This window comes from Triticum urartu, chromosome 5A, assembly GCF_056163025.1.
Source record: "Triticum urartu cultivar PI428250 chromosome 5A, HENAU_Tu73, whole genome shotgun sequence".
Classification (NCBI taxonomy): Eukaryota; Viridiplantae; Streptophyta; class Magnoliopsida; order Poales; family Poaceae; genus Triticum; species Triticum urartu.
The window spans coordinates 264,273,108-264,417,286 of record NC_141877.1 but is presented as its reverse complement, the minus strand read 5'-3'; the positions used below and the strand labels follow the sequence as shown (position 1 = coordinate 264,417,286).

General features: G+C 45.2%; 1 protein-coding gene and 1 long non-coding RNA gene across 4 annotated transcripts; one reads left to right on the top strand and one right to left on the bottom strand.

Annotated features, from left to right (window-relative positions):
• Positions 1 to 34,976: 34,976 nt before the first annotated feature.
• LOC147970999 (uncharacterized) lies at positions 34,977 to 98,473 on the bottom strand. 2 transcript variants are annotated; one of them, XR_015604439.1, is made up of 4 exons: positions 98,000 to 98,473; positions 97,702 to 97,813; positions 36,056 to 36,169; positions 34,977 to 35,670 (listed from the first exon to the last, which is right to left on the bottom strand). It is a non-coding gene; the product is annotated as an uncharacterized LOC147970999 (long non-coding RNA). The 2 variants fall into 2 exon arrangements; XR_015604438.1 differs by lacking the exons at positions 34,977 to 35,670; positions 36,056 to 36,169 and adding an exon at positions 68,473 to 73,463 and having other exon boundaries at positions 98,000 to 98,468.
• Positions 98,474 to 129,142: 30,669 nt separating this feature from the next.
• Positions 129,143 to 140,976, top strand: LOC125526736 (uncharacterized). 2 transcript variants are annotated; one of them, XM_048691374.2, is made up of 23 exons: positions 129,143 to 129,480; positions 129,614 to 132,254; positions 132,358 to 132,723; positions 132,847 to 132,928; positions 133,022 to 133,125; positions 133,249 to 133,662; positions 134,046 to 134,705; positions 134,809 to 135,102; positions 135,186 to 135,344; positions 135,443 to 135,772; positions 135,889 to 135,936; positions 136,024 to 136,185; positions 136,440 to 136,616; positions 136,712 to 137,038; positions 137,167 to 137,242; positions 137,338 to 137,441; positions 137,601 to 138,515; positions 138,894 to 138,975; positions 139,058 to 139,161; positions 139,239 to 139,520; positions 139,620 to 139,697; positions 139,788 to 140,273; positions 140,385 to 140,976. In XM_048691374.2, exons 1-23 carry the CDS (start codon positions 129,367 to 129,369, stop codon positions 140,627 to 140,629), a joined length of 8,250 nt encoding a protein of 2,749 aa, XP_048547331.2. In that variant the 5' UTR covers positions 129,143 to 129,366; the 3' UTR covers positions 140,630 to 140,976. The 2 variants fall into 2 exon arrangements, with proteins under 2 accessions (XP_048547331.2, XP_048529090.2); XM_048673133.2 differs by having other exon boundaries at positions 129,144 to 129,480; positions 139,620 to 140,273.
• The last annotated feature ends 3,203 nt before the right edge of the window (positions 140,977 to 144,179 follow it).

The following is a 144,179-nucleotide window of genomic DNA, read 5'->3' as shown; positions in this document are numbered from 1 at the left end:
GTCGTAGTAGCTCATGGAAGTCGCGGACTTGAGCTTATCCGAAGGCGAAGATGCCTTGAAGTCGCTTGGCGAAGATGCCAAAGTGGTTGGTGTAGCCGTAGCTCCGTCTTGGTGGTGCTTGTCTCGCGGTCTTCTCTTGTGGTCATGAAGTTTGGACTTGGCGTGAAGTAGGGCTTGTTGTGACTTGTAGGTAAGCGCATCTCGAGCATCTTCATGATGATGTTGTCGTTGTCGTGCTTTAGCTCGATGTAGATGTCGTTCGTCGTCGTCGTGCACATGTTGCTTGGAGGTGACTTGCCCTTCCTGACGAGGTGGATCACAAACGTGATGGTGGTCGCCATGGAGATGTGGACGAGGACGACTTGCGCTTGCATCGTTTTTGCGCTCCGAAGACTTGTGACTTGAACGTCGCCGCCTTGAGGATGATGAAGGGGAAGAACGGTTGATCAACAAGGTCCGAATCTCCTCCATCCTTGCATCTTGCTCCTCCTTTTATGCGGAAAGCTTGTTGTTGATGTAGTTGTACACGCCGCCGTTGTTGTGGAAGACCGAAGATGAAATGCCTTGCCTATCCATCACAAGATTCGAGCCAATATGAGTGGAGAAAGAGAAGAATGAATACCAAATGTACCTTGGCCGAAGTTGAAAGTGGATCAATGATCACTCCAATGTGGACAAGGAAATAGCACAATTGGTACCAATTCTTCTCGATTTCTCACACGTACACAAATAAGGCTTATGGTGGAGCTCGGTGAGGATAGTGGCACAAAAATTTGATGTAAAATGTTAGCAAGAGTCAATAATGTTGAAAGAGATTCACAAATTCGCAAGTGAAACAAGTAGACCAATAGCAATATGTGGCACACGGGAACACACACACAGATAGATAAATGGGGTTGTGCAACCAAGGAATGAGCACAAAATGTGGAATCCACGGAAAACGTTCGTGTTGCACAACTCAAGAGATACGCTAGCACGATTGCTCTATAGGCGGATACGACACTTGTGCACAACCTATGATATGCAAAATGTATCGACTTTCTATCCCAAGTATGCTATATATGTATGGTTCCCGGTGTTATGATCCAAGATGATCTTATATGACAATGTGGTATGATGATATGGCACTTGCTTACAAGCTCTTTGTTCACACTTTTTCTTTGCTTAAAAGCTTTATTCTCTTTTTTTTGTATGGCCACTTTGCGAAATGCACAAACCAAGATAGCTATTATGTATATGCGGGAACAGACTTGAGGCAAGAAGGATGATATGATACCAAGATGATACCGATATGGTATGGTATGTATGCAATGTATGGTGTAGATCACTAATGTGCACAAGTAACGTTGCCAGCAATACTCAAATGGCTAGTCTCGATAGGCAAATAACACAAAATGGCCTAGGGGTTATCAATGCAATTGCGAGGGAATATACAATGGAGGGATACCACGATACCAAGATGATATGGATGTTACTGTCCGTGTCGATGATGAGTGGCGGTGATCTTGATGGAGATACCAAGATGATGGAGACTCGTCCCTAAGTAGCCGAAACACCTTAGGAAACGGAAAAACCGCGAACTCAAAATCTCAAATGTCAAAATGGTGGTAGCGGGATGCGGTGGTGGTGTTGCGGAAGCTCAATGGGATTGCAGTAATGAAATGATGGGCTATGTGAGTAGGCAATGCGGAAGTGGAGGTTTATTGGGTTATGTGAGTCGGAGTTGGAAGCACGGTCCCTAAGTAGCCGAAACACCTTAGGAGACACAACTCACAACACAAACAAAATTGGGTTAGGTTGGGGTGGCGGAAGTGTGATGGTTGGTAAGCCTATGCGGAAGTTATGGTGGTGGTGGCGGTTGGTGAAGAAGCAACCGTCCCTTAGTATCCTAGACACCTTAGGAGACTCAAATCACTCCTCAAGCAACCACGTATGCGATGGGGAGCAAAATTGGTTAGGTTGCGGAAGTCGGTGGTGGTGTAGCGGATGATGTGGTGGAAGGCCTAGTCAAAGATGCCAAAATTCCAAAAATTTGATGGTGTCAAAAGGTGGTGAAACCAAGGTGAGTTCCTCGAGCACGTCGATAGCTTCAAAACGAGCCAAAGAACACTCAAATCGGAGTTCGGAGTGAAAAGTTGTGATGAAAGCGGTGAAGAAGGCTGATGCTGAAATTCTGTGTAATGTTTCAGGTTAGGCCGGAAGTTCCGGGCCTAGGGCCGGAAGTTCTGGGGGGGGGGGGGTGGCCGGAAGTTCCGGGGGTCGCGGAAAAACTGCGGGGAGTCTGGGGATTTTTGGGGTAAACTTTCTACTTAGCCCGGAAGTTCCGGGGGAGTCCGGAAGTCGGTCGTGGAATTTCTTCCGGGACGAACCCTAAATTCCAAATCTGAGAATGGGGGCGGAAAAACTCGATTTTCAGGGTCAAAATTGGGAAGATTTCATGGATAGAAATGGGGGAAAAGAAGGGAATGCTAGATCCACTTGAGACACAACGAAGCATGGATCAAAATCAACAAAACATCGTCAAACCAACAAATCACAAAAAAAATTGGGGGCTATTTTTGGTGGGGATTTCCGAATTTAGGATGAAAACAAGCAAAAGAAGGCTAGAAAACAAAGAGGGGAGGATCCGAAATCGTGATCAACCTGGCTCTAGATACCAAGATGATGTAGGGTGGAACCCTAATCGCCCGATCTTTCACGAAAGGAGCGGATCCCACGAAGAACACGAGGAACACGAGGGGGAAACGAGGGGAATCACGAGGGGAAACACGAGAGAAACACTAAAACCAACAAGAATGATCACACATGTGCTAGATCCATGAACACAAAGGAAGATACAAGATCCAAAGTCAACAATGGACGATACAAGAGGTAACCGGTTCTTCTCCGTGAGGAGGTCTTGAATCCACGGGGGGATCTTCCCTTAGAAAGGGGGCTTTAATCCAAAGGGATCTTCTCCGAAGAGGCCACGATCTCTCGCACGGAGGAGATCCGATATGGATGAGCGTAGCTCTATCTCTCAAATGAGCTAAACCAACGCTAACCCTAACTAGGAGGAGGTGGAGGTGTATATATAGTCTAGGTCCACGAAGGGGTAAGTGAGGGGCGAAAGGGTACATGGGCTTCGGCCCGAGTGTCTGCGCGCAGGCAGGGCTGGAAGTTCCGGGGACGGTCGGAAGGTCCGGACGCCGGAGGTTCCGGGCAGGGTCCGGGCTATCCAGAGATTTGGCACACTCTCAGACGGCTTCGGTGTAGCAGGGCCGGAAGCTCCGGGATGGCCGGAGGTTCCGGTGGCCAGAAGTTCCGGGCAGCGGCCGGAAGTTCTGGGCTTTCCAGAAACTTGTCCAGGCTTCTTCTTCCTTCTCTTCCACGCTTCCCTCGCGGATGGTGTAGGTGATCCTTGGCGCTTGCACTCCTCCTCGTCATCCATGAAGCTCCGACAATACCTATGCATGCACGATGGAGGGTCAAGTAGTATACCAACCTCGAAGGGGTCAAGTGAGCACGTGTAAAGGAGAGGATTCACCTTTATGTATGTGAAGTAGATGTCGCACATGTCACTTGCCGAATGAACTCTTGACATGGTGATGTCCGTAGGATGCTCCGCATCAGCCGGTGTTATTGTTATGCCTCTCTCTTTATATCATAGACTTGATTTGAATAAGTTGACACCTGCTGAAATATCTTTGCAAATGGCTAATAAATCAACTACTATAGCTGTCGGTATTTGTGAGGATGTGCCTGTTGTGGTTGCAAACGTTACTATTTTAACGAACTTTGTTATTCTTGATATTCCCGAGGACGATAGTATGTCTATTATCCTTGGAAGACCCTTTTTGAATATTGTAGGGGCTGTTATTGATTGCACCAAAGGCAATGTCACTTTTCATGTTAATGGTAATGAGCATACGATACACTTTCCGAGGAAACAACCTCAAGTCCACAGTATCAATTCTATTGGAAAAATTTCAACAATTACTATTAGAGGTTTTGAATTTCCTCTTCCTACTGTCAAGAAGAAATATGATATTCTTATTGTTGGGGATGTGCATATCCCCATTGAGGTAACCTAGTGTTATTCGAAAATTCTCCCGTTTCATGTTATTCGAAATGAGTTTGTTAACAAGACCTGCTCAACCTTGTTAGTGGATTCCTTTTGATGAGCATGAGATGGATGAATTTAGAAAACACAACTCTCTCTACCCTCTTTTTACTTTCTGTTATTTATATTAAATAAAGCAAAAATAGTATTTTCTGTCTGTTTTCTGAATTATCCATGCAATAAAAAATACCCCAAAAATAGAAGTTCTCCATATGCCCTGAAATTTAAATATGATTTTTTCTAGAATATTTTAGAATATCTGGCACTGAAAACACAGCAGGGGGAGCAGCCACGTGCCCACGAGGGTGGAGGGTGCGCCCACTGCCTCGTGGACCCCATGTGGGTCCCCTCCACTTATTCCAGCCACCACACACTCCTTCTTCCTCCCAAAAAAATCACTAGCCAGCTCAAACCCGAGTTCTTGCTCATCTTGATGCCATTTTCGATCTCCTTGCTCAAAGCTCATTTCACAAAACTGCTTTGGGGGATTGTTCTTTGCTATGTGACTCCTCCAATGGTCCAATTAGTTTTTGTTCTAATGCTTTATTCATTGCAATTTTTTGCTGCTTAGGTGACCATGTTCTTGAGCTTGCATGTCAAATTTATATGGTCAAAAGTAGTTTTAATGCATGATATATCCTCTAGGCACTTGTAGGAGTAGTTGCTATCAATTTTGTTGAGTTTGTTTCACTTTTATTTTAAGTTACTAAAAATTTCAGAAATTTTTCAGAGGAAAAAATATGTTGAGGAAAATGTACCAAGGTGGTTCTTCAAGGAAGCAAGGACCTAGGCCCGCAATACGCAAGCCAGACAATGAACTACCAAGGGATGCTCAAGTGCGGCCTTGTGAATGGCCGTCAGAGGACTTCATGGTTCGGGCAAGAATTAAGGAGGAATTTGACACATATGTGCGTAACGCCGATCTTGAGAGCTTCGTGGCAGATAAGTGACGTCAATACCATTACCTTACCGATTCCTTTGTGAGAAGGTTTGAATTTACATCATCACGCAATTCTCAAACTGTTCTATTTGATCTTTATGATAAATCTTATACCATGGACTTAGAAGATTTTAATACTTCTTGTAAACTCCCACAGTGGGGTAATGTTAGTGAACCTCGCAAATCTGAATATAGAGACTTTCTTGCTAGTATAACTGTGGGGGAATCTAGAGAAATCACGCAAGCTACCATAGGGAGCATTCATTTTCCTGCTATACATTATTTTGCTCTCTTTATAGGTAGATGCATAAATGGCAAGGATGAGGCGTGTCACATGTGTGTTCTCAAGAGTGCTGTATTAGGAGATAGACAATATAACTTGGGGGCCATTGTTGCACGTAGGTTGCATAATAATAGTATTGATGGAGATTTCTTTGGTAGAATTTATGCAACCCGTTAGCTGATTTTCTTGAGATACCCATACGTGGAGATGATATTGAGTTGCCTCCTGCTTATTTATATTATAATGCCATGGTTCGTCATCAGTTTGTTGAGAGGAACAATCAGTTCCTCCAGTACGGACTAATTTTTGACAGACGACGCACCTATCACGTCGCTCTCCCTGCTCCTGCTTTCTTTGACTTTCAGGCAAAAGGGAGATATGTTATAACCAGGGAGGAGGCGACCGAGTACGAGAGGAGGGCGGAGGCAGCCTGCCTCCATGTTGCAGCTCTTCAGGCAGTAGCTGATGCATCTTAGTACGACCCCAGCTTCAACTTCGGATATCCACCAGGCCATCCATAGGCATAGACCAACTTAGGCCAAAAGCCTAAGCTTGCGGGAGTACGTATCTCTCACCGACACTACATTCATGTTCACACACTCATGCCAGTTGTCGGTGCTCATACTTTTTCATTGTATCATCCATGCTACTTTATTTTCTCTTTAAGCTTCTTGTGTGTTTGAAAAACCTTACGAAAAACAAAAAAAATAGTTGTAGATTTTAGTTAGTTTACTTTCCATGCCTGTAGCAGTAGTAATTAAAAGCAAACCCAAAAAGATTTCTCGTTCTTCTTTTGCTTGTTGGGAGCTTTCCCGTGTAAATACTTTTGTTTCTTTTCTTTCCTTTGGGGGTCGAGAGGAGAAGACCATGATGAAAATGTTGAGTAGCTCTTATATGCATTATTGTTGATCTAACAAAGAGCCCATATTACCTTGTCTTCTCTCTTGAATTGAATGCTTGCAGATTCCAGCTTAGTCCAATGCACGTGCACTATTATTATTTTCCACACTATTCGGTCATGCAAGTGAAAGGCAATAATGATGATTATATGATGAACTTATTGAGATGCGGAAAGCTGGTAGGAACTCGACCTCTCTTATTTTCGTAAATATGATCAGTCCGTCATTCCTGATTCAGCCTATTATGAAAGAAACATATTTGCAATGACAATTATAGATTATAGTTGCTTATGCCAGGCTTAATTAGCTAGGAGTTTATAATGGTTTACCTTGCGTGCCAACATGCTATTAAAATGGTTGTGATGTGGTATGATGGGGTGGTATCCTCCTTTGAATGATTCGAGTGTCTTGACTTGGCGCATGTTCACGCATGTAGTTGAAACAAAATCAACATAGCCTTCACGATATTTATGTTCATGGTGCATTATATCCTACTCATGCTTGAATTCGGTATTGATTAATTTTAATGCATGTTCATGACTGTTGTCGCTCTCTAGCTGGTCGCTTCCCAGTCTTTTTCTAGCCTTCACTTGTACTAAGCGAGAATACTGCTTGTGCATCCAATTCCATAAACCCCAAAGTTATTCCATATGAGTCCACCATACCTACCTATATACGGTATCTACCTGCCGTAAATTTGTATGTGCCAAACTCTAAACCTTCAAATAAACATTCTGTTTTGTATGCTCGAATAGCTCATGTATCAACTAGGGCTGTATGTATCCTCCATGCTAGGCGGGTTATTCTCAATAGGAGTGGACCCCGCTCCTCATTCACGAGAAAATGGCTGGTCACCGGGATGCCCAGTCCCATGCTCAAATCAAATCAAAATAATTGCAAACAAAACTCCCCCAGGTTTGTTGTTAGTTGGAGGCACCCCTTGTTTCGGGCAAGCCATGGATTGATGCTTGTTGGTGGCGTGGGAGTATAAACTTCACCATTCTGCTTGGGAACCGCCTATAATGTGGGTAGCATGGAAGATATCGAGATCTCTCGGTTGTTATGTTGACAATGAAAGTGTACCGCTCAAAATATTATTCATATCTATTTCAAAACTGAGTTGTGGCACCTCTACAAATCCCTGCTTCCCTCTGTGAAGGGCTTATCTATTTACTTTTATGTTGAGTCATTATCCTCTTATTAAAAAACACCAGTTGGAGAGCACCGCTGTCATTTGCATCCATTACTGTTAGTTTAATTGAGTTTGACTATGACTGGATCTCTTTTACCATAATTACAATGTCTAGTCAGTCCTTGATCTTTAAAGGTGCTCTGCATTTATGTTTTGCGGTCTCAGAAAGGGCTAGCGAGATACCATCTTGTTATATCATATCATGATTATTTTGAGAAAGTGTTGTCATCCGAGATTTGTTATTATTGCTCACTAGCTGATTATGCCATTGATATGAGTAAACATGAGACCTAAATGTTATTGTGAATATGGCTAGTTCATAATCTTTGCTGAAAACTTGAATGATGGCTTTACATATTTACAACAACAAGAGCAAACAGAGTTTGTAAATTTTTTTCTTTATCACTTTTAGTTTATCAACTGAATTGCTTGAGGACAAGCAAAGGTTTAAGCTTGGGGGAGTTGATACATCTCCGTCGTATCTACTTTTCCAAACACTTTTGCCCTTGTTTTGGACTCTAACTTGCATGATTTGAATGGAACTAACCCATACTGACGCTATTTTCAGCAGAATTGCCAAGGTGTTATTTTTGTGCAGAAATAAAAGTTCTCGGAATGACTTGAAAATCAACAGAGATTATTTTTGGAATATATAAAAAATACTAGAAGAAGAATCCACGTCAGGGGGCCCACACCCTGTCCACGAGGGTGGGGGGCGCGCCTACCCCCCTGGGCGCGCCCCCTGCCTCGTGGGCCCCCTAACGCTCCACCAACCTCAACTCCAACTCCATATATTCGTGTTCGGGGAGAAAAAAATGAGAGAGAAGGATTCATCGCGTTTTACGACACCGAGCCGCCGCCAAGCCCTAAACTCTCTCGGGAGGGCTGATGTGGAGTACGTTCAGGACTCCGGAGAGGGGAACCCGTCGCCATCGTCATCATCAGCCTTCCTCCATCACCAATTTCATGATGCTCACCGCCGTGCGTGAGTAATTCCATCATAGGCTTGCTCGAAGGTGATGGGCTGGATGAGATTTATCATGTAATCGAGTTAGTTTTGTTAGGGTTTGATCCCTAGTAGCCACTATGTTCTGATATTGATGTTGCTATGACTTTGCTATGCTTAATGCTTGTCACTAGGGCCCAAGTGCCATGATTTCAGATCTGAACCTATTATGTTTTCATGAATATATGTGAGTTCTTGATCCTATCTTCCAAGTCTGTAGTCACCTATTATGTGTTATGATCCGTTAACCCTGAAGTGACAATAATCGGGACCATTACCGGTGATGACCGTAGTTCGAGGAGTTCATGTCTTCACTATGTGTTAATGCTTTGGTCCGGTACTCTATTAAAAGGAGGCCTTAATATCCCTTAGTTTCCAATAGGACCCCGCTGCCATAGGAGGGTAGGACAAAAGATGTCATGCAAGTTCTTTTCCATAAGCACGTATGACTATATCTGGAATACATGCCTGCATTACATTGATGAACTGGAGCTAGTTCTGTGTCTATATTATAATTGTTGCATGATCGATCGCATCGGACAAACTTCTCCATCACCAATCCAATGCCTACGAGCTTTTCCTATATTGCTATTTGCTTATTTAATTTTCCGTTGCTACTGTGACAATCACTACAAAACCCAAAAATATTACTTTGCTACCGTTACCACTACTATCATATTACTTTGCTACTAAACACTTTGCTGCAGATATTAAGTTTCCAGGTGTGGTTGAATTGACAACTCAACTACTAATACTTGAGAATATTCTTTGGCTCCCCTTGTGTCGAATCAATAAATTTGGGTTGAATACTCTACCCTCGAAAACTGTTGCGATCCCCTATACTTGTGGGTTATCAATTTCCAGCTCACGAGGCCCAGCAGGTCGGCCCAGCCAGTTGGCCGTGCCAGTCACTCCCAACCTACCGCCAGGAGGCCAGGGGCGTGTGGCCGACGCGTGCGCACCGCCGTGCCGCCACGCCTCCTACCTGTCTGCCTCACCCCCTCGTCGCCCTGGACGCCCTGGACGACGCCACGCCCCCGGACCTCTCTCACCCTCTCTCGTTCCCCCCTCCCCTGGATCTCTCTCTCTCTCACACCGTCGAGCGCTGCCGTCGCCGCAACTCACCGCCGTCGTAGCTACCGCCTCCCCCTCGCCCTCTCCTTGTGTCTTCAAGCTCCGCCGTGACGCCTACTTCGTCTACATCGAGCCATGCGCCCCGGGAGGCCCTGGAATGCCGCCATCGCCGTTGTCTTCACCTCTGGCCACCCGAGATCGCCGCCGCCATTCTCCCCGCGTCGGGCCTCCCCCGAGCCCGCTGACACCTCCGCCGGATCCTCCGTGAGCCCCGCAGTCGCTTCCCCCTCTCCGTTCGTCGTTCGCGCACCGTAGCTGCGCTACCCACCGGACCCGAGCGGTCACGCCGCTGTGGTTCCTCTCCGTCGTGGCAGAGCCATCGCGGCTCACAACCACGCACGTCACCATGCTCCTGGTGACGCCAGGAGGCTGTAGAGGCCCTCTGCAGCTCCTGCCGTGCACCGCAGCGCTGCGTGCGCACCCGGCCGAACTCCGGCCGCAGCCTCGAGCTCGTTTCCGGCGAGCTCCGGCACCCCCGCAGCCTCCCGCTTGCTCCAAATGACGCGGACGAGCTCCAGCTCCTCGTCCGTGGTCTCCGCCTCCTAAATGGTCGTCGAAGGGCGATTCCCATGCCCCTCCGCCACATTCGGCCTCGCCCGCGGCTAAACACCGGCGAGTTGACCGGGTTTGACCCCCCTATTGACCCAGATTTGACCCGTGTGGGTCAATTACAGGTGGGGCCCGGCCCTGACTAATTTTTAGTTAGGGTTGGAGTTAGGATTAATTAACTCTTTTAATTAACTATGACACTGACGTGTGGACCCCACACATCAGGTTTCACCTGGTCAGCCACGGTTGACTCGCTGACATCATGCCACTGACATCCTGACGCAGTTGTTCATTTTCTGGTATTAAAATAAATCAGGAAATTCCAGAAAATGTTATAAACTTCAAAAATTCATAGAAATTCAACCGTGGCTCAGATTGAAATAATTTATATATGAAAAATTATCAGAAAAAATCAATCTATCCACTGTATAAGTGAAAACACATAAATGGCATTTATAAAGACTTAACTTGGAGTTGCATTTGAATTCTTGGTTCAAATGGACTTCATCCAAATGAATGCTAGCTGCATTAGCTCAAACAACATCACATATTCATGCCATGTTCATGCATCATATTGTTGCATATGCTTGTGTATTGATTGCCGACATCATTCCTTCTCGATAGGTCCTGCTCCGGAGAGTGTTCCAGAGTACCTGTCTGTGAAGCAGTGCCCCTCTGTTGATCTACCAGGCAAGCAAAACCCCCTTGTTCATTTCGATACAATCCCACTCTCTCGCTCCTGCTCTCTTTTATTGCATTAGGACACCAACGATTCAACTGCTACTCTATGCTGCGGTAGTTGAACCCATTCCTCTGTATGACCTGTCATTGCCACAGTAAATAGTGGAAACCCACTAGCATGTGTAGGAGTTGATTGAAGCCATGTTGTGTTCCTACCATGCCGTGCCTGCTATTGCTTAGAGTGTGTCAGGTCTGATTCATTGGGAATGAATTGGAGTGTTATGCTATGTTCTGATGCTGAGAGTTAAGTGTGTGAACACGTTTTGGTAAAGGTAGCGGTGAGAGGCCATGTAAGAGTACATGGTGGGTTGTCTCACTGGAACTGTCCCTAAGAACTGAGTTCTATGTATGTTATCCAGTGACTAGCTACTACCACACATTGGGTTCCGGTAACTCGACCCCTCTTGACTTATTAACCAACTTGATCTCTGTCTAGGAGTCGCAACTAGTTTCTGGTGTTTGTAGGTAGTGTTATTTTTCTACCAAGTGGCACCCGACAGTGTGGGCTTGGGACAGACTAGGCACAGGTGGCATGGTGTACCAAGTGGCACCCAGATGGTAGGCTTGGGAACCCTGCTCACATCGTTTGAGGCCGTGAGCAAAACCCCAGCCAGATCTCCTTGCGGATGGAACCCGAATAGGCGATAAACCTGGACTAGAGTCTTGCATGGTTAGTCAGGTCATGGCCGACACCCTCGCTAGGCTTCCGCTTGAAGGTTGCCGAGATAGATGACATGTACATGGCGGTAAGTGGCGAGAGCGTGTGTGAAGAAGTACACCCCTGTAGGGTTAACATGATCTATTCGAATAACTGGGTCCGCGGTTATGGACTTCTTGGATGCTTACATGGTACATAGACAACTTGAAGTGGATAATTTAAAATGCACAAGACAAGTGTGAGTGCTATGGATGGCCTTCTCATAGGGAGACGGGAATGAATCCATAGTAGTGTATTAATGTGGTGATTAGTGGACTCGTGTGCGCTTTCTCACCTCAAAGAACTTACTCGTAGTCATAGAACAGGATAGCCACTGAGTCAAAGCTGGCTTGCTGCAACTAAACCCCACATTGCCTTCTTGATACTAATGCATGTATGATAGGATCTGATGTAAGTCTTGTTGAGTACCTTTGTACTCACGTTTGCTTAATTTATGTTTTGCAGATGAGACATCTGTCTCACTAGTAGTTCCGCTTGGACTTCGACAAGTAGCTTGTTACCTTAGCTATGATCTTGTACCCTTGGGAGGGTCTTGTAGATAGTCAGGCTTCTCAGCCTTTTTCATTTGTAGTTGTCTGTACTCCGACATGTTATGCTTCTGTTGCTTGTATGCTCTGAATGATGGGTCATGTGACCCCTGTTTGTAATATAATGCTACGCTGGCTCATCTGGGCCTTTATCTATATGAGTTGTTGAGTTATGTTGTGATGCCATGTTGTACAACACATACTTGCATGTTATGCGTATGTGTAATGTGTATTGCTATATGTGGGATCCGACACCTAGTTGTTTATTCTTGGTAGCCTTATGGGGAAATGTCTCCTAGTGCTTCCACTGAGCCATGGTAGCTTGCTACTGCTCCGGAACACTTAGGCCGGCCGGCATGTGTCCTTCTTCGTTCCTGTGCCTGTCCCTTCGGGGAAATGTCACGCGTTGTTCCTTTAAGTCCTTGTAGCTTGCTACTACTTGGGTTCATACGTTGATGATCGACACGTTCGTTGTTGGGTCATGTATGCCTGTCCCTGTAAGTTAGTGTCACTTTGGATTCACAACTAGTCATGTTGGCCCGGGTTCTCTCTCATATGGATGCTAGCGACACTATCATATACGTGAGCCAAAAGGCGCAAACGGTCCCGGGCCAGGTAAGGTGGCACCCGCGGGAATACCGTGCATGAGGACACAAAGTATATGATGTGTTACATGCTAGATCGATGTGACTTAGGATCGGGGCCCCGACAGGCACCACCTTGACGGCCTCCTGTACCTCTCCCTGGCTTGGGAGGGTCCTTCGGGACAACACTTCGACGTTGTCCGTAGTCTTGGGGGAGGAGGCCGGCGGAGGCGACCCGCTGTCCATCACCTTTGGATCCGGTGAATTCCCCGAAGATGAGGATCGCTGGAGGTGAACAAGAGCCGGACTGCAGTGCATGATTCAACGTGTTAAAGCCACGAAGTAAAGGAGCTGGATATATATATGTGCGTAAGTGCCTTTGAGTACTTTCGATCCGACCAGGGGCTTTTCCCTTGGACGCCACTCAGGGCTGCTATCGGTGTCTGATTCGGAATTGTACTCAAGGGAGACCCTCCCTTTCTTGGACGCCTCTGCCTGTGCCTCCAGATCCATGGAGGCCTCCCTTTTCTTCCTTCCCCCCTCAGGGGGAGAATTGCTTTCCTCCTCCTCCTCGTCGTTCTTGGCAGGGGAGGAGTTGGTTTCGGCGTCTTCGGATGTTGCGTCCGAAGTGCCTTTACGGCGGAGGCCGCTTCTTGTCTCCTGGCCCTTCTTCTTTGCCTTCTTCTCCGGAGCCTTGTAGGGCGGCAGAACCAGCATCTTCGTCAGAAGTGGGATAGATAGGTCATTGGGCAGCGGAGCCAGACAGTGGATCCACTCCACCCTCTTTATCCAGCCCTGAAAAGACAAATGGAGAAGCTTAGACATCTTCCTTGAATGCACAGGAAGAGATACACCTTGAAGTATTAAGAACTTACCGGACTGGCTGGATGAGTCAGGTTGTATCTGTGGTCCTTGGTTGTCTTCGGCCACAACTGATTGGCCTTGAAAAGCACCTTCCAGATACCTTCGTGCTTGGAGCCGAAGAACTGCTGCAAGGTCTGGTGCTTGGCCAGATCGAACTCCCACAAATGACAGGTTCGGCTTTGGCAAGGGAGGATCCGGTGAAAAAGCATCACCTGGGTCACATTGACGAGCTTGATGTTCTTGTCCACCATGCTCTTGATGCGCGTCTGCAACGCTGACACCTCGTCTAACGACGCCTAGTCCAGGCCCTTGTTTAGCCAAGAGGTAAGCCGCATTGGGGGCTCGGACTTGAATTCGGGAGCCGCATCCCAAGTGGCGTCGTGGGGCTCTATGAAATAGAACCACTGCTATTGCCACCCTTTGACGGTCTCCACAAAGGTGCCAATGGGCCATGTGACGTTGGACAGTTTGCTCACCATGGCACCTCCGCACTCTACATGTTGACCATCCACCACTTTCGGCTTCACATTGAAGATCTTTAGCCATAATCCGAAGTGGGGTGGGATGCGGAGGAAGGCCTTGCACACGACAATGAATGCCAAGATGTTGAGGAAAGAATTCGGGGCTAGATCATGGAAATCTAGCCCGTAGTAGAACATGAGTCCACGGACGATGGGGTGGAGGGGAAATCCTAACCCACGGATGAAGTGGGGAATGAATACCACCCTCTCATTGGGCTCTGGGGTGGGGACGATCTGTCCCTTGGCCGGAAGCTGGTGGGCGATTTCCTGGGCCAAGTACCCCGCTTCCCGGAGCTCCATGATGTTCCCCTCCGTGACGGAGGAAGCCATCCACTTGCCCTGTGCTCCAGATCCGGACATGGTCGGAGTGCTTTTTGGGGGCAGAAAGGACGGAATCTTGGGTGCTAGAGCTCGAGAACGGATGGGCAGAGAGGTAGAAGGCGTGGGTGAAAGAGTGGATCTTTATCCTCTTATAAAGGCAGCGAATATCAAGCGCCTCCCCACTCGCCTTAAAACTCGCCTATTCCCTAAGGGTCGTGCGGACGACGCAGTTGGATTACCCACACCCGTGTTGATGAGAATCCCACGATAAGGGGACACGATCTCTGCTTCGGCAAGACATGCCAATGAAAACCGCACCTCGAAACGTGGAGCGGGAAGCTAAAAAACGGATCGAAATAATGACCGAAGCAGGGACGTAACGTCTCGCTATGAAAGTTGTTAGTAGATGGGACTTGTGAAATATTATACTCTTTGCGACTCTGTGTGGTGCCTGTTTTGCAGAGCCGGACACGTTTTCTGTGTTCGAGGACTACTTTGAAGTATTCGGAGGAGGAACCCGTCTTGAAATGCCGAAGACAATCTACGCACCGGACACATCATCATTGAAGCCTGGTTCAGGGGCTACTAGGGGAGTCCTGGATTAAGGGGTCCTCGGGCGTCCGGGCTATGTGATATGGGCCGGACTAATGGGCCATGGAGATACAAGACGAAAGACTTTCCCTGTGTCGGGATGGGACTCTCCTTGGCGTGGAAGGCAAGCTTAGCATGCGAATATGAAGATTCCTTTCCCTGTAAACCGACTCTGTACAACCCTAGGTCCGTCCGGTGTATATATAAACCGAAGGGTTTAGTCCATAGAGGCAGTCATAATCATACAGGCTAGACAATTAGGGTTTAGCCATTACGATCTCGTGGTAGATCAACTCTTGTAACCCCTATATTCATCAAAGTCAATCAAGTAGGACATAGGGTATTACCTCCATCAAGAGGGCCCGAACCTGGGTAAACATCGTGTCCCTGTCTCCTGTTACCATCGATTCTTAGACGCACAGTTCGGGACCCCCTACCGGTTTTGACACCGACACTATGTCCATGGCTCATGCTCATGTATTGTGTGAAAGTTGAAAAGGTTTGAGAACATCAAAAGTATGAAACAATTGCTTGGCCTGTCATCGGGGTTGTGCATGATTTGAGTACTTTGTGTGATGAAGATGGAGCATAGCCAGAGTATATGATTTTGTAGGGATAAGCTTTCTTTGGCCATGTTATTTTGAGAAGACATGATTGCTTTGTTAGTGTGCTTGAAGTATTACCGTTTTTATGACAATATTAAACTTTTGTTTTGAATCTTATTGATCTGAATATTCTTCCCACAATAGAGAGGATTACATGGATAAATATGTTAGTTAGCATTCCACATCAAAAATTCTATTTTTATCCTTTACCTACTCAAGGACGAGCAGGAATTAAGCTTGGGGATGCTTGATACGTCTCCAACGTATGGGTTATGATACGTCTCCGTCATATCTACTTTTCCAAACACTTTTGCCCTTGTTTTGGACTCTAACTTGCATGATTTGAATGGAACTAACCCGGGCTGACAATGTTTTCAGCAGAATTGCCATGGTGTTATTTATGTGCAGAAACAAAAGTTCTCGGAATGACCTGAAACTCCACGGGGCGTATTTCTGGAAATAATAAAAAAATACTGGCAAAAGATCCAGGCCAGGGGGCCCACACCCTAGCCATGAGGGTGGGGGCACGCCTGCCCCCCTGGGCGTGCCCCCTACCTCATGGGCCCCCTGGAGCTCCTCCGACCTCAACTCCAACTCTATATATTCGTGTTCGGAGAGAAAAAAATCAGAGAGAAAGATTCATCGCGTTTTACGATACGGAACCGCCGCCAAGCCCTAGACTCTCTCGGGAGGGCTGATTTGGAGTCCGTTCGGGGCTCCAGAGAGGGGAATCCGTCGCCATCGTCATCATCAACCATCCTCCATCACCAATTTCATGATGCTCACCGCCATGCGTGAGTAATTCCATCGCAGGCTTGCTGGACGGTGATGGGTTGGATGAGATTTATCATGTAATCTAGTTAGTTTTGTTAGGGTTTGATCCCTAGTATCCACTATGTTCTGACACTGATGTTGCTATGACTTTGCTATGCTTAATGCTTGTCACTAGGGCCCAAGTGCCATGATTTCAGATCTGAACCTATTATGTTTTCATGAATATATGTGAGTTCTTGATCCTATCTTGCAAGTCTATAGTCACCTACTATGTGTTATGATCCGGCAACCCCGAAGTGAAAATAATCGGGACCACTTCCGGTGATGACCGTAGTTTGAGGAGTTCATGTATTCACTATGTGTTAATGATTTGGTCTGGTACTCTATTAAAAGGAGGCCTTAATATCCCTTAGTTTCCGCTAGGACCCCGCTGCCACGGGAGGGTAGGACAAAAGATGTCATGCAAGTTTTTTTCCATAAGCACGTATGACTATATTCGGAATACATGCCTACATTACATTGATGAATTGGAGCTAGTTCTATGTCACCCTAGGTTATGACTGTTACATGATGAACCACATCCGGCATAATTCTCTATCACCGATCCATTGCCTACGAGCTTTCCATATATTGTTCTTTGCTTATTTACTTTTCCATTGCTATTGTTGCAATCACTACAAAATACCAAAAACATTACTTTTGCTACCGTTACTTTTGCTATCGTTACCACTACTATCATATTACTTTGCTACTAAATACTTTGCTACAGATATTAAGTTTCCAGGTGTGGTTGAATTGACAACTCAACTGCTAATACGTGAGAATATTCTTTGGCTCCCCTTGTGTTGAATCAATAAATTTGGGTTGAATACTCTACCCCAGAAAACTGTTGCGATCCCCTATACTTGTGGGTTATCAAGACTATTTTCTGGCGCCGGTTCCGGGGAGCATAGCTCTATTCTTTGAGTCACTTGGGATTTATATTTGCTTATCATTATGAAGAACTTGAGAGATCCAAAAACCAAGATTTATCCCTCAACTACGAGGGGAGGTAAGGACCTGCCATCTAGCTCTGCACTTGATTCACCTTCTGTTTTGAGTAAGCTTGCGACACCTAAACCTGCTTCTGCTATTGATTCTGATATGTCACATATTATTGATGATGCCACTTCTGCTATGCATGATACTTATGATGAAACTACTTCTATGGCTGATACTACTGTGCCACTTGGTGAATTTCTTGATGAACAACTTGCTAGGGCTAGAGAGAATGAAATTATTGAAACCGATAATACTGATGAAAGTGATTATGAAGGCTCTCCTAATAAATATGAATTACCTGTTGTGTCTGAGGGCTATGTTATGGATGAAGAAACTAAAAGAGACTTTCTTGCTTGCAATGATAGAAGTGATCTTAAGAAATTATTAGCTAAGCTTAAACAAAAAACTCTGAATGCTAGAATGAAATGTGATCCTGCTTATGCTACTTCACCTATCTTTGTTACTGATAAGGATTATGAATTCTCTATTCATCCTGATATAATTACTTTGGTTGAATCTGATCCTTTTTATGGGTATGAATCTGAAACTGTTGTGGCACATCTTACTAAATTAAATGATATAGCTACCCTGTTGACTAATGATGAGAGAACTCGCTACTTTTATATCCTTAAAATATTCCCGTTCTCATTAAAGGGTGATGCTAAGATATAGTTTAATTCTCTTGATCCTGGTTGTGTGTGTAGTCCCCAGGATATGATTTATTACTTCTCTGCTAAATATTTCCCTACTCATAAGAAACAAGCTGCCTTAAGGGATATATATAATTTTGTGCAAATTGAAGAAGAGAGTCTCCCACAAGCTTGGGGGAGGCTTCTCCAATTACTTAATGCTTTGCCTGATCATCCTCTCAAGAAAAATGAAATACTTGATATCTTTTATAATGGACTAACCGATGCTTCCAGAGATTACCTAGATAGTTGTGCTGGTTCTGTTTTCAGGGAAAGAACATCGGATGAAGCTGAAATTCTATAATATGTTGACAAATGAAAATGGTTGGACACCTCCTGAGCCAACTCCTGAGCCTATTCCTAAACCAACTCCGAAGAAAAGAGGTGTTCTATTTCTCAGTCCTGAGGATATGCAAGAGGCAAAGAAATCCATGAAAGAAAAGGGTATTAAAGCTGAAGATGTTAAGAATTTACCTCCTATTGAAGAAATACATGGTCTTAATTTACCGCCTGTTGAAGCAATATATGGTTTTAATCCATCACCTATTGAAGAAACACATGGTCTTGATAACCCGGCACAAGTAGTAAAGGTAAATTATCTCTATAGATATGATAAAGCTGAAATCCCATTTACCAAGTTTGCTAGCCCATGCTTAGATGAATTTGATAAATTTATGGTTAAGCAAGAAGACTTCAATGCTTATTTTGGTAGAGAATTAAAACGCAGTGCTGATATGCTTGAACACTTGGGTGATTACATGGCTAATGTCAAAGGTGAACTTAAACTTATTAGTAAACATGCTTCTATGGTTACCACTCAAGTAGAACAAGTACTTAAAGCTCAAAATGATTTGCTCAATGAATTGAATAGTAAGAATAATGACTATGCTGTTAGAGTGGCTACTAGAACTGGTAAAATGACTCAGGAACCTTTGAATCCTGAAGGCCACCCTAAGAGAATTGAGCAAGATTCTCAGAGAAATAATATAGATGCACCTAGTCCTTCTAAGAGGAAGAAAAAGAAAAATGATAGGACTTTTCATGCTTCTAGTGAACCTATTGCTGAAACACCTGAGAATCCAAATGATATTTCTATTTCTGATGCTGAAACACAATCTGGTAATGAACCTGAAACTAGTGATAATGTTAATGATAATGTTCATGTTGATGCTCAACCTAGCAATGATAATGACATAGAAATTTAACCTGCTGTTGATCTTGATAACCCACAATCAAAGAATCAACGTTATGATAAGAGAGACTTTGTTGCTAGGAAACATGGTAAGGAAAGAGAACCATGGGTTCAGAAACCCATGCCTTTTCCTCCTAAGCCATCCAAGAAAAAGGATGATGAGGATTTTGAGCGCTTTGCTGAAATGATTAGACCTATCTTTTTGCGTATGCGATTAACTGATATGCTCAAAATGAATCCTTATGCTAAGTACATGAAAGATATTGTTACTAAAAAAAGAAAGATACCGGAAGCTGAAATTTCCACCATGCTTGCTAATTATACTTTTAAAGGTGGAATACCAAAGAAACTTGGAGATCCAGGAGTACCCACTATACCATGCTCCATTAAAAGAAACTATGTTAAAGCTGCTTTATGTGATCTTGGAGTCGGTGTTAGTGTTATGCCTCTCTCTTTATATCGTAGACTTGATTTGAATAAGTTGACACCTACCGAAATATCTTTGCAAATGGCTAATAAATCAACTGCTATACCTGTCGGTATTTGTGAGGATGTGCCTGTTGTGGTTGCTAACGTTACTATTTTAACGAACTTTGTTATTCTTGATATTCCCGAGGACGATAGTATGTCTATTATTCTTGGAAGACCCCTTTTGAATGTTGTAGGGACTGTTATTGATTGCACCAAAGGCAATGTCACTTTTCATGTTAATGGTAATGAGCATACGGTACACTTTCCGAGGAAACAACCTCAAGTCCACAGTATCAATTCTATTGGCAAAATTCCATCAATTATTTTTGGAGGTTTTGAATTTCCTCTTCCTACTGTCAAGAAGAAATATGATATTATTATTGTTGGGGATGTGCATATCCCCGTTGAGGTAACCTAGTGTTATTCGAAAATTCTCCGGTTCCATGTTATTCGGAATGAGTTTGTTAACAAGACTTGATCAACCTTGTTAATGGATTCCTTTTGATGATCATGAGATGGATGAATTTAGAAAACAGAACTCTCTGTACCCTCCTTTTACTTTCTATTATTTATATTAAATAAAATAAAAATAGTATTTTCTGTCTGTTATCTGAATTATCCGTGCAATATAAAAATACCCCGAAAATAAAAGTTCTCCAAATGCCCTGAAATTTAAATATGATTTTTTTCTGAAATATTTGAGAATATTTGGCACTGAGAACACAACAAGGGGGCATCCACCTGGCCACGAGGGTGGAGGGCGCGCCCCCTGCCTCATGGGCCCATGGTGGCCCTCCTCCACTTATTCCTGCACCCACACACTCCTTCTTGCTCCCACAAACACCATTATCCAGCTCAAGCATGAGTTCTAGCTCATTTTGCTGCGATTTTTGATCTCCTTGCTCAAAGCACCTCTCACAAAACTGCTTTGGGGGATTGTTCCTTGGTATGTGACTCCTCCATTGGTCCAATTAGTTTTTGTTCTAGTGATTTATTCATTGCAAATTTTGCTGCCTAGGTGACCATGTTCTTGAGCTTGCATGTCAAATTTATGTGGTTCCAAGTAGTTTTGATGCATGATATAGGCTCTAGGCACTTTTAGGAGTAGTTGTTATCAATTTTGTTGAGTTTGGTTCACTTTTATTTTGAAGCTACTAAAAATTTCAGAAATTTTTCAGAGGAAGAAATATGTTTAGGAAAATGTACCAAGGTGGTTCTTCAAGGAAACAAGGACCCAGGCTTGCAATGTGTGATGTTGATGATGAGCCACCAAGGGACGCTCCAGTGCGGCCTTGTGAATGGCCTTCAGAGGACTTCATGGATCGAGCAGGAATTAAGGAAGAATTTAACGCATATTTGCGTAACGCTGATCTTGTGAGCTTCGAGGAAGAAAAATTCCGTCAGTACCACTATCTCACTAGTTCCTTTGTGAGGAGGTTTGAATTTTCATCTTCACATAATTCTCAAACTGTCTTGTTTGATCTTTATGAAAATTCTTACACTATGGACTTAGAGGACTTTACCACTGCTTGCAAACTTCCACAATGTGGTAGTACTAGTGAACCTCGCAAATCTGAATTTAGAGATTTTCTTGGTAGTATAACTGTGGGGGAATCTAGAGATATAGCACAAGCTACCATAGGGAGCATTCACTTTCCTGCTGTACATTATTTTGCTCTCTTCATAGGTAGATGCATTAACGGTAAAGATGAAGCATGTCACATGTGTGTCCCTGACCTCAGTATTCTTAGGAGTGCTGTGTTAGGAGATAAATCTTATAATTTGGAAGCCATTGTTGCACATAGGTTGCATCTTAATAGATTTAATGGAGATTTCTTTGGTGGAATTTATGCAACCCGCATAGCTAATTTTCTTGGTATAACCATACGTGAAGATGATATTGAGTTGCCCCCTGCTTATTTGGATTATGAGGCTATGGTTCGTCATCAGTTTGTTGAGAGGAACGATCAGTTCCTCCAGTACCGACCAATTTTTGACAGACGACGCGCCTATCACGTCGCTCTCCCTGCTTCTACTTTCTTTGACTTTCAGGAAATAGGAGATATTTTATAACCAGAGAGGAGGTGGAAGAGTATAAGAGGAGAGCTGAGATAGCTCGCCTCCAAGCTGCAGCCCACGATGCAATGACTGATGCATCTCAGTACGACCCCAACTATTACTATGGATATCCGCTAGGCCAATCATGGCCATAGACCAACTTAGGCCAAAAGCCTAAGCTTGGGGGGTACGTATTTCTCACCGACATTACATTTATGTTCACACACTCATTGCTAGATGTCGGTGCTCATACTTTTTCATTGTAATATCCATGCTAGTTTATTTCCTTTTTATGCTTTCTTCTTATGTGTTTAATAAACCTTAAGAAAAACCAAAAAAATTAGTTGTAGCTTTTAGCTAGTTTTAATTTCTATGCTTGTAGTAATTAAAAATAAAATCCAAAAAGATTTCCTCTTCTTCTTTTGCTTGTTGGGAGCTTTCTTGTGTAAATAGTTTTATTTCTTTTCTTTTCTTTGGGGGTCGATAGGAGAAGACCATGATTAAATTGTTGAAGTGGCTCTTATATGCATTATTATTGATCTGACAAAAGAGCCCATATTGCCTTGTCTTCTCCTGTTTATTGAATACTTGCAGATTCTAGCATAGTCCAATGCACGCGCACTATTATTATTATCCACATCGTTTGGTCGTGCAAGTGAAAGGCAATAATGATGATTATATGATGAACTTATTGAGATGAGAAAAGCTGGTATGAACTCGACCTCTCTTGTTTTTGTAAATATGGTTAGTTCATCGTTCCTGATTTAGCCTATTATGAATAAACATGTTTGCAATGACAATTAGAGATTATAGTTGCTTATGCCATGCTTAATTAGCTAGGAGCTTATAATGGTTTAGCTTGCGTGCCAACATGCTATTAAAATGGTTGTGATGTGGTATGATAGGGTGGTATCCTCTTTTGAACGATTCGAGTGGCTTGACTTGGCACATGTTCACGCATGTAATTGAAACAAAATCAACATAGCCTCTATGATATTTATGTTCATGGTGCATTATATCCTACTCATGCTTGCATTCGGTGTTGATTAATTTTAATGCATGTTCATGACTGTTGTCGCTCTCTAGCTGGCCGTTTCCCAGTCTTTTTCTAGCCTTCACCTGTACTAAGCGGGAATACTGCTTGTGCATCCCATCCCATAAACCCCAAAGTTATGCCATATGAGTCCACCATACCTACCTATATACGGTATCTACCTACCGTTCCAAGTAAATTTGTATGTGCCAAACTCTAAACTTTCAAATAAATATCCTGTTTTGTATGCTCGAATAGCTCATGTATCAACTAGGGTTGTCCGTATCTTCCATGTTAGGCGGGTTATTCTCAAGAGGAGTGGACTCCGCTCCTCACTCATGAGAAAATGGCTGGTCACCGGGATGCCCAGTCCCATGCTTTATGCAAATCCAATCAAAATAACTGCAAACAAAACTCCGCCTGGGACTCTTGTTAGTTGGAGGCACTCGTTGTTTCGAGCAAGCCATGGATTGATGCTTGTTGGTGGAGGGGGAGTATAAACTTTACCATTCTGTTTGGGAACCACCTATAATATGTGTAGCATGGAAGATATCGCCATCTCTTGGTTGTTATGTTGACAATGAAAGTATACCGCTCAAAATATTATTCATCTTTATTTCAAAACCGAGGTCTGGCACCTCTACAAATCCCTGCTTCCCTCTGCGAAGGTCCTATCTATTTACTTTTATGTTGAGCCATCATCCTCTTATTAAAAAGCACCAGTTGGAGAGCACCACTGTCATTTGCATTCCTTACTGTTAGTTTACATTGAGTATGACTTGACTGGATCTCTTTTACCATGAATTACAATGTCTAGTCAGTCCTTGATCTTTAAAGGTGCTCTCCATTTATGTTTTGCGGTCTTAGAAAGGGCTAGCGAGATACCATCTTGTTATATCATATTATGATTATTTTAAGAAAGTGTTGTCATCCGAGATTTATTATTATTGCTCGCTAGTTGATTATGCTATTGATATGAGTAAACATGAGACCTAAGAGTTATTGTGAATATGGTTAGTTCATAATCTTTGCTGAAAACTTGAATGCTGGCTTTACATATTTACAACAACAAGAGCAAACAGAGTTTGTAAAAGTTTTTCTTTATCATTTTCAGTTTGTCAACTGAATTGCTTGAGGACAAGCAAAGGTTTAAGCTTGGGGGAGTTGATACGTCTCCATCGTATCTACTTTTCCAAACACTTTTGCCCTTATTTTGGACTCTAACTTGCATGATTTGAATGGAACTAACCCGGACAGACGCTATTTTCAGCAGAATTGCCATGGTGTTATTTATGTGCAGAAACAAAAGTTCTTGGAATGACCTAAAACTCCACGGAGTGTATTTTTGGAAATAATAAAAAATACTGGCAAAAGATCAAGGCCAAGGGGCCCACACCCTAGCCACGAGGGTGGGGGAGCGCCCCCTACCTCATGGGCCCCCTGGAGCACCTCCGACCTCAACTCCAACCCTATATATTCGTGTTCAGAGAGAAAAAAATCAGAGAGAAAGATTCATCGCGTTTTATGATACGGAGCCGCCGCCAAGCCCTAAACTCTCTCGGGAGGGCTGATCAGGAGTCCGTTCGGGGCTCCAGAGAGGGGAATCCGTCGCCATCGTCATCATCAACCATCCTCCATCACCAATTTCATGATGCTCACCGCTGTGTGTGAGTAATTCTATCGTAGGCTTGCTGGACGGTGATGGGTTGGATGAGATTTATCATGTAATCGAGTTAGTTTTGTTAGGGTTTGATCCCTAGTATCCACTATGTTCTGAGATTGATGTTGCTATGACTTTGCTATGCTTAATGCTTGTCACTAGGGCCCGAGTGCCATGATTTCAGATCTGAACCTATTATGTTTTCATGAATATATGTGAGTTCTTGATCCTATGTTGCTAGTCTATAGTCACCTACTATGTGTTATGATCCGGCAACCCCAAAGTGACAATAATCGGGACCACTTCCGGTGATGACCGTAGTTTGAGGAGTTCATGTATTCACTATGTGTTAATGCTTTGGTCTGGTGCTCTATTAAAAGGAGGCCTTAATATCCCTTAGTTTCCGCTAGGACCCCGCTGCCACGGGAGGGTAGGACAAAAGATGTCATGCAAGTTCTTTTCCATAAGCATGTATGACTATATTCGGAATACATGCCTACATTACATTGATGAATTGGAGCTACTTCTGTGTCACCCTAGGTTATGACTATTACATGATGAACCCCATCTGGCATAATTCTCTATCACCGATCCATTGCCTATGAGCTTTCCATATATTGGTCTTCGCTTATTTACTTTTTCGTTGCTATTGTTACAATCACTACAAAATACCAAAAACATTACTTTTGCTACCGTTACTTTTGTTATCGTTACCACTACTATCATATTACTTTGCTACTAAATACTTTGCTGCAAATATTAAGTTTCTAGGTGTGGTTGAATTGACAACTCAGCTGCTAATACTTGAGAATATTCTTTAGCTCCCCTTGTGTCGAATCAATAAATTTGGGTTGAATACTCTACCCTCGAAAACTGTTGCGATCCCCTATACTTGTGGGTTATCAGGTTGGCACACGTTTCCGTCTTGACTCTTCGGTAGAAACTTTGGGGCACTCTTTGAAGTTCTTTGTGTTGGTTGAATAGATGAATCTGAGATTGTGTGATGCATATCGTATAATCATACACGCAGATACTTGATGTGACATTGGAGTATCTATGTGACATTAGGGTTTTGGTTGATTTGTGTCTTAAGGTGTTATTCTAGTACGAACTCTAGGATAGATCAAACGGAAAGAATAGCTTCGTGTTATTTTACTACGGGCTCTTGAATAGATCGACCAGAAAGGATAACTTTGAGGTAGTTTCGTACCCTACAATAATCTCTTCGTTTGTTCTCCGCTATTAGTGACTTTGGAGTGACTCTTTGTTGCATGTTGAGGGATTGTTATATGATCCAATTATGTTATTATTGTTGAGAGAGCTTGCACTAGTGAAAGTACGAACCCTAGGCCTTGTTTCAATGCATTGCAATACCGTTTTCGCTCACTTTTATCATTAGTTACCTTGCTGTTTTTATATTTTTAGATTACAAAAACCTATATCTACCGTCCATATTGCACTTGTATCACCATCTCTTCGCCGAACTAGTGCACCTATACAATTTACCATTGTATTGTGTGTGTTGGGGACACAAGAGACTCTTTGCTATTTGGTTGCAGGGTTGTTTGAGAGAGACCAACTTCATCCTACGCCTCCCACGGATTAATAAACCTTATGTCGTCCACTTGAGGGAAATTTGCTACTGTCCTACAAACCTTTGCACTTGGAGGCCCAACAACGTCTACAAGAAGAAGGTTGTGTGGTAGACATCAATGGTTCATGGCAAATTTAAGTCATTGATCACGCATTTTTAAAGTAAGACGGTGAATTTCTTCTTAATTATGAACCATGTCAAAATTATTTTGCGGATAATCAAATTTTAGTAATTCACCATGGCAATTTTAGTTTATCAATTTCCTTTTATGTCAAAATTTACTTTAAACATACAAAAAAGGTAGTTGAAACATAGCATGGCAACTTTAATGTAAACACCATGGCAATTTATGTGCAATAGACATGACAACTTTTAACAAAAAAAGTTGTCAACATATTGATATGAGATCTAGTTTCGAAGATCTCGTCGCGACGGATTTAATGGTGAAAACAGATTTCAATCGGACTTTTCATTTAAAAGATTAAACATTTTTAAAACTAGAAATCCCAAAAGATACCCACATGCATGCAGTGACCATGGAAATCTGTTTTGTTATAAAGACGTGCAGTTCGCCTCCCTCCCTGCCGCACATGTGGCAGATATCAGCGTCCAAGTATCCCAAAACCACATTCATAGACACTAACTGTAAGCTCAGATCTGAAACTGATTTCTGAACTCCGCCCATAGCAACATTCAAACCATTTTGCTTTACTCCAACAGTGGGTACCTCAGTTTGTAGAATAGTCATATCGAAGCGAAGAGATGATGTTCCTTTCCGATAATCAAGTACATCCTTCATCATGGCCAGGAGATCCCGGACAATGAGAGGACTATAGCTTTCAAACTCGCCCTATTTTCGCCTTCTTGCTTCGACAAAAATCAAGAGCTATTATACCAGTAATTTTAATCCCACCTCTTCAAAATGCAAATGTCATGGGTAATCTGTACGCACAGATGGCTCTTCAAGCTCGTCCGCGAGAAACGATCGTTCTCCAATACCTGGTGCCGCCGCCGATTCTCCAGGGAGGTAGCCCATACCATTCAGAACAAACTTGTGAGAAACCAGTTGACAACTAGTGAAACACTGAACCACAAATGCAACTCCTAAACATTGAACCACTAGTATTGAACAGATGCAGGGATATTAACAGGCACCGCTTCTCATAGATCGCAAAAACTAACCTAAAGGTTAGTTGATGACGACATCAATACCACTATTACACCCACAACCCCTGCTGCTATACATACTGTACCAATTACTAGACCTCGCGCATGCCAATTAAATTACTAGGTACTTTCTTTTCTTGGTAATGATTCTAATGTTCATGAGAATATGATGCTGTCTAAATTGGGTATATTTGTTTTGCTTACAAATGAAGGGCCTATCTTGGAGAAGGATGAACATTGGAGGAAGAACAAGCATGGAGATGATCGCAAGCGCAAGGGGAACAAGGACAGAGTTTCAAGTGATGATTTCGGGACTTTGAAGCCACCGTAATGAGTGCATGAAGGCTTGGACGAAATATACAAGATGCCACTTCACAAATTTCGTCTAGAGGCTATTATAGGTGCTGCGTCACCTTATTATTGGGCCAGGCCCATGTAATTTTGAAATACAGAAGTATAGGCTGTTTTTAGAGTCCGTATGTGTGCAGAAAAGAGAGTTAGGGTTGGTTTCGGACCCCTCCTACAAGGGGCCACGAAATTTCCCCTCTCTTCCTCCATATATACAGCCCTTAGGGCGTCGTTTAGACTTTAGATTTTGTTTAGATTAAAAGTTCACCATAGCTGCAACTTCGCGTACTTCGTTTGTGTTCAACGACCAGACCAAGGCGTCACAGAACCCTACCTTGATCAATAAAGCTTTCATCTTATATTCGCAATATCCATATTGCAATCTTAGTTTCTTGCTTGTTCTTCGTTTGCTTGTAGGAAATAGACCCTCGTGGTCAGGTTGATCGTGCTCCGGCGTGGTCAATAACCTCTCGGAATTGGTTTAGTGATTGATAAGGCGCGACATCCTCGCACGTTCGTAGTTGGATCATCAAAGTCTACTCCACCATAAACAATAGCCGCCATCTCATCAAAAGATGGAACACCTTTGCATCTCTCAAGTGGTATCAGATTTTCAGGTTGCTCGATGAGATTTTACAATTTTTCGTACTTTAGATCGAGTCTGTTCTTCGTACCTACAGTCCGTCTGTTCTTCGTACCTACAGTCCATGAAAAAGCCAAAAAAATAGGGTTAGTTCATTATATCCAAACCAATCTGAGCCTTTGCATAATCTTTTTAGGATTTTGCATTGTTGAATTTGTAGTTGCATCGTCGTGTCTAGTTGTTGGTTTTAGCGTCTAGTCCTTTAGAGTTTCGAGTTCTGTCACAGTTGTCACGCCGCCGCCGCACCATCTTCGTCGCTACTGCCACCACCACTGCTACCATATACCACCGCCGCTGCCATATCCGACCACCACTGCCATATACCACCACCGCTGCCATGTCTGACCACCACTGCCATATACCACCACTACAAAAAAATACACTTCCGTGATGATGCGTGTTTGTCACAGTAGGTCGCTTTTTTTTGTCATGCATGTACATCCATGACAAATTTATGACAGAATCAAGATAGTCATACCTGTGCTGTCGTAGAAGTGTTACATGACATTACCAAAATTATCATCACGGAAGTTTCCACTTCAATGACAATAAATCGCGTGTCACAGAAGTGCTTTCGTCAAGGGTGACCGACATGTGGCATCCACCGTAATGGAACGCTGTTAAGCTATCGGGTTAGGTTTTGGATCCGATAACCCGTTAACAGCCCCGACCAATGGGAAATTTCCACATGTAAAATTCTTATTGGCCGGACGAAACATGTTTCAGCTCGTTAGTGGGTCAGATAGGCGCCTATGATATGTCGACATGTGGCACGGCCCAACCAGTTTAAATGGGCCGGCCCAACTGAAGGCCCACAAGATTTTGCGGACCATAATGGGCCGGCCCAGCTAGAGGCCCACGAGATTTTGTGGACCGTAATGGGCTGGCCCAGCTAAAGGCCCACAAGATTTTGCGGGCCATAATGGGCCGGCCCAGGTAAAGCCCACAAGATTCTTGCGGGTCATAATGGGCCGGCCCAGCTAAAGGCCCACGAGATTTCATCGACATTAATGGGCCGGCCCAGCTATAGGCCCACAAGATTTTGAGGACCCTAGTAGGCCGGCCCATTAACTGGCTGCCATGTTTTGGGCCAAATGCCGGCCCATATTTGATCTGGTTCATTAATGGCCTGCCACGCTCCGGGCCTAATAGTGGCCCATATGAGATCCGGCCCGTTAAAAGCCTACCACGTTCTGGGCCAAATTACGGCCCAGATCAGGTCCGGCCCTTTAAGAGGCTTTGGGCTCAATTATGGCCCATATCAGATTCGGCCCGTCAACTGGACAATATGCTTTTGGGCCCACTTGCTAAAGGCCCACTTAGTAATTCGGCTTGATATTAGTTTTGGCCTGTTAAGGGCCCATTTAACATTTCGGCCCTATATTAATTTCGGCCTGTTAAAAGCCAGTCATATAGTTGGGCCTAACTACGGCCCTGTTTGCATCCGGCCTGCTCACAGCCGATATCTGATTGGGCCAAACAAGGACCAAGACAATTTTGGCCTGTTAAAAGCCCGTGATTTGATTCGCACAATCATGGGCCGGGGTTCATTTCATGCTGCTGCGTAACTAGTATGAATTAAGAACAAAGCTACTCTATACAAGAAAGAAATTACGGCATAGTAACTTAGAATAAACCTACACTATACAATAAAGGGTTTAAGGTATATTACATCCACTGGGCATTGAAGTTCACCACCAGTGATCATAAAGCGCAATGTAGAAGCAAATTACAAAAACTGGGCACCATTGCAGCATAACAAAATAATACTAAACCGAGACCACTTCCAAGACAGTTCAAGAAAGGTTAGCCTTGCGGGGGAACTGCTGCGCAAGCTGCTGAGCAAGGCTGTGAGACCGGGCTAGCATGTCGGTCATAGCTTCCAGGTGTAGCTGTTTAGCGATGAGGTTCTCATTGGTGTTCTCCGCAATCTTTCTTAGAGATAGGACTTCAAGTCGAAGTTGAGTTGCAGAATGCCTTTCTGCTAGAACTTGGGACTGAAGAAGTCGAACTGATTCAGACAACGAATTCTGTGAGCTTGTCTGACTGTTAGTGTCAAGTAACTTGAACACTGCATCAAGACAAGACTTTGGGGTTGTCTCGCTATCTTCAAGATGTTTTGCCTTCTTTGCTGCAATATATGTTGGGTTTGCCTCACAGCCTTCAGCAGAATTGTGCATGCCATCAGGCATATCACCCTGAAACAAAGCAGAGAGATGATAGGTTTTCCACATGTATAAACAAAGATGATAACTGTTCTGTCAATTCTATCCAATTTCAAATTAGAAAATAAAGAGTATGTTCAAAATATCAATAGCATAATTTGGCATTGTTCATAATGCGGGGAGCTTCACCACACTACTGGATTACCATGTCAACATAACAAGCATAGATGAAGGGCAAAGAAAATCATTGTATCTATTTTGGATAATGTGCATGGCATGTTGTTCATATCATCAGCCACATCAGTAAGATAAAATAGGAGATGACAAGGTGCAAACGTGGGCTGCTTCACCACACACTGGATTATAGATCCACAAAAACAAGCATACATATAGGGAGTATTAAGTAATGTGCATGGTATGCATAAGGAATTTGGTTTTACAAGTAAAACTTAGAACTTACGGTTCTTACGAACATGCATTTTGGTAGAAACAACAAACTAAATAGCAATAAACGATAGGGAGTATGAGCAAATTAAACAGCAGTTGAGGATAAAGGGTTTAGAAGGATTGACTTACATTAACAGTTAACACTGGCTTCATAATGCCCTTCTCCATGTCAAGGGAAGGATAAATCAAGAATTTCAGAACAGAATCTTCTTCATAAGCATTGCTTGTACTCTACATTTTGTAGAGAGTAATCATAGATATGATAATACTGGAAGGGGTAGAGGATAATGAAGATAAGATGCAGATTGATGCTACATAATCAACTACCAATCCCTGGAAGTACAAGCGTTACAGGACAAAATGTACTGACAAGAGAAATGGGATACACTTCTGCACTGGCATTGTCTGTGTATTCTACTTGTTGGTAAGATTAAATATAGATCTGATCTTTTTTAGTAAATGGTGGGCGAGGGAGATAACATGCAGAATGCTACAAAATGAACCAATCCCTCTTCCCATAATACAAGAGTGTTTTGAACACTGGTGTACTGTACGAAACGTTCTTATATTATGGGACGGAGGGAGTAGCTGTTAATGTAAGTATAGTGATAGACCACGTTCAGTCCTTACAAGAGGACTGCAGAGCTAAACCTCTTCAAAAGCATTGGGTTGATTCTAAATTTATGTAAGAGTCTGTACGGATCTTATAATGTCCACCAAATGGACGATTACGAGGCTAACATGTACAGTGATGCTACATAATCAAACAGCTATGAAAGTAAATATGGTCATACAAGGCAAGAGGTACTCACAAGAGCAATGCAGTGTGCAGTATAGTTGCGAGATTCTGTGGTCCCTTGAGAACGAATGTTCTTCTGCTAACAGTTTTCGTACAACTGAGACATTAAGGCAAATGCAGAAATGTAGTTCAAATTGTGATGTGATATCATAGACAGTACCTTACGCTGCAGCCGAGACCAATGTGTAGCAAGATTATTCCAGTCACCGTCGGATAAATGTAGCACTGTAGACTTTATAGAAATTTTGTTCAGAGGCTTGCCATCGAAGTGCGCTTGCCTTAGGTAGGAACGATACTTCATCAATGAGTGCTTGAAAAGCGCAAACAACCCTTGCTCGTCATCACAATCCAGTTTGCGCCTCGCCTATTTAAAAGAATGAAATCTGGTGTCTTCTGTCAGCAGAAACATATGCAGTAATGACCATGAATAACATTAGTACATTACTTACGCGTAAGTTGCGGAGGAAGACTGGAAATTGTTCTCTGTCTGCGGTATGATCTTTCCATGAAGGAAAGATGCGCACAAAGTTCCTGACAACAACATAAGCTTCGTCTTCTAAAACTGGGAAGAAATGGAACAGGGGTCCTATTTGCTGCAATTGGGGCTCTCTCTGGTTCGAAAAGGGATTTGGAAACTGGATTTGGTGTACTCTTTGCTGGAATGGGGGTTTTGCGTCGTACAGCTGGTGCTATGTCAACTGGCATAATCATACTGTTTGCTGCAGTTGGAGTCTGCTGAGTTGGGGCATCAGAAATGACCAGTGTAGTAGGGCTAGAGTCTGCTAGAGTTGGGGTATTTTGTGGGTCAGGTGATATTGCAACTACACCTAATGGGCTATTTGATTTATCAGGTGCCTCTACCTTTTCCAAATACTTTGCTTGTGCTCCTCCACGATCAGCAATCGCCCTCTTCCTTTTGAACGTCTGATACACAAGAACAACATTTGAATGGATAAATATGGTATGATGACAGATGGAATATGTACTGAAAATGGATAGGCAGGGCGCATTCACATACACGATGCGTAAACTAAGCTAATGGCAGTTCAACAAAGTAGAAGCAATGCAAAGCATCAGTTGCAAGATATGTGCGAGCAATGTAATCTTGGAAAGTTAGAGCAAGTACCTTGATGGGTGAATAAGATAGGGCATCTTCCTATGACTCCTCCACTAGGGAGCTACATTGACTTAGGTCTCCCTCTAGCTCAGAATCACTGTTAGGATCATATTCTGAGCATGAATCTGTAGGTGGAGAGTGTTTGCATTGCATTGCATCCAGACTTGATTTCAGTCCCTTAATGCCAAGTTTGATAGCCATGGCATTGTTCTGCTTTATTCTTTTCATGCGCGCAAGCTCATAATCATTATGATGCTGTTCAGAATCTGAGATTCATGAAAACATAAAAAGTAGTCAGATTATCTATGGAATGCATTGCGGTTTTAACTCGGAGAGTGTCTCCCTATAAACCCCTGCATATGCAAAGTTCACCTCTCCAACCGTGCTGACCAGACCACACACAGAGATACACACCCGAGCGGTGAACATGCATTTTCAAAACTAATTTAGGGACATTTAGCTGACCAATTAAACAACTCTATTTTAATAATATCATATTCGTATTTGAACAACTAAGCTTGTTTAGCTTGATGGGTGGAGCAGTGTTATTATGAAACGAAGCACGCATTCTGATCGTATAGTGATCATAAAAGGGGGAAACTCTAAGCATATATTTTTTAGCAAAAGAGGGTTTCCCCTCTGATTTGTATTAAAGAAACCACCACGGAACCAACATGATCAATTAAACCCTAAGCATGATCAATTAAACCGTATTATGGTTGTGCCATGGCAGATTTGAAGCTGCAAACCGGAGAAATGATATTTAGCATCCATTGTTTGCTTCGAACTAAGAACTAAATTCTAAGAGATGAAAAGAAAGTAGAGTAACCAAGTTAAGATCTATTTTCTGGTTGAGATCAAAAAGTTGAGGAGATATGAAGTACCACCTCTCTTGCGGCGCTGTGTAGGCATCGGGGGTGCGATGGCTGTCGGTGGCGTTGAAGCAGATCTGCGACGGTAGACGGGTGCATCGTGGGATAAGTCCCGTTGCGGTGGAAGAGAAGGTCATGTGAGCGGCCCCGGCAAAGAGGACGACGGCGCCGATGAAGCGAGAGGACGCGATGCAAGGCTATTGGTCTGTCGCCATGGATGAGAAACGTCCATCTCTAGTAGTGGACGACGCGGTCTTGGTAGGCGCTCCGGCATGGTGGAGGACGGTGGCGATGGATGTGGTGGAGGACGGCGGCGATGGATGGGGTGGCGGACGGAGGCTGGTGTGGGAATGGGGTGTTCTAGCACGGACGGTGTATGAATGGGAAAATGGAGGGAGAGGTACGGGGAACCATGTTTTTGGGACGCGCCTGTCTGAAATATGGGGAAGTTATGAACTTATCCCCCATTTCAAATTTGGACGTCTCGTTGGTTGGGGATAGGACGGTAATCTCGCATCTCCCAAATATTTGCCAGTAACTATTTCAGGCGAGGAGAGGGTGTTTTGCCGCCCACGGTTGGCGCCCACGGTGTATGAACGGGGCTGACAGGTAGGGCGGTTGTGTCACGTCTGATGGAAGTTACACATCTACCCCTATTTAAAATATTAGCCTACATCTATTTCGGACGAGGAGAGTTTGTTTTCCCGCCAACCATGTATGAATGGGGAATGGAGGGAGAAACAGAGGTCTTTCGGACGAGCTTGAATCAAATGAGTTTTGCCGCCCATGTTTGACGCCCACCGTGTCGGAATGGGCTCAGAGGCGGTCGTGTCACGTCTAATTGAAGTTACTAACCTACCCCTATTTAGAGCAGTGGAAATCGGGCCGATGGATTGTCCGTGTAATGGGTAGATAGTAATTTCCATCTCCCAAACACTTGGCTTCGGGCAGCCGATGTGGGAGTGGACATTTTGCTGTTTCTTTCGAATTTTGGGACAATAAGCATCCACGTTTACCCTGGCAACTAAATTCGAATCCATTTTGTATTCCTATATGAATCTTTATAAATCATTCTATGTGTTTTTATATATCTTCAAAAGGACGAAAAAGATGTATTCCACTGTCATATATGAATATGGTTTACAAATGCCGATACTCAAATTCAGAAACTAGAATCTAGTTTAAGGTGAATTCGAATATTTGGAACACTTCATGTCCAACTCAAATGTCACACACAGCATAATGTGTACTCCCATTTAGATATGTACACAAGCGATGTATCAAGATTCAAATACCGAGTCAATCAACCAAGAATGTACGGAACTAACAGACATATAAACACTTATAGAGTATATGGATCAATAATATCAACTAACATACATAAGCCAGGCCGCTGTACTTTTTTTGGCTACAACATCATCCTTTTTTTAGCCAGCATCTTGGCCCTTTGCGATGCGTGCCACTTATGGTCCATCTATACTAGTATTGTTGAATGCACATTCACCCCGATTGGCATATTTGTAGGTCTGGCACAGCAATCCAAATGAAATGTCTCCGAGTCTTATCAATTAATACAGACTTGTGCTCAAATAAAATTACAAACAAAAAAACAAAAAAACAATTATTACATGATCTCTAAAACAAATGGTTTGATTGATTACATGAACAGACAACACAAAGGTTATTCAACTATGGAAAGAACATTTCACCTATGATTTACCAAGTAGGAATTTAATTTCCTTTTTTCCTTCAGGACCTTAACAATCTGGTCAGTCTCAGCTTGCTTCATTTTGAAATCCACCAAATATTTAATGGTTGTCTTGAGTACTGCTTGTGATTGTGCTATTTGCTTCCTCAACATGTCAACTTCATCTCTAAGTGCGGAAGCAGAATCTCTTTCTACCACTAGTTTAGCCTCTAGAGCATCAGCAGTTGGCAATTCATAATGCACGATTGGGCCGGTGCCACTGCTGTGGGATGATGCAACTTCCATGGGGACCTCACTCTTTGATCTTGGGCTAACCTGTTTTGCCATTAAAGTTCCGATTGGATTCAGAAAAGTTGAAGTTAGCAAAACATCTCAACTGGGAGTTATAACAGCAAACCAGTTAAACAAACAAGGAATTAAAGAGTTTCAATTGGATGCTGAAAAGTAGTTATTAACATCATTGTAACCCGCTGTTGCAGCAGCAAAGCAGTTAAACAAACAAGTAGATATTTAAGTTAAGGCAAACAGGTAATTCTTAACAGTAAGTATCAAACACACAGATAGGCGCGGTCTACAATATGATTAACAGGTTGTGCCATTATGTAATCAGTAGCAAACTAAATTAAGCCAAGCAACATAATTGAACAATTTTGCAATAAGTCGCTAACTAAAATTCCGAGAAGCAGGTAACTGAACTTACGCTAGTTCTTTGTACAGGCACACTGCAACTTCTTTTTCGCTTACATGGTTGTACGAAGGAGTCCATGGCATAAATTGCTTGGATACGTAGTCCCAATACTTCTTTCTTCCCACACTGCATGGGTAAGTCGAATGGTTAATCTGGTAAGATGGTGCGTCCTTGATATGTTATATGAGGACGTGTAGTCAGACTAGTTGTAGCCAAACACATCACACTGGCTTTTACTGCATATTTCATGCGATTACTTTTGGCATATCGAGATCTAAGCAATCTACAATAGGATGAAAAGACTGGCATCCTTCACATTATTGGCGAACTCAGTTCATAGAAACAAGCAATTCAACCATTCTGTGGGTAAATCAAAAGCGCCACTGGAATATTTTTCACTATCCAATCATACACGCAAAAAGGGGCGACGCCACCATAGGGGCTGGTATGGGCAGCCGCCTCAGGTGGCTGGAAAGTGTGCACCTAGTTTGAGTCGTCTAGGTTGGCCCACGCTAGTTTTGTTCGTCCCAACGCACGAGCAGGCAATGTAAAAAATGAAAAAAAATCAATTTGGATGGGCCAATAACACAAGTGCAAGGCAGGCCCTATAGTAGGCTCGCGGCCCAAACGAGTGCCTCCCATATCGATCGACAGCAGGAAAAATCCCAATTCATTCACTCCAGCCTCCAGTCTAGTTCGCTCCTAACCTAGCCGCCGATGGACAGACCGACACAGCACTTCCTCGCGCCCTCATTGGAGGGCGGTCGCCGGGCTTCAAGCGAACGGAAGGACAAGAAGATGAAGATCCAACCCTGGGTGTAGCCTGCGTGGGAGGCAGCGGCGGCAGCACGGGCATGGCATCGAGCGTGCGCAAATGGACAGTCGCTAATTGCAAGAGTAGCATGCGCAACGAGCAGGTACATCACATCCCTGATTATATCTAATTCAACTCTTCAATTTCTGGCCAATAGTTAAAACTAACGGTGTTGTAAAACTGCTTGTATGTAGGGAATCTATGACAAAATGAAACCAATTTCTACTTATTTTATAACTCCCCCAATCAATACTAAACTGACTGAATCTGATGTGTCTAATCAAGTTTCCGGTGCAAAGATACAAGCCCATGTTGTTCTTGAGCCTGAAGTGTCTAATGAACAGACTGCTAATGAAGGATTTGATGCAAACATTTTACATGCTCCTGGTGATGAACATATAGTGTCTAATGAGGGATCTAATGCAAGCATTTTGCAAGCTCATTGAAGGATTTAGTGTCTAATGATGATCTACTATGTTGAGAGAGATGGAGATTTGCAGGCATTGATGACAAGCAAATTATAGTGCATTTTCATAGCTTGAGGAAACATCGAGGCCATCTACCAGAAAGTCCCCGTATCATGACAACATAGCATAAATACTTTTCTAATCTGTTGTTTGAAACTATTGGCATACTTGTGCAGGATAGATATATTGATATGCAGTTTGCGCACTGGTTATACGTGCAATTACACTTCGATATTTTCAGCCAGAGAACGAATAATTCAAGCAGGTACAGACCATGTTTGTAGTCCTTGTACACCATGTTGCATTTTGTGTTTTTTGGTGCTTGCATCATTTAGTGTTTATAATCTGAACTACTTTGGATCATTAGCTGGTTTTCAAAGTGCATGTAGCTTCACATTTCTCAAGTTATGTTGATTTCTGGAGTGCAAGTGCCTTCGTATTTTTTAAGTTAAATGTTCGCCCCTGGTAACTTGAATTCATGGATCAGCCACTGCACACAAATCATACATGAATGCCAGTACGAATTAAATGATATGCAGGGACTTACGCTAGCTCGTTGTACAGGCTCACTGCAACTCTGCTTGCGCTTGGGATGTTCCATGTACAAGTCCATGTTACCACTTGCTTGGATGTGCAGGCCTTGTGCTCCTTGCATCCCCCTCTGCATTTTTGACACGGCGAATCGTTGATCAAATAAGAGGAATCGACCTTGATGTTGTACCGGAGGACAGATACTCACAAGGTTATACGGGTGTGCAAGATGTGTACCAGATCCCGTAGCGCCATCATGCTTCGCTAAAATATGGATTTGCTTGTTTCAGATGATATCTCCAGAAGAAATAAGAGTTAAGGTCAGAGTTGCATAGGCGTGTAAGCTAAGAGAGCAGTGAAAGGATATCCAAACATCGTCGGAACAGTGCACAAGGGAGTGATGTGTGGATACCTAGTTCGGGTCGGCGTTTGGGCATGCTCGCCTAGCTAGAGTGCGGGTCACTTCAGAGTCGTTGAGGGTGATGCGCTGGCGTTGGCTGGCCGCGCACGGATGCAGATCTTGAGTGGTAGCGGAGCACTACGATGCGGTGGACGAGACCGTTGGTGAAGCCCCAACGGCCTTGGGGGGCGGAGGTGTGACGATGTGCTCGGTGAAGTAGCCCCGGTGAGCTGGGAGACGACGTCGGTGAAGCGCACCTGATGTGGTGGAACTCGGTGTCTGTGAGGCACGTCGGTTGCGGCGGTCGACATTGTCGGTGGACCACCCGGTGCGGTGGACGAGGGCGTAGATGAGGTAGCTCCGGTGCAGTGGTGAAGCGTGACCGTCGTCTTCGTCGTCGTCGTCCGGCACAGAGGTGGGGAATGGTGGGGAAAGAGACGAGACGAGGCGCGATTCGAGGGTTGGCAGCGAATTAGGGATTTGAGCAATCTGGGCGCGGAAGGGGGCGGTGGAGAAGAGAGATTTTGCAGGGCTGGAATTGGGGCCGCCAGATATTTCAATCCGAAACATGGAAGCGCGAACTTATATTGTCGTCGTCCTTTTTGGGGGGGAGGGGGTGGGTGGCTGGGTGCTACGCGTCCGTCCGACACACGCAACCACCCCGACAGGACTATGCTTCGGTGCCTTAAGGCACCTGCCTTTGTGTCCATGACATATGGGCCCAACAGGTGGCTGGCCCACATGTTAGTGACGCAAAGGCAGTCGCCTTTAAGGCACCGAAGCAGCGTCCACAACGACACGACCCTGGTTTGCCTGGTGCGCCTACATTTGAGAATGCAAACGAATCTTCTTTCATTTGCAAACGAATCTGTATGTATTACCATGCTCGTGTTTTCCTTGCAATAATTAGTCATTCAAAACGAGATACTCCATCCATTCACTTTTGTAAGTCATTTCAAACAACTTAAAATGAACTGTTTTGCACATTGTCTGGAATGTCTTCAAGGTCTTATAAAAGTGAATAGAGGGAGTACTATAAATTAATTAATGAGGAGTTATTTGAAAAAAAATCAAAATGGTACCCACGCTAATGTGGATTAGAGTGTGTCTCACATAATTAGTTATTTGAATTAGAGTGTGTGTCACGTAGTTAGTTATTTGAATTAGAGCGTGTGTCACGTAGCGATCTCCAATTCTAACGTGGATTTCGCATTTCACTGTATCCACGCTACTTTTTTAATACAAATGCATATGTATATGATGAACACCATGGTAGTGAGAAAACTTTTGGATGGATTCAAACATATGACCTACAAAATAGCACAACAAACTGAGTCAATGTCAACTTTTTGAAACTTAGTATGGCACGAATTCGAAATAATTACCCGTATGCCTGCTCCTCGGTTCAAATCTTACAATGTACACCGAATTGAAACATCGATATTAAGTCTCATACTATGTACATTCAAATGTTGTTTTTAGCCCCCCCCCCCCCCGCACAAATGCTACATACTTCCTGTATCGGTCAATCTTCCTCTCCTAACCACCTTAGGAAGCTATCGGTTTCCAACACACGTTCATTCTTTCTCTCCATGTTTCGATCTCTAAGTCTCTCAACTACACAACCCCTTTTCCCACTCTGTTACCAAATGTATTTACCTCACACACCCGCCATTGCACCCCATGCCGAGCTCTCTCCCCCCCCCCTCTCCCTCTCACCCTCTCGCTCTAAATACATGCATTGCCTATCTAGCCCCCCAACCTCTCGTGCATGCGCATGCACGCACGTTGTATATCTAGGTCACTCCCTCGAGATTGTCTCACTCTTTCTTCCGCACGGCGGGCCACACTCGCTCAATCTCGCTCTCTTTATCCGAGTCTCGTTTAACCTCATTTTCTTTCACACACAAATGATATATCTCCCTGTTCGTGCCTCAATCGACACACTCTATACTCTCTCACACAGATTGTCTATCTAGGTCAGTCCATCCAAGCCGCCACCACTCTTTCGACCTCATGGTGTGTAACACCCCGGATGTAATTTTCCCAATTTGTACTCCAACTCTTGTCGTTTCCGGTGTTAAGTTATTTTATTTTCTCGGGTTCGGGTTCTTTGTCTCCGTGTGTTGTATCATTGTCAGGCATCTCATATCATGTCATCTTGTGCATTGCATTTGCATACGTGTTCATCTCATGCATTCGAGCATTTTCCCCGTTGTTCATTTTGCATTCCGGCGCTTCTTCTCCTCCGGTGGTCAATTCTACCTTTCTTTCGTGTATGGGGATTAAACATTTCCGGATTGGACCGAGACTTGCCAAGCGGCCTTGGTTTACTACCGGTAGACCGCCTGTCAAGTTTCGTACCATTTGGACTTCATTTGATACTCCAACGGTTAACCGAGGGACCGAAAAGGCCTCGTGTGTGCTGCAGCCCAACACCCCTCCAATTTGACCCAAAACCCACCTAAGCTTTCTCCATCATCTAGAGCGTTCGATCACGATCGCGTGGCCGAAAACCGCACCTCATTTGGACTCTCCTAGCTCCCTCTATGCCTATAAATAGGTCCTCCTCGAAAATCTCGGATCCCCCTCCCCGAAACCCTAAAAATCCACCTCGCGCCGCGCCGGACGTGTCCGTTCTGGCCGGACACGCCGCCGCCGCCCGCCCGCGCTTATCAGACGCCGCCACGTGTCCACGCCGCCGCCTCCCACTGCGCGCCCGGGAAGCCCAAGGCCGGCCCCCACGGGCCCAGTCGCCGCCGCCCGCACCCGCGTCGCCCCGCCGCCGTCTCCTCCCGAGCCGGCGCCGCGCCCCGCCGCCTCCGCCGCGAGCGCCGCCGCCCGCCATCTCCGCCGTCCGCCAACGCCGCGGCCGCGCCGCCCCTGCCTCCCCAACGCCGCGGCCGCGCCGCCCTTGCCTCCCCGCGCCGGGCCAGGCCGCTCCCTCGCCTCGGCCTCTCCCTCCTACTCCGGCGCCGCCCTGCGCCCTCCTCCGGCGAGCTTCGGATCCATCCGGCTACAGTGCCCCGACCGCGCCTCGATTTCCACGCTGGGTCAAACCCTAGATCTCTGGGTGATTTTTTTTCACCAAGTCCCGGAGATTTTCTAGTCCAAGTGCTCATGTTCATAGCACCGTAACTTTGCATCCGTAGCTCCGATTCATGCATATAGCATATCAAAATGTTCAACTCAGAGAGTACATCATTTCATTCCACTGCATCATTTTCATTTGAGTTCATCTTGATGCCCGAAATGCTGTTAGAAGAAGGCTACTTGAGATAATTGTCAGATCTGCTGCTCCATTTAGGTTTTTGTCATTTTTGCCATGATTAACGTGTGCATGATATGCCCTGATGTTCTACATATGTTTTGTTAAGGGTTTTGTCATCTTTCCAGAGGTGCAACCCATCTATTTTTGTGATGAGTATGGTGACTAGTGCAAGCTTGCAAAGTGAGGCACTCGGTAATTCTGTTTTCAGGGACTTAGCAATTCCACTAAGTCCTGGAACTGTTTATCACATATTGCCTTGTGTTCCTGTTGTTTCCTAGTGATCCGTGCCTCTTTTGAGGATGATCAGTAAGGATGTTTTGTTAATCTTGTAGTGCTCTATCCATCCATGTCTTTGTTTGCAATTATGGAGCACCCTAGCTTGAGTCAATCGAGCTCTACTTTTGCTACTTCGTGAATCTGGGCAGATTGTCAACTTGTTTGCAATTTTGCCAATGATGTTGTAGTTGATCCGTGCATGCTATGCTATTGTTCTTGCCATGTCTAGCTTGCATTTTGAGTGTTCTTGATAGATGTATGCTTGTCTTGCCATGACTTGCTCCGTAGTGAGTGCATCGAGCTCGTAAACATGCCCACTTGAGATATGTTTCAGCATGTGCCAGTTTTCACTAAGTCTGAAAACTAATTATGTTTTTGCTATGTTCATATGCTTGCAATTGTATTTTCTGATCCCTTTTGGCTCAAGGTCACTAAGGGACTTTTGTTAAGCTATTTGAGTAGCTCCATGCCATGTTTTACTTTGCCATGTTCAGGTCCTGTAGCATGTAGTTTTGTTGCTCCGAAGAGTGCTACCTGATCTGAAATTCCAGACAAGTGTTAATTTCACTAAGTCTGATATCTGTTTTCCATATGCATTTTTGCCATGCTTGTTTGAACCTGTTAATGGATGAATTGGCCATAGCTTAGTGCTAGACTTTTGTTAAGATTCTTGAATGCATCCCTGCCATGTATTTTGTTGTCATGTTTGGGTGCTGTAGCATGTTCATCTCATTGCATTTAGATGGCTACTTGCTGTAAATCGCAGACCGGTGTCATTTTTGAATCGCTTGCCATTTCCAAACCGTAACTCCGGTTCCGGTGTTCTTTGTATCGTTTTCAAGCGATTTCATCTCATCTTTCCAGTGGCACACTTGGATTTCCATGTTGAGGCCAGGTTCATGCATTTCCTGTCATATCTTGCATTATGCATCCCGCATAGCATACCATCTTTGCATCGTTTTGTTTGAGTCTTGCACGTGGTTGATTGTGCCTTTGTTGCTTGTTTGTCTTGTTGGGTAGAGCCGGGAGACGAGTTCGCTAGCGAGGAGCCCGTTGAGTTTGCTTTCGAGGATCCAGTCAACTCTGACAACTGTGCAGGCAAGATGATCATACCCTCGAAATCACTACTATCCTTGCTATGCTAGTTTGCTCGCTCTTTTGCTATGCCAATGCTATGATGCCTACCAATTTCTTTCAAGCCTCCCAAAAATTGCCATGTCAAACCTCTAACCCACCATGTCCTAGCAAACCGTTGATTGGCTATGTTACCGCTTTGCTCAGCCCCTCTTATAGCGTTGCTAGTTGCAGGTGAAGATTGGAGGTCGTTCCTTGTTGGAACATTTACTTACTTGTTGGGATATCATTATACTGCTATGTTATCTTAATGCATCTATATACTTGGTAAAGGGTGGAAGGCTCGGCCTCTCGTCTAGTGTTTTGTTCCACTCTTGCCGCTCTAGTTTCCGTCATATCGGTGTTATGTTCCCGGATTATGCGTTCCTTACGCGGTTGGGTTATAATGGGAACCCCTTGATAGTTCGCCTTGATTAAAGCTTTTCCAGCAATGCCCAACCTTGGTTTTACCATTCGCCACCTAGCCTCTTTTTCCCTTGGGTTTCCGGAGCCCGAGGGTCATCTTATTTAACCCCCCCCCCCCGGGCCAGTGCTCCTCTGAGTGTTGGTCCGACCAAGTAGACTGCGGGGCCACCTCAGGGCAACTTGAGGTTTGGTTTTACTCGTAGGATGTCTCATCTGAGTGTGCCCTGAGAACGAGATATGTGCAGCTCCTATCGGGATTTGTCGGCACATTCGGGCGGTGTTGCTGGTCTTGTTTTAACCTGTCGAAGTGTCTTGAAGAACCAAGAAACCGAGTCTGATCGGAACGTCTTGGGAGGAGGTCTATTCCTTCATTGACCGTGAGAGCTTGTCATGGGCTAAGTTGGGACTCCCCTGCGGGGATTTGAACTTTCGAAAGCCGTGCCCGCGGTTATGGGCAGATGGGAATTTGTTAATGTCCGGTTGTAGATAACTTGAACCTTAACTTAATTAAAATGGATCAACCGAGTGTGTTACCGTGATGGCGTCTTCTCGGCGGAGTCCGGGAAGTGGACACGGTGTTGGAGTAACGTTTGCGCAGGTTGTTCTCTAGTTTCTCGCTCGCGCTTTGCCTCCTCTTCTCGCTCTCTTTTGCGAATAAGTTAGCCACCATATATGCTAGTCGCTTGCTGCAGCTCCACACATTTACCTTGTCATACCTAATGAGCTTAAATAGTCTTGATCGCGAGGGTGCGAGATTGCTGAGTCCCTGTGGCTCACAGATTACTATTACACCAGATGCAGGGCCTGATGATTCCGCTCCAGCAGACGCGTATGAGCTCAAGTGGGAGTTCGACGAAGACTCTCAACGTTACTATGTTTCCTTTCCCGATGATCAGTAGTGGTGCCCAGTTGGGGGTGATTGGGACCGTTATCGCATGTTGGGTTATCTTTTATTTTGGCGCCGTAGTCGGGCCATGAGTGTTTGGATGATGTAATGTTATTTATGTACATGATTGACGTGGCGAGTGTAAGCCAACTATGTTATCTCCCCTTTATTATTTATATTACATGGGATGTTGTGAAGATTTTCTAACTTGCGACATATGCCTTCAATGCGATTATGCCTCTAAGTCGTGCGTCAACACGTGGGAGCTATAGTCGCATCGAGGGTGTTATAAGTTGGTAATCAGAGCCTTCCCCGACCTTAGGAGCCCCATTGCTTAATCGTTTTTAGCGGCCGAGTTGTGTCTAGAAAAATGTTTTGAGTCATTTAGGAATTATATATTGGAGAGTTTAGGAATTCTTTTTACTTCCCAGTCTCCTCATCGCTCTGGTAAGGCATCCTGACGTAGAGTTTTGACTCTTCTCTTCTCAAATTTCACTAAAAAAAATTTAGGATCACGCGGGTATCTTGGAATCGTTCCGATGGTTTTATGATGAGAACATTGTCTTGGTGCCTCCTGTCAGGGGTTTAGTGGAAGTGTCCCGAGGAGTTGAGCTCTGAGGTGTTGTCATCATAATTTTATCGTTGCAGTTCTGGAATACCTGAGTTTAGTATGCCGACATCAAAAATCTCTTTTATGCAGTTCGTTGGTGAGATAACCTCGACGCCACCCAGTACTGGGGCGGGAGTTCGGGAGTATCGCCATAACTTGTATAACGGATGCTTTTCGAAGGTTGAGGTAGATGGTTTCCGAAGGTTTCTTGATTATGTGTTGAAGGATGGATACAGCTGGATGTAGGATTTGCTAGTTTGGGTGAGATATTATGCTTCCCATGTATCCCCAACACCTGATTGCATAACCGGAAAGGTTCGGGAGTTTCATAGGTGGGAATTCTAGTAGCTCTAGTTCTTCTTCCACAAATATTGGTTTGAGATTGGGATTTCTTACCGATTATTCGTTCTTGATCCGTACCTTGTTGATTTATTTCTCTACCTTAATTCTAAGTGGCTTCTCAATTTATGGATATGTGACCATTTCAAGAGGAATGCATTCGTTCATTTTGTTCGGATGTGAAGACTATATGTTGCAATTTTCATTCCATCGGATTCAGCTTCAATAGTTGTCCATCAATGTGCTAATGGATGTCAACCTCTTCAGGATGGCTCCTCCAACGCGCACGACTCCGAATCCTAATCCGCCACCACCTCCACCTCCTCCGGAGGCATGGCAAGCTGTGATGGCCGCAACCAATGCAAACACACAGTTGATCATGCAAATTCTTCAAGAGCGCTATCAAGGCAACCAAGGGAATCAAGGCAACAATCAGAATCACTTTGCTACACTCAACCAGTTCCTTGCTAACGGGCCAAAGACTTTCAGCAATTGTGTTGAGGCAACCGATGCTGACGATTGGCTAGTGGATCTGTGCAAGCATTTCGAGTGCAGTAACGTTAGGCCTGAGGACTTTGTCAAGTTCGCTTCCTTCCAACTCAAAGATCAAGCTGCAGAATGGTTCCAGCAGTACAAGGATTCCAGAGGTGGACGTGTTATCACTTGGGATGATTTCCGTTAAGATTTCCGAGCTCATCATATTCCCCAGAGCGTGCTTGAAAGCAAGCGTGAGGAATTCCGCAACCTGAAGCAAGGCTCTTTGTCTGTCTATGACTACAACAAGTTGTTCCAGAAGCTCGCCCGCTTTGCCAAGCAGGACGTCCCTGATGAGAAGAGCATGATATATCAGTTCAGGGGTGGTCTCAGAGAAGAAATTCAGCTAGCTCTTGTTCTCTTTGAACCCTTGAGATACGATGAGTTCTACAACATGGCATTGAAGCAAGAGGCTGCTCAGTTGAGGTGTGATGCTTCCAAGAAGCGAGTCAGAGATGTTACTCCTTCTTCCTCTACCCAAGTGGCCAAGCAGCAGAAGTATTGGCTTCCTCCTCCTCCGTTTCGTCAGCCGTATCAGCAGAAGAGCAAAGGTGACAGTGGTTCTTCCCACCCACCCAACCCTGGCTTTCAGAACAAGACTTCGTCTCAAGCTCCAAGATCGAGTGCTCCGTATCACCGTCCGCTTTCAGAGGTCACGTGCAACAAGTGCCAACAGAATGGTCACTATGCCAACAAGTGTTTCAACCAGAGGCGTCTTCCTCCTCCTCCTCCTCCTCCTATCAGATCGGCAAGTACAGCTGTGGTCAACCATAATCCCAAGCACGCCAAGGTCAATTTGATGAATGCAGCTCAGGCAGAGGACTCATCGGATGTGATCATGGGTAACCTTCCTATTAACGATGTTCCTGCAAAAGTTCTTTTTGACACTGGTGCATCGCATTCCTTTTTGTCATGCCCTTTTGCATCGAAGCACAATGTTGAGACTGAGTTCATGCCCAAAGTCATGCAAGTTGTTTCTCCCGGCAAGCTTTTGACTTCTAGTTTGGTTGCTCCCGATATCTCTATCACATTGGGTGACTACAAGTTTCTCTCTTCTCCGGTGGTTCTTGGTAACTCGGATATTGATCTTATTCTCGGAATGGATTGGCTTTCTAAGCACAAGGCACATCTTGATTGTGCTGCAAGGCAGATTCAATTGACTCATTCGTCTGAGGATGTAATTGTCTTTGCCGCTCGTGATGATACCATCCGTCTGTTTTCTCTCAATGACAAGGGTGAATTGAATGCCATCTCGCAAATTCCAGTCGTTTGCGAATATCAAGACGTCTTTCCAGAAGAGCTTCCAGGAATGCCTCCGCACCGGCCAGTTGAATTCGTTATTGATCTTGAGCCTGGCACGGAACCTGTGTGCAAACGTCCTTACAAGCTCGGACCTGAAGAGTTGAAGGAGCTGAAGAAGCAACTCGATATTCAAGAAAAAATGGGTCTCATCCGGCCTAGTTCTTCTTCGTGGGGTTGTGGTGTTCTTTTTGTGAAGAAGAAGGATGGAACGGACCGACTTTGTGTTGATTACCGTCCAATGAACAAGAAGACCATCAAGAACAAATACCCACTTCCCAACATCAATGAGCTGTTCGAACAACTCAAAGGTGCCCAAGTATTCTCCAAGCTTGATCTTCGTATGGGTTATCATCAGATTCGAATCCGTGAGCAAGATATTCCCAAGACAGCTTTTAGGACAAGCTTTGGTTCATATGAATACACAGTCATGTCTTTTGGCCTCGCCAACGCTCCTCCGACTTTCTCTCGTATGATGAACTTCATCTTCAACGCCTACACCAATGACTTCGTTTTGGTCTACCTCGACGACATTCTGGTTTTCTCCAAGAACAAGGAAGATCATGCCAAGCACTTGCGTTTGGTTCTCGATAAGTTGAGGGAACATCAGTTCTACGCCAAGTTCTCCAAGTGTGAATTTTGGCTCGATGAGGTTCTTTATCTTGGTCATATCATCTCTGCCAAGGGCATTGCCGTGAATCCTGAGAAGGTGTCTGTAATTGTGAATTGGGAACCTCCTCAGAACATGAAGCAACTCCATAGCTTCCTCGGTCTCGCAAGCTATTGCCGAAGATTCATTGAAAACTTTTCTAAGATCGCGAAGCCTCTCTCTAATCTTCTCCAGAAGCACGTCAAGTACGTTTGGTCTCCGGAGTGTGACATTGCTTTCAACACTTCGAAAGAGAAATTGATCACTGCTCCAGTTCTCACTCCGCCTGATGAATCCAAGCCGTACGAGGTCTTTTGTGATGCCTCTCTCCAAGGTCTTGGCGCAGTATTGATGCAAGAGAAGAAATTTGTTGCTTATACCTCTCGCCAGTTGAAGCCTAATGAGAAGAACTACCCCACTCATGATCTCGAGTTGGCGGCAGTTGTGCATGCTCTTTTGACTTGGAGACATCTTCTATTGGGAAGAAAAGTTGACATTTTCACTGATCACAAGAGTCTCAAGTACATCTTCACTCAGCCTAATCTCAACCTCTGGCAAACTCGATGGGTTGAAATGATTCAAGAGTATAATCCGAGTATCGAGTATACTCCAGGCAAGGCCAATGTGATTGCTGATGCATTGAGCAGAAAAGCTTACTGCAATAGTCTGATTCTCAAGCCTTATCAACCCGAGCTTTGTGAAGCTTTCCGCAAACTTACTCTGCAAGTTGTTCCTCAAGGTTTCCTCGCCAACCTTCTAGTCTCTCCTACCTTGGAAGACCAAATTCGCCAAGCCCAGCTTCTTGATGCTATGGTGAAAAAGGTGAAGATTGGGATTGCCAAGAGTCAACCCAAGTACAAGTGCTACCGCCTTGATGACAAGGATACTCTCTTCTTCGAGGATCGTATTGTTGTACCCAAAGGTGACCTCCGTAAAGTGATCATGAACGAGGCTCACAATTCTCTCCTCTCCATCCACCCTGGGAGCACGAAGATGTATCAGGACCTTAAGCAAGCTTATTGGTGGACTCGAATGAAGCGCGAGATTTCTCAATTCGTGAATGAATGTGATGTCTGCAGAAGAGTGAAGGCAGAACACCAAAGGCCAGCTGGTCTCCTCCAACCTCTTGCCATTCCAGAATGGAAGTTTGACCACATTGAAATGGACTTCGTGACTGGGTTTCCAAAGTCCAAGCGTGGCAATGATGCTATATTCGTTGTCATCGACAAACTCACTAAAGTGGCTCACTTTCTGCCTATCAAAGAGTCGATCACTGCAGCTCAATTGGCGGAACTCTATACCTCTCGAATTGTCTCACTGCACGGTATTCCTCAAGTGATCTCTTCAGACCGTGGCAGCATCTTTACATCCAAGTTTTGGGATTCTTTTCAGAAGGCCATGGGCTCCAACGTCCGCTTGAGCACAGCTTTCCATCCTCAAACTAGCGGTCAAGTCGAGCGTGTCAACCAGATTCTTGAAGATATGCTCAGGGCTTGTGTGATCTACTTCGGCATGAAGTGGGAGGATTGTCTTCCTTATGCTGAATTCTCCTACAACAACAGTTTTCAAGCAAGTTCGGGCAAGGCCCCATTTCAAATTCTGTATGGCAGGAAGTGTCGTACCCCTCTCAACTGGTCTAAAACCGGTGAACGTCAGCTTTTGGGTAATGACTTAATCACAGAGGCAGAAGAAATGTGCAAAGTCATTCGTGATAACCTCAAAGAAGCCCAATCCCGTCAGAAGAGCTACTATGATAGTAAGCACTGTGATTTGGCTTTCGAGATCGGAGATCATGTTTACCTCCGCGTCTCTCCTATGAAAGGTACTCGTCGCTTCGGTATCAAAGGGAAGCTTGCCCCCAGATACGTGGGACCTTTCAAGATTGTCAGCAAGAGAGGCGACCTCGCCTATCAACTCGAGCTTCCTTCAAACTTTGCAAATGTTCATGACGTGTTCCATGTCTCTCAGCTTCGAAAGTGCTTCAAGACTCCTGACCGCACCGTCAACTTCGAGGACATTGAGCTCCAAGAAGATCTCTCTTATCGTGAGCACCCAGTTGCTATTCTTGAAGAGACTGAACGCAAGACTCGCAACAAGTCAATCAAATTTCTCAAAGTCAAGTGGTCACACCATTCCGACCGTGAAGCTACCTGGGAACACGAGGATCAGCTCCGTTCTGAGTACCCGGCGTTCTTTCAGTCCTAGATCTCGGGACGAGATCCTTTCGTAGTGGTGCAGTGTTGTAACACCCTGGATGTAATTTTCCCAATTTGTACTCCAACTCTTGTCGTTTCCGGTGTTAAGTTATTTTATTTTCTCGGGTTCGGGTTCTTTGTCTCCGTGTGTTGTATCATTGTCAGGCATCTCATATCATGTCATCTTGTGCATTGCATTTGCATGCGTGTTCATCTCATGCATTCGAGCATTTTCCCCGTTGTCCATTTTGCATTCCGGCGCTTCGTTCTCCTCCGGTGGTCAATTCTACCTTTCTTTCGTGTATGGGGATTAAACATTTCCGGATTGGACCGAGACTTGCCAAGCGGCCTTGGTTTACTACCGGTAGACCGCCTATCAAGTTTCGTACAATTTGGACTTCGTTTGATACTCCAACGGTTAACCGAGGGACCGAAAAGGCCTCATGTGTGTTGCAGCCCAACACCCCTCCAATTTGACCCAAAACCCACCTAAGCTTTCTCCATCATCTAGAGCGTTCGATCACGATCGCATGGCCGAAAACCGCACCTCATTTGGACTCTCCTAGCTCCCTCTATGCCTATAAATAGGTCCTCCTCGAAAATCTCGGATCCCCCTCCCCGAAACCCTAAAAATCCACCTCGTGCCGCGCCGGACGTGTCCGTTCAGGCCGGACACGCCGCCGCCGCCCGCCCGCGCCTATCAGACGCCGCCACGTGTCCACGCCGCCGCCTCCCACTACGCGGCCCGGGAAGCCCAAGGCCGGCCCCCACGGGCCCAGTCGCCGCCGCCCGCACCCGCGTCGCCCCGCCGCCGTCTCCTCCCGAGCCGGCGCCGCGCCCCGCCGCCTCCGCCGCGAGCGCCGCCGCCCGCCAACGCCGCGCCGCCCCTGCCTCCCCAACGCCGCGGCCGCGCCGCCCTTGCCTCCCCGCGCCGGGCCAGGCCGCTCCCTCGCCTCGGCCTCTCCCTCCTACTCCGGCGCCGCCCTGCACCCTCCTCCGGCGAGCTTCGGATCCGGCCGGCTACAGTGCCCCGACCGCGCCTCGATTTCCGCGCTGGGTCAAACCCTAGATCTCTGGGTGATTTTTTTTCACCAAGTCCCGGAGATTTTCTAGTCCAAGTGCTCATGTTCATAGCACCATAACTTTGCATCCGTAGCTCCGATTCATGCATATAGCATATCAAAATGTTCAACTCAGAGAGTACATCATTTCATTCCACTGCATCATTTTCATTTGAGTTCATCTTGATGCCCGAAATGCTGTTAGAAGAAGGCTACTTGAGATAATTGTCAGATCTGCTGCTCCATTTAGGTTTTTGTCATTTTTGCCATGATTAACGTGTGCATGATATGCCCTGATGTTCTACATATGATTTGTTAAGGGTTTTGTCATCTTTCCAGAGGTGCAACCCATCTATTTTTGTGATGAGTATGGTGACTAGTGCAAGCTTGCAAAGTGAGGCACTCGGTAATTCTGTTTTCAGGGACTTAGCAATTCCACTAAGTCCTGGAACTGTTTATCACATATTGCCTTATGTTCCTGTTGTTTCCTAGTGATCCGTGCCTCTTTTGAGGATGATCAGTAAGGATGTTTTGTTAATCTTGTAGTGCTCTATCCATCCATGTCTTTGTTTGCAATTATGGAGCACCCTAGCTTGAGTCAATCGAGCTCTACTTTTGCTACTTCGTGAATCTGGGCAGATTGTCAACTTGTTTGCAATTTTGCCAATGATGTTGTAGTTGATCCGTGCATGCTATGCTATTGTTCTTGCCATGTCTAGCTTGCATTTTGAGTGTTCTTGATAGATGTATGCTTGTCTTGCCATGACTTGCTCCGTAGTGAGTGCATCGAGCTCGTAAACATGCCCACTTGAGATATGTTTCAGCATGTGCCAGTTTTCACTAAGTCTGAAAACTGATTATGTTTTTGCTATGTTCATATGCTTGCAATTGTATTTTCTGATCCCTTTTGGCTCAAGGTCACTAAGGGACTTTTGTTAAGCTATTTGAGTAGCTCCATGCCATGTTTTACTTTGCCATGTTCAGGTCCTGTAGCATGTAGTTTTGTTGCTCCGAAGAGTGCTACCTGATCTGAAATTCCAGACAAGTGTTAATTTCACTAAGTCTGATATCTGTTTTCCATATGCATTTTTGCCATGCTTGTTTGAACCTGTTAATGGATGAATTGGCCATAGCTTAGTGCTAGACTTTTGTTAAGATTCTTGAATGCATCCCTGCCATGTATTTTGTTGTCATGTTTGGGTGCTGTAGCATGTTCATCTCATTGCATTTAGATGGCTACTTGCTGTAAATCGCAGACCGGTGTCATTTTTGAATCGCTTGCCATTTCCAAACCGTAACTCCGGTTCCGGTGTTCTTTGTATCGTTTTCAAGCGATTTCATCTCATCTTTCCAGTGGCACACTTGGATTTCCATGTTGAGGCCAGGTTCATGCATTTCCTGTCATATCTTGCATTATGCATCCCGCATAGCATACCATCTTTGCATCGTTTTGTTTGAGTCTTGCACGTGGTTGATTGTGCCTTTGTTGCTTGTTTGTCTTGTTGGGTAGAGCCGGGAGACGAGTTCGCTAGCGAGGAGCCCGTTGAGTTTGCTTTCGAGGATCCAGTCAACTCTGACAACTGTGCAGGCAAGATGATCATACCCTCGAAATCACTACTATCCTTGCTATGCTAGTTTGCTCGCTCTTTTGCTATGCCAATGCTATGATGCCTACCAATTGCTTTCAAGCCTCCCAAAAATTGCCATGTCAAACCTCTAACCCACCATGTCCTAGCAAACCGTTGATTGGCTATGTTACCGCTTTGCTCAGCCCCTCTTATAGCGTTGCTAGTTGCAGGTGAAGATTGGAGGTCGTTCCTTGTTGGAACATTTACTTACTTGTTGGGATATCATTATACTGCTATGTTATCTTAATGCATCTATATACTTGGTAAAGGGTGGAAGGCTCGGCCTCTCGTCTAGTGTTTTGTTCCACTCTTGCCGCTCTAGTTTCCGTCATATCGGTGTTATGTTCCCGGATTATGCGTTCCTTACGCGGTTGGGTTATAATGGGAACCCCTTGATAGTTCGCCTTGATTAAAGCTTTTCCAGCAATGCCCAACCTTGGTTTTACCATTCGCCACCTAGACTCTTTTTCCCTTGGGTTTCCGGAGCCCGAGGGTCATCTTATTTAACCCCCCCCCCCCCGGGCCAGTGCTCCTCTGAGTGTTGGTCCGACCAAGTAGACTGCGGGGCCACCTCAGGGCAACTTGAGGTTTGGTTTTACTCGTAGGATGTCTCATCTGAGTGTGCCCTGAGAACGAGATATGTGCAGCTCCTATCGGGATTTGTCGGCACATTCGGGCGGTGTTGCTGGTCTTGTTTTAACCTGTCGAAGTGTCTTGAAGAACCAAGAAACCGAGTCTGATCGGAACGTCTTGGGAGGAGGTCTATTCCTTCATTGACCGTGAGAGCTTGTCATGGGCTAAGTTGGGACTCCCCTGCGGGGATTTGAACTTTCGAAAGCCGTGCCCGCGGTTATGGGCAGATGGGAATTTGTTAATGTCCGGTTGTAGATAACTTGAACCTTAACTTAATTAAAATGGATCAACCGAGTGTGTTACCGTGATGGCGTCTTCTCGGCGGAGTCCGGGAAGTGGACACGGTGTTGGAGTAACGTTTGCGCAGGTTGTTCTCTAGTTTCTCGCTCGCGCTTTGCCTCCTCTTCTCGCTCTCTTTTGCGAAGTAGGCAATGCAGTTGACGGGTGACCTTGACGAGCGGTGACCGCGGGAATTGAACCGTGCTCGGCACGGTAGGTAACGTTGTTTAGTTACTAAAGCATCCCTCTATTGTTCATCGGTAGTCATTATGGACCGGAGACATGAGGGGAATTTCCTAGGGCTGGAATGCTGGCCTCCAGATATTTCAACTTGAAACGCTAAGGCTCGACTGGTTGGGGTAATGGGGTTGCCTAATGTGCGTACCACACACGCCACCGAAGGACATGAGCCCGCTTTTTTTAGGATCAACACGAGCCAAGGTCTGGCTGGTACGCCGTTGGGTCCTACCATTCGAGAATACGAAAGGAACCTTTTAAATTGCCGAACAAATCTATGTGTATTACAATACCCGTATTTTCCTTGCAAATACTAATCTCAACGTGGTAATTGATTTATGACGAGTTGTTGAATTAGAGTGAGTTTGTGATATAGTGATCTCAACGTGGATTTCACATTTCATGGTATCCCTACTAAGTTTTCCAATGCAAATTCAAATTTAAAAGATGAACAACATGGAGGTGAGAAAACTTTGTATGTATCAATCATATGACCACACACACACACAGAGAGACACACACGCACGAACACAACAACAATCCAATAAGTATAGTGCATCTATTTTTCCAAACCATGCATGTATGACACGAATTCAAAAATACTCCTTCTATTCCTAAATATTAGTCTTTTAGAGAGTTCAACAAGTGACTACATACGGAGCAAAATGAGTGAATCTAGACTCTAAAATATGTCTATATACATCTGTATGTGCCAGTCCATTTGAAGCCTCTAAAAAGACTAATATTTGGGAATGAAGGGAGTAAAATGTAAGACATCCATGGTCCTCAGTTCAATATTTAAAATGAACATGAAACTGAAACATGAATATTAAGTCTATTACTACAGTACATGCAAATGTTCTGTTTAGGCGGAGCTATGATTGTCGGGGGTCAACCCCTCGACCTTAGATAAAATTGTGGAGCTCTGTTTAGGGTTGTTTAGATTATATTTGTCCCCACCCTCCCAGCCACCGATTGGTTGTGCACCCCCACCCCTCCTCCATGGGAGAATATCATGTGCCCCCATACCTTAGATGCTATATGCCGATACGAGTTGCTTGGAGCTTGTAGATGTGAGATATAGCAGTTCACATGATGTGTCTTAATATTTCTGCAGGAAACCCTGATGAGTTTGAGAATTGCACACAATTTGTACAAAAACTACTTAGATGCCCTTTGATCCCATATCCAACGACCTCGAAGCTCGTATCACCGTAGCATCTAAGATGAAGGAGGACATCATATTCTCCTGTATGTAAGAATATCATGTGCTACCATACCTTAGATGCTTTGGTGATACAAGCTCTTCGGAGGCGTTGGATTTGTGACCCAACACCTCCTCGGTGGTTCGAATGGTTTTTTGCAGAAAAGCCCCAAAAGAGTTCGGCCACTGCTTACAAGCACAAAGACTGCTCAGATGCCATTGGATCTTAGATCAAACGACCTCCAAGCTCGTATCACCATAGCATCCAAGCTGCGATAGCACCTTATGTTTTCTCGCACGGGAGAGTATGAGGTGCTCCCGCACCGTAGATTCTATGGTGATACGAGTTCACTGAGATCTAATGGCCCACAATAGGAGGTTTGAATGTTTTTGCAATATATGGCTGATAGAGTTTGGGAAATGCGCAGAAAGTACAAGTACTACGCATGTGCCATCTGATCACTGATCATACGACCTAGATGCTCATATCACCGTAGCGGGTAATTAAGCTACGGGGAGCACCTAATATGAGCATCGGGGAGCCGTTGGATCGAAGATGCAGCGGCACACACGAGGCCTGAATGTTTTATTTGCAAAAAAAACTTTGGAGAGTTTGGAAATTGCGCATAATTACAAAGACTACTCCCAAGCCATTGGATCTCACTTCCAACGGTGTAAAAACTCGTATCACCATAGTATCTAAGCTGCGGGGTGGATGTGATATTCTATGTCGTTGTCATTTTTGTTCGTAAACTTGCAAAATACGTGTAACTCGTGTCGTTACTTGTCTAACCGCGCAAAGTGTTTGTTCAAAAAAACCATCCTACACTGAAATATCGGAACAACACATGAGGGTCCCACTTGTCATTAATCAAATTTGGACCTAAAACTAACAAATCTGAAAGACGAGATTCGAACTGGCAACCTGGACTACAAAGCGTAAGTTGATAGCCTGAAAAAACGAACGGTTGTTGGCTTTGTCCCATAACTTGATTTTATTTATACAGTACTTTCGTTGAGTAGAGTAGAGGGAGTGCCTCGTCAACACGTGCATGACCGTTGTCTCACTTACTGGTGGGTCCTAGGTCTGCGATCTCAATCTCTCTTCTCTCCATCGTCTAACCTTTGCACGGGCACACACGAAGAGCGGCGCTAGCTTGCCGTGGTGTTATTACAACTAAAAAAGCTTGGAAAATAGAAGAATCGCCTAGAACAAGAGACGTTGTGGCTGGTCGAGACGGAGCTAACCACATCTATCCTCCGTGCCATGTTTGCATGATGAAGCTGTGTGGCTAGTGGGGTGTTTTCGACCGACTGGCTGGGTCCCGAGGTCGAACCATAGGTACTACGTCTGATACAATATATTTTTACACACACATTTTTCCTCCGTGCCGAGACGTGGCACATCCTACCGCGCGGTTTCGGGGTCCTCCCGGGTGGTGCACGCACATATTCTTCCTAACGTGGGATGTCCTACCGCGCGTTTTCTGGGTCCTCCTCGGTCGTAGCACTGAAGCAAGTAAATGAGTCGTCAAATCACGAAAGACCACCTTTCCCGCCGAGTACATCAGTGAAGCATGGTGGCTAGCTAGTTGGGCTAGTTCGACCAATTAGCTAGGCCGCCGCCACATTTGTTTTTTCACCCCTTTTTTATCTACTTGCCGGCAGGTAAATATAAATATCCACCGTGGCGTTGCTCTGGTGTTTGGGTGCGGCAGGATTTTTATTTTTTTGATTGGCGGGAGCAGGCGCGGCAGGATTTTTAATTTTTTGATTGACGGGAGCAGGCGCGGCAACAATTAGTCACGATGACTCCGCCTGTAAAAACCCACCGCTCCCTGATGTGAGAAGTCGTCAACTGGTGTTTTACCGTGGTGAAAACCAAAAGATTCCCTGCTCCCTCCGCCTTCCCGTAGATTGCATTGCCTTTCAGCCGTTTCGCCCCCTTTGCTTCCTCTCCCCATTGCTTCTACCTGGTGCCATGGCGGCGCAGCAAATCATGGAGTTCGAGGTGAGGCTCCTGACACAGGAGCTCCATGCCAAGGATGCGGAGCTCAGGGCCAAGGACGTGGAGCTCCGTGAGCTCAAGGAGGAGAGGAGTGCCATGCTCCTCCGTTATGTGCGGGAGTTCACGGAGCTTCAAACGCGGTAGGCGTCCACCACAAAGATGCTTGAGGCATCGGCGGCGTTGCTGCAGAAAGCGGGAGATACGATAGGCCGTCAGGGGAGCCGGCTGGAGCGCGAGCGGGCCAATCGTGACGAGGTCCAGGATCGCCTCAGCCACTTGGTGAACCAAGTTGCCACGCACGTGTTGCGGCTGCGCGATGCCTACCATCGTGCCAGCGCGATGATGCCGGCCGTCGGGCTAAACCCATTCGACCACCCGGTCGACTTCAACGAGCTGCGGCTTCGTGACCTGGTCTCCTTCTTCACCTATATCTCTGAGGAGCTGAGCCGTCTCCGCGCGATGGTGGGGGCTGAGCTGGACAAGGAGGGGTTGCGGGCTGCCGTCGCCGTTGTCGGGCGAATCCTTTCAGGGCTCCGTCACCGGAATCCATTCGTGACATTGGACGCCGTCTTTGATGAGCTGGCTCCCGTCGACTGGGAGCGGGCTCTGCGGGCGGTTGCACCCTGCATCACCAACGTCGTGCGCCTCGAGAAGCAGAGGGACTTCGGTGGTGTTTAGGCGCCCTCTGCATGGGCATGTCCATGTCTCGGGGCAACATGACCGTTGGATCAAACTCAGACGGTGCAGATCAGTCACTGTAGCACAAAGCGTGTGGGTGTGTTTGGTTGCATTCTCATCTCAATATAGTTGTTTCCTCTTCGTGTAATTGTTACATATAGGAGTAGTTGACATGCGGACAACATCATTTGTTATCGTCATATCTTACTACACTAGCAACAAGATTGTGTAGTACTGACGTATGAACCACTGCACATGCCTAGTAGTGGAGCACTGTGTATGTTCAAGTGGCTGCCGTGTTTCGCACTCCTCCATCGTAAGAGTGGAAACGCTTGTTGTAATCATTTTTTCTTTTGAAAAACAGTGGACACGCTCTACCGTGCGGATCCTCCTCCAGCCATGCACTAAATTACTCACTTTCACCGACGTGTGGGACAGCCAGCATCGGGGTCCACCAACCATGCACTAAATTACTCCGTAGTAGAGTGATGGTAGACTACCCCGATCGAAGCGCCGCAGTAATGCCCAATGAGCCGTCAAATCACAAAACCCCTCCTTTCCAGCAGTAAGTTGGACGGATGAAGCAACCATCATTTCACTCTTCTCTCTCAGCTTCCTCTCTACCCAACCCTCGCTTCCGCCTCATCTTGTTCCTCATTTCTTCAAGAAAACCCCGACCTGCTTCTGCCATTGTTCTTCTCTCCCAAAGAAGGAAAGGTGAGCGCATCAATGGTGTTGATTCTGGCCAAGGCCCGGTCTTGCAACCCCGAGACTGATCCTATAACTCCCTCTCTTTTCTTCTTTTGGGTTTGTGATTATGGTTTCTTTTCTTTTATTTCTATTTGACAGTTTCTTGATAGACGCTGGAGCACCGGCCAAAGTGATGTCTATGGCTCTGGCCAAAACCGTCGAGGCTCATGGTACGAAGAAGCGCAAGCACCCCGCCGAGACTACTGCAGACAAGCTCAAAGCCATCGCCTTGTCCAAGCCCCCCTCTCCGGGATCCCTCATTAAGCAAGTCCAGGTAATATCTCTTCTTGACGATCTTTTTCTCGATCTTGATCGTGTTTTTTCATCTAACACGCAGTAGTAGTACTAGTAGTACAACTTTCTGGGTGATCTTGCATGTGATTTTTGTGTGCCAAATGACGGTTCTAAATTCCTCTTTTGACCAAAACATGCGAGAGGTTGACACTGATTTCTTATAGATTACTTTCAACTACTCCCTCTGTCCCAAATTTCTTGTCTTAGATTTGTCTAGATAGGGATGTATCTAATACTAAAATGTGACTTGATACATCCGTATCAAGACAAATCTAAGACAAGAATTTTGGGACGGAGGGAGTACTTTATGAACATCAATGCTACCTTTTAAGAGGGTATATTTGCCTCAGTAACTTGTGTTATGGATTTTGCATGTAATCCCTCTGCTCTCATGCCTTTGAAGACATGTTCTAGTGTCTTTGTTCACTCATTTCTGTGCGTATATGTAGTCATATATGGAGTATAATATCGAAAATCATCTTATATTTCTGAACGGATGTAGTAATAAAATATGGTTTCTGTTTGAATTAGAACCAGGTCCGCGGTGGAGATGAAGTTCTCAAAGTCATGCCGTGTGAACTGGAACACCTGATGATGAGTTCTACTGCTGAACTATCTAGCTGCTGTGTCCTTGTCGCCACATGTCCTGAACTAGTGTTTTCCTGTAGCATTGTTGTCAGACGTGTTCTCAAGGCTGTACTTGACCACAACAATTTCCTGGTTGTGCCTTCGATTACGAAGGGTGTGGTTCTTGTAAAGCTTCCCAACAAATCTGATGCGGTCTGTCTTCATCATCATGTTTATGAGTGGAAAGACCACTCTGTTAGGTTCTCCAAGGTTGACAAGATGGTGATGGTGCGTGTAGACATCTCACACGAAGTCCATGGCCTAGTCAGTTATGCGGGGTTCATCCCGTAGGTCGGTGGCAAGAAATAGTCTGCAAAGTTTAGTTAGTGCAACTTTGCTTGTCTGTAGTAAGTACTATTGTTCAGTACTTGATTTGTGTTTGTGAACCCTGTATTGTTTATTAGTACTGCCGCTTTTGGTGTGTGGTCAGTCCTGAGAACGGTCTATGTTAATGTCTGTCCACTCGATTCAGTCTGTATATTTTGAAGTATCCAAATCATATTTTTTGTGAGGACGGTTTATCAATTATGGTTACACTCCAATATCTGTATGCATTGTAGGGTTTATCGCACCCACCAGGATTTCCAGTCCCATGGATGTTCGATCCATACGATTTGTCACAACCTTTGGACTGTCCTGCTTGTGGGAGTAGGCAGGGCCCCTGCATGCCACGCGTAGTTGGACGATCAATCTTCTGTTTAGTACTTCAACATAGTGATTTCCTAGTAAGGATTCACTCGTGTCACATCAAGTAAATCTTATTGATTTACTGTCTAAATCTTATTGATTTAATGTCATGTTTTCTTTCTTTTCCTGCAATTTTACGATGCAGGTTTTTCCATGTGACATTCATCACAGAATAAACCGTTTGGTTTGCTCTACGATGGCTATTTTTGCAGGTTTCATTTCTTATGTCGTGTCAGTAACGAAGGCACTGTCCATCACTTATATTACTGGAAATAATTGGATCAGTCTGTTGTCTGAGTACAAGCTGAATCCCTATGATGAACTGCAGTTTGGTTTAACAAAAACGCCACAATTAGTCCTTCTCGCGTTTAAAAGAAATGAAGAAAAAAACTGGATCACGGTCACGGATCCTAGTCAAGTTAGAAAGCTGATCATAGCAGACCAGACACGATTGCCGCTGTCTCGCACAGATCGAGCACCGGCAGTTGCTCTAGCGCTGACAGCGGCAGCAGCTCAGTTTGATCCAGCTGAGGATTGGGCACCGACCGCATCAGCGGATCAGTCTGATCTACCGGAGGATCGGTCATCGACACCGGCACCTGCTCCGACACCGGCACCAGCTCTACAAGGAGCACCATCTCCGGCAGCAGCGGCGGCTTCAGCACCTGCACCAACACTTGCACTTGCATCTGCTCCGGCCCGTGCAGTTGCACCGGCAACAGACTGGGCTACAGTTCGCACTTCATATACCAAAGTCCTTACAAAAACCGACATGTCCACCTTGTTGGTAAGCACTGGCCGTCCAAGTGCTTCGTTCTTTTTTCTTTCCATGTTGTTTCACATGATTCACTGTGTTGATCTAACTGTTTGGGTATGTCTTCTTGTTTGCAAACAGAGAATTCCTAGAGCAATGAGGGAGTCGTTCAACAATCCGGGCGACCGCGGCCAAGTTTCTCTTACCATGCGCAACCTTGGTGTGAATGAACCTGCTCAATATACCGTAAGTACAAAGGATGGTCGCATGATGATTGATGCTAAAGGATGGTCAAGGTTCAAATCTAAATCATATCTTGCGGTAGGGGATGATGTCAAAATCGAACTTTCTTAGCAAGGAGAGCTGGTCCAAATCAACTTTGAAATTAGCAGCACGCAACTGCCGAACTGATCTATCCTCCGAGAGATTTTGATGTAATAATCTGGCATGCTGAAACAAGTGTCCAGTGTGTATAAGTAGTACGACAGTATTATTTATCACATGGTATATCGTTGATAGAATTGCAACTCTGATTGCTGGTTAGGAACTGTCGTTCGATTTCATTCCAACAGCTGTCGTGCTTTATTCAATTTTGTGTATTCGCCTTGCAACAGCATCTAAAACCAGCGCCGTACCGATCGCTTGCAATATGAAAAGCGCTGAGGTAGAACACATGGGCCCCCAAACATGCAGGGTCGACCTACGGCCCAAAGTCCAGAACCGTGAGCCTATCTGAGTATTATATTCTCAGCTGAACCCCCATAAAACCCCCATAATTCCCGTGCGTTGCAGAGGGAGTATATTTCTCGGCAAGGTGAGTCTGTGATATAAAAGATTTGTATATTTCTTTACAGAGGGAGTATCTCTCTGTCAAAATATATATTTATGTGTAACTAGTTACTCCTGTCTTTCTACTTCCTTTTGCTGATATGTGGGGCAACCGGCAACGGGGTCCACGTGCCATATGCACAAATTAGAGTGCACAACTTCACGGTAGACACACCCCGGTTGTAGCGCCGCAGTAATGCCCAATGAGCCGTCAAATCACAACCCCCCCCCTTCCAGCTTTAGCAGTAAGCTGGACGGACGAAGCGGCAATATTTCACTAGGCCTGAAAACCCTTCTCCCCCGTCTGCTTGTTCAGAGAAAACCCCCTCTCGGCGATTGCATAGGGTTTTCTCATGGAGAACTAGGTATGAATTCTTCATCCATCCCCGATAAACCCAAGTCCCTTGGTCGCAGGTAATCCTAGGATGGCGGCCGCCGCCGTTGATGCATTTTTCTTCCTACTGAATCTAGTGTGTTTCATTTGCAGTGCCCAAAGTGCGAGTACCCTACAGGTTTCTGCGCCCTCGGCGAGACGCCACACTTGTTCCTTCTCATCCTAACACAGCATTTTGAAACGCGCACAGTATGTTCCTAGAATCCTCTTTTCTATCCAGGAGGGTGAGGTTTTTTTGAACATGCTGTGTTCTCATATTATTTTTCCTGCAGTGTATTATTTGCTCTTCCAGAACACATGTACTCAAGATGCTCGGCCTTGCCATAACTGAATACACTAGTTTAATGGTCACAGTGAAGACAAGCCATGGATATAAGTTCCGAGATGGGTTCATGAACCAAGAAGACCGCTGCTTTTTTATGGCCGAACTTGGATAAACTTTCTCAAGTGTTACAGACTGAAAGTTGGCGCACGAATGTTGATGGAAATAGCAGAACCTGGTCTCATCTTCACTGCGATCTTCCACCCCGACGTCGTTCCAATTGTTCATCCATGTTAGTTTTGTATCTGGTTCTTGCTTGTTGCCTCGATTACTTCTTAATCCACCTATTTTGTCTAACTAATCACAATTTAACTTTAGAAGTAGCAACGAATCTCTCACGAAGATGCTACTTTTAACTAATATTTTCTTATAATTGGTGGCACGTGTAGGTTTCTTCAGAGTTAAGCAGTCTGCTCGTTTGTTACTCTGTAATAACTCGGCTGTTACTAATGGCACTGAAGTTGACTGGATCGACATCCACAAGTTCCTACACTTTATTGATCGTCTTGAGGTCCTTGTGGGGTGTTTCAATGGTGGAAGGCCACATGGGATATGTGTGCCACTGCTGCACTCGTTGAACAGGTCCAACTGTGTCGAGAAACTTATGGTACGAGCTATTTTCTGTTATATATGTTGTTCATAAACTATTGCTTATACACAGTTTTACAGCTGTGATCTTCTTGAAACAGGAACTGCCGAGTTCTATTGTTCCTATACAGATGCCTGACCATGGTCGGGTCAGACTTGCGCTTGGTCACAACATGATGTATATGTCGACCTACTCAATTCCCCTTGGAGGTGAAAAGATACTTATTCATGGGTGGTCTCAAATAATGAAGGCCCGTCCATCTGGGAGAATAGGACAGAAGATTATGTTCATGCTTTTCCATGGCTCTAAAGCGAATATCCTATTTATTGACCACGTTGCGAGATGAAGCCACTTCCAGAAGGTTGTGGATGCGCGGGGTGGCGCCTGGACCTTGTCCTGGGGCTTTGCGGCCTCACCCTTGGTTAACTGTAGGCAAAGTAGCAATGTTCGAGGCGTGCTTTGTACGGTTGAACCTGTATAAGTACTCATACTGCTTTCAGCTTTGGTTGTTAAGTGCCCCTGATGGTTTCAGTTAAGGTTGTTAAGTACTCCTGCTGCTTTTACAGTCTGTCATGTTTCTTCAGTCCTGTCTTCATCCAGCCGCCAAAACCAAACCAGCGCCGGGGGGGCCGCCTGCTTCCGCCTCCCACGGCTGGTTGCGCCTCAGCGCACGCATCGCCGCCCCACCGTCTCCTAAATCGTTAACACCGACGTCCTCCGCGAGCTTTGGTGCGCTCACCGAGGCGCCGCCCTCTAGCGTTGTCAACATGGTCAACAAACAACAGGAATCGGCAGAAGTACGTGGAGAGGATGACAGTAGGGGCCCACCACGTCAGCGTATGGAAAAATAAAATGCTTCCTCCTAGTGTTTTCCTGACATCTGGGACCCACAACATTGTGAGCGTATATAGTCAATAGACAAGAGAACAGCACAAGATCGGCTGACACCTGGGACGTAGCTACTCGAGCAGTATTTTTTTGTTTGGTATTGTTGAGACGGAGCAGGGTTTGAACTGGGCTGTGGCCCGTCTAGCCCAGGCTTATATTTTATGTTCACCATGTGACCAGCCCAACTATTTTTTTTGTGAAAATGAGCCCAGTTTATTTTTTCTGAAGAATACCCAATCCAGGCCTACTTATTTTTCTACGCCCTGATGGGCCGCAACTCTTTCAAGACGCCTGCAAATCTTGAAAGTAATATGAAATGGGTTGTAAATATAAAAACAGATGACAAATTGGCAATTACTTTATAATTTCTGAATTTTATCACATTTTCAGATTCCTATTTCACTGGGCATTAACCTAATTTCAATATATCTTCAAAGTACTTTAAATCTGGCTGGACATTTCGGTATTAAAAATAGTTTGGAACCGACAGAAATATGCAAAATTGGCCCTGGCCAACCAAAAAAATGACTGCAATAAATTGCATAAGAAGTTTCCATGAGCTATATATAAATTATTATATATAGCCCTGGTGCGCTCGGCGCGGCGTGGTTAACGTGGTCAAGGAACGGCTTCCATCGGACGTGGACTGTACGTGGAGAAGCTGACAGCTGGGTCCACGGCCGCAGTAAGGAAGTGCCTCCTTATTACGTGCAAAATAATTATTCCTCCACCTGACAGCAGGGACCCACCGAACGGGCCACCAGTATTTTGCGAAAAAAAATTGTTTCCCCCTGACCGCTGGGACCCACCGGACGGGCCACCGTATTTCGCGAAAAAAAACGTTCCCCCCGCTGTCAGCTCGGACCCACCGGAAGTGCCTCCTTATTACGCACAAAAAAATGAATACTCCCCCAGCTAGCTGGGACCCACCTTGGTGGGAGGCTGACTTGTGGTCCTACTAAGTTGACGGGGACGAAGGGCTTTGTCAACTTAGTCAATATGAACGATTCTAGCTCCATTGACCGTACGATGTCCATCCAACGGCCGTAGTGCTTCTTCAACCTCTGGTCTTCTTGCTCCAGCCGCCCAAAGCAGCGCCGGTCGTGCCGCATGCTCCTGCCTCCCACGGCCGGCTGTGCTGCCGCGGAGGCCTCACCGCCCCCTACTATTCCCACCGCTGGCCAGGCCCTGCGGCGGCGGCAGCCTCACACCGCAGCCGAACTAGTGAACCCTCGTACTCCTCCCCCCGCGCGCGCGGGCTTCCACTGCCGCGTCTTCCCCGGCTCCCCATCGTCCCCTTCCTAGGCCTCACCATCGTCCACCGCCCTGGTGCTCTCGGCGCGGCGTGGTCAACGTGGTCAAGGAACGACTTCCATCGGACATGGACTGTACGTGGAGAGGCTGACAGCTGGGTCCACGGCGGCAACAAGGAAGTGCCTCCTTATTACGCGGAAAATAATGATTCCTCCACCTGACAGCATGGACCCACCGGACGGGCCACCGTATTTCGCAAAAAAAATGTTTCCCCCCTAACTGCTGGGACCCACCAGCTACACCTTCGCACGCAAGGAAGTGCGTCCGGGCAAAAAAACGATTTGCCCCCCTAACTGCTGGGACCCACCAGCTACATCTTCGCACGCAAGGAAGTGCGTCTGGGCAAAAAAAAACCAAAACGATTCGCCCCCCTGACTGCTGGGACCCACCAGCCCCCCGATCGCTGGGACCCACTAGCTACATCTTCGCATGCAAGGAAGTGCGTCCGGGCAAAAAAAACGATTCACCCCCTGACTGCTGGGACCCACCAGCTACATCTTCGCAGGCAAGGAAGTGCCTGACAGTCGGGACCCACCTGGTCGAAGCGTATGTAGCGTTGACATTCTGGTCGCGAACGTGTACGTACATACTGGTCGATGTAGAGGCACGCACGTGTCGTAGTAGAGGCGCGCACGTAGCATGTACACGTACGTACAGCGGCCAGGGTGCAAGAAAGAAAATACGGCCACGTATGTGTACATATGGGCGGGGTCTCGAACGCGTACTCGCGCATATGTACGGCGAGGGCTCGTGTACATGGCTGGGTCGGAACGGAGAAACAGCGTCGTCGTCGTGTTCAGGGGTCGGAACGGAATGCGTGGTCGTGTTCATCAGGAGGGCTTGGACGGAAGAGGCGATGGAAACAAGGCCTGGCGTACCGCACAACGGAGGAAAAGGACCTCCTACGGTCGAAACGGGGGTCCTGTTGATCGGGATGGATGTGGCGTACCGCAAAACGGAGGAAACGGACCTCCTACGGTCGAAAAGGGGGTCCTGTTAATCGGGAGGGGTGTGGCGTACCGCAAAGCGGAGGAAACGGACCTCCTACGGTCGAAACGTGGGTCCTGTTGATCGGGAGGGGTGTGGCGTACCGCAAAACGGAGGAAACGGACTTGTGTTGGAGCACTACGGTCGAAACGGGGGTCCTGTTCATCGGGAGGGGTGTGGCGTACCGCAAAACGGGACTCCACGGGATACTGTTCATCTCCACCATCAACCCCCTCCAGCCTCCACGAGCTACTGTTCATCAACCGTCGACCTCCTCCAGCCTCCACAAGCTCCTGTTCATCCAGCCTCCACCGCGCGCTACTCCACCGGCTACTGTTCAACCACCCCTCCGCCGTCTACTGTTCATCCAGCCCTCCACACCATGGGGTCCTATTCAACCACCCCTCCACGGGCACCCCTCCACCATCTACTGTTCATCCTGCCCTCCACACCACGGGGTCCTGTTCATCCACCCCTCCACGGGCACCCCTCCACTGTCTACTGTTCATCCAGCCCTCCACCACACCACCGGGTCCTGTTCATCCAGAGGCAACGCCACCGCTCACTGTTCATCCAACCCCCCCCCCCCCCCCCCCGCAACGCTCACTGTTCATCCCATCGATCGGCTTCAGTTAGCAGCAGTAGCCAAGGAATCGCTCGATCGGGTTCAGTTACCAGCCATCGATCGATCGGGTTCAGTAACGTGTAGCCTACAGTGCAATCACTCGGGTTCAGTTAGAGCCCAACGCCTCGCTCGGGTTCAGTTAGAGCCAACGCCTCGCACACACGCGCGTGCGTGTACGAGAGAAACGCACATCGCTCGGCCCCCGACCTCCCACCGTAACCGGGAACTCCCCGAAATTTTCCTCCCCCTCGCTTCTACCACGGTTTTTTCCGTCATGGACGGCCCAAAGAATGTCATGCAGCTGCGTCTCCGGCCCGCCCAGGACGTGATTTTTTGTCATAGAAGTAGGAGCCCACCACATCTATGATGATACCGGGTTTTGTCACAATTATCGTCATAGAAGTGTCATATGTATGACAGAAAAAAAATTCGTTTGGCCCCAAAATGTCACGGATGTATCTTTTTTTTTGTAGTGCACCACCCCTGCCATATACCACCACCCCTGCCATATACCACCACCACTGCCATATAGCACCAGCCCTGCCATATCCTACGACCATATATGCCCCACCAATCTAAGTTCTTTTCATATTAGGTTTGTTTTCGAGATCCATCTATTTTCCGATTCGTCTTTCCTTGCCTGAGTAGGTTTTGGAAAAAAAAAGAACAAAAGTCTAGAGACCCCATGGCAGTTTTTAGGACAAAATTTCAGCAATCGAAAATATTTTTACCCTATCCTATTTTTAGGTCCCAAGGAGCGTTTTGAGACACTCGCCATCATAGTGATTTTTTGTCGCACTTTTTCGTCGTCGCTGCCCTACTTTCCAAAAAAATAGTAAAAAATGTTGTGCATATCCTATTATTTTGACTTGGGAAGAGTTTTAAGATACTCGCCATTATAGTGATTTTTCGCAAAAAAGGAGCGCAAAAAAGAGCAAAAAAATCCAGAGTGTGCTTATCCCTTGTTTACGTGCCGCGCCGTGATTTTGTTAGTGTTCTAGGCTCACGTCTCTAGTACGGTCTAGCCTACGACCAGCACAATACCGTCGTTGAGTGTTTATTCTATTGGGGAATGCAGTAATTTCAAAAAAAATCCTACGCACACGCAAGATCTATCATGGTTATGCATAGCAACGAGAGGGGAAGATTGTTGTCCACGTACCCTCGTAGACCGTAAGCGGAAGCGTTATGACAACGCGGTTGATGTAGTTGAACATCTTCACGATCCGACCGATCCTAGCACCGAAGGTACGACACCTCCGCGATCTGCACACGTTCAGCTCGGTGACGTCCCGCGAACTCTAGATCCAGCTGAGAGTCGAGGGAGAGTTTCGTCAGCACGACGGCGTTATGACGGTGATGATGAAGCTACCGGAACAGGGCTTCGCCTAAGCACTGCAACGATATGACCGAGGTGGATTACGGTGGAGGGGGGCACTGCACACGACTAAGACAATTGTCAACTTGTGTGTTCTAGGGTGCCCCCTGCCCCCGTATATAAATGAGCAAAGGGAGGGGGGCGGTGGGCTCATAGGGTGTGCCCCAAGGGGGGAATCCTACTCCTACTAGGAGTAGGCTCCCCCTTTCCTAGTCCAACTAGGAGGGGAAGGAAAGAGGAGTAGGGGAGAAGGAAAGAGAGGGACGGCCCCCCAAGCCCTAAACCAATTAGGTTTGGGCCTAGGGGGCGCGCCCCACAGCTCCCTTGCCGCCTCTATTTCCACTAAGGCCCATGAAGGCCCATTGACCCCCCCCCCCTCGGGGGGGGGTTCCGGTAACTCCCCGGTATTCTGGTATTTATCCAATGACCCCGGAACCTTTCCGGTGTCCGAATATAACCTTCCAATATATCAATCTTTATGTCTCGACCATTTCGAGACTCCTTGTCGATGTCAAAACCGGCAGATCTCGGGTAGGGGGTCCCGAACTGTGCGTCTAAGGCAGATGGTAACAGGAGGCAGGGGACATGATGTTTACCCAGGTTTGGGCCCTCTTGATGGAGGTAAAACCCTACGTCCTGCTTGATTGTTCTTGATGATATGAGTATTACAAGAGTTGATCTACCACGAGATCAGAGAGGCTAAACCCTAGAAGCTAGCCTATGGTATGATTGTATGTTGTCCTACGGACTAAAACCCTCCGGTTTATATAGACACCGGAGGGGGCTACGGTTACACAAGGTCGGTTACAAAGGAGGAGATATACATATCCGTATTGCCTAGCTTGCCTTCCGCGCCAAGTAAAGTCCCATCCGGACACGGGACGAAGTCTTCAATCTTGTATCTTCATAGTCCAACAGTCCGGCCAAAGGATATAGTCCGGCTATCCGGAGAGCCCCTAATCCAGGACTGCCTCAGTAGCCCCTAAACCAGGCCTCAATGATGATGAGTCCAGCGCGCAGTGTTGTCTTCGGCATTGCAAGGCGGGTTCCTCCTCCGAATACACCACGGAAGAGTTTGAATACAAGGATAGTGTCTGACCCTGCAAAATAAGTTCCACATACCACTGTAGAGAGAATAATATTTCCACAAATCTAATCTGCTGACACGTTTTGACAGCATGACATCACGCCACGGCTCGGTCATCATTTGAACCGTTTTTCTTCAACCAGACCCGCACATAACGCGAGGCGGTTTCCTTGACACGTCTCGTCAAAGCAGAGATCGTGTTCCCCTTATCACGGGATTATCATCAATACAAACGTGGGTAACCCAACCATGCCTGTTGGTATGACTCCTAGATCTTAGGTAAGTCTCAAACGACCATGAGGAGGACGCCTGATATTCACCCCCTTTATAAAGGGACAAGGCTTTTTATTTTTTCCCGCCCGCGTTCAATCGAATCCTTCCCCCGCCTCGAGTTCCAACACCCAAAGCTCAAGTCAGGTGCTTCAGACCTTCAATCATGTCGGGATCCAGCGTTCAAGGCCGGTGGATGCCTTCCTCCATCACGGAGGAGGACATCAAGAAGTTGAGGGAGGCCAGATATCTGACCACCGAAATTTCGCATAGGCTGCCCGCCCGAGGGCAGGTCGTCCCTACTCCCGAACCCAACGAGAGCGTTCTGTTTGTCTCCCACTTCCCCCGAGGACTAGGCCTCACTCTGGATCCCTTTGTTAGGGGTCTTATGTTCTATTACGGGCTGGATTTTCACGATCTGGCCCCGGATTCCCTTCTTCACATTTTGTCATTTATCATCGTATGTGAGGCCTTCCTCCACATTACCCCTCACTTCGGCCTGTGGCTCAAGACCTTTTATGTGAAGCCGAAGATGGTCGAGGGGCAGTACGCAGCGTGTGGAGGTGCTTTAATAAGCAAAATTGCTGACGCTCCATGGCCAAAGGGTTCCTTTCCAGAGGTGTCCGGATTGTGGCAGCGGGAGTGGTTTTACGTCACAGCTCCCTGAAGTGCCAAATGGGTAGCTGCCCCCACCTTTCACTCGGGCCCCCCACCACAACTGATGTCATGGATCAGCAGGGGGCTGAGCTGGGGTCCAGCCAAGGACGTGCCAATACTGCAGAGCCGTATCCGAGATCTCTTCGAGGGAGATTTCAGTCTGGTTATGATAATGCAAGTTATGCTGGTTCGCCGAGTCCAGCCTTGCAAACGACGGCCCCTCCGCATGTGGGAATTCAACCCGGAAGGACCACGCACTATTCAGCATTTCCTCGGCATGACGCACGAGGAGATGTACAAATCGTTCTTCGGACCCCTAATAGAGTGTCCGGACACTACCGAGGACGTGGGCCTGAGCTGCAACCGCCCCGCTGACCAAGTAAGTAATCCCATGGACGAACACACTGTCCTTTTATTTATCATGACATTATTATGACGAATCGCTCTTTGACCAGGACTGGATAACAAAGGCGAATATGATCCGGTGTTCGGCCCCCCTTCCTGAGGGCTTGGACAATCCGGTGCTGGAAAAGATGCTCGAGCCAGCACCTTGTCTAGGGCCTTCAAAGGAATATGAAGGGGGAATAAAGAGGGCGAAAGCGGGCCTCCATCGCTACCTATTCCAATCGAGGGAATGAGCGCCTTCACGAGGGAGGATAACCAAGGGGAAGAATCTGACATTCTCTCACCCCAGGGAAGGAAGAGGACTACCTCTGAAGATCCGGAAACTAAGGTTTCCAAACGAGAGAAGAAATCTCCGCCAGAGGGCCCTGCCTCGAAGGGTATTCTTGCCGCACAACGTCCGCACGGGGATCAACCCTCTACCGAGCTGTAAGTAATCAAAAAGTACTTAATAGTGAAGATATCCTACCTTACTTCCGAAGACAATAACCGATGCTTATAAATTGTAGTCTGGATCGCAGCTCTTCTCGATAGAGTTCATCTTGGGGGGATCTTCTTCCGGAGATGATGGAGAGCGAAACGCCTCCCCTGGACTCCCCAGCTCAAGAAGCGGGCGACCTTGAAGTGTCATCGCGAAGGGTATCTCCGGATCCACTAGGGCCAGAGGATAACCCTTTGGCTGCCCAGAATCCCCAGTATCTGGCTCCTGAGGGGAGCGACAGCAAGGGTCCGTATAGTGTGCGGTCGGACGCGCTGAAGGATCTTCTGGGGCAAGCTGTCATCTCGTAAGCGCATCGTACGCTAATGGGTACGGTAATTGAAAGGATTTCATCCGCTGAAAGCGGTTTGCACAAAGCTTTTATGAGTCTGCTGAAAGGCTTCGAGGTACGTGAAATAATGTATGCCTTTAACGGTACCGCATACGCTAGGTATGCCCATGCAGATAGTAGCCCCTAAGACTCTGGTTGTCGTCAAGAACAGTGGCAAACACAGGATCATAGTCCCAGGTAATAACCAGACCGCCTTTATGTGCAGGTGGTTGAAGCGCCGGTGGCTAGCCGGACTGATGGGTTTGCCGAACTAAAGCGGCAACTGGATGCGGCAGATGCCGACATTGTGCTTGTCAACAAGCGGCTTGACGAGGCACAGGGTGAGTGATTTTTCTGGTGATCGTCACATAATAAGAGCAGCATGATGCCAGTATCTTTAATATGTTGTGACTACAGATGGAGCTGCCACCATGGAGACCCTTCCGGCGGAGCTTGCCTGAGCCAAGGAGCAAGCAAGGAGTAGCTATGCGGCCGCTTTAATGGCGGCCGAAGAGTTAAGGGCCGAACAGGCCGCGCATTGCGAGAGCAAGGAAAAAATAGCCAAGATGGTTGTAGAGTTAAAAGATGCTGTTGAGCGTTACCAGCTTCTTGAAGAAGAAAACCGGGCGAAGGCGACGGACTTGGAGAGGGCCCGGGTGGCTGCCAAGGAAGCCCGCTCCAAAATTAGAGCAATGAAGGAGGAGCTGAATCAAGCTGCAGATATCGTGTCTGGGAAGCCCTTCTTGTTGTGGACTAAGTTCGGAGATCCGAAGTATGCTCCTCTGGACTGGCTATGGAGTTCTGCGGATGCGTACATGGATTTGGCTGCAAGTGCTGCTGATGCAGCCGAGTACTTCAAGGATCAGAAAGGTCCCAAAGTGGAAAAGCTATTCTGGTCACAGTTTCACGCTCTAGTCCGTCCGCTGCTGCTAAATGAGCGATTGACCGGTTGGGCCGAGCTCCATAGGTTGTCCGGACTTGCCATGAGGTCCGTTGTGGATCACCTGTGGCCGGGAGGGCCAAGGCCGAATAGCTACTTTAGCTTAGTGCAATAATTCCTTGATGCTGTGCCATGCATCGATGCTGTAAAGATATCGGGGTGCATAGAAGGTGCGCGGATGGCCCTTGCCCATGTCAAAACATATTGGGCGGAGATGGAGGCCACCACTGTTGCGGCACAGGGTTCGGCCATAGGCCGAGTGGCTGCCGAGCACTACTTTGAAGAAGTCCTTGAAGGCGCTCGTTCGATAGAGGCTCAGTGCTCGAAGAATATTATTTTCCAGTGACATGTAGTCCCATTGTACAAACAATGTTTTTCTGAATTAATCAAGGCTGTATTTATACTTTTGCCCGAAAGTACTATGATGCCTCCTGTGCGGCCGTTTATGTATATATGTATATAACCTGAAAGTTTGCAGTCGTCGGCTTTCGCCCCCACGCATATAATGCGGGGGTGTTCACAAAAGATGCATATCCACACTTGATTCAACGTCTTGGTCCGTTAAGGAGGCGATAGCGTAGCGAACTAGGCAATCGAACTATATTGCTTTAACACTTTCACTTAGCCATAGGAGTTTGACAGTGGGGCTACTATATAGCCCCTGGTACTTCTGCGCTCGTCCGAATACGGGGCACGTTCGTACATGACTGAGAAACGGCCCTTCGTTAATGCGGAGGAATCTCAAAGATTCCGATTAGTCATTGAGTGGTTGACCAGTCTCTCACTATATCATGACAGTCAGTTTTTGGCTTTCTCTACTGAGGTGCTCATCCGGATGAACCAGGGCACAATCGCAGTAGTTCTCCCAGTGCTACCTTAGCCGATATAACGGAATGTAAGGTACCAAAACGTGGGAGCTGGGCAAACCCAACATTTGACCAAAGACATGATTCGGAGCTGATGCATATAGGGCCAAACTCGCGACGCCGAACACTCCCTAAGGTGTTTGGTCTTTATAACATATACCGGGCTAAACAATGCCCTTTATAAGAAACCCCATGTGTCTAGGTACGTGCAAAATCCTGGCGTGGCCACATGCCAATAACGCCGGCATCCTTCTCGGTTGTGTGGAGTATCCGGAGGATGTGAGCAACAAGAGACAGTAAAAAGGTTTACGCAGGGCCTTAATCTAAAAAGAAACCTTTGGCGGGTCCCTGCTGCACGTCTGCGCCTGTATCTCCGTTGTGCCGTGTCCTGGACGGGTGTAGCACGATTGTCACCTGCAAAAGGAAAGAACTTAGGTGAAAGTTGTCGTGCCAAAAGGAAGAATGAATTATCAAAATTCCAGAGAGGCCTAGTTGAGCCGGGCTGGCCCTGGTTACACGCGGGAAGCCCCTGGTATCGTTTTATGAGGGTTCGAAAACCAATCTCATGCATGTATGATGGAACGCCGGACTCGTCTAACCGTGTCTGTGGTCTTGATGACCTGCCATTTTTCCTGGTTGGTGAGGTCGTCTAGTGTGCGGCTGTTAGAGCCGCCGCGTCCTCTTTCATACATAAAGAACGGTTGGTGTTTCCGCTAACTATAATGACGCCTCGTGGACCGGGCATCTTGAGCTTGAGAAAAGCATAATGCGGTATTGCGTTAAAATGAGCGAAAGCCGCCCTTCCGAGTAGTGCTTGAAAATCACTTCGGAATGGAGCAATGTGAAAAGTTAACGTTTCACTTCGGAAGTTATCGGGAGAACCGAATACCACCTCTAGTAGTAGAGAGCCCGTGCAGTGGGCCTCTTGGCTTGGTATTACTCCCTTGAAGGTAGTATTACTGTGGCTTATTTGTGTCGGGTCTATCCCCATTTTGCGGACCGTGTCCTGATATATCAGATTTAGATCAATGCCGCCATCCATGAGGACCCTTGTGAAATGGTACCCATTTATTATTGGGTCTAACACCAAGGCCGTCAGTCCTTCGCGCCGGATATGTGTATTGTGATCCCTACGATCAAGAGTGATCGGGCGGGCCAACCAGGGGTTGGACCTAGGGGTGACGGGCTCTATGGCGCGTGTGCATCGGAGTGCGTGATTGCTTCTCCTCTTTGTCACATGGATCACATTTACTGTTTTAACCTCTGGTGGGAACTTTTTCTGTCCTCCGGTGCTTTGCTGGCGAGGTTCATCCTCGTCTTCGCTTGGTGTCTCTTCCCCTTTGTGTTCGGCGTTTAGCTTACCGGCCTACTTGAAAACCCAACATTCTCTATGGGTATGATTTGCAGGTTTGTCTGGGGTGCCGTGAATCTGACAGAGTTTGTCAAGAATTTTGTTTAGGCCAGATTGTCCTTCTCTAATGCCTTTGAAAGGCTTTTTCCGCTGACCTGGTTGGGAGCCCCTGAATCCGGCGTTTACCGCCGTGCTATCTGGGCTACCTTCTTTATTTCGATGCTTGTTTTTGTTGCGTGGTGGTTTACCATTGCCATCCCTTACTTCGGATGTGCTTGGGTTGCTGGTGCTGCTACGGGCCAACTAGTTGTCCTCGCCTGCACAAAAGCGGGTCCTGAGGCTTGTTAGGGCTGCCATTGTTCTCGGTTTTTCTTGACCGAGGTGTCTGGCGAGCCATTTGTCTCGGACGCTGTGTTTAAAAGTTGCTAAGGCTTCGGCGTCCGGACAGTCGACTATTTGGTTCTTGGTGAGGAACCTGTTCCAAAGCTTTCGGGCGGACTCTCCGGACTGTTGGATTATATGACTTAAATCATTTGCATCCGGAGGTCGGACATAAGTCCCTTGAAAATTGGCCCGGAAAGCGTCCTCGAGCTCCTCCCAACTTCCAATTGAGTTTTCGGGGAGGCTTTTCAGCCAGTGCCTAGCTGGCCCTTTAAGCTTGAGGGGCAAGTATTTAATGGCATGGAGATCGTCTCCACGAGCCATATGAATATGGAGGATAAAGTCCTCTATCCAGACTCCCGGGTCTGTGATTCCATCGTACGCCTCTATGTTCATTGGTTTGAATCCCTCTAGGAATTCGTGACCAGCACCTCATCAGTGAAACATAGTGGGTGTGCGGCACCCCTGTATTGGGATGCACCATAGTGTTCGGACGGTTGTAGTATTCAGTGTTGGTTGTGTACCGTAGCGCGCTTCCTAGATCCATAGATAGATCTGGTCGCGCCGGGTTTTTGACGCAAGTTCTCACGTAGAACGTGTGTTGACTTATGCGTGATTTTGCTATCCGCTCTATCGCGTTCATAGGGTGGTGGATCCGGCTGGTTGGCCATATCACTTTTCGGTTGTATGGGCTCTAAGGCCTCATCATCGAATTCCGGTAATAGCTTACGCTTTGGATAGCTATTTGGATGGTAACTTCCACCATACTTTGTTACTTTGTTCCACTTGCTGTTGAGCGTATCTTGTGCGACCTTGAGCCTTTGCTTCTGTTTCTTCAGGCTTCTCGTTGTGGCAGTAAGCCTTCTGCGGAGGTTCTCTTGCTCCAAGTGTGTTTCCGGGATGATGGGTGCATCCTCGTCTGGACTGTTTTCTTCCCTAGACGGGGATTGATGAGGCTTATCTTTGGCGTCATCGTGTTCGGACGTCGGATCCGTACTATGTTTACACTTTGCATCTTGATCATTTTCTGCCACCGGGGTGGTGCAGTTGTCGTCTCTTCCAGAGTCACGTGGACTATTATTATCGCTGTTTTTGCTATGGCGGGACCTAGAGCGGTGCTGCTGACGTCGGCGCTTGGGTTGCTTCTTGGAGGGGTCATCCTCCGCTTTCTCATCGCCATTGGCTTCGTTGGGGGTGTCCACCATGTATATGTCATGTGATGAAGTAGCGGTCCAGCGCCCTGTGGGCGGTGGTTCCGGTTCGTCTCCTGCATCGTCGTCCATACCGTTGATGTCTTCGGAGTCGAAGTCGAGCATGTCGGTTAAGTCATCAATAGTGGCTACTAAGTGGGTGGTGGGTGGGCAGCAAATTTCTTCGTCATCCGCATCCCATTCTAGCCGGACATAGTTCGGCCACGGTTCTCCTGACAGGAAGAGGGACCTTAATGAATTTAGCACATCTCCGAAAGGTGAGTGCTGAAAGATATCCACGCAGGTGAACTCCATGATCGGTACCCCGTCGGTTTTGACCCGTCAGTTTTGACAGGCACAGATGTAGGCGGCTCAGAGTCCGTGGCTGGGGATAAATCCAGTGGTTCGGCGACACGGCTCTCGTACGGGGTGAAGTCAGTGTCCAGCTCTATCGCCACTGAGAGTGCGGCCTCCATGGCGGGGTCCATCCCTCCGCTCTCGGATGGCGTGACTTGCTCTGGATTAAAGGCCGGAGTAGCTGCGGATGCGATCTCCCGAACATTGTCTGACGGTAGAGTTATGTCTTGCTCATCGTGACTGCGCGTCGCGTCCGGCATGGGCTCGAATCCGCTGAAGATCAAGTCTCCGTGAATATCGGCCGTGTAATTCAAGTTTCCAAATCTGACCTGATGGCCAGGGGCGTAGCTCTCAATCTGCTCCAGATGGCCAAGCGAATTGGTCCGCAGTGCAAAGCCACTGAATACGAAGATCTATCCGGGGAGGAAAGCCTCACCCTGGACCGCATCGCTAGCGATGATGGAAGGAGCCATCAAGCCTTATGGTGACGACACAATGGAAATCTCAATGAAAGCACCAATGTCGGTGTCAAAACCGGTGGATCTCAGGTAAGGGGTCCCGAACTGTGCGTCTAAGGCGGATGGTAACAGGAGGCAGGGGACATGATGTTTACCCAGGTTCGGGCCCTCTTGATGGAGGTAAAACCCTACGTCTTGCTTGATTGTTCTTGATGATATGAGTATTACAAGAGTTGATCTACCACGAGATCAGAGAGGCTAAACCCTAGAAGCTAGCCTATGGTATGATTGTATGTTGTCCTATGGACTAAAACCCTCTGGTTTATATACACACCGGAGGGGGCTAGGGTTACACAAGGTCGGTTACAAAGGAGGAGATATACATATCTGTATTGCCTAGCTTGCCTTCCACGCCAAGTAATGTCCCATCCGGACACGGGACAAAGTCTTCAATCTTGTATCTTCATAGTCCAACAGTCTGGCCAAAGGATATAGTCCGGCTGTCCGGAGACCCCCTAATCCAGGACTCCCTCACTCCTCGTCATGTCTGTGATCTCATCCGGGACTCCGAACAACCTTCGGTACATCAAAACACATAAACTCATAATACAGATCGTCATCGAACGTTAAGCGTGCGGACCCTACGGGTTCGAGAACTATGTAGACATGACCGAGACTCATCTCTGGTCAATAACCAATAGCGGAACCTGGATGCTCATATTGGCTCCTACATATTCTACGAAGATCTTTATTGGTCAAACCGCATAAGAACATACGCGGTTCCCTTTGTCATCGGTATGTTACTTGTCCGAGATTCGATCGTCGGTATCTCAATACCTAGTTCAATCTCGTTACCAGCAAGTCTCTTTACTCGTTCCATAATGCAACATCCCGTAACTAACTCATTAGTCACATTGCTTGCAAGGCTTATAGTGATGTGTATTACCGAGAGGGCCCAGAGATACCTCTCCGATACACGGAGTGACAAATCCTAATCTCGATCTATGCCAATTCAACAAACACCATCGGAGACACCTGTAGAGCATCCTTATAGTCACCCAGTTATGTTGTGATGTTTTATAGCACACTAAGTGTTCCTCCGGTATTCGGGAGTTGCATAATCTCATAGTCATAGGAACATGTATAAGTTATGAAGAAAGCAATAGCAACAAACTAAACGATCATCGTGCTAAGCTAACGGATGGGTCAAGTCAATCACATCATTCTCTAATGATGTGATCCCGTTAATCAAATGACAACTCTTTGTCCATGGCTAGGAAACTTAACCATCTTTGATTAATGAGCTAGTCAAGTAGAGGCATACTAGTGACACTCAGTTTGTCTATGTATTCACACATGTACTAGGTTTCCGGTTAATACAATTCTAGCATGAATAATAAACATTTATCATGATATAAGGAAATATAAATAACAACTTTATTATTGCCTCTAGGGCATAATTCCTTCATATTCAACTTTGCATCTTTGAATTGGTTATTACTGACACTTTTTGCTACCATATTATAAGCCTTCCCAGGTCCACATACATCTACGTCGTGCGTTTGACTCTCCCTGGTAATTCTCTATCCAAGCTTTGAGAGTTTTGGCTACAACGGTTGCCAATCACCACCTGTTGCTTGGTAAGAACTGGTAAGAATTTGAGATTCGCTTGACGGATTTGTGACTTTCCACAACACCACCACCACTTCCTAGCATTCTATAGGACATATTCTTGTGTTTTTATCTTGCTGCTAACCATGCCAGGATCACAAGCGGATGAGCTGGTCTGGGAGAACATGACGAACAAGGAGCTCCATCATAAATTCCAGGAAATGTTGGGTCAACGGGTAGAAGACGTGATGGCCAGTTTTGGCAAGGCATTAGCGAGGATTGATGACGTTGAGAAGAAAATTGACAACAACTTGGATGCCAAGTTTGCTGAAGTGCTTGCGCATCTACCTCCACCTACTCCCTCTACTGCACCATTGCAACAACAACAACAACAACAACAACCTCCACGTTGCGAAATAGCCCTCCGCCGAGCGGGCCATGTTAATCTTTTGCCTGGACAAAATTCTCATGCCGCTGCTACTGTTGTTGATGCTTCTATAGCTCTTGCTGCTACTGCAGAGGTGTAGGACTATTACGAGGATGAGGTTGATCAAAATCAGAACTACATGCAACCACCAGCACCAGGTCGACCTCAAGCATATAATCACAATGGTAGGGCTACATCACCACCTCAGGTACAGGATTATGACCATATTCCTAAACTAAAATTGAATATTCCAACGTTTGGGGGTAGATACATTCCTGATGTATATTTGACTTGGGAGTTAGAAACTGAACAACGGTTCACATGCTTACAATATCCTGAGGAAAGACGTGTTGCTGATGTTGTTTGTGAATTCACTAGTTTTGCTTCTGTTTGGTGGTCTAAATATTGTAGATTATATCATGATAATATTCCTACTAATTGGGCTACTTTGGAAACTGCTATGCGTACTTGTTGGGCTCCACCATATTATCAACATGAATTGCTTCAAAAATTGCAGCGCTTAAGACAAGGAAAATATTTTGTAGAAGAATATTACCAGGAATTACAAACTGGCATGATTAGATGTGGTATTGTTGAGGAGAATGAAGCTATGCTTGCATGTCTTATGGGTGGATTAAATAGAGAGATTCATACTATTCTAGAGTATAAGGAGTATAATAATATCACTCGTTTATTCCATCTTGCTTGTAAAGCTAAACGTGAAGTGCAGGATCGACATGCACTGGTGCGAACTAACTTTTCTGTAAGTCGACCTTCATCGTGGACACCGCATGCATCCTCTACTTCCACACATTCTACTGCACCGACACCTCCATCAGCTGTCACCTCCAGCCATCAACCTGGCAATCAAGTCGGGTTTGGCCGGGTCGACCTATACCAGACCCATGCCCGACTCCACTATCGGGTCAATCATCAACCCATCACCCTACCCATGGGTCCAGAACGGGACCCATGCCCGAACCCACCGGGTAACCCGACCCAGTCGGGCACCCATCGGGTATGGCAGCACAGGCCATTTCAAATAATAGTTTATGATCAATTTTTCTTGCCCAACATTTTAAGGCAGGGTCTTTCAACCCAAACTATTTGTCATTTAATAACAAAGCGTTTATGCCATACGCCACAACCAGTAACTAGGTAGCCAGCCTCCTCCTCGTTGTATAGTGCTGCAGATGCTTTCATTCTTCCTAGCTGGTCGAGGTGGTACTAAACTATGCACCTGTGAGGTAGTAGTGTGGTGCGGCTAGTTATCTGCATGGGCCAATCTCAAAACAAATTTTGTCCCAGTGTGAATGAAAAAAGGAGCAATGCCCAGGGTTTGGGCTCGTCTTGGACCCCCAGTTAACTGCATGTGAAAGCACTTGGGCTGCATGTTGTGGGCTGACCAAAGATTACTCTATTTTGCTGGGAAAGCTGGCAGCTAGTTCTGAACTATATAGTGCAGGCTAGTCGATGATATTTTTAGAGAAAAATGTCTATATAAAGTGACTTTATTCAAATAACAATCAGCATGTAAAACAAATAAATATGATTATTAATATTAATCGGGTGACCCATCGGGTGACCCATGGGCACAAACCTGCGCCCATACCCTACCCACTACTAAACGGGTTACCCATGGACAAGACCCATGGGTGAAGATGGCGACCCATACCCTACCCATTCGGGTAGGGTGCCCATGGGCGGCCAAACCCATGGGTTGGATTGCCGGGTTGAGCCGTGATACAAGGAAACAGGCACAACCATCACTATCTGCCAAGAGCACACCTACCGGGCCTGCACAGAGTTCTTCTTCTTCCATGCATGGCATCAATAGGGCACACAAGTGATATTATTTGTCGTTGTTGTAAGGGAAGAGGTCATTATGCGAGAGAATGCAAATATCAGCGTGTGATAGTTGCTACTAAGGATGGTGGGTATGAGTCCGCTAGTGACTATGATGAGGAGACTTTGTCTCTTATTACAAGTGAAGAACACGGTGGAGATGATTCTGATCATGAGACGCAATACATGGCTGCTGAAGATGCTGACAGGTATGAAAGTTTAGTTGCTCAACGTGTTTTGAGTGTGCAGGCCACACAAGCTGAGAAAAATCAGAGGCATGATTTGTTCCATATAAAGGAAGTTGTGAAGGAACGTTCTGTTCGTGTCATCATAGATGGAGGGAGCGGCAAAAATTTAGCTAGCATGGAGATGGTGGAGAAGCTATCTCTCACCACAAGACCACATCCACATCCTTACTACATCCAATGGTTCAACAACAGCAGCAAGGTTAAGGTAACGTGTACTGTTCGTGTGCATTTTAGTATCTCTACATATGCTGATTATGTTGATTGTGATGCGGTACCCATGCAAGCATGTTCCTGATTACTTGGTAGACCATGGCAATTTGATAAAAATTCTGTAGACCATGGTAGAAACAATCAATATAATCTTGTTCATAAGGATAAACATATTACTTTGCTTCCAATCCTGATTCCATTTTGAAAGATGATATTAATAGAGCTAATAAAGAAAAACAAGAGAAAAATAAGAGTGAAAATCAGATTGTGGCAAAAGAATTTGAGCAACCAATGAAGCCTAATAGTAAACCATCTAGTGTTGCTTCTGAAATTAAATTGAAAAATGCATGTTTACTTGCCACCAAATATGATATTGATGAGCTAGGTTTTAGCAAATCCGTTTGCTATGCTTTTGTGTGCAAAGAGGCATTATTTCCATTTGAGGGTGTGCCTTCCTCTTTGCCTCCTGTTATCACTAACATTTTGCAGGAGTTAGCTGATGTCTTTTCACAAGATGTGCCACCGGGATTACCACCTATTCAAGGGATTGAGCATCAGATTGACTTAATTCCTGGTGCATCGCTACCCAACCGTGCACCATACCGTACCAATCCAGAGGAGACAAAGGAGATTATGCGTTAGGTCCAGGAGCTGCTCAACAAAGGTGTGTGAATCCCTTAGTCCTTGTGTTGTTCCAATTATTCTAGTGCCAAAAAAGGATGGTACATCATGTATGTGTGTTGATTGTACATGCATTAATAATATTACTATTCGTTATCGTCATCCTATTCCTAGGCTAGATGATATGCTTGATGAATTGAGTGGCTCTACAATATTCTCCAAAGTTGATTTGCGTAGTGGATACCATCAAATTTATATGAAATTGGGAGATGAATGGAAAACAACATTTAAAACTAAGTTTGGTTTATATGAGTGGTTAGTCATGACTTTTGGGTTAACTAATGCACCTAGTACTTTCATGAGATTAATGAACGAAGCTTTACGTGCTTTTACTGGATGATTTGTGGTAGTCTTATTTTGATGATATACTGATTTATAGCAAATCTTTGGAAGAACATTTGGAACATTTACATGTTGTTTTTATTGCTCTACATGATGCACTTTTGTCTGGTAACCTTGGGAAGTGCACCTTTTGCATCGATCCAGTATCTTTTCTTGGCTATTTTGTTACTCCACAGGGAATTGAAGTTGATAAATCCAATATTGAAACTATTGTGAGTTGGCCGTAGCACAAAACGGTCACACATGTGAGGAGTTTCCTTGGCCTCACTGGTTTCTATAGGCGTTTTGTGAGAGATTTCAGCACCATTGCTGCACCTCTCAATGAGCTTACAAAGAAGGATGTGCCTTTTGTTTGGGGTACCACACAGAAAGAAGTCTTCACGGTGTTGAAAGATAAGTTGAGACATGCTCCTTTACTCCAACTTCCTGATTTTAATAAGACTTTTGAGCTTGAATGTGATGCTAGTGTAATTGGATTAGGAGGTGTGTTATTACAAGATGGCAAACATGTTGCATACTTTTCTGAAAAATTGAGTGGGCCTAGTCTGAATTATTCTACTTATGATAAATAATTATATGCTCTTGTTCGGACTTTAGAGACATGGCAACATTATTTATGGCCCAAAGAATTTGTTATACATTTTGATCATGAATCTTTGAAACATATTAAAAGTCAAGATAAACTGAATCATAGTATTGCTAAATGGGTTGAATTCATTGAGACTTTCCCTTATGTCATTAAACACAAGAAGGGTAAAGAAAATGTTATTGTTGATGCATTGTCTCGTCGCTATACTATGCTTTCACAACTTGACTTCAAAATATTTGGTTTGGAGACCATCAAAGATCAATATGTGCATGATGCTGATTTTAAAGATGTAATGCAGAATTGTAAAGAAGGAAGAACATGGATCAAGTTCATCGTTAATGATAGATTTGTGTTCCGTGCTAACAAGCTATGCATTCCAGCTAGCTCCATTCGTCTTTTGTTGTTGCAGGAGGCGCATGGGAGGATTAATGGGACACTTTGGAGTGAAGAAGACGGAGGACGTACTTGCTACACATTTCTTTTGGCGAAAGATGATACGAGATGTAGAGCGTTTTGTTGCTCGCTGCACTACATGTCAAAAAGCTAAGTCATGACTCAGTCCTCATGATTTATATATGTCTTTGCCTGTACCTAGAGTTCCTTGGGAGGATATATCTATGGATTTTATTTTAGGATTACCTCGAACAAAGAAGGGGAGGGATAGCATATTTGTTATCGTGGATAGATTCTTAAAAATGGCACACTTTATACCATGTCATAAAAGCGATGATGTCATTAATGTTGCTGATTTGTTCTTTCGTGAAATTATTCACTTGCATGGTGTGCCAAATACTATTGTTTCAGATCGTGATACTAATTTTTTTGCCACTTTTGGAGATGTTTATGGGCTAAGTTGGGGACTAAACTGCTTTTTAGTACTACTTGTCACCCCCAAACTGATGGACAAACTGAAGTAGTCAATAGAACATTATCTACTATGCTTAGGGCTGTTTTGAAGAATAATAAGAAAATATGGGAAGAATGCTTGCCTCGTATTGAATTTGCTTATAATCGTCCGTTGCATTATACTACTAAGATGTGCCCTTTTGAAATTGTGTATGGTTTCCTACCTCGTGCACCTATTGATTTGTTGCCTCTTCCATCTTCGGAGAAGGTTAATATTGATGTTAAACAACGTGCTGAATTGATATTAAAAATGCATGAGTTAACTAAGTAAAACATTGAGTGTATGAATGCTAAATATAAACTTGCTGAATATAAGGATAGAAAACATGTTGTGTTTGCACCTGGAGATCTTGTTTGTTTACATTTGCATAAGGATAGATTTCCTGATTTGCGCAAGTCAAAGCTAATGCCATGTGCTGATGGTCCTTTTAAGGTGTTAGAGAAAATAAATGATAATGCATATAAACTTGAACTGCCTGCAGATTTTGGGGTTAGTCCCACTTTTAACATTGCAGATCGAAGCCTTATTTGGATGAGGAAGATAAGTTTCCGTCGAGGACGACTTCATTTCAAGAAGGGGAGGATGATGAGGACATCAATACCATTGTTACACCAATAGCCCTTGCTGCTATACATACTGGACTAATTACTAGAGCTCGTGCACGCCAATTAAATTACTAGGCACTTTCGTTTCTTGGTAATGATTCTAATGTTCATGAGAATATGATGCTACCTAAATTGGATACATTTGTTTTGCTTACAAATGAAGGGCCTAGCTTGGAGAATGATGAACATTGGAACAAGAACAAGCATGAAGATGTTCGCACGTGCAAGGGGAACAAGAACGGAATTTCAAGTGATGATTGTAGGACTTTGAAGCCACCGTAATGAGTGCATGAAGGCTTGAACGAAATATACAAGATGCCACTTCACAAATTTCGACCAAAGTCTATTATAGGTGTTGCGTCACCTTATTATTGGGCTAGGCCCATGTAATTTTGAAATACAGAAGTATAAGTTGTTTTTAGAGTCTGTATGTGTGGGGAAAAGAGAGCTCGGGTTGGTTTTGGACCCCTCCTACAAGGGGCCACGAAATTCCCCCGCTCTTCCTCCATATATACAGCTCTTAGGGCTCATTTAGACTTTGGGTTTTGTTTAGATTAAAAGTTTGCCATAGCTGCAACTTCGCGTACTTCGTTTGTGTTCAACGACCAGACCAAGACGTCCCAGAACCCCACCTTGATCAATAAAGCTTTCATCTTATATTCGCAATATCCAGATTGCAATCGTAGTTTATTGCTTGTTCTTAGTTTGCTTGCAGGAAATAGAACCTCGTGGTCAGGTTGATCGTGCTCCGGCATGGTTAATAATCTCTCGGAGTTGGTTTAGCGATTGCTAAGGCGCGACGTCCTCGCACGTTCGTAGTCGGATCGTCAAAGTCTATGTTAGGATTAATTAATATGTATTAATTAATGGGTTAATCCCTGCTTTATAGGAACCGGTGGTAGTTGTCTTTTGGCAATAGTCGCGACAGTTGCTCCCATCCTCCTATATGGGCGCCTATTGAGAAGCATCCCTTGGCTTTGTATAAATAGTAGCGCTCTCATCAATAAAGACATCTATTCTCATTACTGCTTTCCATCGATCGAGTCTCTCTCGTTTCCAACTTCAAACACGTTATCAGCCCGTTGCTCTTCGTTGAGAGAAATAGGCCATGCCCGAGACGGCGGTTACGCCTCATAGAGAACCCCCACGGCGGTCTTCAGGTGGAGCCGACAGCGACAGGGCCAAGTAGGCCGCGACCGCCTCAAGCAGAGGCAGCAATTCCAGAGGTGTAACGCCCCAAGGCCGGAGCTTCAGATGCCTTCCAGGGTTTCCGGGTTTCGTTGTGTGATTTGTTTCGTCTGTTGCATTCATCTTTGCATCATGTGCATTGCACCATCCTTGTTGTTTCCATGTCCATCATGTGCATTGTCATATTCATGCATGTTGCATTGTTGGATGATCCATGTATGATTATGCATCATCACCACCTCCTTCCTTCTTTCTTTCATTTTGGCAAGTGACCTTTTCCCCTCCTCCATAAATGTGCATTCTTTTCCTGATGCTAGTTCACCATGCCTAAACCCTCTCTGCCAATTTTCAGCTCATTTGAAGATGTTTTGGTTGGGTTCAAAAATGCGTCAAGTTTTAATTTAATTCAAACTTGCATTATTTTTCTACCCCTAAAAATTGCCAAAGCAATTTATTCAAATAGTGCATAAAACCAGGAGTTCGTGGATATGTTTATATCTCGCGTTTTCCTTCCCATAACCCCTGGTCTTTCTCTTAAATTATGTTTATTTTATTTATTTGAATAAACAGTAATTTAAAGAGAGAGAGAGGGAGAGCCAAACCAGCCCATCTGGGGTCTTCAACCAGTAGCAGCACTGGGCCGGCCTCTAAGGCCCATCCACTTCCGAGGCCCAGGCGCCCCCCGCTCTAACCCTAGCACCATGGCCCGATCCCCTTTTCCCTCATCTCTCTCCCTCCCGTAGCGCCGCCAGGAGCCTCGTTCCCCATCTCCCTCCAGCGCTCTGCTCGTCCCGATCCCCCTCGTCTCCCTTTCCTCCCCTCCACCTCGAGCCAGGGGAGAAGCCCCCCGCCCAATCTCCTCCAGCACAGCCGGCGTCGACCGAGCCTTCCCCGGCGCACCCCTCCTCCTCCCTCACGCCGATCCCCATGGCTCGCCCCACTGCCACGCGCCGCCTCCCTTTGTTCTCCTCCTAGCGCCGCCACTTGAAGGGAGAGAAAGAGCTGCTTTGTCTCATTCCCCTTTGCCACTCCTCGTCGCCGGAGTCCAGCCACCGGACCAGCCGGAGGCCGCTGTCGCCATGGATGCCCGCAGGAGCGCCAACGCCGTCTTGCGCCGCCCACTGCCTGCAGCCGCTGCAGCCCCTGCCGACGACCAGCGCCCGTCGTGGTCGTTCCCTCTGCCGCGCTGTGTAGGAGCTCTGCCGCAGCCGCCAACCTCCCGCGAACCCTGCCTCCGCGCCGAGCTGCTCAGCCCTACTTTGCCTTGCCACCGCGAGCACCGGATGCTCCCGTGAGCCCGCGCCAGCCAGCAACCTCCTGATGCCCTTGCCCCATGCTTCTACCACTCCTGCGAGCACCCCATCTGCGAAACCCCCCGCCGTCGAAGGCGACCAATTCATCGTGTCCTTTTGAACGCTATCAACCGAGGCCTTTTTGGTGTTGTTCTGGATCTCGCCAAGGCCTTCTTGTTTTTAGATTTCGGCAAGCAGCATGAGGACCGAGGACTCGGAGCAACCGGTCCTTCAAGTTTCTCAGAGACCACGCGGATTCGCCAAGTACCACGACATCCGGAGCCCCTTGGAAACGTCAAGTTCGACTATCATAGCGCCGAAGACCTTGGATGCTCGAACGAGTACCGAACGAAACACCAAGTACCACTATCGCCGAGTACGACTACTTTCATGATGATACGAGAACAACTACCGTCGACCCTCGAAGCCTCCGTGGACGTCAAGTCCCTCGCCATGATCCCGAACATCTACGGAAAATTGTGCAACTAAGAACGTGAACGACTACCGCCGCCAAGATCACGAGTACCTCTACCGTCGTCATGTACCCCTACTTCCACTACGAACGTCCTGAGAACGTCTACTTCCTCTACTTTGCACCGAACGAGAACCGTCCCGATTGCACGCTTCGAAGGTATAACCCCGAGACGACGGCCCGTGAACGGATGCATGTGTTGTTTGAGGTGCATGTTTGGATGTTGTATCCTCCCGTGATTGTTAGATGTTTCCCTCGCTTGGCACCGTCGTCGACCCGTGGGAACCCGGTTACCGGGATCACCCCAACATCTTGCACGACACGCTCCCGTCACACTGCTCCTTTGCATCGGTATCTCAATCAAGTTACCGGAACCGGAATGCTGCCGTGGCACCGTTTTCGTTATCGTTGTCGTGGCACCCCTTACGTTTTCGCCACGATGACAATGCTTCATATCATGCTCTTGCCAACTTTTCCAAATTGCATAAAACTTGCTCATGTCATCCGCATCATGTTAATAACATTTAAATGGTTAAAATTGGTGTTTGCTTTAAATTGCTAAATGCACATGAGGATTTACCAGAATTGTTGTTTGATGTTTCCGGCCTCATTTAAAATGCCTAACTGTGTATTTTACTCATGCTTCACCTCTTGCCATGTTAACCAACATTTAATATTGTTGAGTACCTAACCGGGAGTGAACTAAATAATTGATGTGGTGTTTCATCAATATGTAACTCGTTGCATATTGAGCTCCACTTAATTTGTAGTGTTGTTTGTGCACTTTGCCATGCCATGCCTCATTAAACCAGACATGCATCATACTTGTTTGCGCATCGTGCCATGCTTATGTGATGATTGTTTACTATGTTGTTTGCTTTCTTTCCGGTGTTGATTCTTCGGGTTAGTTCCGATAACGTCGTCTTTGTGAGGATTCGTTCGTCTACGTCCATTTGTCTTCTTCATGGACTCGTTCTTCTTCCTTGCAGGATTTCAGGCAAGATGACCATACCCTTGAAATCACTTCTATCTTTGCTGCTAGTTGCTCGCTCTTTTGCTATGCCTATGCTGCGATACCTACCACATGTTTTACCATGCCTCCCATATTGTTAAGCCAAGCCTCTAACCCACCTTTTCCTAGCAAACCTTTGTTTGGCTATGTTACCGCTTTGCTCGGCCCCTCGTATAGCGTTGCTAGTTGCAGGTGAAGATGAGGATTGAAGTTTGTTCCATGTTGGAACATGGATTTGTTGGAATATCACAATATCTCTTATTTTAATTAATGCATCTATATACTTGGTAAAGGGTGGAAGGCTCGGCCTTATGCCTGGTGTTTTGTTCCACTCTTGTTGCCCTAGTTTCCGTCATACCAGTGTTATGTTCCTTGATTTTGTGTTCCTTACGCGGTTGGGTTATAATGGGAACCCCTTGACAGTTCCCCTTGAATAAAACTCCTCTAGCAAGGCCCAACATTGGTTTTACCATTTGCCACCTAGCCTTTTCTTTACCTTGGGTAGGCCTGCCCAAGGGTCATCTTTATTTAACCCCCCCCCCCCCGGGCCAGTGCTCCTCTGAGTGTTGGTCCGAAATGGGCAGCCTGTGGGGCCACCTCGGGGCAACTCGAGGGCTGGTTTTACTCGTGGCTTGACCTATCCGGTGTGCCCTGAGAACGAGATATGTGCAGCTCCTATCGGGATTTGTCGGCACATCTGGGTGGCTTTGCTGGACTTGTTTTACCATTGTCGAGGATGTCTTGTAACCGGGATGCCGAGTCTGATCGGATTGTCTTGGGAGAAGGAATATCCTTCGTTGACCGTGAGAGCTTGTGATGGGCTAAGTTGGGACACCCCTGCAGGGATTTGAACTTTCGAAAGCCGTGCCCGCGGTTATGGGCAGATGGGAATTTGTTAATGTCCGGTTGTAAAAAACCTGAAACTTAACTTAATTAAAATGCATCAACCGCGTGTGTAACCGTGATGGTCTCTTCTCGGCGGAGTCCGAGAAGTGAACACGGTGTTGGAGTAATGCTTGACGTAGATTGTTCTAGGATCACTTCTTGATCATAATTGTTTAACCGTGCCTTTGCCTTCTCTTCTCGCTCTCTTTTGCATATGTTAGCCACCAAATATGCTAGTCGCTTGCTGCAGCTCCACCTCTTACTTTTACCCTTCCTATAAGCTTAAATAGTCTTGATCGCGAGGGTGTGAGATTGCTGAGTCCCCATGACTCATAGATACTTCCAAAACCAGTTTGCAGGTGCCGATGATACCGTGCAGGTGACGCAACCGAGTTCAAGGAGGAGCTTGATGAAGATATCGTTCATTGTGTTGTTTCGTTCCAGTTGATCAGTAGTGGAGCCCAGTTGGGGCAATCGGGGACTTTGTTGCATTTGGGGTTGTTCTTTATTTTGGTTCCGTAGTCGGACCTTGATTTTACCTGGTTGTTGTAATGCTATATTCATGTATTATGTAAAGTGGCGAGTGTAAGCCAACTATGTATCTCTTTCCCTTATGTATTACATGGGTTGTGTGAAGATTACATCACTTGCGATATTGCTTTCAATGCGGCTATGCCTCTAACTCATGCTTCGACACGTGGGAGATATAGCCGCATCGCGGGCGTTACAAGTTGGTAGTCAGAGCCTTCCCCGACTTAGGAGCCCCCTGCTTGATCGAATCGCTAGCGTTGTTGATTCTAGAAAAATGTTTTAAGTCATTTAGGATTATGTATATCAGAGAGTAGGATTGCTTTTACTCCTCAGTCCCTTCGTCGCTCTGGTGAGGCCTCCTAACGTAGAGTTTTGACTCTTCTCTTCTCAAATTTCACTAAAAAAATTTAAGGATCACGCGGGTATCTTGGAATCGTTCTGATGGTTTTGTGACGAGAACATTGTTCTTGGTGCCTCCTGACATTTAGGGGTTGTGGCAGTGTCCCGGGGAGTTGAGCTCTGAGGTGTTGTCGTCACAATTTTATCGTTGCAGTTCTGGAATACCTGAGTTTCGCCAACATCGAAAATCTCTTTTATGCAGTTGTTGGTGAGATAACCTTGATGCCACCTAGTACTGGGGCAGGAGTTCAGGAGTATTGCCATAACTCGTATAACGGATGCTTTTCAAAGGTTGAGGTAAACAATTTCCGAAGGTTTCTTGGTTATGTGTTGAAGGATGGATACAGCTGGATGTAGGATTTGCTAGTTTTGGGTGAGATATTATGCTTCCCCTGTATACCCAACACCTGATTGCATAATCGGAAAGTTTCGGGAGTTTATAAGTGGGTATTCAAGTAGCTCTTAGGATATCTTTCCGACAGATGTATGATATGAAATTGGGGTTCGACGTCTAGTGGTCTGCTTATCCACGGTTAATTTTACAGTGGTCTCGTTGTGTCTTAAAGAGTCCTTGGCTATGCTGACTCGAGGACGTTTCGTATGTCATGTGCACTGCCTTGTACATGATGGTGCTGTACGATCGAGCCTGTGTGGGCCCCACCACGATAACTTCGGACGAAATCTCTATCATATGTTTGTTCCGGCTTATTCTGCAAGCCAATCCTTTGTTTTGTTTTTGTTGTGGTATTCGAGTTGCTTCGAAGTCAAGTGTTGATTCCATACCTTTCCTAAGCGGTGTTCTCATACTTCTATGTGAATACCAATCCTTCTTGATAATCGAGATTGTCATGTTAATTCTTTTTCAACCAGCGTGTTTCTCCTCAAGTGGATCCGATCATTTCAACATCTGCAAGATCAATTATCAGTTCTTCTCATCGGTGTTTGCTTCATCCGTTCCAAGTTGCCTTTGTTTTCCCACCCTCCCACCCTTTGTATTCAAGGACTCAGATTTCTTATTCAAGTATCCTTTTATTGATGGGAAGACTTTTCAGTCTTTTCTTTCAATGTTCTTATCCGGTGATTCTTATGAAGATCCTAACAGAGCCTCAAGTTCATCATTATTCGTTATGTTTCTTCTCCAGTGGTTTCAAGTCAAGCTTTGTTGATCATACCTTTTCCTCATTTCAATGCTTTCTCATGCCGGTGCAATTCTTAATCGTTCACCTCTCGCTATTCATTTGTTCCGGAGTGCTGAAGATATCTCAGAAGATGCTAGAGTTTATTCTCATTATTTCAAGATCTTTCGAGAATGCTATCTCATTCAAGTCAGTTAACTCAACCGGTGCAATCTATCTTTTAAATCCTTCAACGGTGTTTCTTTTGAGTGGGCCCTAACCCACAAGTCTTTTCCAGGATCTTACCTGACTCTTCTATTTTTCCAGAGCTATTCCCAAATTCATCTCAAAGTTTGACGTAAGAATGAATTATCATCAGTCATATGTATTTCTCCAAGATCTGTTAAATTCTTTTCACCGTTGGTTCAACCTTTCTATTCGTCATCCCGGAGTATTTCAACAATTTGGTGGTGTTTCTCGTCGTAATTCTCAGGATTTGAAGACTGAAGAAGAGTTCTCCTCCATATCTTGCTCCATTCTATTCAAGATTCGTGATTCTAGCTTGTTGCCATCCTCTCATAATTGTGTTCGGTTGTGAGTATTCTTTTCACCTATCCGGAGCATTTCAGGAGTTGTTTTCATTTCTTTCCTCCGAAGGCCATCATTTCAGAATTATTATTTTAGCCTTCAGTTCTCTTTCTCTAAATCTTACCGGTGCATCATTCAAATATTCTATAATCAGCTCGTGTTCTCTTCTTTCTCTTGTATCAAATTCCCTCTACCATCTTCATTCGTTCTCAAATTCTTACCGGTGATTCATCCCTTTACTTTGTTCATTTCCAATTCTTACGGTGGTTCGTTCAAGAGTTCTTTTCCTTGGTTATCATATCAATTCATTCGTTTTTTTAATCCTACCGATGGATTGTTGAAGACCTTCTCAAGTTTGCGCTATACCTCTCTTAATCCTTTCTACGAGAATAAGTAGTATGCCAAGTCTGTTGCTTGTCATCAATTTAAATTGGTGAAGGATAAGCATAATGTAATTCTTATTCTTGTTTCATCGAGAAAATTTAATTCCTTATTCCGGAGGCTAATCAAATTCTCGTTTCAATTTTTCATCTTTCTTTTCCTGAGTTCCAAGCTCTCATCATCACGAAGATCCACATATATCACCACAAGGCTTCACCTTGTGTTTTCAACTTCTCTTTCCTTTCGTTTGGTCATCCTTTTATTACCGGAGTTCTTCACGAAGGTTCTACATGATGGTTCGTCAAGGATTCTTTTCACTCTTCAATTGTTCTTCAAGTTTTCTCTCGGAGTTAAGATCTGCCAAGCTATACTCAAAAATTAAACATGGTGCTGAACACATGTTTTGTTTTGAGGAGTTCAAGCATTCTTTATTTTGCATTTGGAAGTGCAATTCTTTCTACTGTATCATTTGAGGTGGTGCTATGTCATTCTTCATAATTTGAGTTCATGTTTCATGATTCATATGTTGTCAAGAATGAGATATCTTAAATCCACCAATCGCTTCATTGGAGTTATCTTGGGTTATATTTCACCTAAAACCTTCCCTAAGGAATGTTGCTATTTATGGTGTTTATCGATGATCCAAGTTTCCTCCTATTCTCGCGATGAAAGATGTTTTCATCTCTCCGTCGCTCTCAAGCAAGCAATTGTTTTCGTTTGTGGCAGGTTTTCACCTCAAGTTTTTGAGATGTTTTCCATAAGCCCTCAACAAGCCTGTTCTTTTCGTTGTTGATTTCCCAACAACTCCGTTCAATCCTTCTTTTAAGTATGCTCTCTCAAATTCATTTGAGGTAGAACATGTTGTTTTTCTTCTCCGTTCTTTTCTTTGCATTCTTTCATTTCTTCCGGAGGCTTTGTGATGTTGCTTTCTTCACCCATCATCCCATTTTTGTCAGGTTCATATTCTTACCTTCCATTTCCAACCGGAGTGTTGTTGTAATTGATCCTCATCATTCCTTGTACATATCATTTCAACCGGAGTACTTCTTGCCCATTGCAACCCTTGTCTTACATCTTTCAACCTACAAAGGTTCTCATTATGTTCCTTGTTCCTCTTTTCTAATGGAGTGTTTTCAACTTCGTTCATCTCTGTTGTATTCTTCTTGCAAATTGTTTAACCTCTCAAGGTTCTTTGGTTTCACTCGTTTGTCAAAGAAGCAACTTAATGTTACCTCTTATATTCCTCTTCCGTTTCCCTCCGGTGCCATCCTAGATCTCGGGACGAGATCCTCTCATAGTGGTGGAGTGTTGTAACGCCCCAAGGCCGGAGCTTCAGATGCCTTCCAGGGTTTCCGGGTTTCATTGTGTGATTTGTTTCGTCTGTTGCATTCATCTTTGCATCATGTGCATTGCACCATCCTTGTTGTTTCCATGTCCATCATGTGCATTGTCATATTCATGCATGTTGCATTGTTGGATGCTCCATGTATGATTATGCATCATCACCTCCTCCTTCCTTCTTTCTTTCATTTTGCAAGTGACCTTTTCCCCTCCTCCATAAATGTTCATTCCTTTCCTGATGCTAGTTCACCATGCCTAAACCCTCTCTGCCAATTTTCAGCTCATTTGAAGATGTTTTGGTTGGGTTCAAAAATGTGTCAAGTTTGAATTTAGTTCAAACTTGGATTATTTTTCTACCCCTAAAAATTGCCAAAGCAATTTATTCAAATAGTGCATAAAACCAGGAGTTCGTAGATATGTTTATATCTCGCGTTTTCCTTCCCATAACCCCTGGCCTTTCTCTTAAATTATGTTTATTTTATTTATTTGCATAAACAGTAATTTAAAGAGAGAGGGGGAGAGCCAAACCAGCCCATCTGGGGTCTTCAACCAGCAGCAGCACTGGGCCGGCCTCTAAGGCCCATCCACTTTCGAGGCCCAGGCGCCCCCCGCTCTAACCCTAGCACCCTGGCCGGATCCCCTTTTCCCTCGTCTCTCTCTCCCTCCCGTAGCGCCGCCAGGAGCCTCGTTCCCCATCTCCCTCCAACGCTCTGCTCGTCCCGATCCCCCTCGCTCTTCCTCCCCTCGTCTCCCTTTCCTCCCTTCCACCTCGAGCTAGGGGAGAAGCCCCGCGCCCAATCTCCTCCAGCACAGCCAGCATCGACCGAGCCTTCCCCCGGCGCACCCCTGCTCCTCCCTCGCGCCGATCCCCATGGCTCGCCCCACTGCCACGCGCCGCCTCCCTTCGTTCTCCTCCTAGCGCCGCCACTTGAAGGGAGAGAAAGATCTGCTTCGTCTTGTTCCCCTTTGCCACTCCTCGTCGCCGGAGTCCAGCCACCGGACCAGCCGGAGGCCGCCGTCGCCATGGACGCCCGCAGGAGCGCCAACGCCGTCTTGCGCCGCCCGCTTCCTGCAGCCGCTGCAGCCCCTGCCAACGACCAGCGCCCACCGTGGCTGTTCCCTCCGCCGCGCTGTGCAGGAGCTCTGCCGCAGCCGCCAACCTCCCGCGAACCCTGCCTCCGCACCCGAGCTGCTCAGCCCTGCTTCGCCTTGCCACCGCGAGCACCAGATGCTCCGGTGAGCCCGCGCCAGCCAGCAACCTCCTGCTGCCCTTTCCCCATGCTTCTACCACTCCTGCGAGCACCCCATCTGTGAAACCTGCCACCGTCGGAGGCGACCAGTTCATCGTGTCCTTTTGAACACTATCAACCGAGGCCTTTTTGGTGTTGTTCTGGATCTCGCCAAGGCCTTCTTGTATTTGGATTTCGGCAAGCAGCATGAGGACCGAGGACTCGGAGCAACCGGTCCTTCAAGTTTCTCAGAGACCACGCGGATTCGCCAAGTACCACGACATCCGGAGCCCCTTGGAAACGTCAAGTTCGACTATCATAGCGCCGAAGACCTTGGATGCTCGAACGAGTACCGAACGAAACACCAAGTACCACTATCGCCGAGTACGACTACTTTCATGATGATACGAGAACAACTACTGTCGACCCTCGAAGCCTCCGTGGATGTCAAGTCCCTCGCCGTGATCCCAAACATCTACGAAAAATTGTGCAACTAAGAACGTGAACGACTACCGTGCCAAGATCACGAGTACCTCTACCGTTGTCATGTACCCCTACTTCCACTATGAACATCCCGAGAACGTCTACTTCCTCTACTTTGCACCGAATGAGAACCGTCCCGATTGCACGCTTCGAAGGTATAACCCCGAGACGACGGCCCGTGAACGAATGCATGTGTTGTTTGAGGTGCATGTTTGGATGTTGTATCCTCCCGTGATCGTTAGATGTTTCCCTCGCTTGGCACCGTCGTCGACCCGTGGGAACCCGGTTACCGGGATCACCCCACCATCTTGCACGACACGCTCCCGCCACACTTCTCCTTTGCATCGGTATCTCAATCGAGTTACCGGAACCGGAACGCTTCCGTGGCACCGTTTTCGTTATCGTTGTCGTGGCACCCCTTATGTTTTCGCCACGATGACAATGCTTCATATCATGCTCTTGCCAACTTTTCCAAATTGCATAGAACTTGCTCATGTCATCCGCATCATGTTAATAACATTTAAATGGTTAAAATTGTTGTTTGCTTTAAATTTCTAAATGCACATGAGGATTTACCGGAATTGTTGTTTGATGTTTCCGGCCTCATTTAAAATGCCTAACTGTGTATTTTACTCATGCTTCACCTCTTGCCATGTTAACCAACATTTAATATTGTTGAGTACCTAACCGGGAGTGAACTAAATAATTGATGTGGTGTTTCATCAATATGCAACTCGTTGCATATTAAGCTCCACTTAATTTGTAGTGTTGTTTGTGCACTTTGCCATGCCATGCCTCATTAAACCAGACATGCATCATACTTGTCTGCGCATCGTGCCATGCTTATGTGATGATTGTTTACTATGTTGTTTGCTTTCTTTCCGGTGTTGCTTCTTCGGGTTAGTTCCGATAACGTCGTGTTTGTGAGGACTCGTTCATCTACGTCCGTTTGTCTTCTTCATGGACTCGTTCTTCTTCCTTGCAGGATTTCAGGCAAGATGACCATACCCTCGAAATCACTTCTATCTTTGCTGCTAGTTGCTCGCTCTTTTGCTATGCCTATGCTGCGATACCTACCACATGTTTTACCATGCCTCCCATATTGTTAAGTCAAGCCTCAAACCCACCTTTTCCTAGCAAACCGTTGTTTGGCTATGTTACTGCTTTGCTCAGCCCCTCTTATAGCATTGCTAGTTGCAGGTGAAGATGAGGAGTGAAGTTTGTTCCATGTTGGAACATGGATTTGTTGGGATATCACAATATCTCTTATTTTAATTAATGCATCTATATACTTGGTAAAGGGTGGAAGGCTCGGCCTTATGCCTGGTGTTTTGTTCCACTCTTGTTGCCCTAGTTTCCGTCATACCGGTGTTATGTTCCTTGATTTTGCGGTCCTTACGCGGTTGGGTTATAATGGGAACCCCTTGACAGTTCGCCTTGAATAAAACTCCTCCAGCAAGGCCCAACATTGGTTTTACCATTTTCCACCTAGCCTTTTCTTTCCCTTGGGTAGGCCTGCCCAAGGGTCATCTTTATTTAACCCCCCACCCCGGGACAGTGCTCCTCTGAGTGTTGGTCTGAAATGGGCAGCCTGCGGGGCCACCTCGGGGCAACTCGAGGGCTGGTTTTACTCGTAGCTTGACCTATCTGGTGTGCCCTGAGAACGAGATATGTGTAGCTCCTATCGGGATTTGTAGGCACATCTGGGTGGCTTTGCTGGACTTGTTTTACCATTGTCGAGGATGTCTTGTAACCGGGATGCCGAGTCTGATCGGGTTGTCTTGGGAGAAGGAATATCCTTCGTTGACCGTGAGAGCTTGTGATGGGCTAAGTTGGGACACCCCTGCAGGGATTTGAACTTTCGAAAGCCGTGCCCGTGGTTATGGGCAGATGGGAATTTGTTAATGTCCGGTTGTAGAAAACCTGAAACTTAACTTAATTAAAATGGATCAACCGCGTGTGTAACCGTGATGGTCTCTTCTCGGCGGAGTCCGAGAAGTGAACACGGTGTTGGAGTAATGCTTGACGTAGGTTGTTCTAGGATCACTTCTTCATCATAATTGTTTGACCGTGCCTTTGCCTTCTCTTCTCGCTCTCTTTTGTGTATGTTAGCCACCAAATATGCTAGTCGCTTGCTGCAGCTCCACCTCATACTTTTACCCTTCCTATAAGCTTAAATAGTCTTGATCGCGAGGGTGTGAGATTGCTGACTCCCCGTGACTCACAGATACTTCCAAAACCAGTTTGCAGGTGCCGATGATACCGTGCAGGTGACGCAACCGAGTTCAAGGAGGAGCTCGATGAAGATCTCGTTAATTGTGTTGTTTCGTTCCAGTTTATCAGTAGTGGAGCCCAGTTGGGGTCGATCGGGGACTTTGTTGCATTTGGGGTTGTTCTTTATTTTGGTTCCGTAGTCGGACCTTGATTGTACCTGGTTGTAGTAATGCTATATTCATGTATTGTCTGACGTGGCGAGTGTAAGCCAACTATGTATCTCTTTCCCTTATGTATTACATGGGTTGTGTGAAGATTACCTCACTTGCCACATTGCTTTCAATGCGGTTATGCCTCTAAGTCGTGCTTCGACACGTGGGAGGAGATATAGCTGCATCGAGGGCATTACAAGAGGTCCCGATCTCCTGCGATCTTTAAGTCCATGAATTGTCCTCAAGGAAAAGAGAAATCAGCGTGAGGGAAGATCGAGAAACAAAATCAAGCAACCACGTACATACAAAGGTCTTGATCTAATTGCTACAAGAATAAGGTGCTACTTTTCGATTTAAATCATGCACGCTGCAAGCGCTATCTTCAGAAACTAGTACTTTAGCATACCTGTCGTCGTCGATGATGCTATGTCGCCGGGATTCCAGCGCCTGCCGTCACCGAGATTCTAGAAGGGTGACGCCTACGCCTTCGCGTCGCTCGCCGGCGCATCATGACCTCCATCTTCGCGTCGATGTGCAGCCACGGACATCGCGCCGGCACGTGGAACCTGACAGCGCTCGGGCTCTCCAATGGGCCGTCCACCGGCGTGACGTCCAGGCATCCAGATTCGGCCTCCCCGCTGGATCTTCGTCAGAGGAGGAGGATGGGGCGCCTGGGACCTCCGTGCATCGTTGATAATGCGGCCGACCGGCCATGACGGTCGCCGCCTTTGTCGGTCGTGGGATTTGGGGATAGATGTGGTTGGGGATCGCTCCCTCGCCGCTCTCTCCTTATCCATTCGGCTAGCCAGGCCGGTCCTAGATGGGCTGCTCCGTAGCCCATTTGCATGTGTTCTGGCCACCTGCAGCTCTATTATTTGCTTATAATTGCTCCTATATTTCAGCCTTTTAGCATATTATAGTATTCTAACAGTAATTCTAGCAGTGATTCCGTTCATGTCTTAGACCCTGTTAATTACTGTACTTTCTGTTGAATTTTAAAATTCCAGAAATATGTGTATGTTGATACTTGACATGTTCAATGTGTTTACCACATATCAAATTTTATAGAACATGTTCTCCGTGATTGAGATTAAGTTTTCTCGCACAACAATATGGATTTGCAATTGAGAACTATTATTTTCTCGCAAAACAATCCCATTGCGATTGAGATCAAATTTCTCTCGCAAATTATTAATTCACCTCGCTGAATTATCTTGCAACTTGATACAAGATCATCTCATTTTAATTTGAGGTCTATATTCAAGTTTTTCACTTGAACATCAAGTTTGCAACATCATTATTATTCACTAAATTAGTAGTATTTTTCTGTTGAGTACCGAGATGTATTCCAGATCTTAGGTTGATGTAATACATTTCCACGTTTATCACGTGTTGAGATTAATTATGTCCATTTGCAATGAAGATTTTTAATCTCTTGCAAAGATAAATTCAGTACCTCTCTGCAGTACTGTTTCTCCGTTGAGTACGAGGTATTCCGGAATACTTCTATGATGTATCTATTTCCATGTTAAACACATGTCAAGATTAATACGTCTATTTGTAATTGAGATTTTCAATTTCTTGCAAATACAGATGCAAAATTCAAAGTGATTTCTTCAAATTGATGTTTTGGGATCACGAGGTAGTGTGTAGATTTATCTACCACTACTATTAAGCCTATATTTTGTCATTTTTGACATTATGCTTTATAAAGTGCTCTCCCACACATTTTACTAAGTCGTGACATAAGGCATTACGAGTGAGTGTCTACTGATTTCATCAGATTATACTCTCCAGTGCTGCGAGATTTACTCCATTTTGGAGATTATCTTCAAGGTGTAATATTTAGCAATTTGAGATTCACACTAATGGTTTCAAGATAACTTCTTGAAATATCCATTGATTTTGATAAGTCCATTACAACATCAACCATGATGGTCTTTAATTTACTGGTTGTAAATTAATTATCTCTGGTTTACCCATAGAGGTAACATATGGCTATAGAGTTTGAGGCATTCGCCCTCAATGGACACCACTGCCCTATCTGGGCCATGGGCATCATGACCACTCTTGTGTCTCGTTGGATAATGTGTGCAATCCTGGATTCACCTCTTGTCAGGATCTCACCGCTAACAAAAAATGGTGTCTTATATATCATAAGACATTAGATTCAGATCCCAGCATCTGGTTATTCTGTATCAGCAATTCCTGGGATACAATGAACCTCAATGGCAAAGGTTTGAAGCTCACTTGAACCTTCAACCTGACATCACCAGCAGTGATGGGACCCTATGGGTACGGAGAATATGATGGTTGAATATGACTCAACTAACATGTTTGAAGACTTTGTCTAGTCTCTCAATCTCCTGAGTGGTCAACATAATTTATGTCCATTTATGATGTTCTAATAAAAACATAAGTATTGTTGTCGTCATATATTATTGTATCAGCACTTTGGTACAAATACATTTGTATGTATTCTATATATCTGAGTGATTTTCATATTGAGAATCTTCATGTCTATATATAGATTTCTACGGGGGTCAATCTGATGAAAGATGAGTTGTGCCTTGTGGACATATGCACCACGAACTCTATACTCGGGGAAGTAAAATGTTTCCACTCTCGTTGGGAGAAAAGGAGATATTTTAAAATCGCTAGCCGCGATGAGGTATTTGTTGGCTCAACTCGACTCATATTTACTGTCCATGTGGGTACTCGAGTAACGTCAGGATGCTTTATTGCTTTTGGGTTTAACTCATACCCTACTAAACTATAGAGGTATCCGTCAAAATAGTTTCCATAGTGAAACTTATGATGACAACAAAGAGGAATATCTTCTAGTTACCATAAACAACGGATATGGCAAGCACATTCTCTATGTATCATCATGGTTGTACTACACATACTACAAAACCCGTAGCACATGTTGTGTATGAGATAGTTTCCAGAGTGTCTTTTGCATGACAACCTTGGCATTCCTGCTTTGGTCATCATTGACACTGAGTTGAAACTAAAACTATCAGCAATTCCAATAGTTTATGTTTATTATGATGCTAAATTCTAATAATATTTGGATTTTATGTGCACTACAAGTGACACAGGGAAGCTAATTTTAAGGCTCGCACACCTTAAAGTCTACGCCGAACCACTCAGACTCCTTGAATGCATCAAGTCGAGGTAAGTGGCTCTTCCCAGCCATTGAGTAGACTATTCAGGTATTCCATGGTTCTAAAAGACATATCTACATGATGGTCTTAAGTGTGTGCTTTATTCACACGAAACCATTGGCTCATTATCATGACATCGATTTCAAGCAAATCGAATGGATAATATTGCAGAATTCTCCTTGAGGGCCTTCTCTATGGCCTTTGGATTGAAGTTTAGCAATTTGTCCTAATGTCTAGACTCAAAATGGTTTGGTAGAATCCTGTCCAAAGAGTTAAGCGCATTGCATTATCTTTACTTTGGAATTGCAACTTACCAACTTTACGTTGGAGTCATGTAGTTTTACACGCTCATGACAGAACTACATAATCTTATTCCCCTCTATCTTTGATATGTGGATATTGATGAAGGTGTGTACCTGGGGTAGGAGCACGGACCCGTCCCAAAGAGTCCTACCCAAGGACATCCCTAGAAGAAATCACCCATCAATCGACTTGAAGGCACTCCACTCGACGGGTTCAAGACACTCGACCAAGAAGCTACCACTCGACCTTGAAGCTATTCACTCGACTGCCAGGAGATCTACAGTCACTCCGTAGGCAAACGGTCAGCTGTTAAGTAGTCTTCATGGTCATTACAGCACTTTATTAGAGGCGTTACCAGTAACGCCCCATCTTAAATGTACTTTAAACCCTGCATTACTGAGGGCAAGAGGGGGCCGGAGAACTCTATATAAGCCACCCCCCTCCTCAGTAGGAAGGGTTCGCACCCCTGTAATCTATACACGCATAATCCAGTCGACCGCCTCCGGGCTCCGAGACGTAGGGCTATTACTTCCTCCGAGAAGGGCCTGAACTCGTAAACCTCGCGTGTAACAACTTCCCAATAGCTAGGATCTCGCCTCTCCATACTCACCCCCCTACATCACTGTCAGAGTTAGAACCACGACAGATATCTACCAAGTATTTCCTATCTGCGGTAATTCGGTTGCATACCGATATCACCACCTAGCATACATCATTGGCCCCTCAACATATAGTTGGGATCTTGATACGTCTTCGTCGTATCTATAATTTTTGATTGTTCCATGCCAATATTCTACAACTTTCATATACTTTTGGCAACTTTTTATACTATTTTTGGGACTAACATATTGATCCAGTGCCTAGTGCCAGTTCCTGTTTGTTGCATGTTTTTTGTTTCGCAGAATATCCATATCAAACGGAGTCCAAACGGGATAGAAACTGACGGAGATTTTTTTTGGAATATATATGATTTTTTGGAAGAAAAATCCACGCGAGACGGTGCCTGAGGGGGCCACGAGGTAGGGGGCGCGCCCCTGACCCTCGTGGCCACCCCGTAAGGTGGTTGGTGCCCTTCTTTCGCTGCAAGAAAGCTAATATCCGGATAGAGATCGTGTTAAAATTTCAGCCCAATCGGAGTTACAGATCTCCGGGAATATAAGAAAGGGTGAAAGGGTAGAATCTGGGAACGCAGAAATAGAGAGACAGATCCAATCTCGGAGGGGCTCTCGCCCCTCCCACGCCATGGAGGCCAAGGACCAGAGGGGAAACCCTTCTCCCATCTAGGGAGGAGGTCAAAGAAGAAGAAGACGAAGGGGGACCCTCTCCCCTTCTCTTCCGATGGCGCTGGAACGCTGCCATGGCCATCATCATCACCGCAATCTTCACCAACGACTTCACCGCCATCATCACCAACTCTTCCCCCCTCTGTGCAGCAGTGTAACCTCTCTCTTACCCGCTGCAATCTCTACTTAAACATGGTGCTCAACGTTTTATATTATTTCCCAATGATGTATGGCTATCCTATGATGTTTGAGTAGATCCGTTTTGTCCTATGGGCTATTTGATGATCAAGATTGGTTTGAGTTGCATGTTTTATTATTGGTGCTATCCTATGGTGCTCTCTGTGTCGCGCAAGCATGAGAGATCCCCGCTGTAGGGTGTTGCAATACGTTCATGATTCGCTTATAGTGGGTTGCGTGAGTGACTGAAACACAAACCCGAGTAAGGGGTTGTTGCGTATGGGATAAAGAGGACTTGATGCTTTAATGCTATGGTTGGGTTTTACCTTAATGATCTTTAGTAGTTACGGATGCTTGCTAGAGTTACAATCATAAGTGCATATGATCCAAGTAGAGAAAGTATGTTAGCTTATGCCTCTCCCTCATATAAAATTGCAATGGTGATTACCGGTCTAGTTATCGATTGCCTAGGGATAAATAACTTTCTCGTAACAACAAGCTCTCTACTAAAACTAATTTAGTTGTGTCTTTATCTAAACAGCCCCTACTTTTTATTTACGTACTCTTTATTATCTTGCAAACCTATCCAACAACACCTACATAATACTTCTAGTTTCATACTTGTTCTAGGTAAAGCGAACGTCAAGCATGCGTAGAGTTGTATCGGTGGTCGATAGAACTTGAGGGAATATTTGTTCTGCCTTTAGCTCCTCGTTGGGTTCGACACTCTTACTTATCGAAAATTGTTGTGATCCCCTATACTTGTGGGTTATCAAGAGATCTATGTGAGGAATAATTGTATTTCCGTCAATACCTCAAGCCCCTCGCATGGGGAGTTATTCAAGACCAGTATGCTGATTCAATGAGGAACATTTCCAGGCATTAGGGGGAGATTTAAAGTACCATAAAGAATACCAGGAAATTAGTGCAATGTCCAAAAAATTTCTGCCTCAAATCCACCTACTCAAAGATCTGAACTATGTGTTCAGAAGATTTGCAACACATTGCAAATAACATGCCAGATTCATTTACTGACTATAAAGGTGTCACACAATCCTACAATCCTGCAAAAGTACGCCTGAAAGAGTGGAGGTACCAGCAAGATCCACTCCACTCCCTGTTCAAAGCAACAGGGGGAGATGTATGGCAGAAATACATCAGGATTCAGCTTCTCGCAAGCAAGGATATCAAGGCCTCTGAATCAGTAAATGCAGGTCAACTTCACGTTGACAGACACCTAATGGGTAGTATACACCCAGTGGATGGGAAACCTCCACCAACCCAGGTCATAGTGCACACAATGACCGGGACATCAGAATACCCGACTCAATCACATTGGGAAATCATGAGCAGTCACTATGGGTAACGATATTTCCATCAACTATATATTGATATATAGATTCTGGAGAATCATACAACCGGAAGTCTACAATTGTCGACATACATTTCTCAACTAGATTGCAAAAACCTTTCAAATGATTGAGATCCAAATACCATGGCCATGGCAAAGTGTGAACAACACTCGGACTGAACTCAAGCAAAGGATATAATCTAGGTAAAAATGATCTTGCTCAATAATGGGAAGGTATTCATAAGCAATACCTACACCAGTTTTCTTCTAGAAACAGAATTGAGAACAACGAGGTGGTGAAACAAAGAGCAAGTATTGTAGCACAAGGGTTCACGCAGATACCCAACTATTCTTCAGAGGTGGAATCTCATTCTGATAACTTATATCATTGGCAATTCAAAATCATCTATCTCTGCAATTGATAGATGTAGTGATTACATATCCATGTAGATCACTAGATTCAGATATAGATGGTTCCCGGCAGAACCTCAATTCTAAATCGAAGTATAAAATGCAACATACATTGTGTAAAATCAATACGTCACCATATGACTTATTATTATCGTTGGTACATTTGGTACAACCGACGTAGTGAGTTCCTTATTCACAAGGATTACTCCTACAATAATGATTATCCATGTTTGTGCGTCTGCAATGACGACACATGTAATCATCTAAATGACGGAGTTTAAAATGAAGGATTTGGGTAAACCAAAATACTGCTCGTTACTACAAATTGAGCACCTTCATTCATACATTATGGTATACTATGTTGTCTATATCCATAATATATTGGAGAAATTCATTGTGGACAAATCTTATCCATCCATAACTCTCATGGTAGTTCATTCTCTAGAAGTAGAGAAAGATCTATTTAGACCAAGAGATGATGGAAATGAGATATTGGGACTCAACATTCCATAATGCCATTGGATCCACCAAACACAATTGGTTGGTACTCAAGAATATCTTTCGATATCTCCAAGGCATCAAACATCATGTCCTGGTTCAGTTTCATAGAAATGTGAACACTGATATCATTGGATACATCGATCAGATCCCCACTATGTCAGAGCGTAGACAAGCTTAGTGTTCCTACTAGGTGTGGTAGTCCTCTCATGAAGAGTCTTCAAAACAGGCCTCATGACTACATCCACCAACCATTATCTCAACGATAATGTTTCTTGTGTTGCCCGGATGCAAACAGGGTACATAATAAGCGATATCACTATATTGCATATCTTGCAAGTCAAATCATGTGAATAATTTGTTCACCAAGTCTCTACCTGCTTCTACATTCCAGAAATACGTTCATGGAATTGGTATGTGATGGCTTCGGAATTTGCAAGAATCAGGGGGAGTACCTTTCTGAATTGTTCATGTTCAAAGCATCATATTATACTCTTTTTCCCTTCATGAGTTTACTTTAAAGGTTCTCATAAAGGTTTTTATTGAGGTAATATCAACATGAGATCATATGTCATACTTTCAGTTTTCCCCACCGGGGTTTTTAGGAAAGTATATACGACATATTTATTGTTTTCCAAACTCTATGGTTCTCACATATTGAGTTAAAAGGAGACGATAACTATTGTATGTTGCACCATTTTGTCCTTATTTTCCCACAGGGTTTGAAGGAGTTTTAACAACATATCAAACACCTTGCTCCTCACATTTTTCCCACAGGATTTTTGGAGTCTTTAAGAAGATGGTGATGCTCACAAAGTACAAGCTGTGATTAGGGGGAGTGTTAGGATTAATTAATATGTGTTAATTAATGGGTTAATCCCTGCTTTATAGGAAGTGGTGGCAGTTGTATTTTGGCAACAATCGCGACGGTTGCTCGCTGTTAGAAAGGGAAACGAGAGACAATTGAGAGAGCCTTGGCACATATGTAAAAGTGAATGGTTGTTTTCATTGATGATGGCATTTACACATATATATAGCCCCTGAAGGGATGCGATCGAAGGGATGTGAGGCAACCGCCTCAGTTAGGAAAAGCAAGAATTAATAGGATTAATTAAATCCTAACACTCCCCTAATCCATGCTTGTTAGTGTAAGTATCATCTTCTTGAAAAAAGCTCCTCCAAAACCCTGTGGGAAAAATATGAGGAGATAGGTGTTTGATATGTTGCTAAAACTCCTTCAAACCCGGTGGGAAAATAAGGAGAAAATGATGCAACATATAATGGTCATTGTCTCTTAACTCAATACGACAAAACTCATAGAGTTTAGAAGACAATAAATATGTCACACATACTTTCTTAAAAACCTCGGTGGGGAAAACAGAAAATATGACATATGGTCTTGTGTTGATATTACCTCATTAAAAACCTTTATGAGAACCTATAAAGTAAACTCATGAAGGGAAAAAATGTATAATATGATGCTTTTAACACGAACAATTCAGGAAGATACTCCCCCTGATTCTTGCATATTCCAAAGTCGTCATATACCAATTCCATGAACACATTTCTGGAACATAGAAGTTGGTAGAGACCTGGTGAACAAATCAGTCGCATGATTTGACTTGCAAGATATGCAATATAGAGATATTGCTTATTATTTAACCTGTTTGCATCTGGGCAACACAAGAAACATTATCGTTGAGATAATGGTTGGTAGATGTAGCCATGAGGTCTGTTTCGAAGACTCTTCATGAGAGGGCTACCACACCTAGTAGGAGCACTAAGCTTGTCTACGATCTGACATAGTGGGGATCTGATCGATGTATCCAAAGATATCGGTGTTCACATTTCTGTGAAACTGAAAAACTAGAACAAGATGTTTGATGCCTTGGAGATATCAAAAGATATTCTTGAGTAGCAACCAATTGTGTTTGGTGGATCCAATGGCATTATGGAACGTTGAGTCCCAATATCTCATTTCCATCATCTCTTGGTCTAAATAGATCTTTCTTTATGTCTAGGGAATGAACTACCATAAGAGTTATGGATGGATAAGATTTTTCCACAATGGATTTATTCAATATATTATGTATATAAATGCTACCTCTTGAGCACTCGTTGGATTTCCCCGAAGAGGAGAGGATGATGCAGCAAAGTAGCGTAAGTATTTCCCTCAGTTTTTGAGAACCAAGGTATCAATCCAGTAGGAGGCTACGCGCGAGTCCCTCGTACCTACACAAAAACAATAGCTCAACACAACCAACGCGCTTAGGGGTTGTCAATCCCTTCACGGTCACTTACGAAAGTGAGATCTGATAGAGATGATAAATAATATTTTTTGGTATTTTTGGTATAGAGATGCAAAGTAAAAAGTAAAAGGCAAAGTAAAAGCAAAGCAATAATAAAGTGATGGAGATTAATATGATGAGAAAGAGACCCGGGGGCCATAGGTTTCACTAGTGGCTTCTCTCAAGAGCATAAGTATTCTACGGTGGGTGAACGAATTATTGTTGAGCAATTGACAAAATTGAGCATAGTTATGAGAATATCTAGGTATGATCATGTATATAGGCATCACGTCCGAGACAAGTAGACCGACTCCTGCCTGCATCTACTACTATTACTCCACTCATCGACCGCTATCCAGCATGCATCTAGAGTATTAAGTTAAAAACAGAGTAACGCCTTAAGCAAGATGACATGATGTAGAGGGATAGTTTCATGCAATATGATAAAAAAAACCATCTTGTTATCCTCGATGGCAACAATACAATACGTGCCTTGCTGCCCCTTTTGTCACTGGGAAAGGACACCGCAAGATCGAACCCAAAGCTAAGCACTTCTCCCATGGCAAGAACAACCAATCTAGCAGGCCAAACCAAACTGATAATTCAAAGAGACTTGCAAAGATAACCAATCATACATAAAAGAATTCAGAGAAGATTCAAATATTATTCATAGATAGACTTGATCATAAACCCACAATTCATCGGTCTCAACAAACACACCGCAAAAAGAAGATTACATCAAATAGATCTACACAAGAGAGGGGGAGAACATTGTATTGAGATCCAAAAAGAGAGAAGAAGCCATCTAGCTACTAACTATGGACCCGTAGGTCTGAAGTAAACTACTCACACTTCATCGGAGGGGCTTGGATGATGATGTAGAAGCCCTCCGTGATCGATGCCCCCTCCGGCGGAGCTCTGGAACAGGCCCCAAGATGGGATCTCGTGGATACAGAAAGTTGCGGCGGTGGAATTAGGTTTTTGGCTCTGTATCTGATCGTTTGGGGGTACGTGGATATATATAGGAGGAAGAAGTACGTCGGTGGAGCAACAGGGGGCCCACGAGGGTGGGGCGCGCCTGGGGGGTAGGGCGCGCCCCCTACCTCGTGGCCTCTTGTTACGTGCCTTGACGTAGGGTCCAAGTCTCCTGAGTTGTATTCGGTGAGAAAATCACGTTCCCGAAGGTTTCATTACGTTTGGACTCCGTTTGATATTCCTTTTCTTCGAAACCCTAAAACAGGCAAAAACAGCAATTCTAGGCTGGGCCTCCGGTTAGTAGGTTAGTCCCAAAAATAATATAAAAGTGGATAATAAAGCCCAATAATGTCCAAAACAGTAGATAATATAGCATGGAGCAATCAAAAATTATAGATACGTTGGAGACGTATCAATAGACAACATAGTATACCATAATGTATGAATGAAGGTGCTCAATTTGTAGTAACGAGTGGTATTTTGGTTTACCCAAATCCTTCATTTTAAACTCCGTCATTTAGATGATTACATGTGTCGTCATTGCAGACACACAAACATGGATAATCATCATTGTAGGAGTAATCCTTGTGTATAAGGAACTCACTACGTCGGTTATACCAAATGTACCGACAACAATAAGCCATATGGTGATTATTGATTTTACACAATGTATGTTGCGTATTGCATTTCGATTCAGAAGTGAGATTCCATCGGGAATCAACCATATATGTCTGAATCTAGTGATCCACATGGATATGTGATCGCTACATCTATCAACTACAGAGATAGATGATTTTGTAATGCCAATGATATAAGTTATCGGAAAGAGATTCCACCTCTGGAGAATAGTTGGGTATCTGTGTGAACCCTTGTGCTACAGTACTTGCTCTTTGTTTCACCACCTTGTTGTTCTCAATTTTGTTCCAGAAGAAAACTGGTGTAGGTATTGCTTATGATACCTTCTCATTATTGAGCAAGATTATTTCTACCTAGATTATACCCTTTGCTTGAGTTCAGTCCGAGTGTTGTTCACACTTTGCCATGGCCATGGTCTTTGGATCTGAATCACTTGAAAGGTTCTTTCAATCTAGCTGAGAAATGTATGTCGACAATTGTAGACTTCCGGTTATATGTTTCTCCAGAACCTATATATCAATATAGTTGATGGATATATCGTTACCCATAGTGACTGCTCGCGATTTCCCAATGCGTTTGAGTCGGGTATTCCGATGTCCCGGTCATTTTGTGCACTATGACCTGGTTGGTGGAGGTTTCCTGTCCACTGGTTGTATACTACCCATCAGGTGTCTGTCAACGTGAAGTTGACTTGCATTTACTGATTCACAAGCCTTGATATCCTTGCTTGCGAGAAGCTAAATCCTGATGTACTATTGTCGTACTTCTCCCCCTGTTGCTTTGAACGGGGAGTTGAGTGGTTTTAGTTGGTATCTCCACTCTTTCCGACATATTTTTCAGGATTGTAGGATTGTATGACACCTTTATAGTCAGTATCTGGCAGGTTATTTGCAATGTGTTGCAAATCTTCTGAATGCATGGTTCAGATCTTTGAGTACATGGATTTGAGGCAGAAATGTTTTTAACATTCCACTAATTTCCTGGCATTCTTTATGGTACTTGAAATCTCCCCCTAATGCCTGGAAATGTTCCTCATTGAATTAGCATACTGGCCTTGAATAACTCCCCATTCGAGGGGCTTGAGGTATTGACAGAAATACAGTTATTCCTCACATAGATCCCAACTATATGTTGAGGGGCCAATGATGTATGCCGGGTGGTGATATCGGTATGCAACCGAAATACCTCAGATAGGGAATACTTGGTAGATATCCACATATCAAAGATAGAGGGAAATAATATTATGCAGTTCTGTCATGAGCGTGTAAAACTGCATGACTCCAACGTAAAGTTGGCAAGTTGCAATTCCAAAGTAAAGATAATGCAATGAGCTTAACTCTTTGGATAGGATTCTACCAAACCATTTTGAGTCTAGACATTAGGAAAAATTGCTAAACTCAATCCAAGGGCCGTAGAGAAGGCACTCAAGGAGAATTCTGCAATGATATCCATTCGATTTGCTTGAAATCGATGTCAGGATAATGAGCCAATGGTTTCGTGTGAATAAAGCACACACTTAAGACCATCATGTAGATATGCTAGAACCATGGAATACCTTAATAGTCTAGTCAATGGATGGGAAGAGCCACTTACCTCAACTTGATGCACTCAAGGAGGCTGAGTGGTTCAGCATAGACTTTAAGGTGTGCAAGCCTTAAAATTAGCTTCCCTATGTCACTTGTAGTGCACATAAAATCCAAATCATGTTAGAACTTAGCATCATAATAATCATAAACTATTAGAATTGCTGATAGTTTCGGTTTCAACCCAATGTCTCGATGACCAAGGCGAGTATGCCAAGTTTTTCATGTACAAGACATTTTGGAAAACTCTCTTGAGCGCAACATGTGCTACGGGTTTTGTAATATGTGTAGTACAATCCAGATGATACATACAGAATGTGCTTGCCATATCCGTTGCATATGGTAAAGAGAATGTATTTCTCTTTCTCGTCAGCATAAGTTTCTCTATGGAAACCATTTTGACGAATATCTCTATAGCTTAGTAGGGTACGAGTTAAACTTGGGAAGCAATGAAGGATCCCGATGTTACTCGAGTACCCACAGGGATAGTAAATATGACTTGAGTTGAGCCAACAAATACCTCATCGCGTCTAGCGATTTTAAAATATCTCCTTTCTCTCAATGAGAGTGGAAACATTGGACTTCCCTGAGTATAGAGTATGTGGTGCATATGTCCACAAGGCACATATCATTTTTCATCGGATTGACTCCCGTAGAAATCTATATATAGACATGAAGATTCTCAAGAAAATCACTGCCGGATATATAGAATACATACAAATGAATTTTTATCAAAGTGCTGATACAACATATTGTGATATACAATATATGATGACAACAATAATCATGTTCTTATTAGAACATCATAAATGGACATAAATAAATAGACCACTAAGGAGACTCGGGGACTAAATGTATAGTCTCCAAACATGTCGGTTGATGCATTTTCAACCATCATGCTCTCCATGCTCATAGGGTCTTGTGACAGCTTGATGGTGTCAGGTTGAGGGTTTGAAGTGAGTTTCAAACCATTACCCTTGAGGTCCTTTGCGTTCCGGTGGCGTGGCTTGGATTGCACGCGCTATCCCATGGGATGCAAGACTGATCTTGATGTCCATGACCCGCCTAAGTAAGTTGTGGCCATTGAGGACAAGTGCCTCAAATTTTTAGCCATCGATTACTTATAGGGGCAAGCCAGAGATAATTAATTTACAAGAAGTAAATTAAACACCATCATGGTTTTGTAATAAGAATGCAAAAATTTGATTCAAGTGTATAACTTGAAAATGCTCAACCTCAATTGTGGGAACATAACACATTGAAGATCATACAGATCTCATAGTAATAGAGATAGTCTGCACATGAACAGTAGATCCAACTCATTACATTGTGTTTTCCTAATATAATGAGGGAGATGTTATTGTCAAAAATTTACAAGTTTGTTGTGCGGGAGAAATCAATCTCGACCGCTATGACATGTTCATGAAGAATATCAATGTGGTAAACACATAGAACATATCTGTTGGAAATATGCCCTAGAGGCAATAATAAATTGGTTATTATTATATTTCCTTGTTCATGATAATCGTTTATTATCCATGCTAGAATTGTATTGATAGGAAACTCAGATACATGTGTGGATACATAGACAACACCATGTCCCTGGTAAGCCTCTAGTTGACTAGCTCGTTGATCAATAGATGGTTACGGTTTCCTGACCATGGACATTGGATGTCGTTGATAACGGGATCACATCATTAGGAGAATGATGTGATGGACCAGACCCAAACCTAAGCCTAGCACAAGATCATGTAGTTCGTATGGTAAAGCTTTTCTAATGTCAAGTATCATTTCCTTAGACCATGAGATTGTGCAACTCCCGGATACCGTAGGAGTGCTTTGGGTGTGCCAAATGTCACAACGTAACTGGGTGGCTATAAAGGTACATTACAGGTATCTCCGAAAGTGTCTGTTGGGTTGGCACGAATCGAGACTGGGATTTGTCACTCCATATAAACGGAGAGGTATCTCTGGGCCCACTCGGTAGGACATCATCATAATGTGCACAATGTGATCAAGGAGTTGATCACGGGATGATGTGTTACAGAACGAGTAAAAGAGACTTGCCAGTAACGAGATTGAACAAGGTATCGGGATACCGACGATCGAATCTCGGGCAAGTATCGTACCGCTAGACAAAGGGAATTATATACGGGATTGATTAAGTCCTTGACATCGTGGTTCATCCGATGAGATCGTCGTGGAACATGTGGGAGCCAACATGGGTATCCAGATCCCGCTGTTGGTTATTGACCGGAGAGTTATCTCGGTCATGTCTGCATGGTTCCCGAACCCGTAGGGTCTACACACTTAAGGTTCGATGACGCTAGGGTTATAAGGAATAGATATACGTGGTTACCGAATGTTGTTCGGAGTCCCGGATGAGATCCCGGACGTCACGAGGAGTTCCGGAATGGTCCGGAGGTAAAGATTTATATATGGGAAGTCCTGTTTTGGTCATCGGAAAAGTTTCGGGTTTTATCGGTAACGTACCGGGACCACCGGGAGGGTCCCGGGGGTCCACCAAGTGGGGCCACAAGCCCCGGAGGGCTGCATGGGCCAAGTGTGGGAGGGGACCAGCCCCAGGTGGGCTGGTGCGCCCCCCCACAAGTGCCCAAGGCGCCTAAAGGGGAGGAGGGGGCAAACCCTAAGGGCAGATGGGCCTTAGGGCCCATGCCTGGTGCGCCTCCCTCTCCCCCTCCCCTTGGCCGCCCCCTAGATGGGATCTAGGGGCTGCCACCACCCCTAGGGAGGGAACCCTAGGTGGGGGCGCAGCCCCTCCCCTTCCCCTATATATACTTGAGGTTTGGGCTGCCCAAGACACACGAGTTCCTCTCCTTCTTGGCGCAGCCCTACCCCTCTCCCTCCTCGTCTCTTGCGGTGCTTGGCGAAGCCCTGCTGGAGTACCACGCTCCTCCACCACCACCATGTCGTTGTGCTGCTGCTGGATGGAGTCTTCCTTAATCTCTCCCTCTCTCCTTGCTGGATCAAGGCATGGGAGACATCACTGGGCTGTACGTGTGTTGAACACGAAGGTGTCGTCCGTTCGGCACTAGGGTCATCGGTGATTTGGATCATGACGAGTACGACTCCTTCAACCCCGTTCTCTTGAACGCTTCCGCGTAGCGATCTACAAGGGTATGTAGATGCACTCTCCTTCCCCTCGTTGATGGTCTCTCCATAGATAGATCTTGGTGACACGTAGGAAAATTTTGAATTTCTGCTACGTTCCCCAACAGTGGCATCATGAGCTAGGTCTATGCGTAGTTACTATGCACGAGTAGAACACAAAGTAGTTGTGGGCGTTGATTTTGTTCAATATGCTTACCGTTACTAGTCCAATCTTGATTCGGCGGTATTGTGGGATGAAGCGGCCCGGACCGACCTTACACGTACTCTTACGTGAGACTGGTTCCACCGACTGACATGCACTAGTTGCATAAGGTGGCTAGCGGGTGTCTGTCTCTCCCACTTTAGTCGGATCGGATTCGATGAAAAGGGTCCTTATGAAGGGTAAATAGCAATTGGCATATCACGTTGTGGTTTTTGCGTAGGTAAGAAACGTTCTTGCTAGAAACCCATAGCAGCCACGTAAAACATGCAAACAACAATTAGAGGACGTCTAACTTGTTTTTGCAGGGTATGATATGTGATGTGATATGGCCAAGAAGAATGTGATGAATGATATGTGATGTATGAGATTGATCATGTTCTTGTAATAGGAATCACGACTTGCATGTCGATGAGTATGACAACCGGTAGGAGCCATAGGAGTTGTCTTTATTTATTGTATGACCTGCGTGTCATTGTACAACGCCATGTAATTACTTTACTTTATTGCTAACCGGTAGCCATAGTAGTAGAAGTAATAAGTTGGTGAGACAACTTCATGGAGACACAATGATGGGGATCATGATGATGGAGATCATGGTGTCATGCCGACGACAATGATGATCATGGAGCCCCGAAGATGGAGATCAAAAGGAGCAATATGATATTGGCCATATCATGTCACTATTTGATTGCATGTGATGTTTATCATGTTTATACATCTTATTTGCTTAGAACGACGGTAGTAAATAAGATGATCCCTCATTAAAATTTCAAGAAAGTGTTCCCCCTAACTGTGCACCGTTGCGAAAGTTCATCGTTTTGAAGCACCACGTGATGATCGAGTGTGATAGATTCTTACGTTCACATACAATGGGTGTAAGCCAGATTTACACACGCGAAACACTTAGGTTGACTTGACGAGCCTAGCATGTACAGACATGGCCTCGGAACACAAGAGACCGAAAGGTCGAGCATGAGTCATATGGTAGATACGATCAACATGAAGATGTTCACCGATGATGACTAGTCCGTCTCACGTGATGATCGGACACGGCCTAGTTGACTCGGATCATGTAATCACTTAGATGACTAGAGGGATGTCTATCTGAGTGGGAGTTCATAAGATGAACTTAATTATCCTGAACATAGTCAAAAGGTCTTCGCAAATTATGTCGTAGCTCGCGCTTCAGTTCTACTGTTTAGATATGTTCCTAGAGAAAATTTAGTTGAAAGTTGATAGTAGCAATTATGCAGACAGTAGAAGGCTTATGTCCTTAATGCACCGCTCAGTGTGCTGAACCTCGAACGTCATCTGTGGATGTTGCGAACATCTGACATACACGTTTTGATGACTACATGATAGTTCAGTGCGTAATGCTAAATGGTTTAGAATTGAGGCACCAAAGACGTTTTTGAAACATCGCGGAACATATGAGATGTTCCAAGGACTGAAATTGGGATTTCAGGCTCGTGCCCATGTCAAGAGGTATAAGACCTCCGACGATTTTCTTAGCCTACATAATAAGGGAGAAAAGCTCAATCTTGAGCTTGTGCTCAGATTGTCTGAGTACAACAATCGCTTGAATCGAGTGGGAGTTGATCTTCCAGATGAAATAGTGATGGTTCTCCAAAGTCACTGCCACCAAGCTACTAGAGCTTCATGATGAACTATAACATATCAGGGATAGATATGATCCTTGAGCTATTCGCGACACCGCGAAAGTAGAAATCAAAAGGGAGCATCAATTGTTGATGGTTAGTAAAACCACTAGTTTCAAGAAGGGCAAGGGCAAGAAAGGGATACTTCATGGAACAACAAATCAGTTGCTATTCTAGTGAAGAAACCCAAAGTTGAACCCAAGCCCGAGACTAAGTGCTTCTGTAATAACGGGAACAGTCACTGGAGCAGAATTACCCTAGATACTTGGTAGATGAGAAGGCTGGCAAGGTCGATAGAAGTATATTGGATATACATTGTGTTAGTGTGTACTTTACTAGTACTCCTAGTAGCACCATGGCTTTAGATACCGGTTCGGTTGCTAAGTGTTAGTAAACTCGAAATAAAAGGCTGCGGAGTAAACGGAGACTAGCTAAAGGTGAGCTAGCGATATGTGTTGGAAGTTTTTCCCAAGCTTGATGTGATCAAGCATCGCACGCTCCCTCTACCATCGAGATTGGTGTTTGCGTTGAGCGTAGACATGATTGGATTATGTCTATCGCAATACGGTTATTCATTTAAGGAGAATAATGGTTACTCTGTTTATTTGAATAATACCTTCAATGGTCTTGCACCTAAAATGAATGGTTTATTGAATCTCGATCGTAGAGATACACATGTTCATGCCAAAAGATATAAGATAGTAATGATAGTACCACCTACTTGTGGCACTGTCACGTAAGTCATATCGGTATAAAACGCATGAAGAAGCTCCATGTTGATGGATCTTTGGGCTCACTCGTTTTGAAAAGTTTGAGACATGCGAACCATGTCTATTGGTGTATATGCATGAAGAAACTCCATGCAAATGGACCGTTTGGACTCACTTGATTTTGAATCACTTGAGACATGCAAATCATACCACATGGGCAAGATGACTGAAAGCCTCGTTTTCAGTAAAATGGAACTAGAAAGCAACTTGTTGGAAGTAATACATTTTGATGTGTGCAGTCCAATGAGTGCTGAGGCGTGTAGTGGATATCGTTATGTTCTTACTTCACAGATGATTTGAGTAGATGTTGAGTATATTTACTTGATGAATCACGAGTCTGAATTATTGAAAGGTTCAAGTAATTTCAGGGTGAAGTTGAAAGATCATCGTGACAAGAGGATAAAATATCTATGATATGATCATAGAGATGAATATCTGAATTACGAGTTTGGCACAGAATTAAGACATTGTGGAAATTGTTTCACAACTAATACAGCCTGGAACACCATAGTGTGATGGTGTGTCCGAACATCATAACTGCACCCTATTGGATATGATGCATATCATGATGTCTCTTATCGTATTACCACGATAGTTTATGGGTTAGGCATTAGAGACAACCACATTCACTTTAAATAGGGTACCACGTAATTCCGATGAGATGACACCGTATGAACTATGGTTTAGGGAAACCTAAGCTGTCATTTCTTAAAAGTTTGGGGCTGCAACGCTTATGTGAAAAAGTTTCAGGCAGATAAGCTCGAACCCAAAGCGGATAAATGCATCTTCATAGGACACCCAAAACAGTTGGGTATACCTCCTGTCTCAGATCCGAAAGCAATAAGGGATTGTTTCTAGAATCGGGTCCTTTCTCGAGGAAAAGTTTCTCTCGAAAGAATTGAGTGGGAGGATGGTGGAGACTTGATGAGGTTATCGAACCGTCTCTTCAACTAGTGTGTGGCAGGGCACAGGAAGTTGTTCCTGTGGCACCTACACCAATTGAAGTGGAAGCTTATGATAGTGATCATGAAACTTCAGATCAAGTCACTACCAAACCTCGTGGGATGACAAGGATGCGTACTACTTCAGAGTGGTACGTAATCCTGTCTCGGAAGTCATGTTGCTAGACAACAATGAACCTACGAACTATGGACAAGCGATGGTGGGCCTGGATTCCAAAATGGCTCGAGGCTATATAATCCGAGAGAGGATCCATATATGAAAACAAAGTGTAGACTTTGGAAGAACTACTTGATGGTCGTAAGGCTGTTAGGTACATATGGATTTTAAAAGGAAGACGAACAATGATGGTAAGTATCACCATTGAGAAAGCTCAACTTGTCGTTAAGATGTTTCTCGACAAGTTCAAGGAATTGACTACGATGAGACTTTCTCACACGTAGCGATGCTAAAAGTCTGTTGGAATTATGTTAGCAGTTACTGCATTATTTATGAAATCTTGCAGACAGGATGCCAAAACATTGTTTCCTCGACGATTTTCTTGAGGAAAGGTTGTATGTGATACAACCGGAAGGTTTTGTCAATCCTGAAAGATGCTAACAAGTATGCAAAGCTCCAGCAATCCTTCTAAGGATTGGAGTAAGCATCTCGGAGTTGGAATGTATGCTTTGATGAGATGATCAAAGTTTTGGGTGTATACAAAGTTTATGAGAAACTTGTATTTCCAAAGAAGTGAGTGGGAGCACTATAGAATTTCTGATGAGTATATGTTGTTGACATATTGTTGATCAGAAATGACGTAGAATTTCTGGAAAGCATATAGGGTTATTTGGAAAGTGTTTTTCAATGGAAAGCCTGGATTAAGCTACTTGAACATTGAGCATCAAGATCTATAAGGATAGATCAAAACGCTTAATGGTACTTTCAAATGAGCACATACCTTGACATGATCTTGAAGGTTTTCAAGATAGATCAGTCAAAGAAGGAGTTCTTGCCTGAGTTGCAAGGTATGAAGTTAAGACTTAAAGCTCGACCACGGCAGAAGAAATAGGAAGGACGAAGGTCGTCCCCTATGCTTTTGTCATAGGCTCTATACGGTATGCCATGCTGAGTACCGCACCTGATGTGTGCCTTGCCACATATCTGGCAAGAGGGTACAAAGGTAATCTAGGAGTAGATCACCAGATAGCGGTCTAAATTATCCTTAGAGGAATAAGGATATGTTTCTCGGTTATGGAGGTGATAAAGAGTTCGACGTAAAGAGTTATGTCGATGCAAGATTAACACCTATCCGGATAGCTCTGAGTAGAGATACCGGATACGTATAATGGAGCAACAATTTAGAATAGCTCCAAGTAGAACAGTTATTTGAAATGGCTCCAAATGTAGCGTAATAGTTGCATCCACAAGATGACATAGAAATTTGCGAAGTACATACGGATCTGAATGTTGCAGACCCGTTGACTGAAACCTCTCTCACAAGCATAACATGATCAAACCCAGAACTCTTTGGGTGTTAGTCACATGGGGATGTGACCTTGAGTGTTAATCACATAGCGATGTGAACTGGATTATTGACTCTAGTGCAAGTGGGAGATTGTTGGAAATATGCCCTAGAGGCAATAATAAATTGGTTATTATTATATTTCCTTGTTCATGATAATCGTTTATTATCCATGCTAGAATTGTATTGATAGGAAACTCAGATACATGTGTGGATACATAGACAACACCATGTCCCTGGTAAGCCTCTAGTTGACTAGCTCGTTGATCAATAGATGGTTACGGTTTCCTGACCATGGACATTGGATGTCGTTGATAAAGGGATCACATCATTAGGAGAATGATGTGATGGACCAGACCCAAACCTAAGCCTAGCACAAGATCATGTAGTTCGTATGGTAAAGCTTTTCTAATGTCAAGTATCATTTCCTTAGACCATGAGATTGTGCAATTCCCGGATACCGTAGGAGTGCTTTGGGTGTGCCAAACGTCACAACGTAACTGGGTGGCTATAAAGGTACATTACATGTATCTCCGAAAGTGTCTGTTGGGTTGGCACGAATCGAGACTGGGATTTGTCACTCCGTGTAAACGAAGAGGTATCTCTGGGCCCACTCGATAGGACATCATCATAATGTGCACAATGTGATCAAGGAGTTGATCACGGGATGATGTGTTACAGAACGAGTAAAAGAGACTTGCCAGTAACGAGATTGAACAAGGTATCGGGATACCGACGATCGAATCTCGGGCAAGTATCGTACCGCTAGACAAAGGGAATTGTATACGGGATTGATTAAGTCCTTGACATCGTGGTTCATCCGATGAGATCATCGTGGAACATGTGGGAGCCAACATGGGTATCCAGATCCCGCTGTTGGTTATTGACCGGAGAGTTATCTCGGTCATGTCTGCATGGTTCCCGAACCCGTAGGGTCTACACACTTAAGGTTCGATGACGCTAGGGTTATAAGGAATAGATATACGTGGTTACCGAATGTTGTTCGGAGTCCCGGATGAGATCCCGGACGTCACGAGGAGTTCCGGAATGGTCCGGAGGTAAAGATTTATATATGGGAAGTCCTGTTTTGGTCATCGGAAAAGTTTCGGGTTTTATCGGTAACGTACCGGGACCACCGGGAGGGTCCCGGGGGTCCACCAAGTGGGGCCACAAGCCCCGGAGGGCTGCATGGGCCAAGTGTGGGAGGGGACCAGCCCCAGGTGGGCTGGTGCGCCCCCCCACAAGTGCCCAAGGCGCCTAAAGGGGAGGAGGGGGCAAACCCTAAGGGCAGATGGGCCTTAGGGCCCATGCCTGGTGCGCCTCCCTCTCCCCCTCCCCTTGGCCGCCCCCTAGATGGGATCTAGGGGCTGCCGCCACCCCTAGGGAGGGAACCCTAGGTGGGGGCTCAGCCCCTCCCCTTCCCCTATATATACTTAAGGTTTGGGCTGCCCAAGACACACGAGTTCCTCTCCTTCTTGGCGCAGCCCTACCCCTCTCCCTCCTCGTCTCTTGCGGTGCTTGGCGAAGCCCTGCTGGAGTACCACGCTCCTCCACCACCACCACGCCGTTGTGCTGCTGCTGGATGGAGTCTTCCTCAACCTCTCCCTCTCTCCTTGCTGGATCAAGGCATGGGAGACGTCACCGGGCTGTACGTGTGTTGAACACGGAGGTGCCGTCCGTTCGGCACTAGGATCATCGGTGATTTGGATCACGACGAGTACGGCTCCTTCAACCCCGTTCTCTTGAACGCTTCCGCGTAGCGATCTACAAGGGTATGTAGATGCACTCTCCTTCCCCTCGTTGCTGGTCTCTCCATAGATAGATCTTGGTGACACGTAGGAAAATTTTGAATTTCTGCTACGTTCCCCAACAATATCATCCTCGTGAAAAACCGGTAATTTATTTATATTATAGATTGCGTAATATAAATACATCTTAATGTTGCAAAATTAATAGATTTCAAAAAGGTGGCTCGAAATCATTAGTGTGAATCTCAAATTGCTAAGGATCACACCTTGAACTTTGCATATGTATTTGCAAGAAATTGAAAATCTCAATTGCAAATAGACGTATTAATCTCGACATGTAGCGAACATGGAGATACATACATTCCGGATTACATCGTACTCAACGAAAATACAGTACTATTGTAATGAATAGTAATGATGTTAACTTGATGTTCAAGTGAGAACTTGAATTGTATATACCTCAAATTAAATGAGATGATGTTGTATCAAGTTGCAAGATAATTCAGCAAAGTGAATTAATATTTTGCGAGAGAAAATTAATCTCAATCACATTGAGATTGTTTTGTGAGAGAAAAAATATTTTTTCTCGATCGCAAAATCAATATTGTTATGCGAGAAAATTTAATCTCAATCGAAAAACAATGTTGTTGTGCCGATAAAGAACATGTTGTAGGAATTGGTAGAGAGCAAATACATTGAACATGTCCTAATCCGTGAATCAGTAAAACCTCGATGGTAGAACTGAAAAACAACAAAGAGATAAGCCTCCATCGGCCTTCTCTATGTGTGGTTACGAATCGAAGGATTCGTTTTGCCATTGTACACCACTACACCATCATTGTGTGGGAACGGCGTCGAGTCGCCGGCATGGAGGGCGAGCTACGCTGCCGCTACGGGAGGGGCTCTCCGCACCGAGCCGTCCTTCGCCGCATCCAGCATCATAGGCGGCACGCTTTGGGTGGACGCGCCGTTGCCGAGAGCAGACGAGGCTACGTTGTCGTTGGAAGTTGTGCAACCGGAAGGACTGGTCACACGAAGGCGATGCCCGTGGCCGCGATGCGGGCGATGCCGCCTGTCCAGAGGGGAGGCCTCGTTGTGAGGGTCCGCCTCGATCCAGACGGGTTAAGGCGACGCCGCCGGCTACGGGATAGCGGTGGATGCAGCAGCATGCAGGCCACGTGCCATGCGTTGAGCCGGAGCATGGGAGGGCGCTGCCCGCCATGGCTGGGGCGAGGGCGCGAGGCGCAACACCGTGGTGGTGGGCGCTGCACCGCTGCGGCTGATGCGGCACGTCGCCGGGAGGAGGAGGGATGGGGTTGAGGCCGTAGGAGGACGTTGTGGCCGTCATACCTTGCTGCCATGGACGATAGCCACGGACGCATTGTTCGTTCTCTTCTTGGTAACTGCTTCCGTGAAATCGATCGACGGTTGCCGATCTGATCTCCATGGCTTCTATGCCGACGAGCACCATCGAGAGGCATCTCCTCTGTTTCTTTGTAGGCCGAATTGCTCGATTGAATTTGTGCCACGCGCCAGAGGATGTAGCTGGCCGCTGGTTTCTACGTTGTCGTCTGTTAGGACAGCGCCGTGGAGGAACCGTGCCGGCCACTTGGGAATCGGCTATTGCTGATGTCGCCGTTTGCGGTTTGCCACGCCCGAGGGCGTCGCTGCTACAGCCATCACGGCCGCTCATGGTCCGCCCGTGCTAGAGGGCTAGATGGCCTTGTCCTTAGCCGCTGCATCGACGTCTCTGGGATGCCATGGGCTCAGACGAAGACGCTGGTGCCGCCACGCCTGAGAGTGATGTCGTCGATGATGCCCTTCCCTTCGCGGGAGTCCCGAGCCGCGCTAGGCGCCCGCGTCCTCGCCAAGCTGCTGATGTCTTTCCTCTTGTTTTTCCTCTATCACCAGTCCAATGAGTAGCGCCTCCGGGGTTTTCTCGAAGTCCCTGCTCTGTTGAACTCACACTCAACCTCGACGACCTGCCAAGCACCTGTGACCGAAGACTCCAAGTGACCTTCAGAATGTAAAGACCGGCAAGTCCAACTAGCACCGATGCCCCAAGGACCCTGAGTATGACTACGTGGTGATGCGTCAAGTACTTATACTGCGTCTCTGGAATCGCCAAGACCATCCCGGATATCGCCAAGTACCACTCCGCTTCCGGAATGCAACAAGTACCACGACACCCATGCCCCATCAAGTTCGACTACAACGACTACGTGACGACCCTGGATATGGAATTGCAAAACGCAAGTACACCTTCAAGTTGATGAGACCGACGAGTCCGAAGACCCCAAGTACCACGACAACCTCGAAGGGATTCAAATCCGCCAAGCTCCTCTAACGATGACCCGAGAACGTCTATGATCCGTGCACAACTACCGTCGCCAAGACCGGACTGACAAGTTCCCCGACAACGTGTGTACAACTACCGCCGTCTTCGGATTCGCTAAGAACGACAAGTACCTTGATGCCCAATGCATAGAACAACTACCGTCGACCCTCGAAGACCCCGTGGATGTCAAGTTCCTCGCCGTGACCCCGAACATCTACGAACGTGGCGAGAACGCTTACTTCCGCTATGAACTTGATCCGTTCCGAAAAGTCCAGCCTCGAAGGTATAACCCCGAGACGACGCCCGTGAACGAACGAATGCATGTTGGATGAGATGCCCCCTTTGTCTGCACCATGTCCGTATTGTCACTCGTTTCCATGCCACTAACCCGTGGGAACCAGGTATCCGGGAGCGCCCCACCATATTTTGCACGCATCCGCACATTTCCCCTTTGCATCGGTATCTCAATCAAGTACCAGAACCGGAATGTTGCCGTGGCACCGTTACCGTTATCGTTGTCGTGGCACCCCTTTTCGTTTCCGCCACGATGAAAAAATGCTTCATAATGCTCTTATCAACATTTTCATTAAAATTGCATAATCTTGAACATGTCCTCCGCATCATGATGATAACATTTAAATGTTTAACTTTGTTGTTGCACCAAATTGCTAAATGCATATGGGGATTTACCGAAATTGTTGTTTGTTATTTCCGGCCTCATTTAAACTTGCCTAAATGTTTAGTTTACTTATGCTCCACCTCTTTCCATGTTTAAACAACATTTAATATTGTTGAGTACCTAACCGAGAGAGAACTAAATAATTGATGTGGTGTTTCGTCAATATGCATCCCGATGCATACTGAGCTCCACTTAAATTGTAGTATTGTTTGTTGCACTTTGCCATGCCATGCCTCATTAAACCGGACATGCATCATACTTGGTTGTGCATCATGCCATGTTTATGTGATGGTTGTTTACTTTGTTGTTTGCTTCTTTCCGGTGTTGCCTCTTCGGGTTAGTTCCGATAACGTTGTGTTTGTGAGGATCCGTTGGCTACGTCCGTTTGTCTTCTTCATGGACTCGTTCTTCTTCCTTGCGGGATTTCAGGCAAGATGACCATACCCTCGAAATCACTTCTATCTTTGCTTGCTAGTTTGCTCGCTCTATTGCTATGCCTATGATGTGACACCTACCACTTGCTATATCATGCCCCCCCATATTGCCATGTCAAGCCTCTAACCCACCTTGTCCTAGCAAACCGTTGTTTGGTTATGTTACCGCTTTGCTCAGCCCCTCTTATAGCGTTGCTAGTTGCAGGTGAAGATTGGAGTTTGAACATGGATATTTGTTGGGATATAACAATATATCTTATTTAATTAATGCATCTATATACTTGGTAAAGGGTGGAAGGCTCGGCCTTATGCCTGGTGTTTTGTTCCACTCTTGCCGCCCTAGTTTCCGTCATACCGGTGTTATGTTCCTTGATTTTGCGTTCCTTACGCGGTTGGGTTATAATGGGAACCCCTTGACAGTTCGCCTTGAATAAAACTCCTCCAGCAAGGCCCAACCTTGGTTTTACCATTTGCCACCTAGCCTTTTTTCCCTTGGGTTCTGCAGACTCAAGGGTCATCTTTATTTAAACCCCCGGGCCAGTGCTTCTCTAAGTGTTGGTCCAACCTGAGCGATGTCCGGCGCCCCCTGGGCAACCAGGGTTTATGCCAACCCGACGTCTTGCTCATCCGGTGTGCCCTGAGAACGAGATATGTGCAGCTCCTATCGGGATTTGTCGGCACATCTGGGTGGCTTTGCTGGTCTTGTTTTACCATTGTCGAAATGTCTTGTAACCGGGATTCCGAGCCTGATCGGGTCTTCCTGGGAGAAGGAATATCCTTCGTTGACCGTGAGAGCTTGTGATGGGCTAAGTTGGGACACCCCTGCAGGGATTTGAACTTTTGAAAGCCGTGCCCACGGTTATGGGCAGATGGGAATTTGTTAATGTCCAGTTGTAGAAAACCTGAAACTTAACTTAATTAAATGGATCAACAGCGTGTGTAGCCGTGATGGTCTCTTTCCGGCGGAGTCCGGGAAGTGAACACGGTGTTGGAGTTATGCTTGACGTAGGTTGTTCTAGGATCACTTCTTGATCATAGATTCTCGACCGTGCCTTGCCTTTCTCTTCTCGCTCTCATTTGCGTATGTTAGCCACCATATATGCTAGTGCTTGCTGCAGCTCCACCTCATACCTTTTACCTACCCATAAGCTTAAATAGTATTGATCGCGAGGGTGTGAGATTGTTGAGTCCCCGTGACTCACAGATACTTCCAAAACCAGCTTGCAGGTGCCAATGATATCGTGCAGATGACGCAACCGAGCTCAAGGAGGAGCTCGACGGAGACCTTGTTCGTTGAGATGTTTCGTTTCCAGTTGATCAGTAGTGGAGCCCAGTCGGGACGATCGGGGATCTGTAGCATTTGGGGTAGTCTTCTTTTATTTTGGTTCCGTAGTCGGACCTTGATTGTATCTGGTTGATGTAATGCTTTATTCATGTATTGTGTGAAGTGGCGAGTGTAAGCCAACTATGTACCTTTTCCCTTATTCATTACATGGGTTGTTGTGAAGATTACCTCACTTGCGACATTGCTTTCAATGTGGTTATGCCTCTAAGTCGTGCTTCGACACATAGGAGATATAGCCGCATCGAGGGCGTTACAGTAGATGATGACGATGATGGATGAACAGTGTCCGCCTATGCAGCAACAGTGACCAGGGTATGGCCATCACGTTCGCGCGTGTCCGATGGGACGTCGTAGTTGACTTCGGGCAGCCGACTTGCTGGAGAAGCCGGCTGTGGGTGCGAGTCGGAGCAGCCGACCCGGACAGGCGGGCACCCCGTCCAGCTCGCCGTCTTGGGACTACCCGGGGGTCATCCCCCCGACAGCCGGCCCGCTTCCTTTTTGACCAAGTCAAATGAGCCGGCCTTTTGACTCGAATAGGCCGCTGTTGGGCCTTGCCACGTGTCGATGTATCATAGGCGCCTCCTATCCATTGCGTGGTTCACATCTATCTCAACGTGGAGTTGACACGTGATCACTACGGCCAATGAGAATTTTACACGTGGAAAATCCCCATTGGTCCGGGCAGTTAACGGGTTATCGGATCCAAACCGGAACCCGATAGCTTAACGATGACCCGTTACGGTGGATGCCACGTGTCGGTTACCCTTGACGAAAGCACTTCTATGATGCGCCATTTACCGTCATGGAAGTGAACACTTCCATGATGATGATTTTTGTATTGTCATGGAACACTTCTACGACAACACAAGTATGACTATCTTGATTCTATCATAAAATTGTCATGGATGTACATGCATGACAGAAAACATGACCTGCTGTGACAAACACGTATCATCACGGAAGTGTTTTTTTGTAGTGAATGGCCGATCGTTCAATCTTCAACATTGTTGGAAATGGCTCCGGGATAATGAGAAGTGGAGGGTGAGGGACAAGGAATCCCCTCCAAAGAGAGGCATGAAAATGGAGGTTGAGGATGATGATGATAGTGATGATGCACCAAGCGAAGGAATAAATAAGGGTAAGCCGGATGGAAATAAGAAGGAGAAAGCAAGAGTCAAGAGGACTTTCGAGGCAATCACTTCGAGGGATCAAATTTGTGAGATGTCGAAGATGAAGGAGGCTATGCTAACCAAGCATTGGGATGCAAAAGTTGCCATGGCCGAGAAGAAAGAGAAGCACAAGGAGGAGAAATGGCAAAAGAGGTGTGCCTTCGAGGAGCGCACACTCTTTCTAAAGGAGCAAAAGAGGAAGGACGAGAGGACCGCCGAGGAGAACTGATTCATGATGATGAATCCAGAGAGCATGGATGCAATGACAAGAGAATTTTGGGAGATGAAAAGAATGGAGATTATGATCTGGAGGAAGATGGAGCTCTAAAATCTTATGGCCGGTGGTGGTGTTGGGTTTGGAGGGGGGATTTTCTTTCGATAATGGTGGTGGTGGCTTCGACATGGGTGGAGGAGGTGGCTTCCGCATGGTTGGTGGTGGTGGCTTTGACATAAGTGGCTTCAGGATGGGTGGTGGCGGCGGTGATGGTGATGGTGGCTTCGGCATGGGAGGTGGTGCTTTTGGCAAGCTAAGGCCTCCTTTAGTATAGAGGAATTTCATAGGAATTCTAGAGGATAGAATTCTTATAGGATTTTTTCCTTTAGAGCCCTTTGGTTCATAGGAATGGATTCCTATTCCTACATAGGATTGGTTCCTATCCTCCACATTTCATAGGAAAATAAAAAAGAGCCTAGACTCAATGGAAAAATTCTTTTGGTGTCAACCAAATGACATCTTGTTTCCTATTCCTACTCATAGGATTTGAGATACATGTCATCTCATTTCCTACAAGATTCCTATTTCTATGATAATCCTATCCTATGAACCAAAAGAGGCCTAAATGAATGGTGATGATGGTGGTCCTGCTCAATCTCCGGCCCAAGTGAATGATGATGGTGCGAGCTCTCCGGTCAATTTAATGATGGTGATGGCGCTCATGCTCAATCTCCAGTTCAAGTGAATGCTGGTGGTGCGAGCTCTCCGATCAATTTGAATGATGGCGATGGCGGTGTTGGTGGCGACGTTCTTGGCAACATTGAGAATGTTGCTTGATTGATCTATGTTGTTTAAGCATTTTTTTGCCTTGTTCTATCGTGCATTCATGAATCTAAACTTGATACCTTGTTTGTTGCGCTTGCTTTTGGATGTAATGAACTACTATGATGATCAACCAGCGATATATATATATATATATATATATATATATATATATATAATTTTACATTCCGTAAATTTTGTCTTATTTTATACGTAAAAATAGATCCTAAGAAAATATATAGTCGCCGTAAAAAATATTTTATGTTACGTAAAATTACAAACATAAAACATCGTGTAAAATATACATAAAATGCATTTTTTCTGATCTTATCACCTATATTTTTGTATTCTTATGCCAAATTTTATGTAGTAAATCAATATGAATGTAACTATTTGTATTTCAAACGTAATTTATTTATGATACGATCGTAAAACTACCTTGGATGAAGAATAACTTATTCTGCACCCTGGGTGATGAATAGTAACACTATATATATATATGTTTTGTCTTATATATATACGCGCTATTCGTCACTCTGGGTGAGGAATAGTTATTCTTCACCCCCCTCTGTTTTACCATCAATGCACCGTAATTTTACGTTCCGTAAGTTTTGTCTTATTTCCAACGCAAAAAGAGACCGTAAGAAAATATATAATCACCGTAAAAATATTTTATGTTATGCAAAATTATAAACGTAAAAACATAGTCTAAAATACACATAAACTGCAAATTTTCTTGTCCTATAACCTATATTTTTATTTTCTTATGTCAAATGTTACGTAGTGAATCAATAAGAATGTAACTATTTGAATTCCAAATGTAATTTAATTATGAAATGATCGTAAGATTACCTCGGGTGGGGAATAACTTATTCTGCATCTTAGATGATGAATAGTAACAATATATATATGATGATGATGATAATGAACTTGATAAACATTTGCTTATTATTGTATTTGCAGGACGGCGAGTCCTCCGACACGGAATAGATCTCGCAAACGCGTCACGTAATTTGCGGGACAGGTTTACGGAAACTGTTCTGCCGAAGGGTATGCCGTCTTGTAAATTTTTTTTTGCGAGATATGCTAGAAATGCTCTAAGTTATCATAAAAAAACTTGCAAACAAAGGCGTCCCGTATGCACGAGCGCCCCAACCTGTCAGTCACTCGAAGCCCTTTCCTCAGCGGTACGAAGGTGCGCGGAGCGGTTTGCCTCATCCGAAACACAGTCCACACCATTCATACTGTTATACTCCCTCAATTCTAAAATATAGTGCGCCCGCACTTTTCGAGATCCAACTTTGACCATACATTTAACCAATGAGACCGACTGCGACGGGAGAAAAAAATTATATAATTGAAAACTTCTTTTGAATACGAATTCACTGGTATAACTTTTGCTCCCGCCGAAGTCAATCTCATTTGTTAAATTTATGGTTAAAGTTAAAGCACGAAAATAGAGAAAACACTGTAATTTGGAACGGAGCTCCCTCAAAAAAAAATTCCATACGCGTACCCTCCTCTTCATCAGGAGCTATGCTATGCACATGATAAAATCAGGACGATTCACAGACGATGGTTAAATCAGGCCGTACCCAGGACGCTGCACACGTCGGGCACCAGTATCGTCCATGGAGCAGTTTCGCTTCATCAGTGACGCTGGTCTTCCCCTACCCCATCCATCAGCCATAACCTGGCACCGCGTCACCGTATAACCGCACTGGCGGGCATGCGCCGGTTTAATTTCGCGTGTTTTACTGGGCGGGAAGCCCCAAATTTCGAAGCCCACGCCTCCTTCCGCAGCAAGCCTCTGGCTCTCTGTCACTGCCACACCGTTCCCACCGCCACCGCCCTTCCGGGACCCGCACGTCAGTACCCCACCCACTAGCCCCCGCATTCCCCGGCCGCCACGAACCCGAAATCCCCCGACGCTCGGGATTCGATCGATTGAAATCCCAAACCAAAGTCCGCGAGAGGCGCTCATAATCTCCTTTCGCGTTCGCCCTCCCCCCGCCCCCTCCGGAAGTTCGAAAGCAGCGAGAGGGATCCGCGGAGATGGCCGGTGCTCTCGCCGGATCGTGGTGACCCGCGGGGCGGGGTGTGGATTCGTGCGCGCGGCTAAGATGGATTTTGCGGTGATGAAGCGGCGGGAACTGCAGGCGCTCTGCAAGGAGCACGGCCTCAAGGCCAACGGATCCAGCGCCGACCTGGTCGCCCGCCTCGCCGCCAAGCTCTCGGTATGGACTGTGGGCTCCTACTCGCTCTCCTCGAACCCTCGCTTTTCCCCCTCGGTTCCTCGCCATACTTCACCGACGAGCGGCTGTGGAAATGGAAGGGACTGATCCTTGTGTTTGTTTCAACGCTTTGCAGATTTCTGGCGGTGCGGAGGAGGATGCGGTCGGCGTCGTTGTGGGGAAGGGGTGTTTGAAGCGATCGTTCGGCGGCGCTAGCGGTGGGGATTCGGATGCGGCCAAGAAGGTGACGTTTGTGTTGGAGGAAGAGGAGGAGGCGGAGGTGGGTGGCAGACGCCTCTTGTTGTCGCCTGTTGTTGCCAGGACGAGGGGTAGGCCGAGGGCCGCGGAGGCTCTCTCTCGCGCCCAAGAAAGTGGAGGGGAGCGTCGGAGAACGCGTTCCCAAGTTGGTTGTGATTCTGCTGACGAAACTGATGCTGGACAGGCAGGTGCAGATGTTGTGACGAGGCGACACAGGAGGAATGCGGCGAATTTGGGTGCAGGTGATGTGGTTGAGAGGGTAGCTGGAGCTGTAGGCCGGAAAACCTCTGCCAAAGCTGAGCAACAAGAGCTGGACGCTGGAGAAGCAGTTGGTAGGAAGCATCAGCTGAAGCGGAAGACCAGCGAGAATGACGCTGACAATGTAGATGTCAGTGTGCAAGTTGGAGTTTCTTGTAGAAGCACAAGGTCTAGTGCTGTTCAGTCTGAGCCTGCTGCCGCACCGTCTCCTGTTGTTCACAACAAAAGAGGGAGGAAGAAGGCGGGAGATCTGAAGGAACAAGATCGTGTCAAGGAGCAACCTACTGAAATTCAACATGTTGGTAGAACTCTAAGATCTGGATTGGTGGTGGCCGGCCCACCGTTGCCTACTGTTTCTGAAAATAAGAGAAGTAGGTCAAAGGTGCCGGAAGGCGAAACTGCTGTGGAGAAGGTTGCCGAGGTGGAAATATCTGGTAGGACTACAAGATCAAGCTCAGTACCAGCTGCTGCGACGTCACCCATTGTCGTTGCGAAGAAGAGGAGAAAAACCAAGAATGTCAACTCGGATGAAGGGCAACATACGGTTCCAGATGTATCAAATGATGCTCCAGTTACAAGGGTCTTGAGGAATAGAGCTATTCAGACAATTGGCAGTACTGACTTGAAGGTAGCTCGCCCAACCATGCTCAATGCCGCCAAAGACGGCGTAGAAGATGGTGTGGCTAAGCAAGATGGGCATGTGGGGTCCAAAAAGAGGAAAATGTCGAATCGCAGGGCTACAGTAGCCACAGATGGCGGTGAAATCCCATTTTCTGATAGCAGTGGTAAGGCTTCTGCTATGGACATGCACGTAGACGTACCTGGGCCTGTGAGAAGATCGATGCGGAAATCTGTTGTTCCATCGTTTCTTGAGCACGAAACCAAAGGTATGCATGGAGATGTGGAGATGAAAGAAACAGTGACAAAACCTGTTGGGGGATCAACCTGGCGATCTGTTGCCCCAGTTATACTCGAGAAAGAGTCCAAGGGTCTCACAAAACCTGTGGAGAGCAAAGAAACAGTGACAAAACCTGTTGGGCGATCAACCCGGCGATCTGTTGCCACAGTTATACTTGAGAAAGAGTGCAAGGGTCTCCCAAAAGAAATGATTCCTCAAGTGCATGTTAAGCGACAAACAAAGAAATCTCTTGTCCCGGCTATGACTGAGAAAGGAACAAAGAGCATCGTTACAGACATGATTCCGGAAGCACGTGCTGGAAGGTCAACGCGAAGACCTGCTCTTGCTATTGTTAATAGTAAGAAGAATGATCACTGTGAAGCAGCCATCAGTGAGAAGTGTTCAAGTGCTAAGAGTGAAGACTTGGAGAAGCAACAAACAGTCAAGCAACCTGTTAGACGGTTAACACGGAAATCATTTGTTCCGGCTGTGCTTGAGAAGGACAGGAAGGCTGTACCTGCAGAAATGAATCCTGATGCACAGTTCAATAATGAGAATGGTGATCACACTAAAATGAAATGTGCTAAGGGTGGACACTTGGAGAAACAACTAGTAGTGAAAGAACCATCTAGGCGATCAACACACAAATCTGTTGCCCCACATGTGATTGAGAAAGAAATTAAGGGTTTACAAGAAGAATCTAAGTCTGAAGTTCCTGTGAGCACATCTGTGCGTAAACTATCTTGTCCTAACGCGGTTGATAAGGAGAGCAAGGATCACAGAGAAATTGTCCCACATGTGATTGAGAAAGACATTAAGGGTTCTCAAGAAGAATCGAAGTCAGATGTTCCTGTGAGGACATCAGTGCGTAAACCGGCTGGTCCTAATGCGGTTGATAAGGAGATTAAGGATCACAGTGAAATTGTCAGGAGGGAAGAGTCAAGTGTTCGCACAAGAAGCGCACAAACAAAACTCCAACGTTCTGTTCAGAATGATGCGAGTCTGCGGCAAACAAGACACAGATCTTCGAAGCTAGCGATATCACCGCTACCGTCAAAGCCAACAGCTTCAAAGGGAAGACCTGCAAAGAGGAGTAGAACAGCATCTTTGGAAGAAGTCATGCCTGCTGAAGAGCAGAAGGAAGACCAAATTGCTTATGGTGGCCACACGAGTGATATGATTGATGTTGCCAGTAGTGCTAATAGCTTGGAAAGTGGGGTGCTGCCTTCCCCAGCTGAAAAATCTGATTTGCGTGACGCACAGCTTAACACTCAGCTGGAGGGCACAGTCGTTGAATCCAGCATCAGCCATGGTAAAGATGGTAGTAACATTCTGGAGTTCGAGCTTGAGAGCACAGTAGTAGGTCAGTAACTCAGTGTTATTGTTACTCTGAATTTGCTTTTTTATCATGTTGTTCTGTACTATTGCTTTTGGAGTAATGCATATTTGTTCAAATAATGTTTCAGGTACCACTGAGAAGCCTCCGTCCGATTTAGCTATTCCGGACTGTACACATGTAGGTGCTTTATCTGAGGAAGCCCTGGACTCAATAGAAAATGCTGCTGCAAGGTGCTCACCAGTTCTTGAACAATCACCCACTGGGCTACGGTTCCTATTCTCACAGGGAAACATAGAAGAACCTGATACACATAACACTAGTCCATTTTTTAAAAATTTCATGGAAGAATCAGATGTTCACAAGGTTGAACGTCAAGTTGAAACAGTTGTTTCATTAAAACCTGACTCATATCAAGGCTCTGATGAATATTCAATCAGAGTCGAAGAAAGTGGAGGCTTAATGTTTTCGTCTCAGCAAAACAATGAACAAGAAGGTATATCTTTTGAAATCTTTCACATGTTTCTATTGCAGAATATCTGATCTGTGTTGTTCATTTTTTTAAATCTCTTCATGTTATTCTGTGCAAAATAAAAACTGAAATCAATTTGTTTCTCAGGATTTTCAGTGTCCACCCTCAGAAAAGATTGGGTTGCATCTGTTCAGTTGGATTCGTCAGAGGATGTGCATCATACAGTAAGGTAAATGTATTTTTGATACCTATAATAGTGAAATTACAGACATGATGAACGCTACGGGCCACTCTTCTAAAATTGGGAAAAGGCAATTTACAGGGATATTACTAGAAAGGACGTGATCTGCAACGAGGAAGAGAAAACGGACTTTATTCCTTCAGACATTAATGCTCCCCATGAGAAATCACATGCGGATAAACCTGGTAGTCTTCTAATTGATTTCTTTTGATTTTAGTGTCTGTTATGCACAAAATCTTGTGTTCATCTTTTATAATTCAGAAATATCATGGATATCTCTAGGCTGACCTGTGCATCTTCTACTGCAGCTGAGCACGTCTCTGGTGTTAGTGGAGCTCTATTTTGCATTTCACAGAGCACCACTGTTGTTGATGAAGTAAATTCGGATTCTTCACTGCTAGAATCAGTGGATGGTTTAGATAATCAGATAGCATCTTCTAATACTGAAGGGCTTCAACAGGATAATATAGAGGAATGCAATCTACACAATGCAAGAGTCACGGAAGACATCCATGCAAGTGTCATGTTTGAAGCTGCACAGGTTGCTGTACCAGAAAGTGGAAAAATGCTGCAGCCAGATGTAGAAACATTAGTATTGCCAGATGAGCAGCTTAAGCACAAGCTGGAGGGTGATGATCACGAAGTACAAAGCTTTAGCCGCGGTGAAGATGAATCTCCAAAACAATCTACATCATGTGAGGATCAAAGCTTTTTAGGGTCAGGTAAATATTTCTGAAAACTTGTTTAGATTAATCTCAGACACTGTGTCTGTTTGATTCGATAGTATTCCCATCATTTTGCAAAAAAGTGGCATTTTGGGTATTGACATGGTCTGCAAGATTTAACATTGACCACTAGTTTCTACCATAGTATATGTATGAAACCCAACAAAATTACAATACTCTGAAATACTTATGAATTATGAGAAACATCTTAGCATATGATTTTCAAGTTTCCAATCTAAATATTTAAAAGAATATTGGCAGTCAAGAATCTGAAAAGTTTGAATGAAGGTGCTGTCTGACGACACTACTAGCTATTTGTCAACCGGGGGAAGTAAAATATTTGCTCTCCATATCATCTCATGTCTTGCATTTTGTATCAGGTATTTGTCAAACTGTTTCGCGAAGGTATACAGATGTAGTTTGTGTCAAGGATCATAAAGATGACTGCAATCAACACAGTGAAGGTCAACTTACTTTAGGCAACCTAGAAAGTGACATGTCTGAACCTGCACTTGATGAACGATCTGAAAGTGGAATGTCAGTGCTCCGAGCTGAAGAAACATCACCATTTCCAGATGAGCAGCTTAACACCAATCTGGAGGGCAACACAGAACAAAGCCTTATCTGTGATAAAGACAGCAGCAATGTTTCTCTCACTGAATTTTTGGGAAACAATCATCTGTCTAGCTTGAAGGACCCTACAATGGATCCTTGCCATGACCAGGAGCTCCCAAATGACATGCCTGCACCTAAATCTCCTGAAGAATCTGCAGTTTTTCTGGATGACAAAGTCTCGGGTTCAGTGCAAAGCCTTAGGTGTGATAAAGATGGTAGCATCGTCTCTGACACTGGATCTTTGGGAAACAAGAATCTGTCCAGCATGAAGGACCCTTCAATGGATCCTTGCCATGTCCAGGAACTCCCCTGTGGCCCTTCAATGGATCCTTGCCATGACCAGGAACTACCCGGGGACATGCCTGCATCTAAATCTCCTGACGAATTTGCAGTTTCTATGGATGAGAGAGTCTCTGGTTCAGTAGGTCAGCATGGTTCCTCTTTTGTCTTGTCAAATAAATTCGTTTAGTTCCTTTGTATGAGATTTACTTTCCCTATTGTGTTTCCTGATCCAATTTTTTTCATCAGGGATTTGTCAAATTAGTGCGAGCATAGGCAAAGGAAACCACATTGCTATGGATCCCCACCATACCGTGAAGCAAGTGGATAACCTGAACCAATCTGCAGCTGCCTTGCTGAGAAACATGGAGAACACACCTTGTAAGCCTGATGCTCTTGAGCCTAGCAGTGATCACTTGTTTGTGATTGATCCATCAACACCTATGGAGCCTCTACTGACGGAAGCAGGACTTAAAGTGGGCAGTCCTGACAAGAAACTACCTATGGAGCAGGTTCAGCAAGATGATTTACAAGTGCAAGAAGGTAAGGATCGTCTAAAGGAGGAGTGGCTTGTTTGCACCATTGAGTTATATATTATTTGACAGGAATATATAAATATCTGTTAGGTACCGTAGAGAAGACACCAGAGTGTAAACATGAATGTGTATCACCTGATAAAGCAGGACCACACTCATTGAAGAATGAGGGATATCCATCAAGTATTGAACAATCATTATTTGATCAGCAGTCCCTTTCTTCGCAGGAGGATGTACAAGTACAGGAAGGTAAGGATCTTCTATATAATAATCTCTAAAGGATGAGTAGTTTTGTTTACCCGTTGTGTTATGTGTTAATTTGAGAGGAATATATCAAAATTTGTCAGATACCCTAGAGAAGACAGCACTAGGTTCAACTACACCAGAGTGTAAAGATGAATATGGATTTCCTGATGAAGCAGATCCACACTCATTGAAGAACGAGAGAGGTTCATTGATTGTTGAACAATCACCATGTAGTCTGCCGACCCTTTTCACGCAGGAAAGTGTAGAAGAACGCAGTGAATGTGTTGTCCTTTCTTCAGCAAGAGTTCAGGCTGAAAATGGAGTTTGTGAGTCAAATCCTGGTTCAGACCATGATACTAGTGCGGACTTTAGTGCAGTTTCCAAAAGTGAAGATTGTTTGGATACTTCTCAGCAAGATAATGAAAATGAAGGTATATGATAACAGGGTCCCTTTGTTCTTTCATAATTTTGTGGAAAACACACATGTTATGATATTCAGCTGTTTGAAGGCTAAATACATGATGGGAATGATAATGTATTCTTTCAGGATTATCGGAGGCTAGTCATGAACAAGATGATTTCCATGTACAAGAAGGTAAGGATCTGTTGTCTAAAGGAGGGGTGGCTTGTTTGCACCATTGAGCTATATATTATTTGACAGGAATATATAAATATCTGTCAGGTACCGTGGAGAAGACAACACTAGGTTCAGATTTACCAGAGTGTAAACATGAATTTGGATTACCTGCTGAAGCAGAACCCCACTCATTGATGAATCAGAGATCAAGTATTGAGCAATCGGCATTTGGTCCGCAGTCCCTTATCTTAAAGGAGGAAGGACAAGGTAAGGATCCACTCCTTCCGTTCCTAAATATAAGTCTTTTTAGAGATTCCAATGCGGACTACATACGGAGCAAAATGAGTGAATCTACATTCTAAAATGCGTCTATATACATCCGTATGTAGTCCGTATTGAAATCTCTAAAAGGACTTATATTTAGACGGAGGAAGTATTATCTATATTCTCTAAAGGATGAGTTGTTCAGTTGCAACATTGAGCTGTATTTTATTTGAGATGTATATATAATTATTTGTCAGGCACTGTAGAGAAGAAAGCAGTAGATTCAGCTACACCAGAGTGTAAACATGAATGTGTATCACCTGATAAAGCAGGACCACACTCATTGAAGGATGAAAGATATCCAGCAAGTATTGCACAATCATCGTTTGATCTGCAGCCCTTTTCCTTGCAGGATGATGTACAAGTACATGAAGGTAAGGATCTTACATAAAATCTCTAAAGGATAAGTAGTTTGGTTGCCCCGTTGTGTTATGTGTTAATTTAAGAGGAATATATCAATATTTGTCAGGTACCCTAGAGAAGACAGCACTAGGTTCAGCTACACCAGAGTGTAAAGATGAATATGGATTTCCTGATGAAGCAGATCCGCACTCATTGAAGAATGAGAGAGGTTCATTAGGTGTTGAACAACCACTTAGTTTGCCGGCCTTTTTCTCACAGGAAAGCATAGAAGAACCCAGTGAATGTATTGCCCTTTCTTCAGCAAGTGTTCAGGCTGAAACTGGAGTTAATGAGTCAAAACCTGGTTTAGACCATGATACCAGTGTAGATTTTAGTACAGTTTCCAAAAGTGAAGATTGTCTGGTTACTTCTCAGCAAGATAATGAAAATGAAGGTATATGGTAACAGAGTTCCTTTGTTCTTTCATTGTTCTTCCATTAACTTGTGGAAAAAAATACACGTTATGATATTCAGCTGTTTGAATGCTAAATACATGATGTGAATGATAACGTATTCTTTCAGAATTAACGAAGGCTAGTCATGAACAAGAGCAGGTGGCAACTGGTCAGCTAGATTTGGAGGCTGCAAGTATCATGGAGTAAGTGTAATTCATCTCAGAATCACTAGAAGCATGTATGATAATTGTTTTTGTTTGACCGCTTTAACATGCAAGTTATGAATTTCCAATCCCAGGGACGTTGATTCTGAGGAAGTAGCCTATGATGAAGAAAATAAGAAGCCTGTTCATCCTACAGACATTAATTCTTTGTGTCAAAAAATAAATGTCAGCGGACCTGGTAATCACCTTATTGATTTTCCTGATTCTTTGAGTCTTAATTTGTAACTAGGTTTCTTATCAACATTGTTTCATCAGTAGATAAGCAGCTTCCTGTCGATCATACAAATAGCAAGCTCCTATGCTTGAGCAGAATCTAATTATTTTTCACCTACTGCAGTTGAGCATGCTTCTGGTCTTGGTGATGCTTTATTGAGCCCCTCACTAATTGCTTGTACCGATGACAGTGATGTGCATCTGAGTTCTAATCCTTGCCTGTTTGAATCAACTGATTTCCCGGATGAAATAGATTGGTCCAATACCGAGGCTTTGCAGCAGGGTCTCAAAAAGCAGCAATGCGATGAGCTAAAGGAATACCAAGTTCCTTTTGGAGCCGGTAATGATATGATTGAAGCTGGCACAAAAGACATAGACAGTGGAGTTCCACTTCGAGCTGAAGAAACATCAAATATGCGAGACGAGCAGCTTAACACTAAGCTGCCGTGCACAGAAGTTGTGGAATTTGGTCTTAGCTGTGACAAAGGCAGTAATAATTATATAGATACTGAATCTGTGGTGAACAGTGTTTGTACAAATATTCCGTCGGATTCCAGTTTACCAACGGATTGTTCCACAGATGATTACCAGCAAATGGAGCTCTTTGAAGGCCCTGCTGAACAAAAATCTCCCAAAGATGCTTCTGTATGCTGGGAGGACAGTGATCCAAGAGCAGTGTCAGCTACCATTGAGAAGCCTTCACCTTCATTTGATTTAGCAATTCCAGATTTTAAACATGAAGGTGCTCTATCAGAGGAAGCAGTGTACTCAATGAAGAATGACACTGAAAGCTGTTCACGAGATCACAGACGATCGTCCATTGGGCTTCATCACTTGTTCTCGCAGGAGTCATTTAAAGGACCAGATGTGCATGATGATCTTGTGCTTCCAAGTACTGAGGATGAAGATGATTCCAACACTCGTCATGCTGAAAAAATGGTTTCTTCAGAACCTGATTCACATCAAGGGTCTCCTGTAGATTTAAGTATAGTTGAAGAAATTAAGGGTTTGTTTTCATCTGAGAGAGACGATGAACAAGGTATGGATTTTTACCTACCATCCCCTTTGTATCTTTTTGCTTCGCATATTAAGTTTGTCATGAGTCGATCTTTGTGATGTTTGACCAAATTTGTAGGAAAAAAATCAACATTCCAAATACAAAATTAATATCATTAGATCTATCATGGAATATATTTACACATTGTATTTATTTGTCGTCATAGATGTTAATACTTTTTAGTACAAATTAATTCAAACCTCACAAAGTTTGACTTAGGACAAACCTAATACGCGAAATAAAAATAGACAGGGAGGGAGTACTAGTAAGTGTCTGTTGGAGAATATCAAATTCTTGTTGTTCCTCTGTTTACTATTTTTCTATGCAATAGAAGAACTAAATTATGTTACATTCTTTTAGGATTCCTGAGTTCCGGCCACAAAACAGGATGTATTGGATCTGCCCAGTTGGATTCATCAGAGGATTGTAATCTTGTGAAAAGGTATTTCTCCAGATTAAAATAAGTACAGTTGCACTGAATTATATCTGGCCATTTTTATTAAAATGAGTAGTCCAACCTATAGGGATATTAATACTGAGGTGATCTGCAAGGAGGAAGAGAAACAGGAACTTGTTCCTTCTTCTGACACTCGCACCCTTCATGAAACATCAATTACTGATGAACCTGGTAAACCTCAGTTTTATTATTCTTGTTTGTACACTTCAACCATAGAAGCTTTATGAAAATATATTTGTTTTATTCAGATGAACAGAAAATAACCCTGCTGCAAGCTGCGGAAACATCGGCTTCAGCAGATAAGCAGCTTAGCTCCGAGCTGGAGGAGGATGAATTTAAGGAACACAACTTTAGTAGTGAAGAAACGATTGGCATATTTGGTGTTGGATCGGTGAAGGGTAATCTATTCCATTTACATGAAGACTCTCATACCAATCCTATCCAGGGAAAGGAGCTCCCAGATAACCTATCTGCACCCAAATCTCCTGAACAATCCACGTTTGGGCAGGCTGAGAGTCTTTTGGGATCAGGTCAGTATTTGTGATGACTTGATTGTATTTTTTTAACCTGGATGCATTTTAATACCTAGAAAAATTACTTATTGTATTGCGCTGTGACACTTCTACCAGGCATTTGTCAGGCTGTCGTTCAAAGGAGTACAGAAGAAATCAACACCAAGCTCCAACATGAGCGTAAAGAGGAATGCAGTAAGTACATTGATGATCAAACCACTCTCATGTCTGAATGTGCACTGTTTGGAGGATCAGTAAGTGGAACGACACTGCTGCCAACTGCAGAAACATCTTCATTGCCAGATGAGCAATTTGGCCCTGAGCTCAAGTGCGATGAATTTGAGGAACCTGACCGTTGTTATGATGAAGATGCAAGCTACTTATTTGGTTCTGGGTCTCTGAAGAACAATGTACCCAATCTGGGTCATAAGGAGGAATACTATGAGCACAGTGATGATCCAGCCATACTATCAGGTGGCATGCCCAAGCCCTCACCAATTAGAGAATCAGAAAGTGGAGTGGCACTGCAGCCAGCTGAAGAAACACCAGCATTGACAAATGAGCACCTTAACTTTGAGATGGAGGAACTGGGCCTTTGCATTAGTGACATGTCTGATACTGGATTAATGGAGAACAACAATCTATCTTGCTTGCCCAAAGACACTTATATGGAAACGTGGAACGAAGATGAGATTTCAATTGGCACACCTGCAGCTAAATCTCCAGGAGAATCTGCAGTTTGCCCAGATGACAGGGTTCCTGGGTCAGTAGGTCAGCATATTTCTTTAACTGTTATACTGTTTCTTTTTGCCAGGAGCTATTTTAGTTCCTTGCCTGCTATATATGCCTTGCTTACTACGTTTCTTGACTCTTTAACATCAGGAATCTGCCAAACTAGTGGGCGACGACGCATAGATGAAATTAGCACAAAGTTGCTGAGCTTCAAAATTTCGAGTGCAGTCAAAGGAAGTTACATTGCCATGGACTCTGCTGATGACCCGAAGCAAGGTGACAACCTGAGTCCGGCTGCTTTGCCAGGGAACTGGGAGAATGTTCATGCAGCCAAAGCAGATAATCCTGCAAAGCAAAACAGTGACTGCTCGGTTGCGAAGGACTCCTCAAGCTGAGGGACCACCGATGGATTGTAGATTGTGTTAGGTTAGTGCTTTGGTTCTTTCTTCAACGTTTGGTTGAAGGAAGTGATTGTGTCTGCCAGGAAGCAAAATCAATGTATATAGTACTTGTGAGATTGGCTCCATGCTTGTCTTAAAACTATTTGCTGTTTAGTTTAGTGTGTCCATGATAATAGAAGAGATTGATGCAACTGTCCATAATACTAATGATAGAGGCAAAGGCGTCCCGTCTTTCGATGAGATGGCAGCTATCGTTTATGATGGAGTAGACTGTTTGAAGTTGAAAACGAGAGACTCGATCTATGGAAAGCAGTAATGAGAATATATGTCTTTATTGATGAGAGTGCTGCTATTTATACAAAGCCAAGGGATGCTTCTCAATAGGCGCTCATACAGGAAGATGCGAGTGTTTGGATTTAATTAATCCCATTAATCCTTGCTTTTCCTAACCAAGACGGTTGCCTTACATTCCTTTGGTCGCATCCTTTCATAGGCTATATATGTGTAAATGCCATTATCAATAAAAACAAGCATTCACTTTTACATTTGTGCCAAGGCTCTCTCAATTGTTTCGTTTCCCTTTCTAACATGTTATCAGCACGTAGTTTCTGCCTAAGAGCAATCCGGCCAAGAAAACAGCGGTTACACGCAACGGCAAGGGCAGTTCCGTGCGAGACGAAGCGCCGGCCTCATGTCTCACGGCTCTGCGTCATCGGTGATTGGAGGCCGGCACTAGGCGGTGCCCATCCCGACGATGCGGCGTGAGATGCTCAGCCACGACAACTCTCCTTACAGGGCAACAATGCAACGCGGGTTGGTGACGCCGTCGATCGCGGCGGCCGCAACAACGCAGGAACAAGCGATCGGCCAAAAACGTTGAAGTTTTCAAGGACGGAATTGATCCATCTATACGAACCGATGATCTTGATGGACCAATGTAACGCCCCAAGACCGGAGCTTCAGATGTCTTCCAGGGTTTTCGGGTTTCGTTGCGTGTTTTGTTTCGTCTGTTGCATTCATCTTTGCATCGCGTGTATTGTATCATGTCATCATGTCATCATGTCATTTTTTTTTTCTTAACTCAACTAAATAAATGACATGGATCTTTAATCCATTTAAACCGAGGGAACTCACACGGTGGTTTCTCTTTATAACCTATCCTCCCGATAGTAGGGAGCTATATTTAATATTTCTTTAATTTGATATTCACCATAACACACGTGCAAAAATAATCCTCGTGCCTATTTCCACTTCGAGTTTGACTTTCAAATCTTGTCCACAATTTTGTATTTCTTTTATCAAGGTTCCTCGAAAAACCGAACATTTTGGACCTTCCAAACCTCCACTTTCTATTCACCCATTTGAATTTAATTCAAATGTGTTTGAATCTAAGCCTTGCATCCATGCCCACTCCTATTTTCTTGGATTAGACTCATTTTTATGAGTTTGAGAGTATATTCTTTCTCCTACCATCTTCTTTTCTCTCTTTTCTTTCTTTCTTTCTTGTTTTTCTTCTTTGTTTTTTTCCTGTTCTTTAGAGTGAGAGAGAGAGAGAGCCCAGCCCAGCTACAACCTATGCTAGGCCGGCCCTTTAGGCCCACCTAACCCTTGCATGCAGCCCACTAGTGCCGCAACCCTAGACCCAGGGAGCCCGACTCCCTTCTCCCTCGATACCTTCCCCTCGCGCCGCCATCTCCCTCTCGTTCCCTGGCCCGATCCTCCTCTTCCCTCGTGCCCATCGTTCCCTCGCGCCGCCAGGGAACCGCATCCCGATCCCCATCTCCTTCGATCCCATCTCTCCCTCGCAGCCACTCACTTTCCTCGTTCATCTCCTCCCTCGCCCTCTCTCTCATTCCATGCTCGCGCCGCCAGAGACGAACGCAACTGCTGCCTCCCGATCCGGCGTCCCACGTCCTCCTCCGCCTTCGATCCGGTGTCGCCGGAGGCCACCAGCGTCGCCCAGGCGCCGCGGCTCCTCCCCAGCGCGCCTCCTTCCTCCCGCGTCGGCCTCTTCCCTCCTTGCTCCAACGCCATGGAACCAGGTCGCCGCTCCGGTCAAGCCTCGTCGCCGGCCGACCTGAACCGTGGAGCCATGGCCGGATCCGGCTCTCCCAGACGCCCGCAGGACCTCTGCCTCACCCTGCTCGTCGCCGGAGTCCCAGCTCCACCGCCTCGTTTCTTCAGCGCTGCTGCCTCCCTCTGCCTCATCCAGGAGACAAGCACAACACCATGGAACCCTCGTCGCTGGCCAAGACCCTCCTCGCTGCTGGCCTCGTGCAGAGCCCCTCCTCCTCACGGCCTTAGGGTCCGTCGCTGCCCCCATGTTGCTGCTGCTTCGTTGCCCGCCTCCCATCGATGACCGGGGCTGCATGTTTCGGTTCGCCAAGTACCACCACACCCGAGTCTTTGCCTTGCTTCGTTTTGGGATTGAAGACCGAGACGAGACCGCCAAGATGTATCCTGGTGTCGCCGAAGACACGTGACCGCCGAGTACCTCTTCACAAGTACCAATACGCGCGAAGATGCCAAGACCGTTTCGGGATTCACCAAGTACCACTACGGCTGGAGACCTCGACGTCCGACGCCTAAAACGATCACCGAACCGGAGATTACGCCAAGTACTAGGTCAACAAGAACCGCCAAGTTCATCTTCCGCCGTCTCCGAAATCGCCAAGTACCACGACGATACGAGAACCACTACCGTCGACCAGCAAAGAACCCGTGGACGTCAAGTCCCTCGTCGTGATTCCGAACATCTACGGAAAATTGTGCAACTAAGAACGTGAACGACTACCGTCGCCACGAGAACGTCTACTTCCCACAACGAACCGTGAACATCTACTTCCTCTACCATCGCCGAGTACCACTACTTCCCACGACGATCATGAACGACTACACCGCTTAACCCGAACCGCTCCGATAACGCACGCTTCGAAGGTACAACCCCGAGACGACCGCCGTGAACGAATGCATGTGTGATGTATGAGATGCTCGTGCTTGCACCGTGCTTGATTTGTCGGTGCATGTTGCCCTCTTTTACCTTGTCACCATCATGTGGAAACCCGGTTACCGGGAGCACCCCACCGTTCATCGCATGACACGCTCCCGTCACTTTCTTTTGCACCGACGTCTCAATGAGTTGACGGAACCGGAACGTTGCCGTGGCACCGTTTCGTTATCGTCGCCGTGGCACCCCTTTCTTTTCCGCCATGATGAAAATGTTTCATAATGCTCTTGTCAACTTTTAATTAAAATTGCATAAACTTGTTCATGTCATCCGCATCATGATAACAACAATTAAAATGTTTAGATTGTTGTTGCACCAAATTACTAATGCATATGGGGATTTACCAGATTTGTTGTTTGTTATATCCGGCCCCATTTAAATGGTTTAAATGGTATAGTTTTGTTATGCTTCACCTCTTGCCATGTTAACCAACATTTAAATTTGTTGAGTACCTAACCGGGAGAGACCTAAATAATTAATGTGGTGTTCCGTCAATATGCAACGGAGTTGCATATTGAGCTCCACTTAATTTGTAGT

Coding starts and splice junctions, on each gene's coding strand:
- LOC125526736 (XM_048673133.2), top strand. CDS start 129,367: ATGGATTTTGCGGTGATGAAGCGGCGGGAACTGCAGGCGCTCTGCAAG. Junction 138,516..138,893: donor TGAGAGAGACGATGAACAAG/GTATGGATTTTT, acceptor ACATTCTTTTAG/GATTCCTGAGTTCCGGCCAC. Junction 139,162..139,238: donor ATCAATTACTGATGAACCTG/GTAAACCTCAGT, acceptor TGTTTTATTCAG/ATGAACAGAAAATAACCCTG.